We start from the raw sequence: 144,179 nt of genomic DNA, 5'->3' as shown, positions 1-144,179 counted from the left end.
CCGATGCCAAACACCTACTAAGCCCCTAACCCTAGTGACAATAGGAATTGATCCAAGTCTCCAAGGCTGTTCACAAATAAATTCAAACCGACCAAATCGACCAACCCGGCCTGACCCAACCTGATTTGGCTGGTTTTTCTTCACCACCGGTCGGTTTCAGGTTGTAAAGATGGGTAAACTGAATCGAATCGAGCTATCTATAAATATACTCACTGAAATATTATATATAATATGTATATTTTCGAAATATATATTTCAGTTTTAAATGTATTTCTAATAAATATATTCTCACTAAAATATTATATATAATATGTATATTTCAATTATATATATATATATTTTGGTTTTAAATATATATATTTCTGAAATGTATATTTCAGTTTTAAATATATTTCCAAAAAATATATTCTGAAATATTATATATAATATGTATATTTTTGAAATATATATTTATTTAAAACTGAAATATATATTTCAGAAATTTATATATTTAAACCAAAACCAACTCAAACTAATCTAAACCGACCAGGTCAATTTTGCTTATCGATTTTGATTTAAAAAAACTAGTAAACCGCCTTAATCCGACCCGTGAACAGCACTACAAGTCTCTCCTACAACTACCCCTACCCGTTTAAATACAAGGTAATATTTCATCCCATGAGAAGAAAAAGTATAATTCAACGGTCATTAATGATTATTGGGCCCAGATCTAATAGCTAGGCACAACTTTGTAAATAAATTTAATAAATAATTAATAAACATTCTGACAGGTGTAAAAGAATTTCCAAATTCACGAAATCTAGTGGACATGAAGACACTTGCTAATCAACTAAAAGCGCGCGTTCAGTGATTAAGGAGCATTGGTCTGTACACTATATATTCTCTATGTATGAGAACCCATCTTTAAAATTCAATCATATTGTAGACGTATGTGATGCCAATAATCATGGTTTTAATAATCGGATCGGACCGGACGGTCAGATTGGAAAAACCGAGAATTGGTCACTTGGTCTATTTTGTTTTTTTTTAAAATCATTTTTTTCTTTAAAACCGTTAATTTTGATCAGTAAATCGTTGAACCAGCCAATTAACCGTTTAAACCAATAACTGAACCCCTGACTCGATCACCAATTCGTTTTTAAAAACCATGCCAACAATTGCGTCGTTATCTCACAACTTGGGCCACAAAGAAGGTACACACAAATGTTTTATATTAAAACCCTGTCTCGTCTAAACAACTTGGCCACAAAGAAGGCACGCACAAATATTTTATATTAAAATCAAAATGTCTTCCTTATAGTAGTAAAGGGTCCTTACCCAGTACGAATGTTTTTTTTTTATAGGTGCAATACGAATTTTATTTGACACCTATTATTAAGTGCAAGTCTTGAAACATTTGGGATGCGTTACAAGTAGGCAAAAAAATATGAATAAAAAATGTGAAACAATGATAGTGACCCGTTGTAATTGCTATGTTCAATGTTATTATGGCTCAGTTTGAAAATACATACAAAATAATATAAAATATAAGGTTTTGCAATTTACATATTTGTATTTGTACTGTGCCTAAAGTTTTTAACATCAAAGGTCTTTAATGTAAAGGTAAATTTTTGAAGCTTCCTTGGAGTTTTTGTTTATTGCTAAAACCTCCTCTAAAGTTTGTTAATTGCAACCACCTCCCCTGAAGTTTTTTCTTGTTGCTAAAAATTCCCTTGAAATTTAGTAATTGCAATCAGCTTCCTTGAACTTTCTTACATAGTTGCAAGTAGATTCCCTTCGTTGGAATACTCTAAAAAGGAGTATGAAAAATGTCTAAAATGCCCATGCTATTACTTTTGATCAAAAAGCTTATTTTCTAAGTTTTCACCTCGTATGAATGGTTAGCCCAAACCCTTTCAATCTCTTTTATTAAATAGATTTATTTTCCAAATTTACCATTCATATCAATTGCTCAAAGATAAAGCTTCAACTTTAAATTCTCTTTTTTTTGTTGCTTATAAAGTTTGTATTATTTTTTCTTTGTTTAGAAACTAGACTCAATAGTAATTCCATTGGTATTTTAGACATTTTCATGCCTTTTATTAGAGGATTCTAATAGAGGGGGTCTATTTGAAGCTATGTGAAAAAGTTCAAGAGAGGGGATTGCAATTACCAAACTTTAGGGGAGGTTTTAGCAATGGTTAGAAACTTTAGGGGAGGTTTTAGCAATTGTTTGATATCAAGATTTAACACATATAAAAAATATTCATTTTTGCATTGTATTAGAACTTTTATAATTAAGCAAAACCATTTTATACATGTAGAAGAATGGGATCCTTTATTTAAAACAGAAGAAGAATATGACCCTTAATCTAAAGTAGAAGAATAATAGGACTAATACCAAACCCAAAACCCTCTAATCCTAGACTTAGAGGTGTAAAACAGGCCAGGTTGTCTGCAGGTAGGGGTGAGCACTATTCGGTTAAAACTGAAAATTTCGGTTTCGGTTTTTGGTTAAATTGGTTCGGTTAATTCGGTTTTTGTTTCATTTTTTAGAACTAGAATTTTGATTAACCAAACTTTTTATTATTATATGTAACATATAATATATTATATATTTATACATTAATATATACAATACTGAAATTTGATTCCATAATGTATATTTTATAATATATAATATATATTATATGTTATAATATGTAATAGAGTATATATTATTAAAACACGGTTTTAACCGAAATAACCTAAAATTTCGGTTTCGGTTATTTCAGTTTTTCTAAATTTCAGTTTCGGTTTTTATTTTTTTATTTTGGTTTTTAAAATTTCGATTTATTTGGTTTGATTTTTAATCGAATAAACCGAATGCTCACCCCTATCTGTAAATTGGCACAACCCTCTGATTACAATGGTAGGTTGTGCCAAGCATAACATGACCCTTGGGGTCAGGCTGGGCGCCTAGGCCAAGGGTTTTTGGCACGACCTGGCATGACCTGACATGCCATTTAATCATTTTATATTTTTAGTGTATGCATTAATTATTCATATAGAATAAAATTTTAAGATTTTTTTTTTCAAATCGTTGTGGCAATGGTTGAATTTGTCATTTTTTCCTTTAACTTTTCATTATTTTTTACAGTTACTTTGAATTTTTGTTTTTTTTGGGCTTAGTTGGGCCCAAGGCCCATGAGCCACGGGCCCAGGCTTGTGATGGGTCCCATTCCTAGCTTGCTCGGGCCATGCTGGTCTGGCATAACTACTATAGTGAGGCAGGAATGATCGCCAAGTATTAGCCTATAGCAATTGTGCTAGTTCTCACCTTTAGAATATGGTTTGGTTTGGATGGTAAAAATAAATTTTATAAAAGGAAAAAGAATGAAGATACAAATGGGAACCAACACAACAAATATAGCAGCAACAATATTCAACATCTTTGTTTAAAATATATTCTCTACTTTGATCCTCCTCCAATCCATAACATTTGTCATTTGATTTCTTTTGCTTCATTGCTTCAATCTCCAAGTTCTTAGTGTATTTGTTGGGCTCGTTCTTCCCCTCTGAAGAAGAGTAATCCCATACTCTTACTAAGTTGCATACCCATGTTCACTCCCCAACTAATACATTTAGTTCTTGCATCTCAGACTCATCATTGGCACCATGGTTTTCCTCTTTAGCCAAACCTTAACCAAAGTTTCTCTAAAATTTACTCCAAGTGAAGGGGCAGCTAGCTACCTTAGAAATTTATTAGTCAACCAATTTTAAAAGAAAGGTATAATAATACAGGGGAGGATGTAGCCTGCTTTCCCCAAAACCAACAAAAGAGTACACTTCCTTACACTCTCAACCTGGCCCACAAGCATTAAAGAAGCAAAAAAAGGCTAAGAAGAAAATACATTAATCAATACGTAAGACAGGAATCTTCATTAGTCTTCCCTCAACAAATTTCTAAGGTCTCGAGGAATATCTTGAATTGTGTTAAAAATCTGAAATTTCTTTTTTATAATTCCCATGTTCCCCAGAAATTCTGCACATCTATTTCCTTCTCTAAGAGTATGAGAGAATTTAATCCTCATTAAATTGCACATATCCTTGATATTTCTTAAGAAAAAATAATATTCCAAGGACAAGAGGCCTTCTGAAGCAAAATCTCAACTTAAGTCTTATTATCACTCTCCACCTCAATCTCAGTTATGCCATTAATATATAGATAACCCACCATGAGAACTAGGAATTCAGCCATTATGAAAGCCAAGACAAAAAATACCATTGCTATCCCTCACAATGCCTCCACCTGCATTTTCACACGGATTTCCATGGCAAGCACCATCAACATTAAGTTTAAAGTGGAATTTTCTAGGAAACTCCCAATAGATCCATAAAAGATTTCCCTTGCACTCTTCACCTCCACCTGCACTCTTACATGGATTTCAAGAAACCTCATTTTCATCAACAATTGTCTTATAACTATGATTGATCATAATTTCTTTAGCCACCTCCTTCTTAGAATCAATACCAACAAACCTCTCGAATCCACCTCCCTTCCTTGATAGGATTTCCACCTTCATCTCTAGGAATCCTTTCCTTTAGGCTATGTTTGGTTTGAAAGAAAAAGTAGGGAAAGGAAATGAAAGGTAGGGAAATCCATACAAGTTAAATTAGGTTAAGGGCCAACCTAAATATGAACCATATCTTGTACTCAAACTAATTACAAAGGTAGGGAAACCTATACAAAGCAGGGGTGTAAATTAGAAAGATTGCATTAGATTAAGGGCCAACCTAAATATGAACCCTAGTTTGTACCAAAACTAATGTTATAACCTGAATTTTCTCACCAAGAAATGGAGTGAACCAATCTTCTTCTTATATAAAAGTTGATCCAAAGAAACCATTGCTCCTTTCTATGGTCATGAGTTTTTCCCTCATTTTTTTTGTCAATTGAACGCAGATTTATTTCATGTATTGTTCTGGTTTAATAATAAAATGCAGTAAGAAAACACCTAACATGATCCTTCAGTTATCTTCGTCAGTTTAATTTTGATTTTGTTTTTCATTAACTTGATTATTCTTGGAAATGGCCTCTGTATGTGCAGGGGTAAAGTTGTGTACATCTGTCCCTCTCATGACCCTGCATTGGTGGGAGTCTCATGTATTGGCCTGCCGTTTTTTAATTTAGTTATTGATCTCATGTTAAGCACATTTTTTTAGCTTTATACGATTAAACAATAGGGGCTAAACCATCCCCCGAACCCTAGTGGCAGTGGGATTTGATCCTAGTTCTTTGTGTTGGGCCCAACCCATTATGGGATATTGACCCATATTATAGCCCACTCTCCTTCAGCCAACAGTTTTTTTTTTTTTTTAAAAAAGAAAAACAAAAAACTAGGGTTAGATTTTCTTTTGCGCGTAGCGTGTTGAAGAGAGAGGAAAAGAGAGAAATCGAAATACTGTGCAGATTTCTCAGTGCGCAGAGTTCATCAAACGGCCGGAACTTTTTGATCCATCGTCCAATCGAGCAGAAATTTGGACAGTAAGTGGATAACTCATTTGTCTTTATTCTGAACGGTCGGATCTTTGATCAGAGCTCTGAATCGCCGGTTATTTGAGGTCGAACAGAAGCAACTCGTTGTTGTTCGGGAAAAGAAAACATTTCGCGGCAGTCTTCATCAATTATTCTGATCAAGGATCATTTGTGGTTCGATTTGGCTGAAATTTGGTGGGATTGTTTGAAACTCACATACCTACGATCGGAACGGTGGAGATCTGATTTGGAGTAGTGAAGTTCTCCATGTTGTGGCCTGAACAGTAGCCGCGTTTGTGAGTTTTTTTGACTGTTTTTTTCACCGCTTTTGGTATTCCCGTTTGTATGTTTGAGAATCTGTATTTGCTCTAAGTTTGTGAGCATATTGTGGTGTTTGAGTTGCTGTAATTGTTACCTCAAGTTATTAGGAGATTTTTGGTTGGGTCTCCTTGGCCTCGTGGTTTTTACCCTTCACATTGGAGGGATTTTCCACGTTAAATATCGTGTGTGTCTCTCTTTGCTTGGCTTATGATTGTTTTTGTTGACATCTTGTTTGGAATTGTGATAGCTGAATATCTACAAGTTTTTATTTTTGGGAGAGAAATAGTTTATGGATAAACTTAGTTTCTTCCCAACACTTTGCTACAACTAGAGAATCTAATCGACTAAGCCACCATCAATTGGTTCTCATGCTAAGCAGTTGATTTATATACTTGTCATAATATGTAGACTATATAAAAAGGAGAAAGTTTTAAATTCAATAAATAAAAAAAAACTAAAATATTAAAAATATATAAAAACTTTGGTGAATCATTATTACTTCATTTATTTTCTTAAAAATACATTTTTAAACAAAAGCCTCTGCATCGCAAAGGTCACCTCTAATTATAATTTATTTTCACTCTAGCAGCCTTAAATATCTCTTTCCACTGATTTCAGATTTTCAAAATTTGAATAAGAATTCGATGGGCCAAGGCTGCTTTCAATTTCTCCCAAATAGTGTTTAGAAGGATTGTCATTTTATCGATTCTTCTTCATACCTACCTCACAACATTTGCCCATGCATTGGGAACATCTCACCATGAATAAAAAAATACAAGTAGAGAAGATGTTGATGATGTGACTGTTGCGAGAAAGGCATGTGGAAGATTCTATAAGAAGGAAATCTGAACTCCACTCTATCCCCACAAACCTTGCTACCGGCATGCATACTCGAACTCATATCTAAACCTGCCACCAACTTCGAACCTTCTATTGTCGTCTCGACCTAGTTGAACTTAAATTTGAATTGCTACCCACTCTCTTATACCTTGATCGACTGCCAATGAAATCAAGACAAGCTCCCTCCGGTCAAGTCTGTGATTCTTACTTCTTAGTGTTTCCTTGGTTCATGTCTGCTCTCATCTTTTTCTGGTAAATTACAGATTAGCACCATATACTTTGGGGGTAGTGATATTTAACCCCCTGAATTTGCAATTGTGACAAATACCCCCATTAACTTTTAGCATCATATGCTTTTATCGCAAATAAAAGTTCAGGGGGCTAAGTATTACAACCCAAAATATAGGGTGTTATTCTGTAATTACCTTTTTCTTTGGAAATCCATAATGCTGGATGAAGTTGACACTCTCGGACTAGCAGCAAACATCAATTGTTGCTCTTGTATGGTACGGTTGCTAGTTTGCTTTTGTCAATGGGATGATTGGAGGGTCATTAATTCTTTAGGCTGTCTTTGGTTGCCATGTAAATTTATTTATAATTAGTATAAATGCATGGGAATACAAATGTAAAAAATGTAAATTTTTGTTTAATTTTGTTTTGGATTTTATTTTATTCCTTTTCATGTCTTAATTTACTTTATTTGTACTGCAATAAAAAAAAGCTACAAATTTGTATTTGTACTCCTTCCAAAGTGGGTTATTTAATTACAAATAAAATCTAATTTTAGTTCTCTAACTCAAATAAATACACAACCTTAAAAAAGCTTTTAAGGCATTGCATTTGCTTTGGTCTCAATTTTTTAAGCAAAGTGGGTCATTTAATTACAAATAAAACCTAATTTAATCTGTTGAGTCAAATAAAAATGGAATTAGCTATACATGCTTCAAGACTTATGGCTTGGATGGTGGATCTAAAACAATACATATGTATTTGCTATTATTCCAATGTAGACCTGTCCATGGGCTGGCCCGACCCCCGGACGGGCTTGAACAGGCTTCCTGGCCCGCGGACTTAACCTCGGGCCAAAAAGCCCGGCTCGCATAAAATTTGAGCCGGGCTCGAGCTTTGCTAAAATAGCCCAGCCCGAGCCTGGCCCAGCCCGACCTATAGTTAATTCTAAGTAAACCCGACTCGACCTATAGTTAAACCTAAGTAAAAACCCTATATGATGTCCATTGAATAAAATTTTTGATTTGAGAAGGTTGTTGATTCACTTCCAGGCCCATTATTCATTTAAATAGGGGAAAAAACATCTGAATTAAAATAGATAATGTCTATTTGAATAGGGAAAATTTTGAATTTCTTTTATTAGGTCAGGCTTTGTGCTCGGGCTTGGGCTTCGGGCTTTTTATTAGGGCCGGGCTTGGGCCCAAATTGTAGGCCCGTTGGTCAGGCCGGGCTCGGGCTTGGGCCTAACATTTTTTTGTCAATAAAGAGTTAAAGCCCGGCCCGAACTCGGCCCATGAACAGGTCTATTCCAATGTGGTGATATTTTAATAGACATAATTATAATTTTTAAGCTTTTCTTGATTTTCTTTTTAGGGAATTTCCTATTTTATTTATTTATTTGCTATTATTTTAATAATATCAATTTTCAAATTATTCATATATTATTCCATATTCTTAAAAAAATACACAATTTAATATACTTTCTTAGAGAAAGATAGAGCCATTAATTATTTTAAATTAGGTTGATGTTTCAAAATCCAACTTTGACGCATTGACCTACAATTGGATTCGGTCAGTGAAATTCTGGTTAAGTCATAACCAGAGAGATTTTTAAAATAGTCTGAAGTTATTGAGTACCATTAAGATGATTTCTATGATAAATCGTTGTTATCCAGTATAACTCAAGAATAGCTTATCCTGGAGCTAAACTCTTTGAATTTTGATTGTATCCTAAAACAGTCCCAAAATGTAAGAAGCTTGAGCCAGATGATTATTATTTATTACTCGAGGCTCGACCTAAGTAAATGCCCAACTGCCTGAAAGTCAGATTTTTTTTTTTGATGGTTATACCAGTGCTAACAGGTGGACACCAGTCTGAATCCATTCGTGCCCAATAAAATTTCTTAGTATGGTCATGCTACAACTAATGCATTCTATAATTTCAACATGCAAGAGGGGCAAAAGAGAATGCTTTAATTTATTTTTGCCACCTGGCAAAAGTGGTGAAACCATAAATTTAGCTTAGCCCCCTTTAGGTGGGTTAACTTTGACTGTTGGGGGCCAACGGCCTTTCCTGTTGAAAGAATTTTGGGTTGGACACGTTCACTGCAGTTCGTCATTTTACGAATATATTTTTATTTTTATTCAAAATAAATCAGAAGGCAATTATTAATTTAACCACTTTAGAGTATCGACCCCCAACAGCCAAAGTTTTTCCCGAGCCAACCAGAGCCCTTCTGATGACGAATACTGAAGAGGACACCACTACACAGGTGGTGTATAGCGATTGGTCCAGTATTATGTGTGGAACTGTAGACAACTAACCGCACAAGGGCCATTGACATGATGACATTTAATGCGTGTAAATGCCATCCGTCAACCAACCAAACACCACAGCACAACATTCGCTGCTTTGTTGGTCTCATATGAATGATGTTTGTGGCATTTCCTCATTATATATGCAACTACACTAATTGTGGACCTATTAGACTTATAGCCATTTAATAAGGCATGGACTGCCTGTTTGGTTGGGAGCATAATATTAAATATTAATTCCAAATGAAGCTATTGAGAGGCTAGCAGCTAGGTAATGGGTGAGTGAGGAGGACAACAGATAGGTAGATTATTTAAAACCAAGAAAGAGAAGTTCAACTCCCACTTTAATTGCGCGCAGCAAAAGAGCTTATCTAACTCAACCGCTCCACTACGTGCACAGATTTTATTTGGTCAATACCTAGACGAATCAGGTCCTACCAGTTGGGATGGACGGTGCTAAATTCAACTTAATCATGGTGTAGTTTAGGGGTAGATTCGAGTCGAGCCTAGCCGACCCGAATAATAGATTTTAGGTGTTAATGTATCAATAGATTTTAGATGCGATTTATCCAAATCAATTTGAATGGATTGGATGGATCAATAACACATTGAATTGGACCAGTCCTAATTAAGTATTTATTGGATGGAATTGGACCTGATTCATCTATAATGGATTTATATTGGATTGGGTTGGAGTGAACCAATATCTGGTTCATTAATAGAAGATAAGAATACAGCTATCAATGAATTAGGTTTGGGTTGGAACCAATCTAAATAAAAACCAATTTGAACAGATTGAGTGGTCCAGACATTGAATTGGATTGGCCCAAAATGGTCTAGAGTATCAACTGCATAACATTAAAATGCCAGAAAATAAAATACTAAAATCTAATTTTTTTCATGTCATATAATTTATAATAAAATAAAAAAGTGGATTTGCATTCCTTTTTTCAAGCTTCATCTTCCTAAGGCTCAGTTTGAGATCTTGTATTGTACTATACATATTTGTATTTGCACTCTTCTCAAACTGAGCATAAGGCTATATTTGGTTGCAGTGCAATTTTATTTGTGATGTAACTGTTTTCGGCCACGTACCAATGTTTTGTGATGTAAAATTTTTTGGCAAAGTACCTCGTTATTCGACCCAGTGGTGGTGTACCTTAGTGACGAGTTACTTGGTGGCGAACTGCCTGGTGGCGAACTGCTTTGGTGGCGAACTGCCTGGTGGCGAATTGCCTTGGTGGCAAACAGCCTGGGGGCGAATTGCCTGGTGGCGAACTCCCTGGTGGCAAACTGCCTGGGGGCGAACTGCCTTGGTGGCGAACTCCCTGGTGGCGAACTGCTTGGGGGCGAACTGCCTTGGGGCGAACTGCCTTGGTGGCGAACTGCCTGGGGGTGAACTCCCTACTAGGCGGTCGATGCCTTAGAGAATGTTGGAGCTCCCTGGTGCGGCGCAATCCGACTGCCCTCAGCATGAGGTGGTCTTCTTTCCTTTGTAGGCTGCGGGAGATGAGGGACCTGCGAGAACTTCATCTTTTCCTCCTCTTTGTAGGTGGCGGGAGCTGAGAGACCTGCGAGAACTCCATCTTTTCCTCCTCTTTGTAGGTGGCGGGAGCTAAGGGACCTCTGAGAACTCCATCTTTTTCTCCTCCTTGTAGGTGGCGGGAGTTGAGGGACCTCCGAGAACTCCATCTCTTCCTCCTCCTTGTAGGTGGGGGGAGCTGAGGGACTTCCGAGAACTGCATCTTTTCCTCCTCTTCGTAGGCGGCGGGAGCTGAAGGACCTGCGAGAACCGAATCAGAGGTCCCGGGGGTACTTTCCCGGTGGGGGCTCTCCGATGCTTAAGTTAGCACTCTTATTGTAGAGAGCTTTGAAGATAATATGAGAGAGCTAGAGAGCAGGGTTACTTCCCTTTCTTTTTCCTCTCCTTCCCCTTTGGGGGGTGAGGTCTTTATATACTGGAGTCTTCGCAAGTTAGGTGGGTGAAAAGCCTCCAAACGGTAAGACTCGTCGCATCCGGTCAGAACCGGGGTACGGTGGTGAACTCCTCGAGGTCGTCAGGCTGGCGCTTGTGTCAGGCGGCCAGGTCGGCGCCTGGGCCGGGTTGTCAGAGGGGTGCCTACGTCAGTCGGCGGGTCATTGTTTAGGCTAGGTCGTCAGGTCAACGCCTGTGTCAGTCGGCGGGACAGTGCCTAGATCAGGTCGTCAAGCTAGCGCCTGTGTTAGTCGGCGGGTCAGTGTCTAGATCAGGTCGTCAAGCTGGCGCCTTGGCCGGATCATGCGCTAGGCTGGTCCAGGTCGGCCAGATCGTGCAGGCCGTGCACAGTTCGCGCAGGCCGCGCGCGCGCTGTGCAGTTCGTGCGCGCCGCGCAGGTGCGCGTCAGGCCGCGCAAGGCCGGCCAGACAAGTGCCCGGGTGGGTCACCAACTCCGTAAGTTTGTTGGCTGGGAGTTTTTCTAGTTGTCACGAGGTGCCACGTGTCACAATTTTACTGGAGGGCCAAATCTGCCCTCATCAATTTGCATTAATAAAAATGCATGGGATTGACATACTCGGCCTCAATTCAACCCAGGAGTAACCTTTCAATCATATGTAACGAAAGATGAAACCTCGGGCTGGTTGACTCATCGTGGACATTTCAACTATGGTGGTTTCCCATTTAGTATATTTATCTATTTATCCTTATTTTCCTATTCTCATTTTCTTTCATATAAAGTGGGAATCACATTATTTCACCTAAAATAGATAAAACAAGGTAAAACCTGAAAATAAAAGTAACCAGAATTTTCACTCAGCCCATTTACTGTAGTGCAAATGGGTTAAGTACATATTCTGGTTTAGTTTCTTTTAAACATGGTTTTAAAACCGGATCGGACCAGATGGTCAGACTGATTGACCTGGGTACTGATTAGGCAATTGGTTCCATTTCACCCTAAAACCATTTTTGGGCCAAAAAATTTTTGATTTGGCCAGCAACCCACTTACACGAGATGTTGAATCATCGACCTATCAACCCAGATAATGGTTTTTGACCATTTTTTATTTTTAATATTTTTTTTAAATCAGAACAGGCTATCCATTCGAACCGAAAAAGTGTTTGACCTAAAAACTGGTCCCAAAATGATTGTGTCCGATCCGATTTTTAAAACCTTGGATTTAAATTTACTTTATTTTGAGTAAAATTGGAAACGAAATGATACAGTCCGCAGTTCATATGAGTGATAAATCAAAGTGGGAAAAATGTTGCTTCCAAGGAAGGAGTAAAATAGGAAATAAAATCATGTGATCCCTTCTTTATATATAGGAGAGAGATTGATATAAGTAGGGGTGATACTTGGGCAGATTTAGATTGGACTTTTATCAAAATTTGAAATGGACCTTTTCTAAGACCCAAAGTCTGAACTTGGACCAACCCAAGTTACACCGTGAAATCCTGAACGTAGGTTTAAAGCCATATACATGCGCAACAAGATGCGTGAAATGACCATTTAGGGCAAAGGGCAGTCATTGAACCCCACGAAATATGATGCCCATGGCTAATCTGTGGTGCAAAACAAGGTTAACATAAAAGAAGGATAATAATACAAGTGGCAATTTGGAAGAGAGAATTCATGGTTTTCAAAATCGGATTGGACCGGATGGTTGGATTGAAAAAATCGGGAATCTGTTTGGTGATCGGTTCCGTTTTATTCCAAAACTATTATTTTGCCAGAAATCGTTGATTTGGTCAGTAAACTGTTGACCCAAGTGGTTGAACTGTTTGAACCATTCAACAGTTTTGTTTTGGCCATTTTTTATTTATTTTTTTAAATTTTTTTGTCAAAATAAACCATCCATTTGATTCGAATGGTCAGACTGTTTAACCCGGGAATCAGACCCTTGACTGATTTGTTGTCCAATACCGAGGAATTTACATCGATGCCCACAGCCCATCTTAACTATATATTAAGATCATCTTCCAGTGACAAATACTAGAGATGTTTCCATTGCACGCTGAGATGCACGTATAGGGCGCCTGTGGGGTGCCAATCTGAACTCAATCCAGCTTCCTTTCCCACTTTCCACCCCAAAACAATTGGCTCTGTGCTGTCATAACTGATGGAAATATTCCTCTAAGAAATCTTCCCATTACTAGGCAGCCTAACTGTGCAACTTTGGTTGGGCCGAGTTAACATTTTATACTGCTCCGAACTCGGGCCATCGAACTGAGTCAATTAAAATTTTGATAAAAGCCTAAACGGAGCTGCCATAAACCTTGATATTTTCAAAGTTTCGGAATTCCGGAACTCAGACCCCTTTGCTCTTCATATAATCATATTAATCCTTTACATATCTGTTTCAAGGTTTTAAAAATAGAACCGTTTTAGCCACTGGTTTTGGGTTAATGATTTGAGTGTTTGGGTCAAATGGTTTAAATACTTTAATAGATGATATGTCATCTTACCCATTAGCTTGGAATATTAAGGTAAGATGCATATAAATATCAAGAGAAATAAAGTTTGAGAATGAGACTGAGATTTGATAAGTTGTCGGTGGAGAGATTTTAGAACGAGGAGGAGGTCACTTTCAGTGGCACCGACAATGACAACATACAGCAGTGATGGCAATGGTGATGATGAACTATAGCGGCAACAGTGGCGATGAAACTAGATTTGAGATTTCTCTCAGATTCTCTCTCTCTCTCTCTCTCTCTCTCTTACACACACACACACACACACAGATCTCTCATTTAGACTGTTCTCTCAGATCTCTAACTTTGAGATCTCTCAAATCTCTCTCACACATCTCCCAGCTGATCTCTTTCTCTCTAGTGGATCTCAGATCTGGCAGATATTCTCTTTTCATTCTTGTTGTCATAAGTAATACACCGTGAACTGTTCCTAAGGTTGAATGGTTTAACGGTCAAACCATTTGAGTCAACGTTCATTGACCAATTCAATGATTTTTAACTGGGGACTGGATGGTTTTTAATCAGAATGGTCCAACCATCCGAACCAACAACGATTCCAAAACATTGATCTATTCACGAGGAAGAACATAGTGCAAAATTGCACTTATATACCAATAAGTGAAAATTTTGCGTCAGGTAAAATGGAGAAGTGACAGTCATAACTCATAAGCCAACACATGCAAATGTAACTAGGTGAAACTTTGCATCTAGTTTGGATTGAACCTCAACTCAACTAGGGTTGAGCTCTGATGCAGCTTTTAGATTCAAGTTGAAAATATAAACTAAGTAGATTGTTAGGTCCATATATTGGGCTGCACCATACGTGTCTAAATAATAGGCCCATAAATCGGATGAGCTGGGGGCTCTAGATTGTTAGGTCCAATGGTCCGTCATCCATGATCAGCCAATAGTGTCTGTACATTTTAGTTCTGTAATTCAAGATGATTTTGGTGAAAATTCAAATACATTGTAGTTTTATCTATTTCTCCAAAATCCAAATAGATAGACTAAAATAAAAATAAAAAAATAAAAATTTGTATTTTCAACTTTATAAATAAAATAATAAAAGTGAAGGAAAAAAAAAACTACTTAACTTTTGTTGAAGTTCTCCTAGTTTAATAATGGCAATCAATAAAATGCTAATAGATGTCTGAAAATCCATTTTTGGAGTGGCTGGATGGAATAGAAACACAAAAGAATAGGATATAGGAGACACAGGTTTCAGTTGCAGGTTTTTTTATTTTTTTTTGTAAATACTTTGTTTTACATTCCTTTGTTTCAAGTAAAAAATATTAGAAAGTGTCCATACGATATCTTTTCCTTAAAATAAATAAAAATCTAGATACCCTGTTGTTTGTTGGGATGGATTTGGGTTTAAGAGAACTACCAAACGTGGGCTCCGTTAAAATTCCATGTTCTGGGCTACAAATACACAGCCCAACCACCGTGGCTGGGTATCAATTTGATGCTTAGGTTTAATTTGGAAAGAGTATAAATATAAATATGTATAGTATAAATATATATAAAATATAAGGTTTTTCACTCTACATATTTGTATTCATGTTCTTTTCAAACTAAGCCTTAGTTGCATGCTTCAGCTGAATGTTGCGGAGACTGGGATCAAGTCCCGCCTTCACCAAGTTTTTTTTTTTTTTTTTTTTTTTTTTTTTTTTTTTATGTTTTTGCTTTTGGAAGGGTGGGTGGGGTTGGGGTTAGGGGTTGGAGAAGGCTATCCTAACTATAATTGGGTTAGGATTGGTTTTTTCTGTTCAAAAACGGTTAAGATTAAGATATTCATGGTTCGATTAACGAAATCGTGGATTATTTTTTTAAAATTGAACTAGTATTACTAGTTTTTGCAATTCTCCAAACTGAAACCAAATTGATATCCTCTGAAAATCGAATCAGTTCTTCAATTTTTCAAAAACATGGAACAGAAACCAAATCAATCAATTCGATTAAATTGCAATTTTTAATTCACTTTACTCAATTTGGTTTTTCAGTTTTTTATGAATACCCCTAATTAAGACCTCAATAAATCATTTAATTAATAATATATAAAGGTCTCTCGATTCTTACAATTTTTGTCTGGAAGGGTAAATTTTATAATAATTTTGTTAACTCTGTTCATAGTGAATAGAGGTGGATTTGAGCCGAGCCAAACTGAATAGTTAGTTATTCAAGCTCGACTTACCAAGACAGTATGAGGTTCGAGCTAGAGACTTGAACTTGAATTTGACTCGAATGAAAGACTCATAAACTCGAGCTAGACTATGAGTCAAATGCTTAAAAAAAATTATATATAAAAAATTATTTTTATTTGATATTTAAAAATTATTAATTGTTATTATTAAAAATAAAAGTATTATATGTATATATATACATAGAAGCTCAATTAAACTCATGAGCTCAATTAACAAAAGAGCTGAAGTCAAATAACTCGTAAAAAGCTTGATTAATTACCACCCCTAATAGTAAATTCTAATTAATGCTGAAGTTCATTGTGACAATTAACGATCTGGGTTGGCGATCGTTGGTTCCAATGCTTGTTTGTCTTACACCAATGTGGTAACTGTATTCTATGGTGATATTCGAATATAACCTGCATCCATCACCCAATTAAAATTGATAGAATCGTAGGTCCCACTTCAGACGACTTCTGTTTCCTTCTTAAAACAAACACTAAAATAACCTCATTATCAGTTGTTTTATGACCATCCAAAGGAAATTGCACAGTGGTTCAACCTTTGTCATATATCAAGTTGTTTTATGTTGGTGCATGTTAGGTGGGATGGAGGCCATATTCGAATGTCTGACTACAATACGACATTAGAGTAATTATTAACTGTCACTATGAACCCCAGCATGTTATATCTTATATATATATATATATATATATATATATATATATACATTAATACGAAAGGGATGGTCTCCTCTTTCGCTACGTGTTACCTTGTATATAGTTGATTATTTTGGTGTTTTTTTGTGTTTAATTAATTAATTTTTAAGAAATCAATAAATAGATGAAAACAATTATTATTAAAATCAGTCTTAAGTATAACTTTTTAGGTAAATTATGATTATTTATAAAAAATTTAAGGAACTATTTTGGCCACCGGTTTTTGGGTCAACTGTTCGATCATCTGGTTTGAACGGATGGCCCGTTCTGACAACAAAAATTACAAGTAAAAAATTGAGTGTGTGATGTCCATTAAACAGTATCATACGTGTTATGTCATCCAAAAGTGTGACTCATAAGACCCGAAAACGGAATTGTTCTGGCTATCGGTTTTTGGGTCAACGGTTCGACCATCCGGTTTGAATGGATGGCCTGTTCTGACAACAAAAATTACAAAAGAATAACCAAAAAACATTGAAAAGGTCAACGGGTCAACGGTTCGACCGCTCGGGTCAATGGGTTGTTGACCGATTCAACGGTTTTTGGCCAAGGACTAGAATTGGGGTAAAGCAGAACCGGTTGCCTGGACGGTTCCCAATTAAAAAAAAAATAGCGGTTCGACTGTCCGATTTGAACGGATGACCCATTCTGACAACAAAAATTATTAGCAAAAAATTGAGTGTGTGAGGTTCTTTAAGTAGTACCATACGTGTTATGTCATTCGAGTGTGTGATTTATAGGACCCAAAAGCGGAACCGTTCTGACCACCAGTTTTTGGGTCGATGGTTCGACCATCTGGTTTGAATAAACGGCCCGTTCTAACAACAAAAATTAAAAAACATAAAAAAAGGCCAAAAACCATTGAACGAGTCAATAAGTCGATGGTTTGACTGCCTGGGTCAATGGGTTGTTGACCGATTCAACGGTTTTTGGCTAGGGACCAGGATTGGGATAAAACAGAACTGGTTGCCTGGATGGTTCCTAATTAAAAAGATAAAAAAGCGGCCAAAAACCATTGTACGGATCAACAGGTCGACGATTCGACCACCCGAATCAATGGATTGTTGACCGATTCAACGGTTTTTGGCCTAAAACCGGGATTGGGATAAAACAGACCAATTGCCTAGATGGTTCCCGGGCTGAAATGTCCAGCCCTTGCGAAGCAGGGCCCCTTGAGTAGTTAATGAATTTGGATTAGCTGTTATCATGGATTTTAAAATTGGATTGGAAAACTCGGAACTAGTCAGATAATTGGTTCCAATTCACCTTAAAACAGTTTTTGGTTGAAATATGTTGATTTGGTGAACGATCTACTAAGTCAAACTGTTAAATTGGATAATAGTTTTGACCATTTTTTAGTTTTCTATTTTTTATTTTTAAGTTATAATGAACTGTCCATTTGAACCAAACGGTCAGACTATTCAACCTGGGAACCAATCCCCATAACGGTGGTGTATAACCTCATCAATGAAGTTTCACACCCAACCATAAAACGGTTTTGACCGTTGAGCTTCGAAAAAGATAGCATTTTACATTGGTTTTATCAATGTAGTATTTACATCGATAATACATACATATAAAATCTTGTATTTGTACCTTATATATAAGGTTTTGCACCTTACATATTTCTATTTATACTCCTTCCGGTTCCAAGGCTCAATTTGAAAAGACTGCAAATACAATAATATTTGGTGCAAAATCTTGTATACAATTTGTAAACCTTGTATTTGTGCTATACATATATACTAGCGGAAGGGCCCTGCTTCATAGGGCTTGGAATGGAACCGTCGACTCATTGACCCATTAACCTGGTCCCTGGTAAAAAATCATTGAATTGGTCAATGACCCATTGACCCAAGCAGTCAAATCATCGACTTGTTTACATGTTCAATGGTTTTTGACCATTTTTATTTTTAATTGGGAACCATCCAGGCAATTGGTTTCGTTTTATCCTAATCTCGGTCCTTGGCCAAAAATCGTTGAATCGGTCAATTACCCATTGACCTAGGCAGCCGAACTGTTGACCTGTTCAATGGTTTTTCGTCATTTTTTTTTTATTTTTTTAATTTTTATTGTCAAAATGGGCCATCCGATCGAATCGAACAATCGAACCGTCGACCTGAAAATCGATAGCTAGAACAGTTCCGTTTTCAAGTCGTATGAGTAACAAGCTCGAATGACATGACACGTATGGTATAGCTTAATGGACCTCACACACTCAAATTTTTGCTTGTAATTTTTTTGGTTAGAACGGGTTGTCCATTTTTTTTATTTTTTAATTAGGAACCATCTAGACAACCAGTTCAATTTTATCCCAATCCCGATATGCCAAAAACCGTTGAATCGATCAATGACCCATTGACTCGAGTGGTTGAACCGTTAACCCATTGACCCATTCGATGGTTTTTGACCATTTTTTTATTTTTTTAATTTTTATTGTCAGAATAGGTTGTTCGTTCAAACCGTCAACTCCAAAACCGGTGGCTAGAACGGTTCCATTTTCGGGTCGAATGAGTCACACGCTCGAATGACATAACACATATGATACTACTTAATGGACCTCACTCAATTCTTTGCCTGTAATTTTTGTTGTTAAAATGGATCATTTGTTCGAACTGGACAATTGAACCGTCAACCCAAAAACCGATGGCCATAATGGTTTTATAATTTTTTGCTTGTAATATTTTGTTGTCAAAATAGGTTGTCTGTTTGAACCAAACGGTCGAACTATTGACCCAAAAACTGGTGGCCATAACGGTTATGTTTTTGAGTCGTATGAGTCACACGCTTGAATGACATAACATGTATGATACTACTTAATGGACCTCACAAACTCAACTTTTTGCCTATAATTTTTGTTGTTAGAATGAACCGTTCATTCGAATCGGATGATCAAACCATCGACCCGAAAACCGGTGGGCCAAAATGGTCCCATAATTTTTTGCTTGTAACTTTTGTTGTCAAAACGGGCCATCCGTTCGAACTAGACGGTCGAACCGTTGATTGTTAGAACGCTATTAACAACATTTATCAATAATAGTAAGTAACTATACTATTTAATTAAATAATCATTAATGATAGTTTTAATAATATTATTTAGTTAGTTTTAATATAAAAGTAAACATTAAATTTATGAATAGGATTTATTAACAATATTCATTAAATTAATAATTACCAAAATTAAATTAAATTAATAGTATTTATCAGTACTGGTCAGTAATTATAATATTTTATTGAATAATCAATAACAATACTTTTAATGACATTTTTATTTATTTTTGATATAACAATAATTACTAAATTTATTAACAATATTTATAATTTTAATTTAAAGTAAATTTAAAGTAAATATCTATTTATTAACAATATTTATAATAAAAGTAATTATTAATTATATATTTATTATATTACTGTAATAATCAGTAATTTATTAGTAGTATTTTTTAATAACAGTATTTATAATTTTAAAGTAAATATCTAGTTATTAATAACAGTAATTATTAATTATAATCAATAATTATATATTTATTAAATTATTGTAATAATCGGTAAACATTAAATTAGAGTAATTAATTACTATAATAATGAATGGATTCCATTAATTACTGTAATTACTGGATTGTGACTTTGGCACAACCATTGGGTTTCTCCCATTGGGACTTGGGTGCCTTGTGTACTGGTTGCCTTTTTTATTATATTTGTATTTGTAATGTTACCAAACTCAACTTGGGAGAGTGGAAATACAAATACAAATTTAGAAATACCATATATAAAGTTTTGCACTTAACATATTTGTTTATCCACTCTAAACAAATGGTTTTGTCAGGACACAAAAATTTTCCGTGACCGACTGACCGTTGTGTGGAAACCTCACGATTCCATGTACCGATAGGGACGCCAGTGGCTTGGGTGTTAGGTGGTAAACTCGCATTGACTAATTGGATCAGGTTCAGGTTGAGATTGCTTCAAATCGGGTTGGGGTTGGAGCAAACCCATAATGAATCCAACTCATTGGATCGGGTACGGAGGTCGCTAAGAAGCGTCGGAATTGTTATAGAGTCAGATTCCTTGCAACTTGCAAGCGAGGGAACGGAGTGCACCCCACAGCTCATCACATCCTTGCATTGGGAATATCTTCTCATGAAAAGCACGGGAAATGTTCACAGAGGGGATGGGCTGTGGGGAACCTGTGGCTTGTGGGCAGCCAATCTGATGAAGGAAAATTTGGCCCGACCTCTTTATTATGAGACACGTGGCAGAAACGATAGCTCGACAAAAGGGGGCAAGCCTAGGCGGGAACAAGGGCACACTTCGCCGAACTAACCCACCTTATAACAGCTCGGGGCAGACTTCGCCGAACTAACCCACCTTGTAACAGCTCGGGACACACTTCGCCGAACTGCCTTGTAATAGCTCGGGACACACTTCGCCGAACTGACCCACCTTGTAACAGCTCGGGACACATTTCGCTGAACTGACCCACCTTGTTGCAATTCGGGATACCTCCAAGCTCAAGACGGCCTCGCTCAGCACTTCGCATCTTCTAGGCACCAAAGCAAAACAAGTCGTACCATGCCTGGCGCCAGGGAATTCCGTGCCTGAGGGCGCCATGCCTGACTGACTTGGGATCTGACGTTTTGGCAGCAGCACTCTAAACGGCCACCTGCCACTGCCACTGACGCCGCCATCTCCAGTTAGACGGTTAGGTAGTGACGGTTAGGCAGTGACGGTTTTGTCTCAGCAGAAGGGACGACAGCCGAGTTGACAAGCGCAAGAGTAATCATACCCGATCTGACAAGGGCCTCGGGACGAGTACGCGAAGCGACTATAAGAGCCCCCTGCCCCTCTGACAACGGAGGTATACAAAAACTTTGCGCTATCTAGTATTACCTTGCTTTCGAAAGATTCTAACTTGAGCTTCGGAGCCTCTACGCCGGGTTCCCCCCGGAGCTTTCCCATCTCTCCCGTTTCAGGATTCCTGCTACCTCGTTCGAAAGCAAGACAGCGGACAGCTAAGACCGGCTGAATCGCGCTTCATCACAATTCGATCACCTTGAATGATAAAATTGAAATCTCAATTCCACCCTCGGGCCCACGAGTTGGCTGCTCTCCTGGCCCAAGGGTGTGGGCTGGCCTTCTTAGGCCCAGTTCCTTTTGGCCTCTAACTACCCAAAGAAAAACAAAAAAAAAAACGCCTTGGGATCATGTACCTAGTTGGCTGCTCTTTTGTCTGTCTTGCCTTTAGAGTTTCCTGATGTTGATGCCCTGGTGTACGTGCAGTTTTATTAAGGGCCTATTTGGGAGGGTTAGGATAAAGATTCAGCTAAGCTACTCAACTGCTTGCAAACATTCTAAATATGCAATCTAAAAAAGGCTGAAGCAAAACAACCCTTAAAAGATTGGTAAATAGTCGATTTAGGTTGTTCCATTTTTTAATTTTCACCAAACATAACTTAGCTTATAAGCTGTCCATATGGACTCACCTCAGAAAAGCCAACCACCGGAGCACTTCAATCCTATCAAAACGATATTAATTAAACCCAACCACCGGAAATGAATGATAATAATAAAGTTTTATTTTGTTTTTTAGTTCTATACATGTATTTGCCATTTTTGATACAACATTTGTAATTTATTTTTCTGGGGTCTTTTATATATATATATTGGTACAGAAAAGAGGAACAGTAAGTTGAAAGACCGACGGGGGATATATGTTTATGGGTGGACGCAGATGTAGCAAATTAAAGCATTTAATTGTAGGATGCATCATTGGAGCTGGATTCATGTTTCAGATTTGTTTGTGTCTTTCTCAATCTCAAGGTTCTCAACTATTAAATGCTCTCTGGTTGGCTTTCACATCCAAATATTTAAACAAGTATTACTGTATGCCAGTGCAATATATGGTGTCATTGTGGAAATCGGTGTTCTCCAACAGCTGTTGACGTTTGACAGTTGGACTCTTCGGCTCTGGCATTTTATCCTAAAATGAATTTTGGCAAAAAATATTCATCCATTCCATTCAATCGTTTTTGGCTGTTTATTTTAATTATTTTTTTTTTATTTTTAAGTTGAAACAGGTCATGCGTCCAACCGTGGACTCGAAAACTAGTGATAGAATGGTTCCAATTCAAGGTTGGTTTTTAAAACCTTAGTGGAAATAAAAAAAAAAAAAGAGAAAATTACTTTTCCTAATGTTTTCAACTTATTTCAATTGCTGGTTGGAGGGTTGTCGGAAGCAGTTGTGATTTCAGATCTACTGGCCATAATACAGCCTCTCTAAATCAGCAACCAAACAATACTACCAACATTGTCCAAACAAATCATTACAAATGCACATAGAAAGTGGGAATCCTGACCTTGTCCCACTTCTCCCCATTAATGAATTGAAATCAGCCCCACAAGATAATTTTCCACAACGTGCCACAGCAAGAAATGAGCAATGGCAGTGGATGTAGTCAAGGAATCTAAATCTGCTCCCAACAAGAAATGATTCCAACACGTTTCAACATGATCATACACCACACTACTCCAGCTGTGTGACAATGGAACATGTTAGTTTTGAGGAGAAGTAGGGAGAGGTTCAATGCAGATTTCTGATTTCCACTACATAATTATAAATATTCAAACATTCAAAATGTCAAAGACCTCTACTCTACACACTAATCCCTGCTTGTGAGTTGGCATCAATTCCGAGCTGACACCCACTCCAATTGTACTTTGGGCCTAAAAATTCTGACCCTGGGCTTAACCGTCATTTTCCCTTTGTTTTGGTTGTTGGTCTATAACTCACAAAGATGCGAACATAATATTACAATAATGGCATTGGGCAGTAGCGAAATAGGTACACAATTCTCCTTAATCAGAAAAACGTCCACAATTCTTGACCTCCAAAATCTAATATATTTCCCTCAATAGGAAAATGCATTCCAATTGTTTTATAACTACAAACTAGTAGGGTCCTTGTGATGTATGAAAAGTTTTAATTAAAATTAATAATAATAATAATAATAATAATAATAATAAGTTAAGTTGATTAGTTGCATTATGTGTTTAATTAAGGTTAACAAGGGCCTCATTTGATGTCTTTTCATGTGGTTTGTAAGATTTTTAGAAGGCCAGCCCGCGTTTTTGTCTTTTCCCATTTGGTTGGGAAAAGATTTAACTATCAAAAGGCACAACCTCAAAAAGATGCAAGAAGCCCATTTTAGTCTATTTTCGGGAGACTTCAAATAGAGCTTTTCACTTATTTTTGCCTTGTCTTCGTATGGAAAGATGCACCTCCACCAAATAGTCTATAGGCTGCCAAGATCTTTATGCAAAAGTTTACATTGTCTATTGGTTGTTAGATCTTCTAAAAGATTTTTCAAAAAACACTTGTCAAACGAAACCTAGGTATATGTTTGGCATCGATGCTGCAGATGTAGCACCGTTTTCTGAGAATACGGTGCCTTTATTTTTGTTTGGAATCGTTGTTGCCAGATAGGACATTTCTTGGAGCAACAACGACTTTTTTTTGTTTGGTACTATTGCTCCAGGAAACGTTTTCAGCACTGATACCCATTATCCAGTGCTACATCACTGCCCTGTTTGCTTGGAGCACCGTTTTTTTATGGAAAAACTGTTCTAAACAAATGTTCGTTTCCTAGAGCACCATTTTTTCCGATGTAGCGCTGATGTGGCAATTATGGTAAATTATGTGAGTTGATTAGGGTAATAAGATTAATTAATCAATGTGATTAGGTTAGTTATATTAAGTTCATTAGGCCCATTATGGAAATTAATTAAGGTAATTATGCTTACTACGTAATTAATTAGGTCAGTTAAGTTAATTTGAGATCATACCCTTAAGTTTATGGCTTCAAAAATAAAAATAAAAAAAAGAAAAGAAAAACCTTAGGCTGTGTTTGTTTTTAGTATAAATATTTGTCTATGTGAAACAGTAAAAGTACGTCGTTTACATCATGGATAGACTTCAACACAGATCGATTTGAATGAATGAACTGTTTGGCATTAGATGTAAAAGTACATTGATAGAGTAAGTTTTAAACATCATCGGTCAGTGCATCTCCAACCATCGGTTCACATATCCAGTAAATTTTAAATTTAACAAAATATAGAATTGAAATTGTAAGGGGCTTTAATGGTCTGCTGGTATTAGATGTATCACTAATTGGAGGGGATCTGCGGCGACGTTAGGTGAAACCGTGAAAATATTATTTTCTGTGCTCAAGGAGGATATGGTCGATTTTCTATCTTAACCACCTTCCGATATATATGGGCGATGGTAATTTCATCATGCAAATGAGGTTCGTCTGTTTTGTTTCATACATTTCTGGCTGAAGGTTAGCCCTTGCTGACTGTTAGTCTGTTTGTACGAAGAATTGCTTCTTTCCCTTTTCATTGAAAAAGGTAGGGAAATTATTTATTCATGTAGAACTCAATGATTTTGCAAAGCCAAGCAATGCTAAAATACTTTTTCTGTTTCATCTAATGGTTCTCTTCGAACTGATTTTACATCCTATCCCTTTTCATCAGCTGCACTTACTGGTTGTTGGGATCTTGAAAAGCAGCTATTTTATTTGCAGAAGCAAAAAAGTTGAAAGATGTATTTGGTTTCATAGTCATTGAAGTTCCCTTTTCTATTAAAGACAAAAGCAAAATTCTTGCTTTTCTTTAGAAGCATTTGTTTTTCTTTATATATCTATCTATATAAAATAAAATTAGACAATCCACGTCAGCAGGCCTCTCCTTTCAGCAAAGGTATTTATTTATTTTCTCTTTTTTTTTATATTTTTCTATATTTTTCTGATTTTTTTTTTTTTACTTTTCAATTAACCTTTATGAGTCGTTTGATTTTCCAAACAATGCATGAAAGAGGGCGGCTATTTTGTTTTAACGAGGTGTCTTCTTGTAATATTAAAGAGGGAAGGCCACCATTGAAAGCCTCCCATCTGTAATAGACTTTCATTTAACTAGAGTCTCAACATCTCAACATCCCACAACATGTCAACATATCTCTCCTTCCACACTCATCGCTTTCCTAATTTTTCAGAATTTTGTTTTTTTTTTTGAACCCACCTAATAACAATGAAGTCCAAGGACATGTAAGAGACGTTTGGACTTCTTTACCCCTCATCGATAAGTTCTATTGGAAACTCGATTTGGTATTGAACTATCATCGTTTCCCATTTTCTATCATCCTCTTCCAACGACCAAGCTCCACAATAAGCTCGGTTTGCTCTCAAACTATCATCCCATTCTATCATTCTAATCCAACAATCAAGCCTCACTCTATCTTTTCTTTCAAATCTTTGTTTCGGTTTTTCAACAATCAAGCTCCATAGGGGATTCGTTTTATAATAGGTCGATTAATATAAATCATAGACAATGTTTTCATTGTCTTTTGGACGTCAAAACAGGGTCTCCACCCTTCTTTTTCTGGATGCCAATGGTCTAGATGTCCAAATAGTTCAGTTTTGCCATTAAAATTGTAGATTCGGTTCAGGTTCTATAATAAGTTTATCTGAGGTGGATTACAGTCTTAGATAGAAATTTCATTGTCGGATGTTAAAACAGGGGCTCCGCCCTTCTTCTTCTATACTTCAAAATAAGGGCTTTGCCCCATTATATTCTTCTACATATAAACTTATTTAGTTTGGCTTTGTAGGTAAGCTATCGTAGAATGATATTCTCTGATATTCATGATTTAGATTGTATGGGGCAATGCCTACCTTGAAGATTCTCTGAAATTCTCTGGAATCTGAGAATTCACTTTAGTTAATTCAGTGTCAATACTATAATATAGTGTAACATGAGATGTTTTTAATTTAAGAAAGTTTTGTTACTTGCGTATGTTCTTTGCCCCTGCACTCCTTTCACAGCTTTCTTTGAAATCCAGTTACAATTTGTCATGTAATATACAGGGTGGTGAAGTTTGCTCGATATGGGCTGAAGGATACACTCAGAGACAATCTAGCTCAACAGCCCTTTCATGCCTCAGCAAAATGTTTTCTGAAAGTATCCACACAAACATTATAATCAATGCATCCAATGGGAGCATTGGAGCCCATCGTGTTGTGTTGGAAACAAGATCACCTGTCTTCTGGAGTATGTTCTCGCGTGGCCTCAAAGAGAAGGATCTATCAACTATAAACATCACAAACTTGTTAATTGAAGCTTGTCAAACATCTTCAACTACATATATGGCAACATCCACTAGGGCGAGTTTCTGACTCACAGGCTTGCACTTCTCCAACTGGCTGACAAGTATGGCATCTCTGACCTGAAAGAGGCATGCCATGAAAGCCTTCTAGAAGACATTGACACTAAAAATTGTGCTTGAGAGATTATAAAATGTTCTTATTTATCAATTGTTGAGGTTAACCATAACCCAACTTGAGTTTGTTGAACCCGATCCTCACCAAAAAAAAAAACTTTAGTGATCTGCTGACCTGAGCGGTTAAACCATTGACCCGTTCAACAGTTTTTGGTTATTTATTTTAATTATTTTTTATTTTTTAAGTTATAACAAGCCATCCGTTCGAATTGGAGTGATTGAACCGATTCTAGATCAGTTTTTAAAACTTTGTTGGAAATAATAATAATAATAATAATAAAACATTTCTCCTAGTGTTTTCAACTTATTTCAATTGCTGGTTGCAAGTAGTTGCGATTCTAAATCTTCTGGCCATAATACCCTAACCATACATCGAGAATATCTCTTGATCAGCAATCAAGAGACACATAGGAAAGTGGAAACATTCACTAGGGAGATGTTTCCAATGTGTGGTTATAGCCACTCTAAATCAGCAATCAACAAACACTATCAACATTGTTCCAACAAATCATTACAACCGCACATAGGAAAGTGGGAACATCTCTCCAATGTGAGGCTGTAGTGGCTTGTTGGGAGCATTCTATTGGTAGTAGATGTAGAGATGTAAAACGGGCCGTGCTGGGCCGCGGGCGGCACAGCCTGATTTACACCTCTAAGTAGATCTCTACCCCTTTTTGGCCAGAATGTTGTGAGCAGCATTTTATGATTGGCATTTGGTAGATCCAAATTGAGCAATTGCAAAGGATATAGTCGAGGAGTCTAGATATGATCCCAACAAAAAATGATTCCAACACCTTCCAACATGATCATAGACGGTGGAACAGGCTACTTTTGGTCGTTGGCCCATAACTGACAAAGTTGCCAACATAATATTGCAATAATGGCATTGAGCAATAGCCAAATAGGTGCACAATTCTCCTTAATCATAAAAGCGTCCACAATTCTTGACCTCCAAAATCTAATATATTCCCTCAATAGAAAAATGCATTCCAATGGTTTTATGCCTACAAATTAGTAGGGCACTTCTTACCAAAATAAGCAAATAAATAAATAAAAATAGTAGGTCCCTTGCGATGCATGGAAAATTTAATTAAAAATAAATTAAAAATTAAAAGAAAATTATCAATGGAATAATAATAATAATAATAATAATAATAATAATAATAATAATAATAACAGAAAGTTAAGTTGAGTAATCGATTAGGTGCATTATGTATTTAATTAAAGTTAATTAGGACCCCATTTGGTGTGTCTTTTTAAGGGGGCTGTTGGATTTTTAGAAGCTCCACAGCCCACATTTTCGTCTTTTCCCATTTGTTTAAGAAAAGATCTAATCACCAAAAGATACGAGAAGCCTATTTAAAGCTATTTTCAGGAAGCTCTAAATGGAGCTTTTAAAATTTTTTTTTTTCGCCTCGTCTTGGTGTGGAAAGACACACCTCCACTAAATAGTCTGTGAGTTGCCAAGATCTTTATGCAAAAGTTTACATCGTTTATTGGTTTCAGATCTTTCAAAAAAGACTTGTCAAATGGCACCTAGATTAATTAACTTTTTTATGTTGATTGAGTTAATTGAGGCTAAATAGTTTAATCGTCTCAATTATGGTTAATTATGCGAGTAGGTTGATTAAGGTAATAAGATTAATTAATTAATGTGATTAGGTTAGTTATATTAAGTTAATTAGGCCCATTATGGAAATTAATTAATGTAATTATGCTTACTACGTAATTAATTAGGTCAGTTAAGTTAAATTGACACCATACCCTTAAGTTCATGGATTAAAAAAAAAAAAAAAACGTTTAGGCTTTGTTTGTTTTTAGTGTAAATGTTTGTGTATGTAGAAGTATAATCCATGGAATTCAACACTGATCGGTTAAATGAATGAACTGTTGTAAAATGAAAAGGCATGATTATTGATGTAAATAATGCATCGATTTTATAATCAATGCAAAACTTTACTGAGTAAAATTTACATCGATTTTGAATGTAAAATTATATTCAAAACAAACGCCAACAAATACAGACCGTAAAACAAACGCAACCTTAAGTTTATTAGGTTTAGTAATTATAAATTGTTTAAAAACTGAGATCATTAAGTTGATTCACATGCTGGGAGAGTGTCGACGTGTGGAGAGTTTTTGTTTAATCCCGTATTCCCGTCGTGTTTCTCACTACTCCATAAGACGCAAAGCACTCTCATTTAATAGCTAGGATAGTACAACAGTTCTCACCTGTTTCTCAAAAGAAAGATAAAATTGAACAAGGAGTTGGTTTCTCACAGGACGGGATAGCTGAAAAGGATGGTGCAACCTCCTGCCCCCTCTACTATTGATCCTTCAAGTGGAAAGTTGCTATAAAGCTAAGCCTAAACCAATTGAACGCCCATGGTGATCAGAGAGAGAGAGAGAGAGAGAGCAACCGACAACCCAGAAAGAAAGGTAAAGGTATGATGGAGTTTGAGACTCTTCTGGCCTTGATAGGAACCCAGTTAATAAAGATATGGCCTGAACTCAGTGTTGCAATCTTTTGCCTCCTCTCCCTAAGATGGTACCACACACACAAGAACGAGGTGTTGATGCACTGGCCCATCCTCGACGTATACCCGTCTATCCTCGCAAACGTCCACCGCATTCATCACTGGATCGTCGATATAGCCAACAAGATCAGCTGCACCATCGTCGCAAGAGGGCCGGTATTCGGGCGCCTGGATGTAGTGTTGACGTCCGACCCCCGGAACGTAGATTACATCCTCAAGACTAACTTCTCCAACTTCCCCAAGGGCCCTCAGTTGAAGGAGGCCTTCGATCTGCTTGGAGACGGAATTTTCAACGTCGACGATGACAAATGGCGTTTACAGAAGAGGCTGGCACACGTCGCCTTGGTGTCCAAGGAGTTCCGGAACTTCACCGGTGCGGTGACCAGGAAGTTGGTGCAGGATGCACTCCTCCCCATAATGCTTCACGCTGCGAAACATGGCACCATTCTGGATCTGGAGGATCTGTTCATGAGGTTCGCATTCGACAGTGTATTTACTGCTATCTTTGGCAGAAGCCCAAACTCCCTATCCTTGAGCTCTCCCAGTAATGAACTTGCCGAAGCCATCGACGATGGGACGGAAGGCATATTCTACAGGCATGTCATGCCCAGAGGGCTGTGGAAGCTGTTGGGTTGGCTGAAGGTTGGCAGCGAGAAGAAAATGATCGAGGCCCGAAAGACCATAGATCATCACTTGTTGCAGCATATTTCGTTTAAGAAAGAGGAAATGCGTGAAGGAATACAGAGTAGTGATTTAATAGCTATGTACTTGACTACTCAAGCTCAACGTGGAGAAACCAGCATTCACAGTGAAGAATTCCTTCGAGACACGTCGTTGAGCTTCCTGTTTGCGGGGCGGGACTCGACGGGCACGTCGCTCGCTTGGTTCCTGTGGCTAGTTTCTACGACCCCGCACGTCGAGGCAAAGATATTGGAAGAGTTAAAGCAGGTGAAGAAAAGGAAAGAAGATCAGGAGGGTCTCGGCGCGCGCGGCACAGCTGAACCAGCAGAGTGGCCTTGGGTTTTTGACTCGGAAGATCTGAAAGAGCTGGTGTATCTGCATGCAGCTATGTGTGAGTCTTTGAGGCTCAACCCACCACTCCCTCTCACCCGAAGAGGGGTTGTGAAAGAAGATGTTCTCCCTGATGGAACCACTGTGAGACCAGGGCAGAAGATACTTATCTCAATGTACGCCATGGGAAGGCTGGAGTGGCTGTGGGGGAAGGACTACCAGAAGTTCAAGCCAGAGAGATGGATTGATGACAAGGGGAGAATAAGCCAGGATGCCATGTCCAAGTTCTACCCTTTCACAGTCGGACCCAGAGCTTGCCCAGGTCGGAACATGGCCTTTACCCAGATGAAATCCGCCGCTGCAGCCGTACTCTTCAATTTCTGTATTGAGGTTGTGGAGGGACAGATCGTCAACCCAATGTCGTCAATAGTTCTCCACATGAAGAATGGAGTAAGAGTAAGGATAAAACAAAGGGTGTGGTAGTAACTTTAGAAAACAATTCGATCGGATCCTTAATTTACTGTTATTTAATAGCTACTTTTGTGTTTCAGAAATTGTAACTACTTAATTAATTTAGTCATATAGGAAATTAATTGGAAACCCATGCATGAATATTAATTCATGTTAAGATTGGAGAGAATAATGTTAAGAAAACGACCATAAACCTGCCTCACAGTGATCATGGAACTTGATTAGAATATATATTAGCAGGTGTCAAAAACTCTTGCATATATACTGCGTTTGTCTCCAACAGAAAAAAAAAATAATAAGAAGAATGATATCTTAATTTTCACTTTTACTGTAATTTTTTGCAGTTGTAAGGGAACAAAATAGGCTTAAGATTCAGTTTGGAAGGACTGTAAATATAAATATATACAATGCAAATATATACTGAATAATTTGAAATATTATAAGCTTTTGCACTCTATAAATTTGTATTTATACTTTTTTCAAACTGAGCCTAGCAAACAAAATAGTAGCATGATGTTCACTGAATTCGTTCTCTTATCTCTCTTCATGGCTTCTGCCGAGCAGACTGCAACTAACTCTCTAATCTTCATCATTCCCTGCAACAAAGGATCCCTTTGAATTAACGTAAAGCTTTTTTTTGAAGGCACATGAACATAAAGCTAGCTTATTCATAACCCTCTTTGAATTAACGTAATTACATCATTTATTATATTATGGTCTTAAATAAGTAAAAATAAATAAATAGGTACGACCATGCATTAAAAGAGAGCATTATCTTTCCTGATTTTCCTATCCGTTCAACCATTCACACTTAATAGAAAGTGGGAAATGCACGTAGGATTAGTCCCAATCATGTACGTATATTATCGACAAGTCCCCCCGTGTCTCCTGCACACAAACTGTTCTCACATCCCAATCCATACGAAATTGGGATCTGCTCATACCGGGCGCCTCACACGGTCACACCGATCTCACAATTTCATCTCATCATGCATTGGAAATACATAATATTGATACGCCTTTTGGTGATTTTTGTTTTTTTTTCGTCAATTGGTTCAGGGGAATCGGTTTAGGTCTTCCAAACACCCTAAACCGGTCAGACCACCAATACACCTATTATAGGGACGTATTGGTGGGGTGCTGGAATGATACGTATCGACCGATACGTGTCAATACTTTGAACCTTGCGTATAAGTACAGAGATGTTCCCAATGAATGGTGGGATGTCTGTGAGGTCGATGTGAGGCATCTTATGTGAGGAGTAGATCTGGTCTCACCCATACGATATTATCGTTGACCAGGGAGATGTTCTCTATGTGCGTGTTTATAGTGTCCTCTTGGGTATGGCTTCAGTCAGTGCAAGTCCATGCTTACACTGTTTGTAAATTTCATTTTATTTAACATCGATTTAGTCGGTTTTAGTTAAACCGAATCGAAATTAATGCTTATAGCCAAAATTAACTTTTGTAGCCTAAAGTTGTAGTTGGCTAGTTGAGTGTTAGTCGGTCCCTATACATGTATCTATAGCTGTATCTTAGGTTTTCACTCCTATGAATAGACTCAACTTTTTACTTTTTACTTTTTTATTTTTTTTGTGTCGGTCCTTATATTTAGCTTTTGTTAGTTATATCATAGATTAAAAAGTAATAGCTGTCAATTAAAAGTAAAAGAGATAAGATATATGAATTATAAAAGGCAAATATGTGTAGTATGCTCGGGTTGGTTTCACATCAGGTTACAAAAAGCATAACTGCAATCGAATCGGGACATCGAGTTTTTCCATTTTCTAAACCAAGATTGACCGAACCATTTTAGAAACCGACCATCTCGGGTCGAGTTGGTCCAGTTTGATTGGTTTGGTCGGTTTAAAACATCTTCCGAACAGGCCTATATACAAGGATTTTTTTGTTTTTCAAAAGGAGGGAATACATATAGGCTACGTTTGGAATCAGTGTAAAACGTCATCGGTGTAAATGTTTTACACTGAATCATGAAAATGATCGTTGCTTTTTGAAAAACACAATGGGTGAAGAGTGTAAAGTTTTACGTCGATAAAATTGATGTAGTATTTACATCGATAATCGATGTAAAACTTTACGTTTGATAGGTTTTACATCGGTTATCAACATAAAACTCTACTCCATCCAAATGTATGTAAAATTGAACCGGAATAGAGTTTTACGTCAATCAGGACTACATTCCTAAACGCGGACAAAATCGGTATAAACTTTTACACCATTCTTGATTTACACAGATTCCAAACACATCCATAGGAATTTCAGGAACTATCATATGATAGCTAACATCTTAAAGTCTTACTACTTCAGATCTGAAAATAATTTTCAGACCCCAATTCAGATATACTTTCAAATACCTTTGATGTCTGAAAAACAACATTTTCATTTTGGAGGCCTAAAAAGTGTTATCAAACCCTATTTAAGTGATTCACATAATATTTATTTCTTTAAAGATTTAATTATCATATAACCTTCAATTTACTGCTGAATTGAGCTCTGAACATCAAAATTCTTACTTTTTGGCACTTTGGGGTTATTCGGTAGCATTTTTGACCGGACCCTCCGAATACTAAAAATGCTTTGGATTCATTATTTCATTTAGAGGACGAGTTATCTTTGAGTGCGTTCTCAGGTAGCGGATGAAATTTGTTTTTCTATTCTATTCATTATGAATTTGAGCAACTTAGAACTCCCCTCCATCTTATTCCTATGCAATCTCCCTAAAATCGGGAGGGTGTTTTCGAATCAATCGGTTTCATTTTACCCTAAATTCGATCCCTAATTAAAAACTGTTGAATTGGTCAGTAATTGCTGAAACCATCAGCTTATTCGACAGTTTTTGGCCATTTGTTTTAACCAAAAACAGTTTTAATTATTATTTTTTTAATTTTTTCACTGAAATGTGTATATCTGTTCAAATCGTCAACCTGAAAATCAGTGACCAAAACGATTCTAATTCCGGATTGATTTTAAAACCTCGATAGAGAGAACATGCGTGCAACTATTGTGCTATGCGGCTATGCCTCTCTTAAAACCAATCATGGATCCATCTCTTTCTTCTCCGGCTCCCAAAACCCACTGTGCAATCGACCTCCTCCTTCTCCGTCTCTTCTTTCCCCAAACCGACTGTACTCTGCTCCTCCCAAAACCCACCATGGATCCCTCTCTTTCTTCTCTGTCTCTGTCTCCCAAAATCCACTATGCAATCGACATCCTCGTCCATCCTTTTTTTCCCAAAACCGACTATGCTCTCCTCCTCCCAAAACCCACAAAACCCACTGTGGATCCGGCAACAAAGAAAAAGAATTGACCATACCTGTGGATCAGGCAACCCACTGTGGATCTGATGCATCCAATGTGAATCCATTATAAATGTACCAGGTTTAATCCAGTCTAATAAATATTTCGTATCATTTTGGACGGGTTTAATTAATGTCTGGACTGTCTAATCTGTTAAAATTTATTTTGATTTATATTGGTTTCAGCCCAAACCTGGTCCATTAACACTTATATTTTTATTTTATATCAATGGATCAGATATTGGCTTAATCCAACCCACTTTAATATAAATTTATCATAAAATGACTAACTAGGTCCAATCCAATCTAATAAATATTTTGGACCAAATTAGTCCAATCCAATATGTCTTGTTGGTCTGTCTAATCTATCCAAATTAATTTTAGACTGGATGGAGTCCAATCCAAAACTGATCTATTGACACCCTTACCCTCCTCTATTCTCTACCCTGTTTAGATGGAAACAGAGGAACAAGAGAGACTGAAGCCCCTCCTCTATCCTCTCTCTCTCTCTGGTCTGTAATAGACTCCACCACCGAAAATTGTGTAGCTTTTGTTCATCTACTTTGTTGATTTCAAAATTGTTTTATTATCTTATTGTTTAATACTATTTTAAATTTTTATTAGTTTTATAAAATTATTCATTTTATTGGTATTTTAATATTATTTAATAATATTTTTATTATTTTATAATTTTTTTCATGATATTATAATATTTTAATCATTTTCATTTATTATTCTGTAAATAATTGAAGGGTAAATCTGTAAAATGCACTTTTTTTAGACATCACAACATTCAAATTATTGAACAATTCCATAAACTTCAGACTTTATATTTATTTAACGCCACCCAAGTAAAATATAGAAATGTCTATCCACCCTACACTGAACAATTCCATTATATCCAGATATCTGCACAAGTGAAAAAAAAAAAAAAAAAACAAAAACAAAATTTTCACATAATGCTTTTAGAGCCTTTTTCAAATATTTTTTTTCTTTTCAAACTTCAAATTTTACCCAAGTAAAATATAAAAACGCCTATCCACCCTACACTGAACCAAATTTGAATTTAATATAAAAAAGGAAAATAAAAAACAAATTTGAATTAGCTGAACATTTTAAATGTATAGAAGGCTGTGGGACCAACAATAATGTCCCACACCACTGATTAAATACACATGCCCATACTGAGTGGTTGTGGGCCTCGCGTATTTTATCATGAATGTTGAATATTCCACAGCCTACTGAAGAGCTATTGTATTCACTTAATCCTATCTCCACTGAATCATGTTTTTATTTTTTTTTTTTTTTTTAGATTTTCACCTTTGCTACTCTTGAATGAGAAGAAATCATATTGTTCTGATACAATATTTTAAAAATATTGGAGAAATATTGCTACTGTTAAGAATTATTCCCGCTGAGAATAAACGCATATATAGAGAGCTTAAAAGGAGAATAGTAATATGAATAAATGGAAATCTTTTAATTTTTACAGGAAACTTGCTGGGTCTTGAGAGTGTTTAATTTTATTTTAATTTCCTCTAATTAAAACTCAAAGTGGTCATAATTTCCTAACAACAATTTTGCATAAACTCAACTGAAATTACTTATTGTGCTGTTCTTTTGGTCGTTTCTCTCCCAAACCCTAAATTTCTTTTCCATCCATTAAGGTGAAGCTTTAACCATGTAGGTTAATGGGAAAATCTATGATGCCGGAAACACATCATACCATAATAGGTATTTTCAATATTCTCTAGCTTTTCCAAAATTTAAACATAAAATGGATGGGCACCTGCTATATATCTATATTATTAGGAAAAATCTATGCGGTTAGAAAGATATGATACCGGAAGAATTTTGACCAATCAAAAATCTCGTGAATTTTGATAAATTCTATCTGATTGATTATTATTTTTGTGATACTCTTTGATTGGTTATTAATTTTTCTGGTATACATATTCACTAATATTTTGTTTCTTAGTTTATAATATGTATGTATGCATGTATGTATGATAAATCTGATCTTTGCTTGGATTTTTAAGTCATTAGAACTCTATTCATCTTTGAGAAATTGTACAATTCAGAAACATTTTTTATAGTGCCCTACAGACTTTGTAAATATTGAAAAGTCATATCATATAAATATTGCACCTTGGGATCATATTGAAAACACAAGAAAATCTGTATATAAGTTAAAATTGTAGATTTATTTGCATTGATTTACTACTATTTCATAAATACTTTATATAAATTATAAACACAAATAATTATATTATAAAGTAATGAAAGATGAAAAACTGAATTTTTGATACTCAGATTGATATTTTTGAATTTTGAAGTTCAGTCATTGGGCAAAATCCAAACCCCTAAATACAAACATTAGAAATGAGAGGCCATCTTCCCAAATAAAATTAAAAAAAAAAAAACAGATTTGCATTTCTTTTATCATCACTAACAATTAATTTGCTCCATAATCTTTAATTTCTTCTCATCTCATGATACAATCCAGTTATAGGATTATTCTAAAGCCACTAAATCATTCATTACTACCATACATAGAATCACCATTAAATGATCTATATGAACCAGTAATAATCTTCATCAGTTTCTTCTGCAGCCAACATTTTGAATATTAAACGTACCAAAATGGTGAAGTTAATTATAATCAGATTGGTCTTTCTGCAGGGATGTGGATCATTGAGATAGACTCTGAAGTGCTTGTTAACATGTTGAAGGGCTCGGCGTCATTCCCTTGGTGTTTGTGGTCCATATGGGGAGAGATTATGGACTTAAGTATAATGGTAGCAGTCAAAATATCTCATGTTTACAGAAAATGTGATTAGGAAGCATATGTGTTGGCAAATTATAGTTAAAAAGGGGAATGGAATTTATCGTTCAACGCTATCCAAACCCGAAGTGCAGCAATGTTGTAGAATCGGTAATGAGAAACTGAGAAATACAGTCTGATAATGGATTGAGTTGTGCTACTTGGTCATTCTTCTTAAAACTGCATTTTCCCAATAGTGCAACTGGGTAATTGTAAATTGGTTTTCAAGATGAAATAATTTTCGGGCTTCTGATAGGCGTGCACTCACTTATCAGAACTTCATGATCCACCAATGGAAGATGGTCAGATTTTTTATAGACAATGTGATGGATAGTAAAAGCATTATGGTGTGGCATGCGCGTACCCCTGCCCTGACCCGATTCGACTTAGTGCACGTGTGAAAAGCACCCCCCAACCCCCCTCACATGCATGAGAATATTGTATAGTGCTTTCCTCCCATAGAAAGAAAAGTCCCGAACAAGAGATTTATCATAGTAAGAAGACAAAAGACAAAACCAATAAAGACAAAAGTAAAGAACAAAGATGGGGAATTCAGATTCCCTCCAACAAAATGTTTCCACCAATTATGCTTGTAAAACCAAGGTTTTAAATATCAATACTGGCCTATACATCAGATGGGGCATATCAATCTGTATCTTTGGTTGCTTTGTTTTTTTATATTTCTTCAAACTGGTTCATGCTGGCGGTATAAGAGCTATCTACCCCCTCAAACTAGTTAGACCCTGAAAAGGTTACCGTAAGGGCATATCACAGGATCATCTATACGATATATATGGCCGATATGCCCCGATACGATGCGAAATTTTAATACTTGTGTCAAAAGAAGGTATTCCATGGGTTCGAGTCAAATGGTTATAGTTTTCCACTTTTTCTTTTCCTAAAATCATCCGACCCAGGCTGATAATTGTAATATTTATCAATGGTTTACCATTTTGTATAGACTTTTGAGAGGGGTAAGGCTTTTATGTCCCCCTCCCTCATCTCTTTCTCTCTCTCTATGGAAAGGCTATTTATTATGCTTAAAGATTCAAACTAGGAAATAAACAAAGCAATTTATTATGCTGCAGGATGATGACTCTTCATGGAGAACGGATTACATGAATTTGATGACTGTTTTACAGGTTATGAGACTAATAATAATGGCCCCCCACCAGTCATAATAAGTGAGAGATTGGTTGGTTGACTCATAACTCATATATACACTTTATGAGTGACCACAGCCCATGATACAACCATCAAATTCAATTAATCCGCCCTGTGATGGAGAGTAGTTCGTCCTGATTCGTCGGATAGTCTGAAATTGTGAACGAATATGAGGAAGCAGAGCAGCAGGAGATAAAAGAGTGGATCAGTGCAACCATCTGTAATCTTAATGGGCTTCACAGAGGAGTCGGTGTAAAGATATTCATAGGTTTCGGAATATTGGTCCCTCTCCCAAAAAAAGGATGTAAATTATGAGTGATAAACTGATAACTCTTATTTAGGATCTCCTACCAAAAAAGGTTCGCAATCCTTTTGCTTTTGAACTTACTTTCATAAAATCTTATGCCTACCACTCTCCAATTGGAGTATATTTCAGGGCTAAGAAAAACCAAGGAAAATAAAATCTTGTACCAGAGTTGCCAATAGAAAATAATAATAGATGTGAGATGTGTGTTAGGTCATGGACGCCTAAAAAGGGAAGGCATTCATGAGTCATGACTATTGACTAGACCTGTTAATTCACGGGCCGGGTTGGGTTGGGTTGGGTTTGGGAAGATTCATCTTTTTGCCTATTTATTAACAAAAATTGTCCAGGCCTGAGCTTAAATCTGGCGATTATATAAAGATCGAAGCCTGGGCTCAAGCCTGAAACTCAGTTTAAATAGGAATAAATAATTTTTATTATATATTATTTACAAAATCCCCAGCCCAAGCCTGCAGGCAAGCCCAATGAACTATCCGGCCCATGAACATGTCTATTCAAGACCCACTTTTGGAGAAAACACCAGTGCGGTCTTTTTTCTATCACAATAAATAATATAATATGCAAGGTTCAAAATTTCATCACGTATTATATCAATGGTCAATGATAAATAAGGAGTTTTGGGGACATATTTTTAATTATATACACCTTGCACCATATTGGAGAATATTGATACTTTAAATCTTGATAATATATATCATATGGTAATGTTTATGTACAAAATACAAAACATAATAAAAATGTTTCATTTAGTCCACCCCATAAATTTTATTATTATGTGTACAGTTGGAACAATGACAAGTGGGGAACGAATCAAAACTCAAGGAGGATAGTGAATCATAGGTGGAGGGTGTTGGTGGATAAAACCCCCCCAAAAAAAATAATAAAGCCCACGATGTGGATTCTATTCTAAATTTCTCAAAAAAAAAACTAAAAAATAACATATTATACACATATTATCGAATAAGATCTCCCGCCAACAAAACACACTCCAACACCCTGTCAACTTGATCTGAAACCACACATCTCACTATGAAATTAGGGCCCACCATAAAAGTAGAATCTGCCATGCATGAGATGTGCGGTGTCAGATGATATTGATAGGGTATTAGAACGTATTTTATTGGCAGGTGATCCAAACTCTATATATATTATCTATCAAGTGGATTCAAGACGGTATAGACAAATACCATCTCCACCCCGTGGGCACCAAAGTTTCATATTTCCCCCAAACCTACATCTATTCAGTCCAAACATCTCTGTAATCCAGCTTAATGAAAACTAAAATAGAGACAAACCCAAAGTTATCCTCATCCTCATTTGTCTTTTTACTTTTGAAAACCAACTTATACAGCAAGACCCGATTATGATATAAAAAGCAGGAGGAAGAAACAGGATTTATGTAGATGAAACCGACTTCAATTCGTATAAATGGGACAAGGCTTAGGCGATGATGATGACGACACAAACTCAAAAGCACGATTTCATTATGAATACTGTCCAGCATTAATTCATGTTAGATAATGGTCTTCAACTACTCGCACGGTTTTATGCCAAACTCTGCAGAGAGAGAGAAGCAAAAGCAAAAGTCTAAGTTATGGTTGGGAAAGATAAATAAGGAATTCACTTCAACCAGTCAACTGCAGCTTGCCATTTGGTGACTTCCATAAAAACTATGGGTAGTTGAAGAAAACGATATCAAATTGTTTCATTACTCCTACTTCTGGTTGGTTCTCTGTGGTCTGAATTGGTTAATGGTTATAACTACTTCTAAACACTATAACACTACACCTCCCGGGTAGGAAATTGTCAAATGGGAGTAAAAGCCGCCATATAATTAATGTCGTTGGTGGAACCTCAATCCAATTGTCCAGATTGCTACATTGTCATGACTAATGAGTTTTTGAATTTTTTGTAAGGATGATAAGAAGAAAACCAATAGAACAGCAACTCAAAAGCAAACAATAAATGAAATACCTAACGTGCTGTTTGTCAAGATCTGACAGTTAAGATGTAGTGAGCTTTTACATAGCAATCTTGATAGTTCAAAGATTATTTGGTTAAAAACATATCTTTTCGTACAAAAATGAAATAAAAAAAGGTGAGAAACTCCATTTCTATCTAGCTTTTCTAAATAAGCTCAAAATAAGTTTTTCACGTCTTTTTGAGATGCATCTTTTGACAGAAAGATCTTCCCCAAAGTCTAGCCAGGTTATGGTAGGAAATAACCCTGATTGTATTGGGGATATTGATAGATGTGTTATACATTCTGATGATGAATGAACGAATCAGCCCAATGTGATTTCTCTTTAAAAAAACAAAAACAAACACATAAAATTCAAGACCCAAAGGATGTGTATATGGCACTCTATGTAGATTCCTACAAATTTTCAAACAAAAAAAAAAGAATAAATTGAATAAATATCAAATGCGAGCCCAGCCCGGATCTCCCACAAGCAAAAGTTCTGTACATGTGGCATCCAGCCACATCAGGAATATCTCTCATACATGTTAAATATATTAAATTCATAAGATGTTTAGTGTATGCAGAGATTTGCTTACTGGACATTAGTGTGTAAACCATACTACGTAACCGATCATAAGTGAGTATGCAGTGTTTTATATACATGGGACCCACATGTGGTGTAAGCCCATCAGTGGCGTGTTCTATTGTAATTGGTTGTAGCCCAGTTCACACACACTTGCATTGGTGGCAGAGATCCTTGTTCATCAAATACTTTGCACTTTGGGCTCAGTTGGGAAGGAGTACAAATATAAGTATATAGAATATAAAATCTTATATTTTGTATGTACTTGTATTTATACTCTTTCTGAGCTGAGCCTTGATCATAACACGGGCATTGTAGATATGGTTGCATTTTGTTGCATTACTACAAATGCATGGAGAGAGCAAATGAAAAGAATGTAAATTGTGGTTTAATTTTGTTTTGGGTTTTGTTTTATTCTGATGTTTTACTTCAATCAAATAAAATAAGGTAAAATTTTAAACAAAAAAAAAAAAATTCAGAATTCCCATCCAAATCATTTGAAGTACCATAGTTTTACATCTATTTGCACTGCAACCAAAGACAGCCTATGTTTTTGATGGTCCAATGCTTAATGGAATGAACAAATGCCCATTGTAACTCTATTCCTTCCAAACTGAGACTCACGGCCATTTCTTATGGCAAATTTCCATCATAAATTAAAAAATAATAATAATAATTTCAAACTGTGAACATTGAGGGAACATTCCTTGTTTACAAAAGTGGGGAAAAAAACAAGCTTCCAAAAACTTGAAATAAATTGCCATATCAGCGGTCACCCACTTTCTATCTATTTTGCTTATCTGTTGCTGACATAATATGAAAGAACTTCCCTGGAAGCAAAAACAAAGAATAATTGGTTTTCACCATTCTTAGATTGTGAAAATAATGAAAACACATGAATTACGCAAATGTTAATTTTCTTGAGAAAACCACCTCAAGGGAATGGTCATATTGACGAACACCTTAATTAACAATCCAGTAGAAAAGTTACCATTCAATTTGCACAACTCTAATTTTCTAAGCCTTCAATTGGAATAAATGAATAAACAAAAACCCACTCCAAAGCTCCTCTCCTTCAATCTTCAACCCATACCACATGTTGCAATCTTAAAACAGTACTCCACAAGATTCTTTTCTGAAGGTGCAAGTACAAGACAAGCAGATTTTGAAGAGGGGAAAAATGAAATGGATGAAAAATTCTAATTACGATCCAGCTAACATTGGGAAAGCTTGAGTTAATTAATTAGCACTATTATTTACATTCTACACAGCAAGCTGTCACAATCCAAATCGTACCCAAAATTGGTAAGCTAGACAACGTTAAACTCTCAGAAATATGTACAATTCATACAAGATCACGTGTGTGTAGTAATCACTTTTTTTGGTAAATAGTGTATGTAGTAATCACAGAGATATTTGCATGTACAACAGTTCTTCGGACCCATTATGTTTGATTTATCAATCCTCACAATGAAATGCCATCCACCCCGTGTTCATGGAGACTGTCCACCTCGTGCTCATGGGAAGACTCACCACCGGCAAATCCCAGGCACCTCAGCCCGGCACAAAGCAAGTGTTTCCTCATACTTAGAAGCATAGGCAAAGCCCCACAACTGCAAAAAGCATACCAAATATAAATATGCATCTAATCATCAAGCCAATGACTAAGTGGACTTGGAAAAACATGCACCAGTCATACCTCAACCTCTTTCACTTCAAAGTCTTCAGATCGTGCAAGACAGGAGTTCCCATAGGTTTCTGAGGATGAGCTCGATCCACTCATTCTAATAAGAAACGACTTCTATATCAGGATTGATAATTCATCTTTTTTTATACAAAGGAAAATACATCATAGAATTAGCCCACAAAAAGTGGAAAATAAATTGAAGATGGAGTACTCACAAGTCTCCATCCAGATAAAGAGCAAAGTGACCACCCCCACCCAATGCCAAAAAGTCAGTTGAGCACAGAGTGAAATAACGATTCAGACCTGCATATCTATAGTAGTCAAGCACCAATGAAGATTTGATTTTGCCAGGATTCAACCACATTCACTCGTAAAAATCATGATATTGCCATGGTAGCAGCCTCTTTACATCAATCAATTTAATCATACAATAGCTTTAAGGATATACCAAATACAGATATGGACATTTTTACCAAAAAAAATACAGATATGGAGTTATGGACATGCATATGGAAACCAGGAAACTGGGACAGTGTTGCAGGGATTCTCCTAAATGGATAATGTGTCGTGTCAGACACATGTCCCAGTCCAACACTCCATGGATTCTTGAGAGACTTCTACATAACTTTTCTTTCTCATCTCCTAGCTTATTTGACATAGATGAACAGCTAGTCTACTAAACACTTTTCCATAGACGCATCTGGAAGTCCATGTATTCCCATTTTGCCAAGTATGACTCTTGGACACACATTTCATTCCAACTCCTGTGTCCATGATGTGGACGCCGGCAACAGCAGCAACAATTTAGTGTTCTCATCCTATCTTATCTATTCAGTATTCTTATCTTATCTGCTTTCAGTAGCAAGGATTAGTAGGATTATCTTATCTTATCTTATCAGTTTGGTAGGATAGATTAAGGGAGTCATATCTTATCTTATCATTTCAGTAGTAAGGGAGTCTTATCTTATCTTATCTTATCAGTTCAGTAGGATAGATTAGTAGGGAGTCTTCCTAATTAGTAAGGAGTCTTCCTAAAAGTAGGACTCTTATCTCTTGTAATCTCCTATTTAAGGAGCTGATATTATTCAATAAAGGCATCGAAAATTTCAGTCAAGAAAGAGAGCAAAGGAGAGTTGGTGATCTCTTGAACAAATCACCTTTTAGGGCAACAAGATAGGTTCTTCAAGAAAATGGAAGAACAAGGAAAAACAGGAGGTTTTCCCCGTGGACCGACCTGTGACAAGATCCTATTCGAAGGCCCATAAACAACTTGGTATTAGAACAAGGCGTCATGGGTGACATTGAGTAGTTGAAGACTAGGGTTCAGGATCTAGAGCTCAAGATCGTGAAAAACAGCACGGAGGTGCGCGAGATCAAGGACGACGTCCGAGAATTAAGGCGCTTGATGGAATTGTACTTTTCTAGCAAGGAAATGAACCCGGAAGGGCTGTAACCACAACCGGCCGCCGACCAGACGTGGCAGAATCATCGGGCGAGCAACAGGTCATTGCCCTAGCGCATGTTAGCAACACCAAGAATGTCCCGATTAGCAGGAATCCGATATAGTCGAGGTGTTGCATAATATTGGGATTGCATATCTTCAAGTTGTTGTAGGTGCTGGGGCAAGTGCTGGTGAAGGAGCTTGTATGCCTCATGTTGCGGCTGCAAATGTTGCAAAAGAGTGTTTGTTAGCTACAGTCAGATCAGATCCTAGGGCTGCAAATATCTGGGTGAATCTTGTTAATGCATACTATTTGGCTGGTGATCATAGAAGTGCTGGAAAGTGCCTGGAGAAGGCAACAAAACTGGAGCCTAATTGCATGTCAACTCGATATGTTGTTGCGCTTCATCGTATCAAGGATGCAGAAAGGTCTCAAGATCCCACTGAACAACTTTCATGGGCTACGAATGAAATGGCTTCAATACTCAAAGAAGGGGACTCTGCAACAATTGAGCTTCAGATAGCATGGGCAGGACTTGCCATGGTTCACAAGGCTCAGCATGAAATTGCAGCAACATTTGGAACTAGACATAATGATTTGACGGAAGTGGAAGAACGAGCTCTGTACACACTAAAGCAGGCAATAGAAGAGGATCCAGAGGATGCGGTTCAGTGGCTCCAACTTGGCCTTCACAATCTTTGTACTCAAAAGTTCAAGACATCTCAGAAGTACCTTAAGGCTGCAGTTGGCCGCGACAAAGTCATTCCACCTATAAGGGATTCCTTTGACTGTGTTTCAAGACACCCATCCTGAATTCGAGCTTAAGGACAAGCTCGTAGTCCAGGAGGGGAGTAATGATGTGGGCGCCGGCAGCAGCAGTAGTAATTTAGTGTTCTCAGCAGTAGCAATTTAGTGTTCTCATCCTATCTTATCTATTCAGTTTTCTTACCTTATCTGCTTTCAGTAGCAAGGATTAGTAGGAGTCTTATCTTATCTTATCAGTTTAGTAAGATAGATTAAGGGAGTCTTATCTTATCTTATCAGTTCAGTAGGATAAATTAAGGGAGTCTTATCTTATCTTATTAGTTCAATAGGATAGATTAGTAGGGAGTCTTCCTAATTAGTAAGGAGTCTTCTTAAAAGTAGGACTCTTATCTCTTGTAATCTCCTATTTAAGAAGCTGATATTATTCAATAAAGGCATCGGAAATTTCAGTCAAGAAAGAGAGCAAAGGAGAGTTGGTGATCTCTTGAACAAATCACCTTTTAGGGCGGCAAGATAGGTTCTTCAAGAAAAGGGAGGAACAAGGGAAAGCATGAGGTTTTCCCCGTGGACTGACCCGTGACGAGATCCTATTCGCGGGCCCATAACAATCCACATCCATGCCAACGCTGGCTATATGAGTTATGACTCCATTTCTTAAAATCCTAAGCACCGATAATGGGTATGGATATCCCATGTGATGTGCTTATATCATGTGTTTATCTCTAGTTTTTTAAGCTAAATACCATTTAACATTTATCAAGACTTGTGTCCTGCCAAATTTAATTAAATTTCTAACATGTGCAGATACTTTCATAGTATAATTTGTTAAAACCATGGTTCACAATATCAACAATATTTGGCAAAATATCCCTAATATACCTCATTTTGCTAAGTAGCTATGCGAAATTCTCCAAGAATCTGTTTTTTTCCAAATACCCCCAATATTTTGCAGATATGTCTGCAACATTTCGGATTTCATTGATAGACTTTAGATTATAAATTTAAGGTTTAGAATTTCAGAATATTACTAGAAAAATTTTCAAGATTTCATTAAAACCATCATAATTTTTTAAAAGTATTTTTCTAAAAGAACCAGGGGAGAATTGGTGATTGGATAATTGGCTTATTATTTTCATATGATTCACTAAGCCACTATAGTTCAAAAGAATAAGAAAAGTGCAAGTAATTACAAAAGAATATTCTCAATCTAATCAAAACATATGGTAACAAAAAAATGAAAGTCAAAATGGCGAGTAATTGACATATTTGATTAAAAGATGGCTAAAAGGCTAAAAGAGAGATGCCTATTGAGTCTCTTAATTTTCTCCTATTAGATTTAATTGGTTCTTTGCTATGGTTTTTTGAGCCTCGAGTATGCAATTATATTTCTTCTAACAATTCCTTAAGCTAGTGTTCGGCATCGATGCTGTAGTTGCAGCACCATTTTCTGAGAAAATGGTGCTTTTTTTTTGTTTAGAATCGTTGCTGCAGGTAGGACATTTCTTGGAGCAACAACTTTTTATGTTTGGTTCCAATGCTCCAGGAAACGTTTTCTGCACTTCTACCCATTATCCAGTGCCACATCACTGCCCTGTTGGCAGCAACGAGCTGCAGCTCCAGGAAACACCAAATTTGGTGTTGCTCCAAGACATGCCTTCCCGATTTCCAAGGCGTGGCTTGGAGCACTGTTTTCTATGGAAAAACTGTTCCAAACAGATGGCTGTTTCCTGGAGCACCGTTTTTTCCTACATGGTGCTGATGTGGCACTGTTGCTCTAGGAAATGACAACGATGCCAAACAACCGCTAAAGTTTTATTAACTAATTCCATGTTTCTAGAAAACTTTCCTGATTTTTTAGATTTTCCAAATATCTTAGTGAAATTACAGAATATCTCCATCTCTACATGGAAAAATGTCCACCAATATTGAAATTATGAACCATGGTTAAAATACCAGTTTATATTATATATTTTAAAAGATCCAATGCTATAAAGCCTATAAAGTATTTCTAGAAGTATTCGTGTAGTATCTGATTCCATATCCAACACTGGCATGCTAGGCATGTTCAAGTATCTAGGTATCATAGTTCAGAACTATTGAACCACCTTTCCTAAGAGACTGTCATAAAGGCATGAAGGTCTAATCCAGATGAAGACCAAATGTTTAAATACATTTTAAGAATTTAAGGGTGAATCTACAAGGACCTGTGTACTACACCATCTTTATTTTGGTGTTATTCCAACCCTTCAACTAATAGAGTACTGCACTCACTGTTCTGTTAAAATTTTGGGATCAACTCTAGCCTGATGCATTATAGCAGTAAGGAAGAAACAATACAATATAAAGTCCATTGCATGTTAAATGATGTCATTAGTATCAAAAAAGAACGAAAATAAATAAATCAACATCCAAGATATTGTATGGAGTGTGCTTTTGGCACTTGGTGATTAGCTGTATTTAAGGACTAAATCCTCATGGGTGGAGCTTCGGGTTTTCTAGAAATTCAACCCTGACGTGCCCTTAAAAATCAGATTTGTCAATTTTACCCACCTTTTTGCAACGGATTCAAGATATTGTATGGAGTGTCCCTTGAACCCCTTGAATCAGCCTCTTTGTGAATCATCATTTCCTAGAGTTTATGGTCTTTCTTCTTTCATAAACAAACCCATTGCAAACTTAGTGCTATTTGATAATCGATCCTTGTCTTGGAATTTGGGGTTCAAGGGTCAGGGAATGTGAGGAGGTTGGTAACCCTTTAAACATTCTAAAACAAGTGATCATCAACCTGTCTGGTGAGGTGAGAGTATGGGAACCTAACTCTAGTAGATTATTTACTGTTTCGTCTTTCTTCAAAACCCTTTATTTGAAGTCCTCTACAATCTGTGGCTTTTCCTTGGAAAGTCATTTGGGAGGGCCCTTTTCCTGAAGTCAAGGTTTTCCGTTAGGAGGTTGCCCTTCAAATCATCCATACCTGTGAAGGGCTCCAAAGTAAATTCAACTGCTTGTGTATCTCTCCCTATGCGTGCATTCTATGTTTGAGGAATGGGGAAAGCCTTAATCACCTGGTAATTAATATTCCTATGTATCTCAGATTTGGACTCTCTTTCTATCATTATTTGGAGTAAAACTCAGGTGGCTCCATCCAAAATTATGGAACTGTTTGGGTGGTATCCTTTCAATTTAATGTCCAAAAGAATGAAGGTGGTATACCTTTATATTTTTGATAATTCTGCTTTTTTTTCTATAATTTTGTTATGCCTTTATACTAGGAGTGTTATTTTATGGAGCATATAGGGAGAAAGGACTGCAAGATTGTTTGAAGATAAGGAACAACAACCTGAGATCTTGATAGAGTTTGTAAAGGCAAAGATAGCTAATAATAAAGATGTATCATTGTTTTTTGATGAATTAATAAAGATGTATCATTGACTGATGTATAGTTACCAAAAAAGAAAAAAAAAAGGCTGATAAGAAATGGTTGGACTAGATCTGATGCAAAAACAAGTTACAGAGTGAAGCAAAATGTTGTCTAGTTTTCTATTGTGTGAATTGTGTCAATGAGATTTCTGGCAGCCTCTTACATTGAAAAAACAAGCTGGTCCACAGAATTTCCATGTCGAAGCTTGTCAATAATAGATGTAATTCATTTAAAAGAAATAAGAAAACAAGAAAAAAAAAGAAATTTGATACATTTATTAGAACATCTCACCATCAGCATCATCTAAGCCTTATCCCCGCTAATATAGTGTTGGCTAGTTAAAAGTTTGACAAAAGTTTTATGTTGGCTACCAACCTGACATAATCTCATACTTACCAATATGTAAGACCTCAGTGTAAGACAAGCTCACACTAGTGGAGTTATTGAAATATCTCATACTTACCAATAATGTAAGGCCTCAATCAACAGAAAAGAGAACCACATACTCTATGGTATATTCAAACTCTATTGGCAATGCTACTGTTCAGGCAGAATTTATTTCTTTACTTCAAGGACTAAGGCTAGCAACCTCCATGGAGATTGGAGATTCCCAAGTAGTCATTGGGTAGATAAGGGAAGAGATTTCTAGCCCATTACTGTATGGTTGTACTTTTACTCTATTAGAGAGGTGCATTCTCTGGTATCCAGATTGAACCCATTGTATGTGTGCTTCCAGAGATCAGTCAACTCATTGGCTAGAGAATGGACCAATAGCCAATTGGCTGAGTTGTATGGATCCAGCTCAGAGGGAGTGAGATGGTTTGTGCATTTGGGTGATATTGCTTATTGGTAATGCTGGTTGATGTTAACCTAGTAGATATTGTTCTTATTTCTACTTTATCTTTTCTAATAAAATTCACATTGATTTATTATAACAAAAATATGTAAATTATTACATGATCAAGACCAAACTCCTTTCCAAAAGAAATTGGCAGTTGAGTTCAAAGTTCAAGAGTTGCTGGTTGCCACTCAGGCTAGACAAACAGAAGCACTTAATACCTGTGGGGCGATAGATAACTGGATGCCCAGATGTATTTGTAAAAACAAATGTATCATTTGTCCCCTGCTTGAAACCCAAAACTTTCAGTGAAAAATATGGAGGAAGATGACCAATGAACAAGACATAAGATTGTGTCTTCAAACAGAACCTGATATTTTCTCTTATAAGTTGGTCTGAGTGGTGCCTCGACTAAACCACCAAATACTGCACCTTGTTGGTCTCCCACAACCTGGAAACAGATGTGCATGCATTATAGAACAGAGCACCAAGTAAAATGAAATTATAGTTGTACATTGATAATCCACTAAACCCAGCTAGAAGCACTAACATAATGGAAAAGACTGAAGACTATTAGGTATGATAACCAACAGACAAGTAAACCAGCACGAGGAAAGTTTGGAATCCAGTAGACCATCTAGAGCTTAAGCCCCTGACACCATATCAATCAGCAATCACTACCATTTAAATAGGTGGTCTCCGTATCAGGAATGAATCCAAACATGGTATTTATGATAGTGTAGATCAGAGTAAAAGTGGGTCATGCTACCAGATTGTATGCACAGAAATATTACTTATTATTACCAATGCAAATACTTCTACACACAGGTAATGTGGTCATAATCTACAACATTAAAAAAACTACAATAGAGAATCATTTCAAGGGCACAATACTTTTTTCCTTATTTTGGTTTGATAAACATGGATAAAGAATTGGTAGTACTAGAGCTAAATGCCTGAGTAAAAAACTGTGAATCCCACTTAAATTGTTCAGCCATGACAAATGGCTGTTGTATTTTCTTGTATGGATAAAGAATTGGTAGTACTAGAGCTGACTGCCTGAGTAAAACACTGAATCCCACTTAAATTGTTCAGCCATGACAAATGGCTGTTGTGTTTTCTTGTTTTCAGCTTAAGGTTAAATCATGAAGGTAATCTCTTCCCTACCCCTTTTACAATTAAAAGAATCTAATTATGATCTTCAAAGATCTATAGATTCCAGAGATGACAATCTAGTTGCTATGACCTATCAAAACATTACATTTTTTACTTTTAAGACTATTTTTAAGGACAATACCAGCAAACTCAAACCAGGGCAAAGCATACTCCTCCTGTATAGGGTTGAAAGTGATATTCCATGCCTCCAGGTACTGCACTAGGACAGAGATACATTAGATAAGGTGCCAAAACAGCCTATTGATATCAAACTTGCAAATTTCCAAAATAGGTTACATGTCAGGACAGATCAATCATAAACATATTAAAATTATATGTTTCTCAACCTGTATAACAACACCCATTTCCTCCCTTGAACAAGTGCCGGAAGTGAAACATAAAGAGCACTTCGTGTTTTCTCTGAAAGAAGCATTGAAGGTTCAGAAATATCTGGAAGAGTAACTCTTGGCACAGCCTCTCTTGAAGTCTGTACAGGCCTCAACTCAAGCCCAACAAGTTTTGAACTGTTTCCATCATCATTTTTCATATTATAACCATCCTTGTGCTCTGGGGCTTGATTCCTGTACCCACTCAACCTTGCTGCTTGGTACATTACTCTGCTAAGTGATTGTTTTCCCCTAGAAAACAAAGTTTTCCTTCCAACATTTCCCTTGATTAACAAGTCAGTTGCTGGTTCACCCATTTCAGCATCATGTGTGTTTTGTTCTTCCACATGTGGATGATTCCCCAGTTCTGGAGATGACAAAAGAGAATAGAGGAATGCTGTAAAAGACGATGTATCAGGGCCATCAACTGGAGTCCCTGAGTCCTCTTCCTCATCTGATGCTTGTTCGCTTTTTACTGACTCTGTCACATCCTATCCAATGAAAGAAAAGCTATTTAAGAATTCACATGGAAAGATAACAGAGCATCATGCAATTGTTATGGTCCTTAACAAAACTTCCTGACAGACTAGAATCTGTGGACAGTAACAAAGTATGATCTCCCTTCCCCCACTCCCCACTCTCCATTTTTTCCAATACTTGTTTTTATTAGCCAAGCTAGGACAGACAATGCAGCTCAATAACAAAACAAGTCGAAGAGGCAAGCAGGTGCAGAGCAATCCAACTATATCAACTCAGAGTCGTCCTATCTACCAGGTAACGGGTTCATCCAAGGCTCAACAGCTTATATCAGGAAGCACTCATTATACAATTAGGCTGGTGATGCCTCCGATCAATGAAGTAAGGCAACAACCTTAGCACTTGGTTATACAACTAGGCTGGGGATGTCTCTGATCAATGAAGTAAGGTAACAACCTTAGCAGTTGGTTAAACAATTAGGCCGCCGATGCCTCTGATCAATGAAGTAAAGTAACAACCTTAGCCAGTTGGCTCATCATCATCTAAGCCTTGCACAATTATATTATATGGGGTCGGCTAAGATTTGGAAATGATGATTAATTTGGAAACACAAAGCTTTCCACATATAAAATTTTCATCTAAAATTTTTACTAAATTCCAAATATCAAAATTGAATGAACCTGCAGTTCTATATCAGGTTAAATAACTAAAAATTAAATCTCCAGTTTCCATACAAGCTAAAATAAGACCATTAGTTGAAACTCTAAGTGAAATACCCAAACCTTAGAGATAGGTTTCCGAACATAAAAAAAAAAAAAAAAAAAAAAAAACAGGACAATCATCTCAATAAAGCTATATACTGACAGAGTACCAAAAAATTCGATCTGGGTCAGCAATAACTAATCTAGATGATCTTATCTGAAAAAGAAAATCATTAACTTTCAGCAACCAGCAGACTTTGCAAAGCACAATAGGGCATTCTGGAAAATAAAAAATAATAACGATAACTTACATGAAACTTCGATGGTTTATCAGAGATTGGATTGAGCAGAACAGTAGTGAGATCAGATACAAAGTGAACCGCTTTACTACGAAACGAGGGTTCGCGACCCATCGATTGCATACCACCAAACCCAAACCCTTTCAAGGAATCGAGGAAAGACCAAAAGAGCGGCCTTGATTTGTCAACAGGAAAATAAAACGAGGACGAACGGATAACGAGGAGCTTGAAACTCTCCTCCTTTTGGGTTATCGTAACGAATAAAGAAGGATGGGGATTAGGTAAAAGGGTAAGCCAAATTTCTGCGAAAGAATCAAAGAAAATATTGAAATAGAATGGATATAGATAATGGGAGCACAAGCATCAAGCATGTACACTCCCTCAAATCTCAAATTTCTGCCCTTATGTCTGCCCGCGGTTTAGACCTTGGAAAATTAAAATTAGGAGAAAATAAAATACAATACAAAAATATCTCGCTGTAGTTCATGGACTGGATAGTCCGATGTGCCGACCCGGCCCGGTTGTTTTAAGTCGGGTTTGTAAATGAATTTAGGCCCGGCATCAGATTCAGAGATCTTTCATTCTTTTTGGATTTTGAGGTTTTTTAATATAAATAAACTTTTTATTGAGTAAAGAAATAAAAAAATGTTTTTCCCAAATTTTCTAACAGGATTTTGGAATTTAAATGACGGTTAGGCTCGGATTCCAGACCTAAACTCGATGGTCAAACGGGCCCAGCTCGGCCCGTAAACGTTTTTATTTTTTCCACGTTGGCCCAAAATATCTTAGGTTACGGAATTCTTCCCTTCCTTGGAGTCCGATTATGAAATTACCGAAAAAGAAAATTCTTCCCGGAATTGAAATTCAGGGTCCTGGGCGCATAAAAGCACCTTTTATGGCTTTATATTTATATTAATAGAATCAGAAGAAGCATTTTATCAAAAATGAGATCTGCCCAAATCACTCCCCTTCATACATAATGTATGATTGTTGTTAAAAAATTGTAATTGCCACATCAGCAAGAAACATCTGCCGACATGAATCCTTATGACCCACTTTCATTCAATTGCTGGAACAATCATCAGATGTGAGTGAAAGGAATAGTGAGATCATGTTTAACAATTCTATGATCTGCCTTTATTTTCTGGATGTTGATGGAGTTTAGGGTGTGTTTAGTTTGAAGGAAAAGATAGGGAAAGGAAGAGAAAGGTAAGAAACTTTTATAAACATTGTATAAGTTTTCTATCTTTTCTTACCTTTTCCTTCAAACCAAACATAACCTTAGTGAATTGATTAAAGGAGAATATGTTAGGGGGGTATTTGCCTATTTGGTACAGTAGCATTTGCATTTATTGTTGCAATTTGGGCTCGGTTTGGAAAGAGTAGAAATACAAATATGTACGGTATAAATATATACAAAATAATATAAAATATAATATTTTGCACTCTATATGTTTGTATTTGTATTCCTTCCAAATGGAGCCTTGGTGTAAAAATAACAATTTGTATCAACTCAAAAAATCTTTATTAAAAATTTGTATTAACCAACCTACAATACAATAACAAAGGCAACACCAGTGTACCAAATGATGATGCATCAAAGACAACAGCATTTTTTGGGACAGACTTTTTAGTAACAGTAGTGGAATCCCCTTCAATTTCAATATCCATCGCTCCCAACCCCTAAATTTTGAATGTTAATACATCACATTCTAATATGAATTAAGCACATCATTAGTAGATAAAGGTAGTATACCCCTTACAAGGGCAAATTATGGGATAAGAGTTGCTATGCATTACATGTAATTTTTCATAAATAGTCATGACGATGGAAAATGTGAATCATCTGTATTATCTAATTGCTAATAAACAACACCCATTTTCAATAAAATCACCATTAATTAGAAAGATATCAAGCTCAAAGAAGAAAATTGATTATTTGAATGAGAAAAGTTTCTACTACATATTACAACCGAACCCTCATCGAAGTTCTACATAGAAATTAGCAAGGTTTTTAAAATAGGACTAGACAGAGAACCGTTCTGGGACCGGTCTCCAGCACGAACAGTCTGATCGTCTAGTTTAAACGGATGGCTTGTTTTGACTAAAAAATAAAAAATGATCAAAACAATTGTCCTGGTTGATCGTCTGCATCAGCAGGTCGCTAATAAATCAATGTTTTTTTGTCAAAAGGGATTTCAGGATGAAACGGAACCAGTTACTGATTCCTGAGTTTTCTGGACCAACCATCCAGTCCGGTCCGATTTTCAAAACCATGACAAATTAGTTTCTGATGTTTACAATATTAGTATGGGAAAATTCCTGATTAATACCCTGCATTTTGGGTCTAGTGCCACTTAAGTCCCCGAACTTTAAATATGACAATTAGTACCTAAGGTTTTAAAACATGTCAATCCAGTAACTACCATTAACTATTTGTTAACTTGCCGTTAAATGGCCTTTGAAAAAGACACAAATGCCCTTCTAGTGTCATCTAATTTTATTTATCAACCATCCAAGCATTAACAAAAAATTAACAATCCAAAATCATTGCCTCTTTTATTCAAGAAAGTTGGGGTCCAGGCGATGCCAAGACATTGAACGCGATTTGACTGACATTGCTATGCTATGGTGGCGCAGGCAATGCCAAGACATTGAATGGGGTACGTGCACCATTGAGACATGGGCTGATTTCAAACGAGAACTAAAGCGGCAATTCTACCCAGAGAACGTGGAGTACCTGGCGCAGAAGAAGTTGAAAGCACTCCAACATGGGAACTCACTCCACGATTATGTTAAAGAGTTTTCAGCCCTTACCTTGGAGATCACGGACATGTCCGACAAGGATCTACTGTTCAACTTCATGGACAGACTGAAGCCATGGGCCGAACTAGAACTCCAACGCCGCAATGTATAGGACCTCGCCACGGCAATGGCAGTGGTGGAGCAACTCAATGAGACCAGCTTATCAGATGAAGAAGCTCATAAACCAGAAAGCCCGCGTTCCCCTAATTTGAGTGGGGGAGCAAGTCGTTCACGCCCACCGTACGACAACTCCAGCTTCAACAAGCCAGCAAGACAAGACTACGGGAAGAAGCCACAAGGAGAGCAAGGCCCTCAGCACCACTACAAGCCCAAAACCGTTGGGTCCCTAATTTCTTGCTTCCTTTGTGGGGGAAATCACTTGGTTCGCAACTGCTCAACCAAAAAGAATATCAATGCCCTTGTCGCCAAGCTCAATGATGACGAGCAAAGTGATGAGGAAAAGTCTGTGCAGGCGCCAAGAGTGGGCGCCCTTCAACTCTTCAACGCCATGGTGAAAAAAGAGGCCAATCATGGAAGGCCAAAGAGCACCCAAAGGGGGCTGAAGTATGTAGACATCCTCCTCGGCGGGAAGCCGACTCAAGCCCTTGTTGATACAGGGGCCTCCCACAACTTCATTTCAGTTGCCGAGGCCAAGCGACTCAAGCTGAACACTGTGAAAGAGACAGGGTGGATCAAGGCCGTGAACTCCGGGGCAAAGGCGATTGAAGGCACGACTCGTGGGGTTGACCTCCAAGTTGGGCCATGGACAAACAAGATTAATCTTTCAGTTGTACCCCTGGATGACTTCCGAGTTGTCTTGGGAATGGACTTCATGAGACAAGCAGAAGCCGCTCTCCTGCCTCACATCAACTTTCTGTGCATCTTGGACGAGCGCTCCCCTTGCATGGTACCAGTTGTGACTTCTACCCGGGTTCATGGGAAGCAAGTTTCTGCACTACAACTTTTTCATGAAGAAGCCTTGTTCAGCGCCAACATGAAGCAGAAAAGTTCCCCACTCCACAAGCTGAAGAAGCTGCACCTCGAGCCAACAACTACAACAGCAGTAGGAAACAGCAGGCCATCCAGTCGTCTACACCTCTCCAGCAGCAGAGTTCGTGCGCGTCGACAACCATCAAGCAAAGCAGAAGACCCAAGGCCGTGTCCAAGTTCAACATCGCCTATTACCACAACCACAGGGGAAAGCGAGTGCCACCCAAGCTGCCTATGGACCACTTTCGCACCACCCCACAGACTGAATCATGTAGTAGCCTTGTGAGACACCCTTGGGGAAAAATTCATCGCCAACACCCCAACAATCCAAAACATCATTTTGACCCTTACCTGGCCCAAACCTACCCGATAACCAAGTCAAATCAGCCATTAACATACCTTGAGGCTGCCAGGAAAGGACTTAGCCCTAGGAAACCCCAACAGAATAGGCCAACCCAACCATGCTACAAGACTATGCACCTTGGCCTTGGACGACAACAGGTTCGGGAGCAGCAGAAGAACCTTCCTTCCACAGTAGTGACTCTAAGGGACCAGTCGAAGCCAATCTCCGAGGACGTAGATCGAATTGAGTGGGGGAGAATGTCACGAGTGACTCCTTTGCCGCGCCATCAAGCACCTACCATGAACCATCAGAGTGCCAACCGCGTGCCTTTCAAGTGTCAGCATGTATGTCATGGGTGGGCTATGCATGTATTTTGTAAGGGGTAACCGCCAATGGCATTATTCTAAATACATAGTATGAATGTTCATTCTTTTGATGTTTCTTAATGTCACTCCCCCAAAAGCTTAACATACTCTTTGAGGGGAGGTAGGTAGTTGAGTGAGTTCATTAGCGTGTAAAGGTTAAGCACGAGATCCCCTCGACATTGTACTGTGTGCTTGTGCTTACCATTGATTAATGCAATACGAGTTACCTTTTGTCTAATCTGTGTGCATTCTTGTTGCCTGGTGTGTGTTGTTGCTTGCTTTCGTAGGCTTTCTCGACCCCATCGAGGCCCACTAAGACGTGACACCAACTTTCTTGAATAGAATAAGCAAAGATTTGGGATTGTTAATTTTTTGTCAATGTTTGGATGATTGATAAAGAAAATTAGATGACACTCAAAGGGCATTTGTGTCTTTTTCAAATGACACTTAATGACTGATTAACATAGGTACTGAATTGACACATTTTAAAAGTTTGTGTACTGAATTATAACATTTTAAAGTTCAATGACACTAAACCCAAAATACATAATACTAATCAGAAATTTATAGAATAACAAAAATCCTTTTAGATGCTTTTAAGGTAAGTGGAATTACTTACTTTCATACCTTGTCATCCCAGTCTGGATCTCCTGCCCATGAGAATACTGCCCACGTTTATGCAGGGGGAGATGTTCCCAATTTACAGGGAGAGTGTATTGTGGGTATGCATGAACAGAGATCCCGTGGGCAGGAGATCCGGTCTCTTGTCATCCTAGTAAGCAATAAGCAAGGATGATGATGCCCTCATTTTGGTGAGATATTTATCTTTACAAGGACGCAATATATATCATTTATCAAGTATATGGTACGATGTCAACTTCCACACATGTAACAAGAAATGAAAGATAAATTCCAAAAAATATGAAACCGTTTAAAAGCCTGACAACATATCTTCTCTTCTTTACACAGAAGTACAGAGTAGTTAGAAAATTGTTGGTTTTATGTGCTTGAATATTGATATATTACAACAGATATCAAATCAGCCTCTCACAAGATTGCCCCCCATAATATTCCACAGTATATTTCTGCCATGTATTGGAAATATCTCTCATGATAATATCATCATTGGAAAATATTTTCAATACATGGCGGAGATGTGCTTACAATCTTGTGGGGGCTGATTTGAACTCGTTACCACCGGTATGGTGTTAGCAATAGTATTATGTTAAATGGTGACAATTTGCAGTCATGTCATACCCAATTGCAAATTGTCATCTAATGTTTTCAAAACTGACCGGATGGCTTGCTTGGGCTTGGGCTCCACTGCATGTGTCCAAATCATGTTGTCTCTGTTTGGTTGGGAGGGTTTTTTATACTTTTGGCTCTGTGAGAGAGATGGGGTCCACTTAAAAGGCCTACAAGCAATGTTTAATGGAAAATCTAGAGAGCTTAAACTGAATATTCAAACACTTCATGACTTCCTTTAAGGCACATTTGTCAAGGCTTCAGATTTCACCAGAATAGTTGATTTCTTGGCTGAATGAAAGTATACTGGAGCTTTCCAAGTTTTTAACCAAACATAGGCCATGTTTGGTGTGGCCTAAAATGTGTTTTAGAAGACAAAAGCATCCCTAATTTCTTGCTTCTTGCATTTTAAAGAAGCGCTTATTCATATTCCAACTATTTGGTTGGGTGAAATCCCATTCCAGCTTGATTTCAATTCTCACTCCGATTTCTGTCTGAACCAAACAAATTGTGAAAATGAAAATAAACCATTCCAATTCTCATTCCAATATATTCAGATTGGATTCCAACCATAAACCAAACCCTTGGACAAAGGAATAGACAGACACTTTTTTTTTTTTTTTTTTATGTAAAAAGGAATAGAAACTTCTTTTTTAGGTAAAAGAGTAGACACATAAGGTAGTAGTGCAAATGGCAAGTCGAGTGAAGTGGGGTACCGTGACTTAACAAGTTCTCTGTTGGGCACCTAAGAAAACGATCCGAACATTTCAAGTTTTAGATCATCTTAATTGAGAAGATGGATGGATAGGGAAAAAAAAAAAGAAACAAAATTATTGGGATTTGGAAGTTTGATACCAGCAAATGCTTAGATCAATTTGCTGAGATTGGCTTTCATCAGAGAAAATATATGTCTACATTGTTCTAACAGCCTTTTGCAACCTTACATTAAAAATATCTCTCCATGAGATAAAGATTGCTCGAACGCATTTTGCCCTGACCGAAACTGATCTCCAATTTACTAGTTTAAAGTTCCTTCCCTTTCAGACTAATTTGGCCAAATTGCAACAACCTGAAGAAAAAAAAGTCCAACTAATAATTATGATATAGAAAAGGCATGATAAAAAAAAAAAGGTAAAAAGACTTAAAAGTCCTGAGATTTTAAATTAGACTTAAATATGCATTCTCACTGCTATTATTGACGGTTTCAATGAAAAGACAATTTTGCCATTCATTAAATCTCTAAACATAGTTTTCTTTAGGTGACTTCTTTTCATCCAACTTAGTGTACATAGTCACAATCTATCCAACTTGAAAAGATTTTGAATATTTCTACTAGAAAATCACAATCAATGTAAACTTTGAAAATCCAAATGAATTATTTTTTAAATACCTCCTGCCTCCCCTACGTTATTTTCTTCATTGTACTGCACTTTTTTCAGCAACAATCTTAATTACACTTCTCAAAGGTATGGTGGAAGCTGAAAGCGGGGCTAGAAACCGCAAGTAGCCTCCCCAACTTGCATTAACGAAAGATTCTTGCATAAACCAGCTTCTCTACTTACAAAGTTTAGTCCTTTTAGCCCTATAGATTGGTTGTAGCTTTTATATCTGCTCCCAACTTGGAAGGTCTGATAATTTAACCGATGATCCAGTCTAATCCCCTAGATGTGTAAATCTGGCTGGGCCGTGGGTGGCCCGGCATGATGGTCCATGCCGTATTGGGCCTGGGGTTTAAAATTCACTGGCCGGCATGGCACAGCACGATCAAGCGGGCCATGCCGCCCGAGGCATGCGTGCCGGCACGGCCCGACCCAGCACAACCCATATATACTATTTATATATAATATATTATATAAATTATAATTATATAATAATATATAGTATATAATATATTAATAAAATAAACATTTTTTTCAATTTTATTATACTAATTTATTTAATTATTGTATATATAAGCAATTGTATACATCAAAATTCATATAAAACTAAAATTTTAAGTTTTTTTTTTTCAATTTTTTTAAATAAATAGGCAAAAATAGCTTTGGCCCGTTCCATGGCCCAACTTGGGCCGAGGCTTGGACCACGGGCCAAACCAACCCGTAGCTCGACACAACACGACACAGGCCCATGCGAGCCTAGGTTGTAGGCCATGCTAGGCCAACACTCAAAATTTTCACCGGGGAGGGTAGCACAATCCATGACGGCCTGTGGACCAACACAACACGACCCGCCCCGCACTTTGCGCGGCCGCCTACAAACCATGCCGTGCTGGCCCGACATGACCCACTTTACACCTAGATTCCCCTATTTGGAATATCTTCTTCTTTTCTGCTATTGATTAGGGGTGTTAATGATTCAATGGGGCATTTTTTGGAACTGTACCAATAGTACCGGCTTTTAGAAAACTAGTAATCAGAACCGAATCAAAACTAGTCAGTTAATTGGTTGACCGGTTCGATTCGTCGGTTTTTTAGTTTTTATAATATAATATCATAAATATGTATAAATATAAATAATATAAAAAATATAAAAATATATAATATATTATATTTTAAATAATAAATAAAATATTATAAATATATATATTTATATATAATGCATATTTATTAATTTATAGTATATAAAATATATATAAAATAATATACATATATATAATATATGGAAATACATGTATACCGGTCGGTATACATATATAGATTTCTCTAGGGGAAATCTATATATAAATGCTGGAAAGACATGTTATCAGAATAGCTTTGACCAATCAAAGCTCCACTGTGAATACCGGTCGGTATACATATATAGATGCTGGAGAGACATGTTATCAGAATAGCTTTGACCAATCAAAGCTCCACTCAATTTTGACGAATAACACCTGTTCTGGTATTATCTTTCTGATATCATAGTCGAACCCTTTCTAAAGATGCTCTACTTCAAGAGCTATCCCACGTTGTGTAGCCCAATCGTTTAGCAAAATAAAAGAAAACAATGTACACACAAAAAAAAAAAAATAGGGATTTATAGGAGGCCCACCTGAGAGTATTACATGGATAAAAATAAATATAACTGGGCAATCACAACTTCGCACATCACTGTATATTAAAAATGAAGAAGGATGTATCTTAAAGCTCAAAAAAGAATAATCTACAACACAGATGGTTATAAGTTCATTTAATCATGCGTTCAGCCTAGGTAACCTTTTGGTTGGCCATCACTCAACAGTAAATCCTGAGTCCTGGCTATCTGTCTGTGATATAGAGTCGAAAAATGATGCTCACGAACCCTACACAAGTTCAAAAACAAACAAGAATAACATTAATAGAATATTAATAAAGTGAACAAAACATCAACGCAACAGAATATACACAGTATGGGAAATTTCCATACAAAGTAGTACTCAAGTAGATTAATAAGGCAGCATAAAGAAATCTATTATTAGTCATAGAAAATTAAAAAGGATCAAACATCAAAACGTGCAAAATATTTTCAATTGTTCATATATCTGTGCTAAACAGCTTGAAATCCAACAAAATTTGGTCACCACCTCCGACCTAATATTCTAAAGCTTCATGGAAGTTTTCATTAAGAAAAATCCATCACTAGACTAGTTCCTTAAATTATTCCCTTTTAGTTCACATCCCAAGAGAGAGTTTAAAGTTAGCTGATTTCCAACCCACAAACTTCCTAAATTAAGGTGAAGCCCAAAAACAAAGGAAGAAGAAAAGATAGGAGGAGAAAGGAGAAGAAGGGAGAAGAAGAGAAGAAAAAGAAATGTTACAAAGGTGTGCCTCGAGTTATTACTGTTCACTCTAGAGACTACAAGTTTATAATGTTACTGAAAGTACAAGTTTGTCTTTACTTGGGCACCCAAATACAAAAACGAAATTAAAAAACCCAAAAAAGCCCTTGGCCCCTTTCATCATATTGCATATTCTCAACACTCCCCCTCGCCAACCATAGATATCTATCATGCCCAACTTGCTTAGGTTACTATCAAACTTTGGCTTGTGAACTCCTTTAGTAAAGCAATCAACAAGTTGATCATCAGATCTTACAAAAGGGCAAGCAAATTTCTCCACTATTAATTTTTTCTCTGATGAAATGCCTATCCACTTTAATATGTTTTGTATGATCATGTTGAATAAGATTATGAGCAATGTTTTTAGCTGTTTGATTGTCATAGTAAAGTCTCATAGGATTTTCTGTTGGAATTCTCATTTTTGTTAACAGGATCTTCAACCACAGCAACTCTGACGACCCAATGAGCCATTGCCCTATATTATGCCTTTGCACTAGAGCGAGCAACAACCAATTGCTTCTTACTCCTCAAACATATCACATTGCCCCTAATGGTGCGCAATCCGGCCGGTACTAGCTGTCAATGGCCTTGCCTCTGACTGGAACAACGGGGAGCCTGAAACGGAGAAGATGAGGGAACTCCGGGGGGAACCCGATGAGATTGCTTCGAAGCTCAAGTTAGTATTCTCTCAAAGGCAAGATAAAACCAGATGGAGCAAAGTTTGCATACCTTGTTGTTGGGGGTAGGGGGCCTCTTATAACCACTTCGCGCACTCACTCCGAGGCTTCTGTCAAGTTGGGTATGATTACTTCTGTGTTTCTACCAGTTCTGATGTCATCCCTTCTGTTGGGACAGAACCGCCACTGCTCCTTGTCGGAGCCGTCTCTATACCTGAAGATGGGGGTGGCAGGTGGCGGTGGCAGGTGGCCGTTTGAAGTGCAGCTGTCAAGCGTCAGATCCCAAGTCAGTCAGGTGCGCCGCACCTGGATATGAACTTCCTCGGTGTCAGGCATGGTATGGTTGTTCAGTTTGGCGTCCTGGAGGCGAAGTGTTGGAGGGGTGAGCGAGGTGGTCTTGAGTTCGGAGGTATGTCCCGAACTGCCATAGGGCAGGCCAGTTCGGAGAGGTGTGTCCCGAACTGCCATAAGGTAGGCTAGTTCGGAGGAGTGTCCCGAACTGCCATAGGGCAGGCCAGTTCGGGTTACTGTCCTTTGAGTTTGGCTTGGGGCCTAAGGAAGAGTTCGGGCTCCTAGTAGGGAGTTCGGACCACTTGTTCCTCCCTTTGGTTCTCTCGCCTTAGGCGCGTTGTTGTGCCGAGTTGTTGCTTTTGCCACGTGTTGCGTAATTACGAGGTCGGGCCAAATCTTCCTTCATCAATTGCCCCCCACTCCTCGAGCTAAGGGTCTTGCCCTGGCGCGGGGAGTTCGCGAGGTGGTAGGTGGATTTGTCCCATACTTCGAATCTTGATAGCACGAGGTGCGTTGGTTTTCTCGAGCGCCCTAAAGGCGGGAGATGCGCCTACCTGCTTTACAAATGCTGATAGACGTGGTGGCGCGCGCTTATTTCAAATTTCAAAAAAGCGCACTGCTGGGAGACGTGACAGCGGGTCTTTTCGATTTTGAAAAAACGTGTCGCTGCCATTTGAAAGGCAAGGAGACGTGCGCTAGACGTTCTGTTAGTTTCAGAAAGACGTGCGCAGCGTTTTGTCAGTTTCAGAAGGACGTGCGCCAGTGTTTCGTCAGTTTCAGAAAGACATGCGCCAATCACGTCTCGGTCTCAGGGGACGTGCGGTCAACGCGAATGCGGGTCACCGGATTGGCTTTGATCTGTACTGTTGGTTCTCGGTTACTGTGGGTATAAATAGTAGGGGACCCCAGTCGCTTTGTCACTTCTGCATTTTGCTTCTTGAGCTCGCGTCCAGGCTTTTTAGTTCGCCTTCAATGTTTTTTGCTTGATCCTGTTTCCGGAGTCTGTTCAAACCTTTTTTCGGGTGAGTACTTTCTTGGAATCCACCCTTTCTCCTTGATGTCTAGCTTGGATAGCTCAAGCGGTTCTTCAAGTGGGTCTGATGCAGGTTCTACGAACCGAGTTGCATCCCCTGATGGCCTTAGCGAACCTGAGGTAGAACTTGAGGACGAGTTTGAACCCATAGGCCGAGCTGCTTTGGGCAGTTTGGCATCTACCTCTCGTCGAGGTCGGATGCTGGACAGGTTTGGTCCTTCGACCATGACGCCCGAGGGGCTCCAATCCCTTATTACCTCTTACAATTTGCCTGGGGAGTACGCCTATTTCATTCCTTCGGGTAGCTTTCCTTGGGAACACGGTCCTGATGAGATCGTGATATTTCAGGAGCAGCTCACCGCGGGGCTGCAATTGCCTTTCCACCCCCTCTTTGTCGAGGTCATAAACCACTTCGGCGTTACCGTCAGCCAGCTTCACCCGAACTCCATTCGAAACTTGGTGGGGACAATCTCCCTTTTTTGCGAACAGGGCTTTCCTTTAGACTTGGAAATATTCTCCTCTATTTTAATGCTCAAGAAACAAGCGAATCCTCTTCCCGGGAGTAGGCGGGCGTATTATCTGTCTCCTCGCCCGGGTTTTAAGCTCTTGCACAAACTTCCCAACAAGGTCCCGGCGTGGAAGCAGGACTACTTCGGGGTGCGAAGTGCACAAGGGTGGCATTTTCAGACCGGGTGGGGGATGGCTGCCCCTGACTCCGGTGTCGCTCTTGATAAAGAGACGGTGAAGGGCCTCCGGCAATGGGCACGGCTAGGGCTAAAATGCCATCAGTACCTGACGGAGGCCAAGCTCATTGCGGCCATACTGAGTTCGGGTAGGTTCATTTCTCAGATGTTCTGTTTTCGCTTTGTTCTTTCGTTTTTTCTGATGCCGAACTCTTTTTTGCAGGTGTGATGGACTTAGAGAGGACTCACAGTGGGCACCTGTTCCAAGGCATGAAGAGGAGGAAGCGGGTCGCCAAGCGAACTCGTGCCGAGCTGCCCCAGGATGCGGAGCCTCATGTACTAGACTACACGTCGGAGGATCCGCCCAGGGAGCCCGAGGTGGCTCCTTTAATGCAAGAAGCGGCAGGGGCCCCTTATGCCGAGACTACTCACACGGGTGCCCCCGCCTACTCTAGTGCTCCCGCTTACTCTAGGTCTGCTCATACGCAAGTTGGGCCCTCAAGCACGAGAGCTCAAGGGGAATTTAGGAGCGTGCTGTCGCTGAACTATGCTCTTCAGAAGAGTAGGGAGGCCACCTTCCCCGAGGAGATCGCAGCGCGGACCGATCTTCCCTTGAACCAGATCGCCTGTTGTGCCGCTACTCATGTTATGGTGGTGAGTCAAATTTCTTGTCGGGCTTCTTTGTTTTTATCCCTCTTGCTGTCGTTCTCTTAATCACTTGTTCCTTTTGGTAGGTGAATTCTTCTATTCATGCCTTAGCGGCCCAGGTGGAGAGGAGCTCGAGGCAGGCGCGAGCTGCCGAAGAGGCTTTCCGTGCCGCTGAGGCAACTACCCGAGCTGCTGAGACGACTGCTCATGCTGCTGAGGAGGCTGCTCGCGCTGCTATGGCTAGGCAGGCGAGGTCTCAGAGGGATGTCGAGGCCATGGAGGTGGTTGTGAAGCATATGGCGGACCTGAGGCTGGACCTGCAGCATCAGGTCGAATACCTTCAAGATGACATAATGTAGAAAACGCAGATCTTTTCCCAAGGCATCGAAGATGCTAAGAAGAAGGCCGTTGATGAATACATCGCCTCGCACGCTTTGATGACCTGATGGTGGACTCGTACAGGAGGGGATTTAAACTGAGCCGGTGGATGATCTGGAACACATACCCCGAGCTCGATATCAGTGCCATAGCCACTTCGCGCATAACTCAGGAGATGGCCAACGCTGCTGATGGTGAGCCGGATTCCGAGGGCAAGGCAAGACCTTCAGGTGTCGTTGAAGTGCCTTCTGATAATGAAGAAGTAGCTCTGGGCTTGTGAAAATGCAAATTTTGTTTTTTTATATATCAAATGTACTCTTCCTCATCTTGTAATGAATGGACATTTCTTTTGGTTAAGTGTTGATTGTTCTCTCCCGAACCGACCGTATTTGTCGAACTGACCATATGCCCAATCTGTTTCTTGCCCGAGTTACTGCACTCGCACGACCTGTTTCGATGTTTAATACTTCGCTTCGCCCGTCTCTTTGCCTATCCACTTCGCTTGGTGGTCTATAGGTAGTATTGCCTTAAGTTGACGATGTTCCATGCTCGAGGTACTTGTTTGCCTTCTAAGGTTTCGAGCTCGTATGCCCCTTCGAGCGCTCTCTTTACTCTATAAGGCCCTTCCCAATTTGGTCCAAGTTTGCCCACGAGAGGTTCGGGCACCATAATCTTACGGAGAACCAGATCACCGACTCGGAAGCTTCGCTTCTTTACTCTGGCGTTGTAGTACCAAGCTACTTGCTGCTGGTAGGCCGCTGTCCGGATGTGCACGAGGTCTCTTACCTCGTCCAATACGTCGAGGTTGGTACGTAACTCGTCTCCATTTGTCTAATCGTCATATGCTTCTAGTCGTAGTGTGGGTATTTCGATTTCCGCTGGGATTACCGCTTCAGTGCCATAGGTGAGGTTAAAGGGGGTCTCTCCCGTGGCAGTTTTTTCTGTAGTTCAATAAGCCCATAGAACACTTGGTAGCTCGTCCGCCCACAACCCTTTAGCTCGGCCTAGTCGTGCTTTCAGTCCGTGGAGGATGGCTCTGTTCATTACTTCTGTCTGACCATTTACCTACAGGTGTGCGATCGATGTGAAGTTCTAACGAATTCCCATATTTTGGCACCATTCTTGGAACTTGATATCCTTTAACTGTTTGCCGTTGTCGGAGATCAGTTCCCGAGGTAGCCCGAAGCGACATACTATGTTCTTCCAAAAGAAGTTCTATATGTTTCAGGTTGTAACTGTTGCTAGAGGTTCAGCTTCTATCCATTTTGTGAAGTAATCTACTGCCACCACCAGAAACTTTCTCCCACCTGTTGCTGGCGGGAATGACCCCAAGAGGTCGATGCCCCATTGCGCAAAGGGCCATGGGCTGGTGAGGTATTTGAGGTTGGAAGCAGGCTGATGGTGGATATTGGCATGCTTCTGACACTTGTCGCATTTTCTGACGAGCTCGACGGCTTCTGCCTTCATCGTTGGCCAGTAGTATCCTTGTCGAAGTGCCTTTTGGGTGAGTGCTCTGCCCCCCAGGTGCCCCCCGCAGAGTCCATGAGTGTCGCGGAGTACGAGCTCAGCTTCGGCAGGTTGCAAGCAACGCAGGTAGGGGAGCATGTAGGACCGTCGGTACAACCGTTCGTCTATTATGACGTATTTGGCTGCCTGGCGCTGCACCCTCTTGGCTGCATTGCGATCCATAGGGAGGGTTCCATCTAGCAAGAAGCTCGCGAGTGGGTCGATCCAGCTCGGCTCTGCTTCAAGGATGGGAGCGACCTCCTCTGCCCCACCGAGAATGCTAGGCCGAGGTAAGTCCTCTATGTACACGGTTCTCATAGTGTTGTGACTCGTGCTGGCTAACCGGGACAAGGCATCAGCCTCAGTGTTCTCTGACCTCGGGATTTGCCTGATGAAGTGTGAATGGAGGTTGAACAGAGCCTCTTTTACTTTCGCCAAGTATGCGATCATAGAGAGATTGCGTGCTTCGTACTCGCCCGTAACCTGGTTGACCACAAGCTGGGAATCACTGTAGATGATTATGTGCTTTGCTCTTACCTTTTGCGCTAGGTTCAGCCCGGCTATCAGTGCCTCGTACTCTGCCTCGTTGTTGGATGCCGCAAACTCAAAGCGTAGTGCGTATTCCAATTTTGTGCCACCCGGGCCACATAGTATTATTCCAGCCCCGTTGCCCTATTGGTTTGAGAAGCCATCTACGTGAAGGATCCAAGGCTCCTCATCCCAGTTCGCGTTTGGCCTAACCAGGAGAGATGCCACACTAGCTGCTACTTCACGGGGTTCAGACTCTATTGGCTTGGGAGCTCCGGGTTCACCCGAATTGGGAATCTCCGGCTCAACCGGCCCAGGGGCTTCGAGGCTGAATGTGCACTCGACGATAAAATCTACTAAGGCTTGGGCCTTAATGGCAGTCCGTGACTTGTACTGGAGGTCGTACTCGCTGAGCTCGATGGTCCACTTTGTTAGCCGACCGGAAACCTCGGGCTTGAGTAAGACTTGTCTCAGAGGTTTGTCAGTCAAGACGACGACGGTGTGAGCCTGGAAATATGGGCGAAGTTTCCGAGCTACAATTACCAGTGCGTATACTAGCTTTTCTATCTACGGGTATCTCGCCTCTGCTCCCTGCAGAATTTTACTAACATAATAGACGGGCCGCTGGACCCGATCTACTTTTATTAGTACCGAACTGACCACCTCGTCGTTCGCCGAGAGGTACAGTTCTAAGACCTCGCCCTCCTCGGGCCTGGCTAAGGTTGGCACAATGGCGAGGTAGCTCTTCAGCTCGTCAAACGCGAGCTAGCAGTCTTGGGTCCATTCGAACCATTTGCCTTTGATTGCCTTAAAGAAAGGCAGACAGCGGTCTGTCGATTTAGACATGAAGCGGCCTAGAACGGCTATGCGGTCGTTTAGCCTCTGAACCTCTTTTACTTTTCGGGGTGATCTAATATCTAGGATGGCATTTATTTTGTCTGGGTTGGCCTCAATATTGACAATGTACCCTAGAAACTTACCCGAGGTGACACCGAAGACACATTTGTTGGGGTTCAATTTCATGCTAAATTGTCGTAGAATTTGGAAGACAGAATCTAAGTCTTATATTAATTCCTGTGAGAATTGCGTTTTGACGACCATGTCGTCTACATAACATTCTATTTTCGTGCCAATTAAGGGTCGAAAAAGCTTATTTACAAGTCTTTGGAAAGTCCCCCCAGCATTCTTTAGTCCGAAGGGCATGACCTTATAACAGTACAGGCCGAACTCGGTTATGAAGCTGGTTTTTTCCTCATTGGACTGGTCCATCTTGATTTGGTTGTAGCCTGAGTAGGCGTCCAAGAAGCTTAACAGCTCATGTCCCGAGGTCGCGTCCACTAGGCGGTCAATTCGGGGGAGGGGGAAGCAGTCTTTTGGGCAAGCTCGGTTCAGGTCGGTGTAGTCGGCACACATGCACCACTTGCCGTTTGCTTTTTTCACCAGCATTGGGTTGGCCACCCAGCTCGGGTAATGAACTTCCCTTATGAAGTCTGCTGCGAGGAGCTTTTCGACCTCCTCGTCGATCGCCCTCTAGCGCTCCTGGGCTAAGTTGCGTTTCTTCTATTTAACGGGTCTGACTACAGGGTCAGTGTTAAGTTTGTGAGTTATAAGGCCAGGGTCAATACCGGGCATATCTGCCGTGGACCATGCAAAAATATCTAAATTTTGAAGTAAGAAACTCACCAGTTCGGTTCGTAAAGGCTCTTTGACGGAAGCACCGATCTGTAGCGTTCGAGCCGGATCTGTAGCCGAGGTCGGGATCGCGACCGTTTCCTCTGTGGGCGAAGATCGTTCCTCGCCCTACTCTGTAGGCCGCTCCAGTTCGAGGTCGTCGGCTACCTTGGTTTTTCCCTTCATGGCGGCAACATAACACTTGCGGGACTCAAGCTGGTCGCCCTGCGCTACCCCCACACCGAAATCCATGGGGAACTTCATTGCCAGATAGTAGGTAGAGACCACTGCCCGCAGAATATGTGTAATTGACCACCCCATTATGGCATTGTATGGGGAGGGGGTCGCGACCACAAGGAAATCGTGGTTGAGTCTGACCGTGCAAGGCCATGTGCCGACTTCCACAAGTACTGTTATCTTCCTGAGGGGCCTGACTTCCTCTCCGCTGAAGCCCACCAGAGGAGTGTTTGCGAACTCGCTTCTCTGCAACTGTAGCTGGTCAAACGCCGACATGAAGAGGATGTCCGCCGAACTACCTGAGTCCACAAGTACGTACCGGACTTCGAAGTCGCTGATCATTAGTTTTATGACGAGCGCGTCATCATGGGGATAGTGGACACCTCGCACGTCGTCTTCCGTGAAAAAGATCGGTTCTTCTGTCTTCGGCCTCTTTGGAGGGTTCTGTTCTTCTCGAGCTGCCTCGCGAACTGACGTTCGTGCTGCTGCCGAAATGCACCCTGCTACCACCGAACCTCCCACTATCACATGGATGGTTCCCCGAACTGGCCTTTCTTCTAGTGGCGGTCGCTGTAAGGCTTTGGCCGGTCTGCTGCTGGATTCGGGGGCATCCTTTCCATGCTCCCATTGCCGACCTACCTTATTATTATTATCATTATGTTGTACAAAATTTCTCAAGTATCCGCAACGGACGAGTCCCTCTATCTCGTCCCGGAGATTATTACACTATTCGGTACTATGACCGTGATCTCTATGAAAACTACGATATATATTTTTATTTATCTCGTTTGGATTACTCTTTAGGCGAGGTGGCTACTTTACGTATGGGGCGTCCTTGATCGTCATCAAGATCTCGGTCCACCTTGTGTTTAATGGCGTGTAATCCGTCCAAACTGCTAAGGGAGCTTGGGACGGCTGGCTTGGCTTCGACTCTCGGGCCTGGTTTCTTCTGTCGCCTAGGTTGGAGGGCTCACCTTCTCTTTTTCTTTTCTCGACTCCGCCTTCGGTTCTTTGGTTGATTTCTTCCTCTGTTCTCATGAACTTGTCCGCGAGCTTGAGGAAATCGGCCATGGTCGCGGGCTGGCTAGCCACCATGTGCCATTGAACCGCTTGATGTAGCCCCGGATGGATTCTCCTTCCCTCTGGACTACCCGAAGATGCTTTCCTCGGTTCTGGGGCACCGCTTGCTAGTAACGAAGTGTGCAGTGAAGATCTACACAAACTGGGCCCAACTTCTTATTAACCCAGGGGCTAGGTTCCGGTACCAGGTGCGGGCCACCCCCTGAAGGTGGTGGTGAAGGCCACACACATGCATGATTCACTGGCCCTAGCGAGGTGCATTTGGGACTGGAAAGCATCGACATGGTCGTTGGGGTCAAAAGACCCATCATACTTGTCCAAAGGTGGGAGCTTGAAGTCTCTGGGCATGGGGACTACCAGGAGTTCTGATGCGAGGGGGGAAGGAACTGAGAGAATTGGGGCGACTTTTACCTCATCCGAGCTTGTCTCTTCCTTTCCTCTGAGCTCGGGCAGGACACGGGTGGCAGTTCGGCGACTTCGTCGGCGCTTTCGTTGAGCGGGCCTGATACTGGCGCTGTTGGCCTCTGTGTTGCCGAGCTCGATGGGCCTGGAATGTTGGTTTGCTGCTAGGGCGCTAAACCGGTTCTCCATGAACGAGAACTCAGGCTTGGAGCGCCGAGGTGCTGACTTTGTGGGTGAGGTTCCCGACCCACCTGCGAGCTGCGAGGCGGGGGTAATTTTTCTTTCCTTTCGACCTGGGGATGAGGCTTGGTTATTAGGGGGGTTCTGGAGTTGGGATGCTTCTCCTCGGTGGGGGCGTCCACCTTGAGGGGAGGCCTTAACCGGCTCCGAAACATGGTGCCGAGGTGGAAGCAGTGACTAGTTCAGGGGTAGCTGAGGGAACTATTGCTGATAATGGTGTTGGGAGAGGTGGTGTAGTACCTACTGCTGTTGGAGTTGATGCTGCTGGAATTGTTGCATTTGGGCTTGCATTGCCCGCATGCATTGCATTAAGTCGCCCAGCTGGTTCTGGCGGGTCACCAGTGGGACAACAGGTGGTTCAACGAATGTTGCTTCGATAGGGAGTGGAAGAGGGGCGTTCAAGGCAGGAAGGTTCAGGGGCGCCACTGCTTGTGGCACATTCAAGCTGGGGGTCCCATCCACTGAAAGAGGGATGGTGAACTGCCCGATGCACACCACGGGAACTTGGAGTTGCTCCCCGGTGGTGTTCGCTTCTGTGCCACGTTCGGCATTGTTGGAAGAAGCCATGGGTGTTGGAGTTTTTTGGAAGAAGAGGAGGTAAGAGAGTTTTAGAGGGAGACTTTTAGAAGCGTTTCCCACAGACAACGCCAATTGATGGTGCGCAATCTGGCCGGTCCTAGCTGTCAACGACCTTGCCTTTGACTAGAGCAACGGGGAGCCTGAAACGGAGAAAATGAGGGAACGCCGGGGGGAACCCGGTGAGATTGCTCCGAAGCTCAAGTTAGTATTCTCTCAAAGGCAAGATAAAACCAGATGGCGCAAAGTTTGCATACCTTGTTGGGGGTAGGGGGCCTCTTATAACCACTTCGCGCACTCACTCCAAGGCTTCTATTAGGTCAGGTATGATTACTTCTGTTTTTCTGCCAGTTCAGGTGTCATTCCTTCTGCTGGGATAAAACCGTCACTGCTCCTTGTCGAAGCCGTCTCTGTACCTGGAGATGGCGGTGGCAGGTGGTCGTTTGAAGTGCGACTGTCAAGCGTCAGATCCCAAGTTAGTCAGGTGCGCCGCCCCTGGATACGAACTTCCTTGGTGTCAGGCATGGTATGGTTGTTCAGTTTGGCGTCCTGGAGGCGAAGTGCTGGAGGGGTGAGCGAAGTGGTCTTGAGTTCAGAGGTGTGTCCCGAACTGCCATAGGGCAGGCCAGTTCGGAGAGGTGTGTCCCGAACTACCATAAGGTAGGCTAGTTCGGAGGAGTGTCCCGAACTGCCATAGGACAGGCCAGTTCGGGTTACTGTCCTTTGAGTTTGGCTCGGGGCCTAAGGGAGAGTTCAGGCTCCTAGTAGGGAGTTCGGACTGCTGGTAAGGAGTTCGGACCGTTGGTTCCTCCCTTTGGTTCTCTCGCCTTAGGCGCGCTGTTGTGCCGAGCTGTTGCTTTTGCCACGTGTTGCATAATTACGAGGTCATGCCAAATCTTCCTTCATCAGCCCCCAACTAAGGCACAACAACCAAAAGTAGATCTTTTGTTGTCCATTAACCCTGCCCAATCTGCATTTGTGTAGGCCTCAATCTTCAAATACCCATGGTTGAAGTATAACATTCCTTTGCCAGGACAACCCTTCAGATAAGCAAGAATTCTATTGACAGCTTGCATGTGAGAGGTTTTGGGCTCATGCATATACTCACTAACCACATTGATTGCATAGGATATATCTAGCCTTGTCAAACATAGATAGAGAAGACGGCCAACCAATCTTTGATGGACCTCTCTATCTGGAAGAACATCTCCATTTGTGGCATTCAACTTGTGGTTAGGGTCAATTGGGGTTCCAACTGGTTTACACCCCAATTTTCCAACATCTTGGAGCAAGTCAAGAATATATTTTCTTTGAGATATGAAAATACCCTTCTTTGGTCTTGCTACTTCAATTTCCAAAAAGGTATTTAAGATCATCACCAAGGTCCTTGATTTCAAACTCAAAGGCAAGAAAAGATTTCAACTGAAAGATTCCAAAGATGCCATCTCTAGTCAAAACAATATCATCTACATAAACTATCAGCATAGTTTATGTATGAACAAAGTATGGTCACCCTGAGATTGAGAGATCCAACTGTCAAGATTGCTCTTCTGAGTCTATCAAACCAAGCTCTAGGAAATTGTTTGAGTCCATACATGGACTTCTTTAAGCAACAAACCTTTCCCTCAATATTAGGATGGCTCACTCTTGGTAGCAGTTCCATAAAAACTTCCTCCTGTAGGTCTCCATTAAGAAAGACATTTTTTCACATCCATTTAATATAAAGGCACTAAGAGAAGTGTGCTGCAAGAGACAAAATCACACAGATAGAACTCATTTTAGCCATTAGATCAAATGTTCCTAATAATCAATGCCATAAGCCTGAGTATACCCTTTGGCTACCAATCGTATCGTGCCTTATATATTTCAATAGAGCCATGAACCTTGTGTTTGACTGTATACACTTACTTACATCCAACTGTAGATTTATTCATGGGAAGAGAAACAAGCTCCTAAGTTTGGTTCTTTATGAGGGCATCCATCTCTAGGTTCATAACTTCTTTCCAATGAGGTGATTGCATTGCTTCTATAACACTATGAGGAATAGAAACAAAGAGATAAATAAGATATAGGCACAATAAAAGGGTGCGATGCTAATAGGAAACATAATTGGTAATAGGATAGTTGGTGCACTTTCTCTTTCCCTTGTGGATGGCAATGGGAAGATCATGGTCAGGACCGGTGATAGGAGCATCAGTAGGTTCAAGAGAAGTAGGATCAAGGTTATTGGAGTTTGAGTGTTCAGATTGTGATGGACATTTAGCATTAGGAGCCACCTTTTTCTGCCGCCTAATAAAAAACTGTTGTCAAGACCAAGGACAATACACAAGAGGGGGAGGAGGTGAAGGAATGGTAGTAGAAGATGGATTGGAAGTAAAAGATGAGTCCGGAATAGGAAGACAAAAGGGAGTCCAATCTTCACTGACATTCTCCCCTTAAAGAAAAGGACAAGATGATTGGAAAAATGTGGAGGACTCGATGAATGTAACATCCTTAGAAACATATCTCCTTCTAGATTGAGGATCAAAGCAATGATACATTTTTGGATTGGAGAATAACCAAGGAAAACACATATGAAAGACTTATGGTCAAATTTGTGTCTAGAGGGACTCATATCATGAGCAAAGCAAAGGCAACCAAAGACTCTAAAAGGGAGACTGAAAGGTGACTCGTCGAGAAAAAGAAGTTGATGAGGAAATTGAAGTTTGAAGCTCCTTGATGGAAGTCGATTAATGAGGTACATAGCCATCTCAATAGCATCTCCCCAAAAACGAGTGGGAACACGAGTCTGAAACAACCCTCTAGCAACTTCAACAATATGTATATTCTTTCTGTCCGCAATTCCATTTTGTTGTGGAGTACAAGTGCATGAACTCTAGTGGATGTCTCCCTTTTCTTCAAGAAATATTTCTAATTGGTTTTCAAAGTATTGTTTTGCATTATCAAATCTTATTATTTTAATTCTCTCTTCAAGCTGTGTTTCCACCATATTCATGAAATCCTGACAATTTTAAGAACCTCATCCTGACTTCGCATCAAGTAGAGCCAAGTGTATCGAGAATAGTCATCAATGAAAAGAATGAAATACTTAAAACCTCCCATACAAGAAATCGTATATGGGCCCCAGACATCAGTGTGGATCAAATGAAGGGCAACACTAATTCTTCTATTACTTGCAAAATATGTGGTTCTACATTGTTTTGACAAATCGCAAACTTCACAATTAGGATTCAAATTTAATACCGACTCAAATAACTTTGGAAACAAAAGTTTAATAGAACCAAAAAGTTTAACACAATTAAGACAAAGGACAAACTTCACCATCAACATCTATAACTTTACCTTTCCCAGTGGTCAATGTGTAGGAAGAAAAAGAGGAAGACATATCAATCATGTGGGTATTGAACCCAGAGACAACAATCCGTGGGTTATTAGTGGAGAGGCAAGCAAGTGCTAGACATATTGCAAAGAGTGCTTTTATTTTTATGTTTTGAATAAAAACAGTTTTGTTTTTATTGGACCCAGAGCCACTGACCCATCGCCAAAAACAGTTTTGTTTTGAATCAGTTTTAAACATATTGCAAAGAGTGCTTTTATTTTTATGTTAGACAAGTGCTAGACAAGACTTCCCCCTCCTTTCCTACTTTTTCACACCAAAATGGTGTGATCCTATTTCCCAAAAATTGAGAGCTGCAATCCCAACCTTTTCCCATCCCAGATCACATCTCATAAGCCAAACATAAGAAGGGAAGAATATTCAAGAATCTTCCCTTTTATCCCTTTCCTTCCCACAAATCAAACAGAGCCTAAGAAATTACAAACATCTTTTCTAGCACTCCCCAAGCTTCCAAAGTTCCAACTTATAATCCCCATCTCCACCATTGTGTGCTGATACAGGGAGAGTAGGGGAAGAGATATAAGAGAATGAAGATGATCAGAACAAGGAACAGGTTGCCTTTCAAATTGATAATATGGATTGAAAATAAGCCAAGAAGTACTACAAATTTGCCCTTTTCTTTTATAAGCTACCAACTAAGAAGCTCACGTTAAAGAAGCTTGCAGCTCAAGCAACAAACTAACAACAAAAGTTAACAAAACATTAAGCCACCCAAATGGCAAAAAAGATCCTAATAGAAGATAGAAATAATAAAAGACCACCTGACTACAATCTGCTTTAGTAACCCGAGAACAGTGCTGCTACGGTACTGCAAGCTGTATTTTCCTTCATGCAACCATGTGCTATCCCTTCCTATTCTTCCTATTCCCCCCCCCCCCCTTTCTTCCTCTCCTATTGCATTTACTATAATCAATGTCACATTTCAACCTTTCTATTTTCTACTTCACTCCTTTTTTTCCTTCTTTTCTTTTCCTGTTCTTTTTTCCTAGAGGCTAGAGTAGACCATCTCTTTAGAATCTAAAACCTCTAATCCCATTGAACCTGAAAACCTCCTAATATGGATATCTGATTGGGCCTCCCATTATCTCTCTTCATCTATCTGATCCCTCTCCTTTGAGTGGATAAGGATAGTAATGCTGCCCTCCTCCCCTTTCTGGAATTCCCTCCCCAATTCTGACTTGATCAATTCACTAAATGAGACCCTGAAGACTTACTGTCACCACTATGTTTTGTGCCTTAACTGGGGTAGATTGATGATAGATTTTTTTCAATCATGACCTACATTATGATCTACTATTGCTTATCAAAAAAACAAAGATTGTTCTTTTGTCTTACTTTTGGAATGAACAGGTGACTGAAGCTTTGGAAGTTTTCTCTTAATCTTGAGTGGTATGAATGCAACTTCATATAGGGAAGATTAAGGAACATCTAAGGTTGATACTAAGAGAAACCCTAAAGATATACAACTTGATATCTTTCCCCCTATAATCCCTCAAATTTCTATTGCTATGTGGAGGTGATTGATGTTTAATAGATCAGTTACAATGTTGGTTGAATGTCATCTTCAGTCAAGTATTTGACTTCTCTTCAAGTCTCATGCTTTCTACTGAGTTACTGTTAACATATATAAATATAAGAGACAGTAAATGGAGAAACAACTTAATATGTGCACCATTACAACCAAGAATATATGGTAAACATTGGCTTTAAGACTGTATCACATAGGCAACATATCCAGATAACAGCATTAAACCTGATACATCCAGTGGTGTCTCTTAAATAAATATGTATACATGCCGAAAGACAGCATTTTCAGGCACACAAGATAAGTTTCATTGCAGTGTAGCTGGAAGCCACAATTTCTTACTACTGATCAGTTCTGCCTCTTTGTATGTGCTCCATCAGCTACCTTTCCTTGACAAACTGGTTACTCAGGCTGACTAGTAATAGAACTCTGAATCTGTTCATTGAAATTACAAGATCAGGATTAGTAGAACGGGTGTGCAATTTAAATTAAATTAGAATCAAATGCATGAAAACATACTCTGGCATGAGATTCATGGGACAAGACATCATTAGAAACACTTGTAGATGGATCAGAAGGCCTGTGGAAAAGTAAGTGTGCTATAGACCGATCTATCGGATTTGTCTCAGTTTCCATATCCATAAATTGTGTGCACCTGCAGAAGGGCCAACTCAATTCAATACACTCAAGAGTATTGTTCTGAAAACAAGACAATATCTTAGCTAAACTGTCATTCTCAATTTGAAAAACTGGTTTCATTTTTTTTTTTTTTTTGAAGAATCAAGAAGAAAGAAAATTTATTAAAAGCAAAGATTACATCCTATCACATTGGTTGTCTAGATGACACACCAACAACATCTAGTACATACTTCAATTACATGTCCGGGATTTTAAACTGAGAATGCATCTACATTACAAGGCTGTAACACAAGTGAATTCCAAAAATTTTCCAATAAATCAACTTTGGAGATTTCTGAACTCCAAATTATCACAACCCCTCCTGACAATCCCAAAGCTTGTAGGTCCACCCATTCCGCACCCTCCTCTCCCCAAATATCCAGTTTCAATTTCAAGTCAAAACTTTCCAGTTTTGTTTCCTCCAACAATACCACATCTGTTTTGGTGTTTCTAATTAGATTTCTTACCATTTCCATTTTTTCCATCCCTCAAACCTCTCACATTCCAACTGAGAATCTTCATCCCTCTTCCCCTTCCCCCCTCCCCCACTGTCCTATTCCTCTTCACTCGTTCTCGTCCAAATTTTCCTCTTCTTATTAAAGCATTAAATTGCACCATACAATAAATTAAATTGCATCAAGTAAAGAAACATATTAAAGCATTAAATTGCATCATACATCTACTGAATACTTTTCCTTGTAAGGTTTTTCCTATTCAAATAGTAAAGTTTAGTGAAGAAAGCCTAATAAATTTTAGACTTCCATATGAAATCAATAAATTGCTACAAAGATCTTTCTCATGTTTACCCTTCAGCATCACACTTACCTTTATTCATGTAACTGACCCCATATATTTGGGACAAGGCTTAGATGATGATGATCAAAGCATATCTATTTTCCAGCTTTTCTTAAGAAGATTCCTAGTTACACACTGGGAATTGAGAGAGGATAGAAGGGAGGGACCATAGGGTGAAGTGGGAGGAGTTTAGAAAGCCTAAAGAGCAGGGAGGCCTGGGCATAAGGAACATACTACTTAGGAGTACTGTCCTACTTGGGAAGTGGCTGTGGGGATTCCCTTTGGAGAGGGATAGTTTGTGGCATAAGGTTATTGCAGCATATATGGTAATGGACATCTTTTTTTTTCTCAGAAAAGGTAAAGAATTTCATTAAAACAACTGAGAGAGATTACAGACTTGCCTAACAAGGCACTGAGCAAGACAGCAAAAAACTTTATACATCCCCCAAAACCACTATTTATAACTCATACAAAAAGTGACGTACTCAAAAGAAGCTGTAAGGACAACTGTTGAACAGCTGGCATGCAAAAGCTTCTGCTTTCTTGTCTCCTTTGTCCCCGTGGAATCCATTCGGCTAACTCTTCCCTCTTTCTTGAACTTCGTTAGATTAGATGCTGCTTGTGGAAATAGAGCCCTGTTTTGGGAGGATTTATGGTTGGGTAACTCTCCTCTAATTGAGCAGTTTCCTTTGTTGTACTCCCTCTCCCAGTATCAGAAAGAGCCCATAGTTCTGTTCATTCTCTTTTGGATTGAACTAGGTTTTTGGCTTAAAAAGGGATCTCAGGGATTGGGAATGTGACTCTTTCGCTACCTTGTTATCTTTGCTCAGCTCTGTTTTCTTGGACCCTGGTACAACATGTTGTGAGGCCTAGCATTGTAGGTTTGGACCTTCTTTTATTTATGTTATGTGATCCTTCTTTATGTTTCTTTCGCTCTTAAGGTTAATGGGCCTGGCCCCTCTATTGTACTAATATGTTTTTTCTGCCTACCAATCAGGGGCAGATATGTCTTTGTACTCTTATCTTAAAGCCCTACTATATATAATAAGATTAAGTTGTAAATCACATCTGCAATAATCTGAATTAAAAGAAAAGAAACAGGAGAAAATAAGGAGATTGAAGAGAGAGAAGTGATGGAGGAAGAAGATGGAAGAAAAGGAAGAACAGAGACTAGTTCAAAACCTCTCTTCAGCTCCCAATGATCTCTTTTATTCTTTTGATGTAAAAAATATGGATAATTACATGAGTGCCCTTAGTAGGGCGTCCATCACTAAAGACAGCAGTAAGGCCCACTACCTACTAACACAAGTCGTAAACATAACTTAAAGAAAAACAAAGAAACTAAGACCCATTTGGTCCATTATCTCTACACTCCCCCTCAAGCTAAGCATAGATATTGATCATGCCCAGCTTGCTTACACAATGTTGTAACTTTGCCTTGGGGACACCCGTGGCCAGAACATCTGCTAACTGTTGCCACCCATTTCTCTCAACCCTCTTCCTCTTCTTCTTTTCTCTTTTCTTCTCTAATCCAAAAACTAACCCAACAAATAGTGGAATTTGGACTGCTTCCTTTGATGGCTTCTTTTCTTGTGTTTTTTCTTCAATGCCTTAAACTTCACAATCCTCTGGAGGAGTAACTTACCCTAGGAAAGAAATTTGGAGTAGACCGGTCCCACCAAAAAATAAAGGCTTTCTGCTAGGAAGTTTCCCTTGGTAAGACTAACACCCGTGATGCACTACAAAGAAGACCCAATAAATGCCTTTCACCTCATGGATGCATTCTTTGCAAAGCAAGTGGTCTTCCATTTACTAATCCCTTGTCCTTTTGTGAATTGTGTTTGGAGGAATTTTTGCTCTCTTTTAGGTTGTAGGTGGGAACCTCCTCGAGATGTGACCAGCCTTTTCAGCCCTGGATTCATGAGATTACCAAAAAAGAGAGGAAGAATATTGTGGAGGGCAATAGAACAGCTATTGTATGGATTACTTGGAAAAAAGGACTGCACAGATATGCAAGGAGAAGTATAGCACAGAAGAAGATTTAATAAATGGTATAAAGCCAAAGGTATCACATTGGGCAAAAACAATGGAAGACTTTAAAGCTTTCTCGGTGGATGACATTCTCAGATCATGGGAAGTGGTGTCCAACCCACAACTGTGAAAGATAAGGGAATGAAACAGGTGAAAGTCAAAGGAGACTCAAATCTAGTTTTATCGTGGATGAGTTGCAACATTCCGGGTGCCTGGATGTATAGGCAAACTATTAGGGAGATAAGAAGCTTAACAATTGAAGTGGAAGCTACATTCAGATGGGTGAGGAGAATGGCAATCGGGTTGGCTGATGTCCTAGCAAAACAAGGGGTTTATAGTGATCAATTTTTCTGGGCAGAATTGAAATGGGTTGAAAACAAAAGAATGGGATGTGGATCAAGTCCTAGACCTGTATGTAATGTTTTAAAACTCTCTTAATGAAAGTAAATTTCCGTTGCTGATCAAAAACAAAATAAAATGAGACTTGGTAGCAGTATTCTGCAGCTGATGCTCCTCAACAACTAAGCCTAAATCACCTATATGCATAATTCATAATAGAAGTCATGGTAAAGAAGAACAAAACATTATGATAAGATTTTGAAATGAAATGAGTACACCTCTGAACTAGATAGTAAAAAGCAGAAAGTTATGTTTCGGTATCAGCATAGATGCTGTAAGTTAAGGAATGATGTAAATTGCAAATCCATAACTCCATCAAAGGGTTTCTAGAAAAATAGCACGCCATTAAAAGTTAAAAGGTCATAAGTGAGTTTGACCTTCAATTTCAGCCATCCAACCATAACCTTAGCATGTCAACTTAGAAGCCAACTAAGAGTCTCGTCCAAGTTGATACAACTCTCAAGCCTCGGGAATCAAGCCATGCTGTTGAATACTTTTGTGTAGGATTCTCAGCAGCCAAGTCACAACATTAGCTTAAATGACTCATGACTTGGGATGAGTCTTGCACAAGCTGTAAAGTGTGTTGTAAAAAGAAAAAAAGTAAATTTGATAAAACATAAAAGGTTGACTCTTGTTTTAGTGTTTAAGGAGTTGACCTTTAAGTTGAGATTTTGAAGTTTGTAAGGGCTGGCTACAAAGCTTGAGATACGAAGAACACGTGAATGTAAATCTTCAGGTATGTATTTGAATTTCAGGTCAACAAAAAAATGTTGACCTTAACCCAAGACTTGCCATTATATTCTCATGAATCTGATACCTGTTCAACTATTTCTATCTCATGCTAAGGCATTCCTCTAAAACAGAAAATTGCATCACTGTGTTAGTACCATGACAACTGAGCAAAGGTTAATCAAAGCTTTTCTCAAGAGCTACATGCCATGGTGGCGTCCAATTATGGTGCCAAGTAGTAGGAAAGGATTTTTCAAACATATTCTAGGCTATGGTTCACGGTGATGTTTCCACAAAATATCAACATTTTTGAGCCTCACAAGGGGCAAGACAAAAACATGGAATCAAGAAATTCTAAACACCCCTTGATATTCCCCAATATTCAAATTTTTTTGACATGGAGGGAAAGTTCTCCTTTTTCTTTTTTCTTTTTTCTTTTTTTTTTTTTAATCAGCAGGGAAAGTTCTCATTTGTTATGTATAAATATTTCAACTCTAGACAAAATATTGGAGAAACATCACTAGGTTTGATCAAAATCAATTGGGAATAGTTGTAAGACAGAGAAAATACACATGCCACATATTTGTATACAATAAGTAAAAGGTCTAGACCTTTGAATCAATATTCAATAGTTCTTCAGATATAAAGTTCTTTTAAAAATAATTAAATAATTAATTTAAGAAACATTTTTATTGGTACTTGTTAGAACTATTATTGACTGAACAAAGGAATAATTATTTACAAGCATGCCAAGCATCCTACAAATTTTAGGTCGGCATCAGCCACTTAACCCAGTCCATTTGTTGTTAGATTATAAAAATCATATAGTAATATAATAATCACAGTAATAGTTAATGTTTTACTATGGCGGTATGGCCACATAATTCAAGCCAAGATGGACATACTTTAAAGATGCCAAAGAAAAGGAATTGGGATATAAGAGTTATAATTAGTTCCAAGCATAGTCACATTTTATGGCTTTTTTTTTAGGAAAATGTAAGGTAGATTCATTCATTCATTCAAATCATATTATATTCATGTACACTAAGACACTATACAAAAAGTGCATGGCAATTACGACTCCCTTGCACAAAAACAAAGTGGCGGGATCAAAATAACCATGATAGGAAACATTACTGAATTGATCCATTGCTGCCAGTCAAATTTTAATAAACCAGATGTTCTCATTATTCCTATTTAAGAAATATAATATTTTATCACTTATTGCACATAATGGGTTGTTACTTTTTAAGTTTTTTAGTGTGTCATTATACCTCTTTTAACATTTTTGAAGTCACGAATTAATTCTATATTTTCTAATATTTTAATATTTTCCCAATTTCCCTAGACTTTCCAAATTTCTAAAAGAAAATTACGAAATTTCAGTATTCACACATGGTCAAATGCTTAAGAAGAATTTTAAACCATGATCTGGATGGATGCATGTAAAAAGCAGCACATGAGAGTAAAGAGTGATCCAGACCATGGGATGTTGAAATTTTGACAAGGAACATGGAGGTGATTAATACTATGAAAAGAAGAAAAACTAGCATATGTTTCATAACACTGATGAGGTTGATGACTATAAAGTTAGCTCTGATATATGGGATTTGGGAACTTCCAGTTATGACATGACACACAAGTTGAAACCCGCAAGATAAGGGTTTGGACGTACATGAGCTGATGGGCATGTTTTAATTCTAAAATATACATCTGGATGTGACTTAGAAAGTTTAAAATTTTCAGGTGGCTATATTCTTTAAAATTGGTAACATGCAGAATGCACAAATTGAGTAATTTCAGATTGGTTTCTTCATTCTGCATAATACCTGTGCATGTATTATGTATATGTCCATTTATACCTTTTTATCTATATGTATTCACTTATATTGAGTAATTTCAGAATGGTTTCTTCATTACATCAATAGAATAGTTTTTTTTTTTTTTTGAGAAAGGTATGGAAAGATTATATTAATAACAACAGGAAGAGTCATTCTAGACTATATAGAAGTATACCCCCATCCATATAATCAAGATGCTATGCATTAATCCAAATGAAAGACAAAAATCATTCACAATGACAAAAAAAATGGTAGTAAAAAAAGTCTGAATACACAGAATAGCACGATAATAATCAATCCAGATCAGCAAGAGATATGGTCAAACATTACACTTGGATGAGAAGATTCTAAAGTTGATACCGAATGTGATAAAAAAGAACAACAAGATCTCTTTTAATAATATCATCTATATCTAATGGGCAAAAAAATAAAAGATATACAGAGCATGCTGTGCAAGTGTGCTTGGGCATACTTATTTAATTCTTCAGTCTTCAACACTCCATTTTTATCAGCATCATCTTTGCAGCTACAATTTGAGTTTCCAAAATTATGTCTTTGTTCAGCGCTCCTAGCCAAGCGGTATAAACTATCTCTTATACACAGCTTTGTCCTGATATCCAACTGAATTTAAACAAGTTCAAATCAGTCAGTTCCAAGTAAATTTATGCCAATGTAAACTTACACAGTTAGTGTAAACATCACCAACACATGCATGGACATGCACGCACACACACACACACAGATAATGTTTATGGATAGTGAATATATATGACATACAATCATGCACAAGCTTCCCTGCCTTATAATTTTAATTGACCAGCCTCTAACCATATTTTTCCAATCACCATGATCACTCCTGGCCATAAAGGAATGCAGAACAAGTACTTGGGAGTTAGGAAAGGTAATATGCAGATACGCCCCATGTTTGCAACCTCTTCATAAGGAAAGTGTAAATTAAACAACATATTATCAGTATTCAACGGAGTCCTAACTAGGTTAATTCCTTCCAATTTTATTCACACCATGTATAGAACTGTTCCCATCATATAGCAGATAGTTGTATAGGGATCTACAGAAGTTTGAATCCTTTATGAGAGGTGGAAAATACTGAGCCAATCATGTCTAGCATGTGACACCCATATATACAGAGTTGATATGTTGTATTATGGTTGGTGCAGCATTACGAGTAGAACTGTTGAGAATTGGAACTCTGTCTACAGAGCCCATAGAACATTTTGGGGCCCCCTAACTTGAGACAAATCCTACATCCACAAGATTGGATCAACCATTAAAGCCCTCTGAAAGTCTGACCAGGAAAATCAGCTTCGTATGTATTTGAAAGGATACAATTTTACTGCTTACATTTGGTAGGAGAACAATTTTAAGTCTTCTAAAAAGACCCTAGAATAACATATAAATCAGATGATTAAATGTCATTTGATTCTGCTGATTTTTAGTGTAGGCACCTTCTACGGTGCAACAGTGCAACACATCTAGTTTTGGGGCTTCATATGCAAATGTCAGGCTGAAAAGCATGAGAATGTGGGTTCAAGTCTGAGAACGACCACTATGTGCAAAGACCCACCAGATATCAGTATATCCCTCCCAAGACCGACCAGATAACTGGAGCATCATCAGGTCACAGGTATTTTAGCTTTTTTTGCTTTCCCATGCATATAGAAAACCATTCATGGCCATGCACATATATGAGAACATAATCACATATCCATGAATGTAGGAAACCTTTATACCTGTTCCATGACATATTGAAGCTGTCGAAAACTAGTTGCATCTACAGATATTTCATGTGGCAATGCAGAGCTCATACAAGAACTTTGTTGTACAGTTGATGAATCTGCGTCTGGTGGATGTTCTTTACTTACTCCTTCAACTTCACTATCACATCCGACTTCATTTTGAATCTGATGCATGTATTTTGGGACATGAACTTGATCATTTAATGTGGCTTTTACTTGCTGCTGAAGAAGTTTTTCCATCTTTTCCTCTGATGTCATAGATGGACCCTTTGGTGAAGAATCAGTAGGCTGGACATGATCTGATGCATAAGAAGAAACCTTTGAAGACAGAGAAGGATAATTTTGGTTCTCTGATTTAATACTCGTTGTTGTTGGTGTGATGGCAACCTGAAGTGATTCACAGGAAAGATTATTGGACTCTGAATGCACATAAGAAATACGATCATGCAAATAACTCATATAATCAGGTCCCATATTTTGCTTTGATTGTAGAATGTCTGGAGAATGAGAAGTTTCTCTGGTTGAGGACACAGCAGATGGAGGTTTTACATTTTTAAATTGGTTCTGGTAATTTGAGTGCTTTCTTTGCAAAGTGATCTGTCACATGATAATATGTAAGTATGAAACAAGTGACCTTATTATAGAGTCTAAAATCATAATCTTTTGATAATTATCCAACATCAGATTGGATTAAATAGAAAAAGATCCTCCAATTTTAAAGCAATTTACAAGGTCATATCTGATGTAAAGCTAGTGCCATGACTAAGTGTCTCTATCAATTTATAACAGGCCAAAATTTTATGATTTCCATTGGTATAGTTTCCAGGCATCTGCATTTAAAGTTTCTGTTGATTAAAATGAAAAGTCTTTGTTTTTTAGTGCATGTGAATTGATTATTTAATGACAACTGATCGTGAGGACTGAGAAACACCTTTGGCAGGTAAGTCTTAGAATTTTGGTTTCAGGGGACAACTGAGAAATAGGAAGATCAAGATGTAATTGAATTTCTCAATCTCCTTGGAGGAGTCCTGTTCCTAATGAGCAGGACTGCCAAATCCCATATTTTTTTTTCTAAAAATTGGAAAATAGTATATTAGGGTTTTCTGATCGTGGCAAGCAACAGGGCTATGTTTGGTGATTGGGACTGATAGTGTTTGGTCCTTAGCATATATCTGTAGTTGCTGGAACTGGTTTTAAATTTTTTGGCGGAAGAATGAATTTTATCTAAATTTTTCATTTTCCTATTTTACTGCCCCTGTCAGCATGATTGTGAAGGGTTGTTTTTACGAATTATTTGAAACGAGTGTTCTTGGAGCCTTGTTTTCTAAATCAGAATTTGTTAGAAACTGATTGAAAATCGCTCAGGACTTTCTTAGAAAGGCGACAGATACATATTCCTATAAACTAATTTGGGAGAGCATTCTAACCTATAAATCATAGCCTTTGCATTAGTTAGATGTAAAAAAATGCTTTCCTCCATGGTGAATTAAAAGAAGAATGCATGATTCCTCCTCCTAGTATTGTGATACCTTCAAGGGAGGTTTATAGGTTGAAGAAGTCTATTTATGGGCTGAAACAATCTGCAAGAGCTTGATTTGACCGGTTTAGTACCACTATCAAGAAATTTGTGTACACTCAAAGCAGGAATACATACTTTGTTGGTTAACCTTGAGAATGGTTTGTCCTACTTTTAATATATACATTGATGACATAGTTGTTACTAGTGACCATTAGGTTGAGATTGAGAAACTGAAGACTTTTCTAGCCTCTAAATTTGCGATAAAAGATTTGGGAGATCTTAAATATTTCTTGGCCATTGAGGTGCCAAGGTCCAAGAGGGGAATATTTGTCTCAAAGGAAGAATATTCTTAATCTTCCAGAAGAAATAGGGAAATGGGTGCTAAGATGATAGATACACCTACCAACCCCAATGTTTTAAAAGCGCAAGGCGCAAAAAAGGTGCAGAGGCCAATTTGTGCCTCAGTCGCAAGGCGCAAGGTGAGCCGCACATCTTTTTAAAGCAAGGTGCAAAAATACAAAAAAAATCAAAAAAAAATGTCAAACAAAGAGAAACAAAAATTATTAAACATAATATTAATAAAAAATATAAGCTTAAATTTTAAAATAGATGTTATAAAAAACCCTTTATCTAAAATTAAAATAGATAAACATAACATGTAAAGCGTATTCAAATGAGAATTTAAAATAAAATCAAACATATAAAACATTTTCAAGCAAGTAAAACTCACAATCTCTTTTTTTCCTCAATTGCATTACTTTAAGTAGCTAATGTGATGTAAAACATATTACATTCCTGATTCTACGAGCCACCTTTGTGCCACGCCCCTCAAGGCAAGCCCAAGCAAGTCCATATTAGGGTCTTAAGTTCTTAGTTTTCACACAAAAAATAATGATTTTATAATTCTAATTGCTTTTTAAGAAGATATTTTATTAGGATGAATGAATGAGCAACATTAGCAAATAGAGGTTGGAGAACTTTTTGAAGCAAGGCACAAGGTGAGGCACACACCTATCACTCAAGTATAAAGACATGTTTCAAAAAGATTGATGGGAAGATGATCAATCATAAAAAATTAAAAAACAAAAAGATTGGTGGGAAGACTTCTTTACTTGTCCTTGACAAGACCAACTATTGCCTATGCAATTGGAATAATGTCAATATATGCATACTCCTCAGGTTCCCCATCTTGAAGCAGCTGAGATGATTCTCAAATATTTGAAGGCCTCTTGTGGAAGGGGACTCTTATTATATGATAATGGGCATCTACAGCTAGATGTGTACACTAATGCAAATAGGGCCAGGTCAATTGATGACGAAAGGTCTATTTAAGGATATTGCACCCTACTTGGAGGCAATTTGGTTACTTAGAGGAGCAAAAAGCAAAACGTGGTGACTCGATCTAGTGCAAAAGTAGAATCCGGTCCATGGCTAATGGAATATCAAATTATGGCTAAAAATAATTTTGAAGGAGCTTCATATTGAATCTAAGAATCCTATGAAATTATATTGTGATAATAAAGTAACCATTAACATAGCCCACCATCCTGTGCAACATGGTCAAACCAAGCATGAGAAAGCTGATAGCCATTTTGTTAAGGGAGAAGATTAACATGAATTCCAAATGTCAAGACTGTAACCAACTTGTTAAATTTTTTACAAAGAGCTCATTCGTTTCCTCTGGTGTTTAACATCTAAAACTATAATAATTACTTTAAGAGGTGCATTGGAGTTGGAGAACTTTTCTTGGTTCCAATATCTAAATGTAGAGAATGTTGTTCCAAAATCTGAATGTTATGTTTTGAAAAATAGTAATTGACTGCTTTAACCCTAGATATGAGAAAATTTCTTTATCTATTTAATAAAATAATTAACAATTAATTAATGAATATAAAAAGATTAAATTAATTAATTGATCAAAAAATAAATAATGTTTTAATAAATATATATAACTAGAACTTAATAAATAATTAATAAAAAATAAATAGATCAATGATGAATTATTAAATAATTAATAGTATCTAACAAATAATAATATTTATTAATTATTCATAAAAATGTTTATTTATTAAATAATTATTTAATTACACTACATTATTTATAATAGAAATTTGTAATAACTATTTATTAAGAATCAATTATGTAATAATATAATAAAATTAATTATTAAAATCAAATAATTAGAATTGGAAGGAGCACATATCTAGAAATTAAAATTAAATATTAATAAAATAATAATTATTAATAATCAATTATTTAAAATTAATTAAATATTTTAGCATTTAATAAATAGTTAAGTATTACTTAAAAAACAACACGAAGGTTGAACAATTTTTTGCCTCCAGGTTGTGGGTCAATGGTTCAACCATTTGGGTCAAACAAGCTAAACCTTTTATATACATACATACATGCATACATACATATATATATATAGAAAGTTTGATATCATCCGATACATTAAGGCTAAAGAAGAAGTGGCAACCAAACACCCCCTCTTTTTCTCTCTCTAAAAGTGGTACAATTCCACTTTAGAGTTAAGAGCTAAGAGGAAACAAACAGGCCCTAAGGGTTTAATAAAGAAGAAACTTAACTTTGACTAGATACGTGAGCATAATTGACATCTATGCTCCACTTGAGAGGGAGTGTAGGAATATTTAATTTTATTTGTTTCATGTAAAGAGGGGCATGATAATAGTTTCGTTCCTTTTAAACACACAAGTATAAATAAGAAAGGACGGATCGACTCAAAAGCACTTCCACTATTTCTCATTAGTTAGTTAGCCTATATACAAAGCAAAGGCAAAAGAGGCTTTGATTGATTTTATCCCATTAAGGTTTGCTCATTGCATAAGGACAAAAGATGGACTTGGGGGGGGGGGGGGACATTCAGAAATCATGATTCAAAGATGGTATTAATGCACTTTGGTCCCATAGAAGAGAAATTCTTATCAGGAAGAGCCGCCATCTGTTCTTGAAGGTTGTGCTTTTGTCTGAAACCTGCAAGGCTGTAGGAGGAAGGCAAGCCACAGGTGGTGGGTAATAGGGTAGATGAACAAAGAAAGGCCCCATGCCCCATAAGTTTTCATACAGTTCTCCAGGAGGCAAGATTTGTAGCTAATACTGGACACTTCAATCAGATGGACCAAAAGAATTATTAATATTTTGACGAACAAGCTAGAAAAGGAGAAAATAGGGTAGAGCTATATTCAATGTCTACCGATCCAGTGTTGGCAAAATGGCCATTTATGTACTCGGGTGTATCTCCTTATGGGAGAGTTAAGATGCTCTATTTATTGATATGCTTTCTTTTACAACTTGATAAAATTTCTTTGATCTGTTAGTTATCAAAAGAAAACAAAAACTAATAGAGATGGTTACAAAACTGTTAAGGAAATATGTCTCAAGAATTTTCCCATGTCAGTTTTGTAACATACCGTCACACCAGTTTCATTCTTAGCTTGGGTGGAAGATGAAATTTTAACCTCAATTCCTCCAATAATCTCATTCCCCTGCAAATGTAAAGCAATTCACCAACACCAGTTCTCTTTAAAGAGAAATGTAAGTGAAACAAAATGGTTAATCGTGTCAGATAAATAAATGATTATGACATTGAAGTGATTCAACCATGAGATAACATGTTATTTAATTTTTTTCTTACTGACCTCTCTCTTGGATAAGGTTTCCTCCCAATTCTCAGTGTCTGTGTCCAACCAATCAGTATAAGAGGAATCTTCCAAAGTAACAGCCTCTACAGCATCCATTGCCTGAGAACTTGTTCTACAAATATCGGAATTATCAGAATCAGTAACCAAAGGACTAACTGTGTCAGGTGAAATTTTCATATCAGGTTGCCGATGCTTTGATGTATTTCTCAGTTCACTTGACTCTGAACATGAAGATTTGAAGCCTGACTTCTTGAGAGGGTCTTCAGGGCCATCAATGGCACGAGAAGAGGATGAAAACCATGACATTTCATCATCATTACTAGCATTCCCTTGCCCGAATGTGGAATCACAGCTTCTGCATGTCAAAGTCAAGAATGGGAATAGGCACTACAAATCAGGATTTACTTTTTTTTCATCAGAAACCAAAAGAAGATTAATTTACAATGGGTATGGAACTAAACAAAACAAAACTGCAAAACATAATTCATGTAGCCAACCCCATATAGTTGGGATATGGCTTAGATGATGATGATGATGAACCAAAAGAAGATTAATTTATTAAACCTGCCAAAGAATGTGGAAGCAATGCATTGCACAAAGGTTTGAAATTACACAAAAATTCACATATGTAGGCTAGGCCCAAGAATGATCCACATTTATACATTTTTGTTAATGCTTTTATGCTTGAAGGGCATAATGTAATTTATTTGTTTGTATTTTGAAGCAGGGAGGGGTGTTTGGGGGTTAGAGCAAATTTATAGCTTTGATACTAGGCGAGCATGTTCCTAGTGATTGAAGTAATTCCAAGGTACATAAGAAATTTGAGTCCTGGAAAAACAAATATGTAAAAATATAAACCTGGTAAACATAAGTTTAGCTTGGAAAACAAAAGACAAGTTCTTTGAAGTTACCTAAACATACGAACAACATCCTCAAAATTGCCAATATCAGGCCATCCATAATACAAAAGGTCACCATTCTCCTTGTCCTCTTGCTCATTACTAAAAAATTCAAGGTCGCTCCCTGCTGAAGAAATATCATGAAGTGGGAAGTGGCACAAACTGTTGTCCATTCCAGAACTTCTACTATCAAGCATTGCGTCATCTGCAGAGAACTCGTTGCCAATTGAATCTACATTGCAATTATTGAAGCAACTATTGGGTATCTCAGTGTTATCAGAAGTTAAAGTTGCTACTTCTTTAATGGAGTCAGTATCACATGAAGCAGAAAACACACCATCAGGTGTGCAAGACCACGAACCCTTTTCCAACATCGAATGCTTTCCTTGCTTTAGAGTTGGAGATATTGTTTCCTGTTTTTCTAAAATACCATCATCGGCAATATATTTGCTTTTTGTGTTCTTTGTAAAAGTACATACTGTCTCAAGGCGTGGCTTCTTGTGGCGATCAATTTCAGGTGCACAATCACCCCAAACAATATCGTCAAGCTGTAAAACCAGTTAGAGGATTTAGATTATCAGAATTGTACATTCAACATAAAATTAGCATATCATAATGAAAGAATAAAAATAACTGAAGTACCAGAAATGAACATGAAACAAAAACAAATATTGATAAATCATGATAAAGGAAGAAAAACAAAGTAAATAAAATTAAAGATGGAAAGTTGAGGTCATATGCATGAAATCCTGAGGTCCACAAAGTTTAGGGTAGGAAGAGATCGCTCAGCTCTCATTAACTCCCGCTAGAGCTGATCAATTAAACTCCATATTTAATATTTTTCACCCTCTAACCTCCTTATCTTCATTGTTATCCAAAACATCCTCAATCATCTCAGATGGATCATATTGAGACAATTCATTTTCTTCTTCAATCACACATAGGGATCAACACAAAATTAGCTTTGTCAAAATCCATCCACAGTTTGAATTGGCACAATCACCACAGTCAAAACTCCTACTCCTCAGGATGTATAACCAGTCACAATTTTTTTTTCACAATAAAATATTTATTAAAACAAAAAAGAATGTACAAGAAAGGTGACAAGAAGTCACCCAAGAGAAGAGGAAATATACTTTCACCCACTACATGCTAAAACTCTAAATCCAAGACATCACACCCAAATCTGAAAAGAAACAAACAACCCAATTGACCCTAACAAACCTGAACGCATTAAGATTCTGCCCTCCCATCCCTACCAACATCACAAAGCTTCAAAAACCTACATCAAGCCCCCCAATGCCAAACAACAAAGAGACTAAAATTCCAACTTAAACCTCACAATCTTGCTCAATTACTCGGCTTCTTCAGTGACTTGAACATGAAGTCCTTTGCTCTTCTTACAAACCTTCATTACCTTTTTCACCTTCTTACAAGGCTTAACACCAAACATCACCCATTCAATCAGCAAAAAAAAAAATTTGAAACCGGAATTGTATGAGGGCTTCTGTTTCTTCTAAGCCATCTCATTGCATTTGCGCCTCCACAGTTACCCGTGAATCCAATTGAATATCATTGATCCTTTCTAACTCTAACACTGAATTTTCCCAAAAGCCTGCTCTGTGACCACCTCACCTTCCTTTTTATCGTCATCCCCTGCCACACCAAACGCTTCCAATCTTCCTTGAGCATCCTTTACCCAGAGGCTAGTTCCTTCTGCTTCATTATCCAGATTATTTCTCCTTCGAACACTTTTTTGTAGGCATTCTATATTTCTCCTCCAGCACTTTGAAGGTTCTCCTAGCAGATTCTTCTCCTCTTAGGAAAAAAACCCCAATAACCAGTCAAAACCATCACCTTGACTTGAGTGTCTTCCCCCAAGGATTTCTATTCCAATTGCAATTAAAATAAGGGTTCGCCCTGTTAGCTGGGAACTTCTGTCATTAGATAGTCTCTCAATTGAAATTCTTCAACAAAGACTAACTCAATTCACATAAAATCTGGAAGAGGTTAATGATGGGTTGCACTTATAATCTATCAGCAAGGTCATGCTCCTTAATAAATGGTCACATGCTGCTAGAGAAATGTATCATGTAAAAATAACAAATCATGGTTTAATGCTTCAACTGTACAATCATTGTCATCAATTTGACTAGTCCAATGAGAGGATTAAGTCTCTTAATCTCCTGTTTCTACATCAAACAAACCATAAGTAATCTTCTCCAACATATGATTGAGATCTATATGTTTTTCATCCTTAAGATTCTGAAACACGTACTATTTTCATCCTCTCTGAGTTTTCCTCCGATGTTTTTAATGTTACTTCCTTTTTATATAAGTTCTTGGCCGCTTTCTTTTTAGTGATACCTCAAGGTACAAGGTGAATGTTCAATAACCAGCCATCTTTTGAAGACATATTAACAGTTTGATCCAAATTACAATAGAATACTTCCATAGGATCAAAGTATTGGTATTGGGTATCATATTGGAAAGTTTGGATATGCATACAAATACACTTTGGAAACGCATGGATACGGACGAAAGATATGAAAATGCTTGGATACACTAGGGAAATGCATACAAATCACATAAATATGTTAATAAAGCTAAATATAAAGCTGAGTTATCTATGAATACAATATAAGCACATGAGAAATGCACACTTTAATAGGTTATACGAAGAGGAACATTACAATCAACAATACCAGGACTCTAGAACATGTACACATCATACAATAATTATCAATCTATTTCAGTTTTCATAATTATAATTTTCAATTTTTGTTAACTTTTTGGGAAATTTTATTTTTTTAGTATTTGTATATAAATAATAGCTCTATTTTTTTCCAATAATAAATATGTTCTCATTTTTAACATGTAACTTTTTATTTTACATATAATTGTAAATAAATCATATAAATCATTTAAGATAGAATATTTTTTTATAAATAAGGTGAACAAAATGAATTATTTTTTATTTTCGATTTTCATTAAATTTTGGGAAATTTTTGGGAAATTTTAAATCTTGAATTATTTATTTCAGTTTTTATAATTATAATTTTCAAATTCTATTGATTTTTTGGGAAATTTTATTTATTTAGTATTTATACGTAAATAAACTCTATTTTTCAAATAATATATTTTCATTTTTAACATATAATTTACAAGTAAAATAAAACATAAGAACACATAAATCATTTAAGGTAGATAAAATAAATTATTTTTACCACTTTTTGTTTTATTAATTTTTTGAGGAAAATTGAAACTTAGATTATTTATTTCAGTTTTTATAATTATAATTTTCAATTTTTACTAAAGTCTAAAAACAGTCCAAAAGCGGTCAATATACAAAGTCATGAAACCATGCACCGATATGCTTCCGTATCAATGCATACCAGACCATATCCACCGATATGGTGTGATACAAAGATGTATCATACCGATACACATGACTCGTGCGATATAAACCCAGTTGTGGCATATCCTATATCTGTGGTCATTGATACGGATACGATATGCCCCATATTAGGAGTATCATGTCAATACTTTAATCACTTCCACTACCAAACCAGACAATTCTAAAGTAGGCTCTAGTTTACCTACTATCCAAAGGTAAATTTGTTTCATTTATTCATTGTTAATCCATCTCAAAGAAAATTACTTAACAATTTGCTCCAGTGGACCAAACTCTAGTGAACCATTTTTTATGGTTTTCAACATTCCTATTACTCAGGACATTTTTTTCTCATTCTAGTGAATATCACAGCATTGTGGATGCTCTCAATACTTAATCATACAACTAACATTCCCTTTAGTTTCAACAAAGTGTTGGAGTTCATGCATAAGCCCCATCTGCTCAGTTGACTGCTATCGGGTTCACCCTATGATATTTCATATACGCCATATTTTCAAGACCTTTCTAATTTGATGGCCCTCTCATCTTCATTTTCATGCTTATTTGGATGCTGAGCAGGTCAATCCCCTGCTGGATAATGTATCTTTCTAGGCAACTATCTCATTTCCAGAAGCTTTTACAAGCAGGTCACAATTTCTAACTCCAATACAGAATCTAAATATTGCAGCCTTACAAGCACATACACAAAATAAAATGGATCAGGTCCTTTCTTGGTGAATAGGGATGTGGGTTGGGTTAAGAAATAAACCTGTCTTGACCTTAATCAGGTTTGGTTTGAGGTCAACCTGCACCAAACCCAACCCCGTTGACACAGTGACATTGGAAAACTCTAAATATAGCCATTGCAAATAACTGTGGTGCTGTTCATGAGTCGGATCGGGTTCAGGTTGTGCCAGACCTATGTCAAACCCAATACAATGGCATCTCTACTGGTGAAGCTGTGCATGTTTTGTCTAGGCCTTCATATGTTGTGATGTGATGACAATGAAGGCATTATTACTTAACCTCTAATAAAGTATTCCATGCTCCCCCCGCAAAAAAAAAAAAAGTTCCCCTTGATTTCCATTTTGTTTTAGTCTCAGCTAAAAGTGCCCCTTGATTTCCATTTTGTTTTAGCCTCAGCTAAAAGTTCCCCTTGATTTCCATTTTGTTTTAGCCTCAGCTCATCTCAATCCATGATTAGGGTTCCAAATGTTATCTTCTTTCAGTATCACTCCCAATAGGGTTTTCTTTTCTTTTTTTTTTTTTTTTGTCTAATTGTTTAACTGTTCGCTTCATTACAAAATTGTAATATATAAATAAAAGCACGTCCTATATATGCCGATTAAGGCGTTATGGTTTGGAGAATTGAGTGCTGGCTGTTATCTCAGGAAGTGACTAGGGAGTTATAATTTTGATTCTTGAATTTTGTATTGGGGGATGTACCTCTGAGTGTTAGTTTGTAGGCTAGGGCTTAGAGAGCTTTTATTTCATTGTTCTTGATGATTCCATATCACCTATCTCGTATCCCTTCCTTTTCTTTTAATGAATTTAATTTTTATTTACTATCAGAAAATATGTCAATTAAGATATTTACAATTTCTCATTGACATTTTGATATATCTCATAAAGATAAAAGAGGTTTGACAAGTACAAAAAACAGAAATTGCATATTTCAAGAGTTTGAGAAAATTCATCAAGTGATTGAATAATCTGAATACTTATCTAGCAAGGTAGCAAGTTGGCAATTCGGCCGAGAGATAAAGTTTTGCTACCTAAAGACAATGGTAATAAATTTGCAGACGACCAGCTGGAAATTTAACGACCACTAATAGAGAATTTCAATGCTACCAGCCTCATCTTTTTTTTTTCTCTCATTTTTCTTTCCTTTTCATATTTTGGGCATGTAATTTACAAGTTCTACATATAAAGAAGTTGCGCTAACCATAAGAACCAGAGAACACATGAATTTCTTCCATTTTACTCCTTCCAAAAATCATAAGAACTAGACTGATATCTGTGGATGAATATGACAATCAGAATAACAAGTGCACGGAATGTTTAAAAGATTAGATCTACAAAATACAAAACTAAAAATAAATAAATACAAAACTCCCTTACCTCGTACGAAGTCCAGTCTGACATTCCTCCCAGATGCTCTATCCAGAACTAAGGATTTGCACAACTCTTTGATCTGATCTCATGTTTACAGCAGATTAAAAAGGAAAAAAAAATCTTTGTATTATCTCCAATTGTCGAATTGAAGAAACCAAAAGAGGGGGGAACCTTCCTCAATCACCAAACCCTAACTGAAACACCCCGAAAAAATGAATGGAAGAAGCTCCAAACAACCAAAATCTTCTCTAAATTAACACACATAATAGCTCATAGAGAAAAGTCCTTAAAGCTCCAAACTTATAACATTCGGTCTAAAATTTACCAGAAACTACAAAACCAGCTGTCAGAAAACTACTTTCGGAGTTATAGAACAGTCTGAGGACCGCCGGAAAACAAGAACTCTTGCCCTAATGAGAAGTCGCCGGAGATTAGTGTTTTTCCAGGTTCTATAGTCCCCTCGAATGAAGTTTTTTTATCTATTTTCATTTTAAAAGATAATAAATAGAGGGTTGTCGTGCGAGGAAGACACGTGGCGAATGAGATCAAAACAATGGCGGCAGCAAGCAACTGGAAAAAATTGCATATCAAAATTCGTGGTTCCGAAGCGGGTACAGGATACGATCTGTTCGTAAGACGCTATTGGTCCACGTCTACATACATATTTTTTCCTTTCGACACGTATACTTTCAAGATGCGTTAGATGTAAACCGGGTATTGGTCGAAGGCAAGTGGTGTGAAGTTCTACGGTTGGTTATTCATAAGGGCGGTTTACCTTGCTTTATTAATCTGCCTCCCTATCCCACCTGCTACCTTTTTATTTATTCCACAAGGTAATTTATTAATGTGACGCTATTTTCTATTTAAATGGTTTTTTGACTTTTCCTCGCGAGAAAACGAGAAGCTTCGTGTGAACGCAACGCAAGTGGTTGAGTGGTTTGACTGTAAAGAGTTCACATCAATTGGAGGAGCTCACATCTCCGCCCCATGACGCCCTCACATCAAATCCCCGCCGTGTGTTGGAGTTGGTGACAGCTGATTTGGCGGGTGCAAATGGTTCAAGTGAAGTGAAGTGTTACGGAAGAACCCGAATCAGTATGCCACGTGGATAAAAGGAGTCGTGAATGTACAGTTAAGAACTTCTCGAATGCTGTAGCGTCGCTAACAGGAGATGATAATTAAACACGTCAATTATTCACGTGGCAGGAGATACCCTATTTAACGGAAATTCACATGCGCGCTCGTACATTTCAGCCGTGTATTTAGAACATCTCCCGATGACAAACAATGGAAATGTTTCGAATGCACGATGACATGTGCACGTGGGGCGCCAAGAAATCGATTAATGGTTAATCAAAGCTTTTTGAGAAATTTTGGCTATATTTGGTTTGAAAGAAAAAGTAGGAAACCTATACAAGGTTTATAAGGCTTTGTTCGATTTGTGGGGCTTGAAGGGAATCGATAATGGTTAATTAAAGCTTTTTGGGAAATTTTGGCTATATTCGGTTTGAAGCTTTATTTGATTTGTGGAATGGGGATGAAAAACCTATACAGAGGGATGGAATGAAAAAATATGAGAAAACAAATCCCAAAATCGTGGAATCTGGTCTGGATTGCACTAAAACAGTGCAACCCGGGTAGAAAATCTGAGAAACTACTATTACTTTTCCTTCCCCGTTCGAACCCAGAAGAAGAGCGGCGGCGGCGGCGCCCCCTCTCAGCCACTCTCTTCCTTCCTCTCTCCTCTCTTTTTCTCTTTCTTCTTCCGTGTTTTGTTTTTCGCAGTACTATTCATCGTCTTCTCCACAACGAACAGAAAATACCAGCGGTGGTGACCATTTCATCGACTTCACAGCACTGTTACATCTTCGCTTTCCGCTGACGAATTAATATTCGTCTTCCTCTTGGTAAAACAGAGCACCCCACAGCGGCTATTCGTCTCCGATCACCCCACAGTTTTTGGCTCGTCCCACAGGAACTGAGTAAGAGAGGGAGGGAGAGAAAAGAGAGAGAGCTCGCTAGCTATCACCATGGGTGATATGCACAGTCGAGGTAAGGGTATCTCCTCGTCAGCTCTGCCATACAAGAGGACTCCACCCTTTTGGTTGAAGATCTCTTCTCAAGATGTTGAGGAGAACATCTGTAAATTCACAAAGAAGGGTTTGACGCCGTCTCAGATTGGTGTTATTCTTCATGATTCTCACGGTATTGCTCAGGTCAAGAGCGTAACGGGTAACAAGATCTTGCGTATCCTTAAGGTTCATGGGCTTTCTCCTGAAATTCCTGAGGATCTGTACCACCTCATTAAGAAGGCTGTTGCAATCTGAAAGCATCTTGAAAGAACAGGAAGGGCAAGGATTCCAAGCTCAGATTGATTTTGGTCGAGAGCAGGATCCACCGACTCGCCCGCTACTACAAGAGGACAGAGAAGCTTCCTCCCGTCTGGAAATACGAATCAACCACTGCAAGAACTCTCGTTGCTTAGTGTAGATTGTGTTTGGAAGGCGCAGATGGTGCAAATTCTATGGATTTCGGTGCCAAAGGACATCTTCCAAGTTCCAATGGATTTCTCTGTTTTTCCCTCCATTTTCTTCTTCTCTCTTCTCTTCACCTTCTTCTCTCTTCTCCCTCATAACAATATTTTCCTATAATTTTTTCATATATAAAACCAAACAGGTAAATTTTTATTTTCTCATCCCATCCTATCCATCGTTACTTTTCGCTTCCTCTCCTTAGTTTTTCCTTCAAACCAAATAAAGTCTTTACGGATATACTCCACCATTAAGATTCATGAATCATAGAGAATGGGACCCACAAATGAAACCAAGGAAAGCGGATGGCCTTCACTTCCTTACCTGGGTCCTGTTTGCGTTGATGCATGGCTTGATGCATTTCATCATTTCATGAGCATCACTTTGTCACGTTAGAAATTTGGGTAAAATATAAAAACCTCTCATAATTTTTTTTGGTAATATCCTGTGGAGTTTCTGACAATCATAATCAGGTTTCATTTTAATGAAAACGTTCTACGTAGGGGATATTTGGAACCGTGGCTATTTTTTCAAAAAAAATGGTGTCATGTCGGATCCACATAGGTCTTTCAACAAACACCCATATATTTCAATGTTTGGTTCAGACATTTATTGAAAAATCATGCATGCATCGGTGAACCGTTTCTCCCAACGGTTTATTGATTGGCGATTATGTGGTGCTTACCTGTCAAAAAATACATGAAAAAAAGTGATGAAAATCACCTTACCAAATAGCATAGTATTGCTCATTATCTACGTGGCAGAAACACTCCCAAACAAAATTAAAGCATTTTTTTTTGTAAAAATTAGGTCTTGGAAGCATGGGTGTTTTTTCTTGAAAATCAGTCCCAATAAACGTCCATGCTTCCAAACACCACCGTAATTTCACAAAAACTTACAATTACCTTCTATCTTTGTTCCAGCAATGGAGACTTCAAATTTATAAAACTACCCCTATAACTTATTAGGACATCTTTCAATATAATTTAAAATGCCAAATGTGTCCTATACTTCACTAGACCTAATGTTTTTATAGAATAAAATTATTTTATTCTTTTCAATCTAATTCAAGGAATTTTTAATTAAAAAGCAAAAAATTCTTTTGGAGGGTATTTTAATAAATTTCCATCTGAATTGATAGATATAAAGGTAAAATGGGTACTTTTGAAAAACTAATACATTTGGCCAACATTTTATATCCAAGACAATAACAAAAGGAGGGAACCGCAAGTTTTTCAAGGGAGGTTTTCTATATTTTACTCAAAAAATGAGCATGTCGTTGAATTGTATTGGGTGGCGTTTGAAATCAGTGTTGTTTCTCCAATGTTGCATTCCGATAAAAAATAGTGTTGCATAGGTATGTCATTTTTTTGAAAAACAGCATTTTTTTGTTTGTTTATGACCATTACTACCACGTAGGTGTTTTTCAATGCTACATCAGCACAAAGTTGCTAGTAACAATAGAAAAAACAAGAAAGCATTCAAAAGAGTGTTTTCTAGCATTTCCTGATTTCCCAATGCATGGTCTAAAAAAACGTTTTTTGGGAAAACACCCAACCAAATAGTGAGTGTTTCTTCAGAAAACATATTTCAAACGTGATGTTGATGTGGTGTCATTTTCTAAAATGGTATTGGTTCCAAACAAGGTTCAAAGTATTGATACATGTCATATCGGAGCCTTCCCGATATGCCCCTACAAGGGGTGTTTCAGATCGGCAAGTGGTTCGGGGGTAGATCAGCCTTAAACCGGCCTCTCTAAATCAAATTCAAAAAAAAAAAAAAAAAAAGACTACTGATATAGGCTAGCATGCCCTCGATACTTTGAACCTTGGTTCCAAACCCACTTGGTAAAGCATACTTTTGCAAAAGATGTTTCTTTAGGTTTCTTGAGAGGATAATCTTGAGTCCTCAAAAGTCAAAATGTGCTATTAGGCTCTATTTGGGATGAGTACAAATACCATATTTAGAAAAAGGGGTGTCAATTTGGACAGACCAATAAAACATCAGATTGGACTTGGTTCATCCGTAATGAATTTATATTGGATTGAGCCAATATCTGATCCAGTGATAGAAGATAAGAACACAAGTGTCAATGGACCATGTTTGAGTTCGAACCAATCTAAAGTAACATGAATTTGAATAGATTGGAGGACGGTCCAGACATTGAACTAGACCAGTCCAAAATGGTCCAAAATATATATTGGACTAGATTGGACCAGGTCCATTTGTAATGGACTCATACTGGAATAGATAGAATTGGACCAAATCCAGCCCAATTGACACCCCTATTTAGAAATGTAAATATAGAATATATTTGCATTCGCACAATTCTCAACCTTGTATACAATATTTTCTAAACCTTGCGTTTGCAAATGCATAAATACATATATGCATAAATATATGTTTAGATAGACAAATACATACATATATAGATGTGTGCATACACACACATAATTGCATACATGCATACTCATGTATATACATAAGTACATATATAAGTACATGCTTATATAACATTTATACATACAAACATGAAGTTAGGTTGGATTTGTAACGGCCTCAATCCTAACCCAACCTGAAGTGAAGTTAAGTTGGGTTCATACATTTCAAAAAACACACACACACAAACGAAAAAAACCCAACCTTTTGTTCGGGTTTTCAACTTTCGAGCTAACACCTACCAAGTTGCAGTCCTAGTTGGGAAGGGTGCAAATACAAGGTTTCAAACTAACCCGTCCCAAGTTGACCAATTTTTGTGTTCGCTTGGGAAATCATGCAGACCCCATGATAAATAAACTTTTTTCCCAAGTAAGATTTTTTTTTCTCTTTTTTCTCAAGTGAGTAAATTACTTTCTCACCTGAAGGGAAAGATGCCAAAATTAATTAAATTAAAGAGCTGATGAAAAAAAGAACATTGATAAGTAATTGAAACAAGGGTAAAAATGATAATGGAAAAAAAAAAACCATGACAAAAGTAGCAATAAACAAACAAGGCCTAAATGCCATTAGGGACTACTAACTACTAACCGCTACATGTTACGTGGGACAAAAATTCCTTGAATAAAAGATGTCTAAATGGTGTTTTCTCTATGAGTTGATGCAGTATAAACTCTTCAAATTGGTACTGAACTTGTACTCTTAATTTCCCCCAAGACTTTCACATAACCCACGATAAAGAGTAGTACAAACGGTTATAGTTGAATGAATCAACCCAACCAACCAGGATTATGTTTTGATAAATTCAAAATGCCTGTGTTTATCTAGCAACGAAACAGGTCCGCAATAACATGATACCAAAGACCTTATGTGGCATATTGAAACTTGAAAAAGTGTTCTCATAGGTAAGGCCCTTATTATGATGAATATATTTTGAAGATAAAGTCAAATCAATTTAAATGCCCAATCAACATACATAAACATTAAATGAGGTTTTCATAAATTGATGCATAATTAGGGGTGTGACCGTTGATTCTTTGTGAATCAAAATGCTTTTGAAACACTATGGTTTCAACTAACTTTCAAACAAGATCATTTGTGTTTCATTTCAAACCCTATTTTGGGATTTTTATTGATTCCTTTAGCTCAAATTTTTTTTTATGTATTTGTACAGTTGGGAATAGTGATAGGTAGAAGAATCTAGTTCAAGGGGAAATTGGCATAGATAAGGGGTTTGGGATAATACATAAAAAACCAATAAAATTTTCTAAGGAAGAACAAACCATAAAATTTTCTCATCATTGATAGATCAATCTTACCATTGGTTGAAAAATTATTGACTTGGATGGTCAAACTGATGGATCATTTAAACCATTGATGGGCTCGTGAATGAAGGTCGATCTGAAAAGAAGATTATACCATGTCGATGGTATCTGCTGGGAGTTGGATTATTTTTTATTAGAATGATTGGAAAACCAACCCGGAAACAAAAGTGCTTTTTCTCATGAGTTACTGGTTCAATTATTTAGGTCAAGTGGGTCAAAATGTTTGAGTTCAATTTACAGTTTAAAATTGCATCCTAACGATTAGATTAGAATATAGGGTTAAGTTATGAAGATCTATGGGTCATATATTTATTATTGGAGAGGAGATAGCCATGAAGACGAGTGAGAAAGAAAAGGAAGAATAAGAAAATTTGGGTGGTGTTTGGCAAGTTTTTTTGTACGTTCATTTGGGCTTTGGCAAGTTCAAAAGATCAAAATCAGTATTTTTCCATTTAGAACCAAAAGCCTAGAATATGGGAAGACGTGCGCATAAAGACCCAAAAGACAAAAAACACCAAATTTTGGGAAGCTTCAAATGAAGATTTTGTGGTCTTTCTGTGTGATATATAGCTTCTAAAGACATTTTTAAAAGTCCGATAGACCGAACCACTTACCAAATAGTTTTTGATTTTAAAGATAATACCCCAAAAGCTCAATATATTTTCTATCTATCTAAGCTTTTGGAAAATCTTTCTAAAAAAATTTGTCAAACCTAGGTGGTGATTGACTCTTCCTCCTCTTTTTCTCCCCCCACCCTCTCACCCCAACACACACACTAACTAATCTTTCTTTCTATCCTCCCACCACTATCCAAATCAGTGGTTTGTTGTCCAAATGATGATTTTTACAAAATTATGAACTGGGTGATAAACGAAACCAAAATGGTAACCAATTTTTGGGGTCAAATGGTTTAACCTTCTGGATCAACAACGTTCTGAAAACATTATTTTATTATCTGATGAGCGCCTTCCCTAGGCCTTTTATTCTTCCTTTTTACTAAAAAAAACATTGATGGGTTGTGATTTAAATTAAGTAAACTCTTTGTTTAAATTATGATACTATATTGTATGTATAATATATGTTATATACACATTTAATATACAAGAAAAATATGTAAAAACAGAAGGTGACGCCAAGGCGCGAAGCTCAATTGATAAGTTCTCTCACCGGAGATTGATCGATGGACCTATCGGTCCTATCATCCTAGAGACTGATGACCCAATTGTTGAAATGGTTATTTAGCTCCCCTCCAAATAAGAAATGTAGTATCTAATACATGTCCTATAGAACTCCAAAGCTTTTCTATGACATGGTCACTAGGGGTGATTTCAGTCGCGTTGAGTTGAATATCTAACTAGTTTATTGGTTCATTGAAGAAATACGAGGCTCGAGTTCAAGTTTGAGATTGATTCAAGCAAGAGACGAATTCAAATTCAGCTTCACTCAAAAGTTCATATGTTTGAGTTTGGCTAAGCTCAAACATATCCGTGAGCCAAACTTATTCAAAGAAATTGATAAAATATTATATTAAAATTATTTATTATATATAAAAAAGTAAATCATTTATGATGACGACAGATTTGGCCCTCCAATGGCATTATGACGCATTGCACCTCATGACAACTAGGTGCAGCCCGACACTTCACAGGCAGCTTGCCACTAGGCAGTTCGCCACTCCACCAAGCAACCCGGCACTTCATAGTTAGCTCACCACCGGCAGCTCGCCACCAAGCAGTTCGACAACTCGGCACTTCACAAGCAGTTCACCACTAGTCAGCTAGGCAGTTCGCCACTAGTCAGCTCGGCACTTCACAGGCAGTTTGCCACTAGTCAGCTCGCCACCAGGCAGCCTGGCACCTTACGGACAAATTGCTTCCTAATTAGACCGATCACCACATGACAACCCCGAGGAGTTCACCACCGTGCCCCGCATTTTACAGGATTATAACTTGTAACGATTAGTATTAGCTCACCCACTCCCTGATTCAGGCAGAAATGGGCAACCTTACCGGTTGGTGACGTTATCCCCAACTAACACGGAAACATATCCCATCACAGCGGGGATCCAGAAACTACTCCACCAAACCCGCAAAGACTCCATTATATAAAGGCCTCACCCCCCTCCCAGGGGCGATGATATGCATGATATTTGCTCTCTAGCTCTCTCATTCTCTAATATCATTTCCAGCTCATAATTAAGTGCTAATTTAGCCATCGGAGTGACATCGCTGGGTAAACACCCCCGGGTTCTCTGATTCAATTCTCACAGATCAACCAGGTCCGCCATCTATAAAGATGAACAGATCATCTTCTGCAGGGAGCAGCCGGGTTGCACTACACTAGGCAGCTCCACTTCTGCCTCTGAATCATCGGCCACTTGGGACAAGCTCCATTACCTAAAAAAAAACTCAATTTGTTTTACCCCTACTTTTGCAAAAATACTCCACGGTGGTAGAGATTTTTTTAGGCCACTTGACAGTAGAGATCAAGGATTTTAAAACCGAATGAAATAAGGAACCGATTAGGGTCCGGTTCTCAGGTCAAATGATTTGACCATTCAAAATGAATAAACAATTCATTCGAACAAAGAAATTAAAAATAAAAAAAACAGATAAAACCATTAAAAAATTCAAACAGTTTAACATCCGAAAAATTAACGGTTTTTCGAGCGAAATAACGATTCTGATGTAAAACGGAACCTGACCAGTTCCTTACTCTAATAATTTCATTAAAGATGAAACGTTCCCTATCTCCAATCGTGACACCTGATAGAGCCAACATATCTCGGTCTCTCGTTGTGCCTACATTTCTTGTCCTTATTCATCCCTCAGCAAGTGGACCGGGTGGAATAGGGAAATGGCAAACAGAAACATGGTAGTACGGTACCCAATTACCCATAACTCGACAACCCAAGTGCAGCAGATCCTGTGGGCATGTTCACCTCAAATAGCGAGCTGATATGGCCAATATCTTGATTGGCCTGTTTATCAGAAAATTAGCTTAATTGGTCGGTACCTTCAACCATGCAGGATTCGGGATTCCAAGTCCCATGACACATTGTATTTGAAACAACATGCGGAATTGGGATGTGGCCGATGTGTACGATTTTGCTGATCTGTAGCGAATACACCATGGTCCATGTACGTCACCTTTTGAGTGAAATAAATTATAAATGTGATGGCTTCAAAATAAAAAAGTGTGAAATAAACTTGATCTCTATCAAAAATGAATAAAATAAATAAAAGGAGAATACGTTAAAATTTAGAGTGAAAAACTACACTAATCCTATAGCAAAAGGAGATTTTACCGTTTCAAAAATTATTTAAATTACAATAAGGTGGTGTTTGGTATGACTTTTGTTTATTTGATAAATAGTATTATGTCAATGCTAAATCAGCACTTATCTGTCATATTGATTTGTATCATAGGTATTGATAAAAGTTGGTCTTGATTTATATGCATGTCAACCATTGAGGGAAGTTTCATTGTAACGTTTTTCCAACGGTTAAGTATTAATTCATTGTTTTATAAATGTCGTGTTATGTTATTGCCAAATCAACATTTGTCCCATAATGTCGATTCATATGCATAGGTATTGATAAAAGTTGGTCTTGATTTAATTGTGTGTGCGCCAATCGTTGGGGGAAGCTTCATTTTAATGCTTCCTCGAAGGGTTAAGTGTTTATTCACTATTCCACTAATGTGGTGCCATGTTATTGTCAAGTCAGCATCTGTCCCATCATGTCGATTCATACGCATAGGTATTGATAAAAGTTGGTATTGATTTATATGCACGCCAACCTTTGGTGGAAGCTTCATTTTAACTCTTCCTAAATGGTTAAGCATTTATTCACTATTCTACTAATGTGGCACCTAGTGATAATTAGTTGTCAACAAATCGTAGAAAAAAAATGTTGACCAATTACTTTTTATTGATTTTGAAAACAAATCAAGTACAAATGTTTATTTAAAAACTGGAAGCCATGCCCCAAAAGCTTTTAAAGACAATACCCCAAATAGTCTTTACTTTTAAAGACAATACCTCAAAAGCTCAATATGTCTTTTAGCTATCTAAGCTTCTGTAAGATCTTTCTAAAAAGATTTGCCAAGCCTAAGGGGTGGTTGCCTCTTCTTCCTCTTTCTCTCCCCCCACCCTCTCACCCCAACACACACACTAACTAACTAATCTTTCTTTCTATCCTCCCACCAACCAATCCACCCTTGAATTATTAATATTATTATTATTATTATTATTATTATTATTATTATTATGTTTGGGTTGAATGGTTCAATGGTTAAACTATCAAAATCAGTGATTTGTTATCCAAATAATGATTTTTACAAAATAATGAATTGGATGATAAACGAAACCCAAATGGTAACCAATTTTTGGGTCAAATGGTTTAACCTTCTGATCAACAACGTTCTGAAAACATTTATTTTATTATCTGATGTAGCAGAGTTAGCGCCTTCCCTATGCCTTTTATTCTTCCTTTTTACTAAAAATCCATTGATGGGTTGTGATTTAAATTAAGTAAACTCTTTGTTTAAATTATGATACTATATTGTATGTATAATATATGTCATATACACATTTAATATACAAGAAAAATATGTAAAAACAGAAGGTGCCGCCAAGGCGCGAAGCTCAATTGATAAGTTCTCTCATCGGAGATTGATCGATGGACCCAGCGGTCCTATCATCCTAGAGGCTGATGACCCAATTGTTGAAATGGTTATTTAGCTCCCCTCCAAATAAGAAACGTAGGATCAAACACATGTCCCATAGAACTCCAAAGCTTTTATATGACATGGTCATTAGGGGTGGATTTGAGTTGCGTTGAGTTGGATATCTAACTAGTTTATTGGTTCATTGAAGAAATACGAGGCTCGAGTTTAAGCTTGAGATTGATTCAAGCAAGAGACAAATTCAAATTCAGGTTGATTCAAAAATTCATATGTTTGATAAAATATCCGTGAGCCAAACTTCTTCATAGAAATTGATAAAATATTATAATTCAAAATCATTTATTATATATAAAAATTAAATTATTATATATAATATAAGCCTGATTAGATTAATGAACTTCATTAAAATTGAGCTTGACTTGATTAACAAATTAACCTATATATTAAACTCGAACTTTACTTTAAACTTAATTTAAACCAAGTCAGTCAATTTTTTTTACAAACAAGCTCCAATACCTAAAAAAACTCGATTTGTGTTCACCCCTACTCTTGCAAAAATACTCAATGGTAGTAGAAATTTTTAAAGCCACATGACGGTAGAGATCAAGATTTTTAAAATCGAACTAAACAATAAACCGATTAGGGTCCGATTCTCAGGTCAAATGATTTAACCATTCGAACCCAATAAACAATATATTCTGATAAAGAAATTAAGAAAAAAAAACCTTTAAAAAATTCAAACAGTTTAACATCCGAGTTAACCATTTATTGACCGTTTTTCGCGAAATAACGATTCTGATGTAAAACGGAACCTGACCAGTCCTTGACTCTAATAATTTCATTAAAGATGAAACGTTCCCTTTCTCTAATCGTGACACCTGATAGAGCCAACATATCCCGTCTATGATAGAGTCAACATACAGCCAACATTTATTGTCCTTATTCATCCCTCCGCAAGTGGACTGGGTGGAATAGGGAAATGGCAAACAGAAACATGGTAGTACGGTACTCAACTACCCATAACTCGACACCAAGTGCAGATCCTGTGGGCATGTTCACCTCAAATAGCGAGCTGATATGGCCAATATCTTGATTGGCCTGTTTATCAGAAAATTAGCTTAATTGGTCGGTACCTTCAACCATGCAGGATTCGGGATTCCAAGTCCCATGACACATTGTATTTGGAACAGCATGGGGAATTGGGATGTGGCTGATGTGTACGATTTTGCTGATCTGTAGCGAATACACCATGGTCCATGTACGTCACCTTTTGAGTGAAATAAATTATAAATGTGATGGCTTCAAAATAAAAAAGTGTGAAATAAACGTGATCTCTATCAAAAATGAATAAAATAAATAAAAGGAGAATACGTTAAAATTTAGAGTGAAAAGCTACACTAATAGTATAGCAAAAGGAGATTTTACCGTTTCAAAAACTATTTAAAGTACAATAACGTGGTGTTTGGTATGAATTTTGTTTATTTGATAAATAATATTATGTTGATGCTAAATCAGCATTTATCTCATCATATGATTTGTATGCATAGGTATTGATAAAAGTTGGTTTTAATTTATATGTATGTCAACCATTGGGAGAAGCTTCATTTTAACGCTTCCCCAACGGTTAAGTATTTATTCATTGTTTTGTTAATGTCGTGTTATGTTATTGCCAAATCAACATAATGTCGATTCGTATACATAGGTATTGATAAAAGTTGATCTTGATTTAATTATGTGTGCGTCAGTTGTTGGGGGAAGCTTAAGTGTTTATTCACCGCTAATGTGGTGTCATGTCATTACCAAATCAGCATCTGTCCCATCATATCGATTCATAGGCATAGATATTGATAAAAGTTGGTATTGATTTATATGCACTCCAACCTTAATCAAATACCAACGTTTATTTATAAACTGAAAACCATGCCAAACATGTACTAAGTTTGTTGAACTTAATAAGCACCTACACTTTCTCATAAATACTCTTAGGTACATTTTTAAAATGATTCAAATTCTAAATAACTACTAGAGTATTGTATTAATTAATATGCACTAATACGAACCAATACACTTATAAGCCATGCGCCCATGTGACTTTCTACTAAAAAATGGGAATACAATGATTTGAAGTCAAACCAACTAGCATAATAGCACTTAGCGCCTAACACCTAAGCTCTTAAATCACTAAGCCGTCTAGCTTCTTATGATAATAAGTGAAAAAAAAACTTTTATTAATTTTATTATCTGAATGGATATAAATAAACAATACATATTTATATTTCACAACTCCAACTAAAAATTAAAAAGAATATTATTCAAAATCAGTATTTTATAAAATAATGGAATAAATAATCTATCAAATCTACATTTATACCAAAAGATTATTTGAATCTCAAGAAATTTGTATAAATAAAATATTAATAACAAAGTTATTATTTTAGTACTTAAAATTTACAAATTTTCACATGGTATGTATCTTAAATTTTTATGTTTTAAATTATTAATTAATATTTTAATTTACATTAAATATCAATATATTTATTATTTGTAAAAATAAATAAATTATTTATAAAATATTAAAGAATATAATATTAAATTGAATATATCAAATCTACTAATCTACATTTATATCAAAAAATGATTTTTAATATAAAAATATATAAATAAAATATTAATAATAGAATAATCATTTTAGTAATTAAAAATTATGAATTTGCATATGATATGTACCTTAGAAAATACAATACATTTGATATATTTTAAGTTGAGACTTTATATTTTAATTAACATTGAAATTAATATTTGGTGGCCTTTTTTATTAGTGTAAACAAAAATAAAATAGTAAAATAAAAATAATTGATATGATAATTAAAACATAATAGGTGCATATGTTTTATGTTTTGGACTCTTGATTGATGTATTACCAATAAAACTGTATATATCTATGCATCTTTCTATATTAATTGTAATATATTTTTTCATATACACCATTAAAATATACATTTCTATATATTTATACATTATTTATAGCTATTTGACCTTAAATTTAGTGTTGTTAATGTATTTATGTATTTTGTATACACTTCCAAAGCGTATCCAAGTATTTACGTATTTTTTGTTTGTATCAATGCATTTCCAAAATGTATCAATATTTATATCCAAACTGTCTAATATGATACTTAATACCGATACTTTAATTTTTGCTTAGTATCCTCATCACTTGATCCGAACTCCTAAACATTAAACTACACCAATCAACAACCTTTCTAAGTTGAGAGAACTACTTCAACCATGACAATGAACTACCATTGATTGAAGCCTAAAAAATTAGAGAGGAAAAAGAGCCAAAATATCCATAAATGATTCACGTGGGGTGTTTTACAACATAAATGTTTTTCTTTTCATTATTTTTTTAAATTGTCGCATTATAATAAATGTAAAATATGTTCTTGAGCTGTATTTTTTGTTTTGAAAAGCAAAAACACATTAATTTCATTTCAAAAAACAAATTATATAAATAGGTTTATATAATTTGCAGCATGATATAAAATAATCTGACGAAAACACATATAATCAACATATTTTATTTTGCGTTTTTATTTTAAGAACCAATTTGTTTTCAAAATCTGTTTTACAAACTCACACCAAGGAAAATAACTCATATTGCAAAACGCCCCTTTAGGCTATATTTGCAAAACACCCTTTAGGTTATTTTTCCCTATTTTTTCCTTCAAACCAAACACAGCCTTAGTGTACATCAATCAATTAAATATATATTTATTAATGTAAATGCTCTGTAACGCTCACAACCTTTCTGGCCTGTCTTCTCCTCTGCACCATCAGCTGCAGTTGCATGGCAAAATCCAGCTGGCCAAACACCACAACAGCAACAGCATCCAGGAAGAAACCTATGAGTACTAAGGCTATGTTTGGCTTGAAAGAAAAAGTGGGGAAAGGTAGAAAAACCCATACAGTTTCTATATTTTCTCTACCTCCCTACCTTTTTCTTTCAAGCCAAACACAGCTTAAAATTGAGAGAGAGATGACATTATTTCCCTCTGTAAAGATCCTCTGATGACAAAGAAAACACTATAATTTTCACCGTTTGCTTTTACTTGCTTTTTTTATATTATTTGAAAGATTTAAAGGAGGTGTGTGGGCCAAAATGGTTGGCACCAGGCCAACAGCCAGTGAGTGGAGGAAAAAGATAATGAATTTACATGTAGGGATCGTCAGTGGCATCTTCAAATTATCCTACCTAGATAGACTTGAAAATCACCAGATGCCATGAAAGCGGATGCAAATATTTTGACACTCAAGTAATTCACTAATTCCAAATATTAAGTAATTTTAGATTCCTTCTAGTTCCTACGCTACTGGGCAAAGCTTAACAGTGCAAAGTATGGGGAATGATAGTTGGATTGTAGTCCAAGGCAAATGCTAAGTCATATATTCACTGAAGATTCATGTATTCAAGTCTCATTGATTGGCAATGTTATTTTAGTTGACTTTATTAGTAATAGTAATAACAGTAGTATATATTCATCGAAGTCACTTTCATTCAGTTCATTTTATATATTAATGATGTAAAATAGCAAAGTTAATTTAGTTGATTTTATTAATTACTAATAATATGTAATAGTTTGATGACTTTTAGTTTAATATTACTAAAATCAACTTGGGCATTGATCATATTGGCTATTCTGTCAATAGTTTATCGATTCAAATAATAGTTTAATCTTTAGATTTTGTTCTTTTTTTTTTTCATTAAATGGAGGGAGGAAGTTGGTGGACGAATAATTCTGCATTTGATTTTAATAGTTGTGGGTTCTATTATATATTTTTTTGTGGATATTTTCATCTCTCAAGTGGGTAAATAACTTTTTTTTACTTAGGGGGAAAGGAGTTACTAAAATATTATAGAACAAAATTGTTCATTTTAATAATAAAATTTTATAGATAAAAATGGTTATTTGATCAAAAGAACACAGATAAATGCATTTATCCAGATAAATAAATGACATATAAAAAATCATTGGGCCTTAATAACCATAGGAAACTATAAAAAATAATCAAAGCAGCTGTCTAATAATCAGTGCCAATGATGGTTTGGAAACATGGCAACTCACTCTTAGGCCCCGTTCTCTTTTAGGTAAGTTACTTATCCATGTAAATATAATTATCTGGGTAAGTTTTTCCTGAAAAACACTTATCCGAGTAAATGCATTTACCCATGTTTTTTTATTTTCAGATAAACGATGAAATGACCATTTGAGCCATAAAAATTCATTATTAAAATGAGCATTTTGTCCCATTAAAGTGTGGACAACTTTCCCCCTAGGTGGGGAAGTTATTTACCTGCCTAGAAGTAAAAATAAATTTTCTCTGGTCCCCGCATGAATTTGAAAAAAAGAACATAGTATTTTTGGTCAATAAGAACCAAAATTCTATTGACCAACTCCCCCCTCCCCACCTTTCAAAATCCCAAAAAAGAATACCCCCTCAGGAGTTAAAAAAACTTAGCCAATGTGTTAAACATCATCCCCTGTTTCTTCCCACTTCATAGGTAGGTTTATATGAACTTTATGTAACCTTTACCAGAAAAAAATGCAACAGTAACCGTGATAAAGGCATGATTTATAGAATAATATGTGGTAGAAAGAACCCTATAGAGACTTAGAGAGCAAAAGCTATTGATTTTGGACAGTTAGAGAACAATCCGGGATGTTAATAAGGCCCTTCCTGACATTAGTTCATCCAGCCTTGCATTGAACATCAATACCATTACGCCATGTCCAATTAAGTGGCAACTAGATCGGGTTGGGTAACCTATCACGAGTGAAGTGAATATCCAATGTTTGGTACACATAGAGCCTATATAAGACCCAAACTATATGCATACAGAACACTAGTGCGTTTACCAGCCAATGTGTATGTATGATTGTCTCTGGTCCATATAGAATTGTTCAAGTGAACTAATGTGTTGTGTAGGGAGAGACGAATTGACACGACCCAGGCTGTCAAATTTGGACAGCCAATTTTTCTCAGTGTTATCATATACTGAACATGTCCTAGCATTCTCCCAGTATATCCCTAGCAGCAATTCAGGAGTCAAAGGATGGTGGCTCAGCTTCAGCTCCCCAGTGCTATCAATCATTTGATTTTGTTAGAGAAAGAGGACCCCTCTCAAACGGGAACACAATGTCTAACTCAGTTATTCTTCTTTCCGTGTATATTTTTTATCAAGGTTTTTAAAATTGGACTGGACTGGGAAGGTCCAGTTTTCAGGTCAAGTGGTTTGATTGTCTGATTCAAATGGATGATCTGGTCTGACAAAAAAATAAAAAAATAAATAATAAATGGCAAAAAAAATATTGTTTGGGTCAATGGTTTGACTGCCCGAATCAACGTCTCATTGATCAAATCAACAGTCTTTGGCCAAAAAGCAGTTTTGGGGTTGATCAGTTCCTGGTTTTTCTGGTCCAACTACTATCTGATCTGATCCGGTTTTAAAAACACTGCTTTTGATCGATCTTCCAAACTGTGGTCTGTGGTGGTTAGACTTACACATCGGCAGCCAAACCTTCCTTATTACTAAGGCCCCATTAGGTTCGTGGGAATAGGGGTCTGGAATTGAAATTGGAATGGGATATTCCGATTCCAACTGCTTGGTTGGGCGGAATCGGAATCACATTGCCATTCCGGATGGAATGGCATTCCCCCATTTGAGGGAATGGCCATTCCCTACCCCTCCCTTTGATTCCATTCCTTCTCATTCTCAATTCCATTTCTATTCCTGTCTGAATCAAACAGACTATGAAACTGGATTATTTTGATTCTTACTGCAAACCAAACAGACCCTAAAATATCTCTCTACCAGCACCCAATAGATTTCCCAACTTCACCCCTCTTCCCCTCCAAAGCCACAAGCCCACAACCTTTGCCTGAAGGGCCCTGAATCCATTTTTACCCCGCCATTTTCTTCAGTTGAATCAAAATTTGACTCTCTCAACTAACTCAAATATCTCTCTAAGCTGAACTTTGCCTTTCGTCAAAGGTTAACAGAGTCAAATGTAGTTTCGGCATTTCTTAATTGTGTTCCAATTACCCCAACTAGCCAACATCCAATAATCACATTTCAATTCTGTTGAACCTCAATTTGGATGTTAATAATACAGTGGGCTTGGTGACCAGGGAGTAATTTACCGTGTCAATTTTGCTTCTTGAGGTGGACCTAGTGCAAATGCTCACAGTCTTGCCGTCATGGAAGTGAGGGGACGATGGGATGCTTGCTGGTTTGAAGTTAGGGTGGTAGAGATCTAGTTTTGCTCCTCTGGGTACATTTGATCGGAGTTTACTTCTCTTTTTATTTGTAACTATGATTTGCAGTTCCATTTGATACAAGTGTGTACTTTTTGCCTCATTTGCACCCACTACCACTAGTAGTAGTATAATTAGTTTATTGATGCAAATTTAGTACCACTTTTATCTTACCTCAATTCAATTCCCTCATATATAAAGTGGGAATGTATCATCTTACTTTCCTCCATTCCAATACAAAAAACCCTCCTACCCTTATTCTCTTGCATATAAGATGGGTCCACACAGTTTTATTTCTTATTTTCCTTTCCATTAACAAATAAGTTCAAATCTGAAGAAAAAATAAGTCAAAATTTACAAACAACCTATTTGCACTTCCCATACATTTATACCAGTGAAAATGAGGCAATCGAGTTAAATATAAGATATTCATTTTGCTGTGTTCAGTGCCAAACATTCATCCCTCTTTTTTATAATTTTACTACATAAATCTTATTTTGTCAGGTTGGATGGTGATATGGCGTCGGATATCTAAGAGTATCTGTTTATTATTTTAGAAACAACAACCTAAGTTGACTCCATGGCCCAATGGATAAGGCGCTGGTCCATTACTCAATTTTAATTTTATTTCTCCTATATTGCCTTTTGCTTTATTTTTATTGGTTATTACAGTGGGAGTAATTTTCTCGGATTTATTTCTTTTCTACTTTTCAGAGGATCTGAATCCATAAGTTTGTTTGTGTTGGATCAACCTTTTACCTTCTGAAATTTATTGATTTTACTATTTTACCCCTAAAACATACAATTTGGAAATATTGAATTCAATTTACATTATCTCATAAATAATAATTTTCAACCTCAAAATAATATTGAAACAATACAAATAAAAAATAATAAATGAAACAATTATTATTAAAAAAAATTAATGATTATAAAAATATTAAATAATACAAATAAAAATAATAAATTAATAATTTTCTCAGATTTATTTCTTTTCTACTTTTTAGAGAATCTAAATCCATAAATTTGTTTGTGTTGGATCAACCCTTTACCATCGAAAATTTACTGATTTTACTATTTTACCCCTAAAACATACGATTTGGAAATGTTGAATTCAATTTACATTATCTCATAAATAATAATTTCCAACCTCAAAATAATATTGAAATAATACAAATAAAAATTAATAAATGAAACAATTAAAGTTAAAAAAATAATTCATGACTATAAAAGTATTAAAATAATTTTAAAGAAATAATGAAATAATTAAAAATATTAAAATAATTAATAAAAAATAATTTATAATTAATAATTAATAAAAGAGATGGAGGGAGATTTGGCCCGACCCCTTGGCCATGTGACACGTGGAAGCAACCGAGAGTGACTTGGCAGAAGCACCAGCTCGGCACGATAGCGGGCCCACAACCCGAGCTCCGAGAAAAGGAGTCCCAAGCTCCCCCAGAAAAAGAACCCACGACCCGAGCTCCCCAAGGAAGAACCCGAGCTCTCCCTTGGAGGTCCTGAGCCTTACAAGGAGCGCAAAGGGCAAAAACCCGAGCTGACCCACCCCAGGGCAGTTCGGGCCACACTTCTATCCAAACTCAAGACTTCACCTCACACGCCACTTCGGCTCCAAGTTGCCTAACTGAACAACCGTACATGACGCCCAAGAAGCCCGTACATGGAGGCGGCACCCCTGACTGATTAGGGGTCCGACACATGACAGCCGCCCTCCAACAGCCACCTGCCACCGCCATCTCAAACGTGGCAGAGACGGCCCTGACAAGGAAGACAATGGCGATTATGACACCCAGCAACTAGCAGAGGTTATGACACCCGAACTGGCGTCTGGCAGAGATGATGACACCCGATCTGGCAGGAGGTGATGATGCACGATCTGATAGAGGTATGGGAGTGAGTGTACCAGGGTGATTATAAAAGGCCCCCTTCCCCCAAAGAAGGAGGTATGTGATTCTTGTGCTTTCTGGTCTTGAAGTCCCTCATTCCCCTTGCCTTCTCAAGAGCACTAACTTGAGATTCGGAGTGTTCCAACCGGGTTCCTCCCCGGAAGTCTTCATTTTCTTCCTTGTTTCAGGCACCTCCAATTTCGTCAAAGGCAAGGTAACCGACAGTTAGGACCGACCGGATTGCACATCATCAAAAAGCATTATTATTATTATTCACGGAAGTACCGAACCACCACTGCTGCTTGTTGTAGCGGCGGTGGCGGTGGTGGGAAGATAGGGGAGAGAGAGAGAGAGGGGAGAGAGAGAGAGAGAGAGAGAGAAGACAAGGGGAGAGAGCGAGAGCAAGAGAGAAAGACGAGGGTAGAGAGATCGAGCTACCGTTGGGGGGAGGGAAAGAAGACAATGACAATGGCGGTGGTGGGAAGACAAGGGAGAGAGAGAGTGAGAGGGAGAGTCACTGCTACAAGTTGCAATGGTGGTGGTGGGAATACAGAGCGAAGACAGAAAGTAAGAGAGAGAGAGAGAGAGAACAGGGGGAGAGAGAGTTGTCGTTGCAAGTGGCAGAAAGACATGATGGGGAGAGAGAAAGAGGTCGAAAGTTTAGATTTTCTGGATTTGGGGGTATTAGGGATAAATCGGATTATTTACAAAAAATTGTAAGAATATTTTAGACATTGGACCAGCTCTAAAACAAGTCTTAACGCGTTAAGAGCCGGGCCAAAGGTCTATAATTTTCGTAAGTGATAATCGTTTTCTGAATCGGTTTAAAAGGTACAACCAAAGAAGGGGTGAGGTCTGACACGTAGCATTTTCAGCTTCATACCCGTAGAAAGTGCAATCAAACGGCACCTTCGTCAGCTTTGCATGGGGCTACGTGTATGCCAACAAAAATAGAAAATTACGGAGCAAATTTCTGCCTTCCATACTCTGCTCCCCCCTGCCTTAAATTTTGAAAGCAAGCCTCTGTCTTTTCCCATTCTCGCTTTCGATTGTTACGATCGGAGAGAGGAAGACTAGACAACAATGTCGACCCTTGTAGTTCCTGAATCGATTCCGTCTGCGATCGAGGACTGCGAGCAACTCAGAAAAGCTTTTCAAGGTATGGAAACTTAAGAGTCTACTCTCCTCATTTTTGTGTTCCCTTGATCGATCATCACTACTTCTGTGTAGGTTTGATTTTCCACCTTTGTCATGTTAGATCGGTAGATCGTTTCTCGTTTTCTTCTCCGATCATCATAGATCGTATTCTTACTGGGATTTGTTACCGAAAAGATTAAAACTCGTATTCTTTCTTTCTTTCTTTTTTTTTTTTTTTATTTGGTTGAAATTCTGGACATGTGTATTATCTATGCTCAATGAAAATCTGTGATATTGTCCTGTTGGATTCATAAAAGAAAAAGAAAATTCTCGATACTGCCTTCTGCTTGTATTGCGAGTTGGCTGGTAGTAGCTGGAGGCTTAATTGAAAATGTTCTTCTCCAATCGTATATTTGTTATTCCCTACTTTAATTGAAAAAATATAACTAGCTCAAATTTCTGTGTTAGATTTCCGATCTGTTGCTTTTGAAATCCCTGCTGCAGCTGTCATGCTTTCCTTTTGGAAACTTGTCTTGATCTCAGTCTAAAATTATGTTATTGTCGTAATATTGTACATCAACATCGTAAGATTAGATTCTACATGCAACTGGATAATGATCAGCACTACATGCAAGCATAAAGGAGCGTTTTGCCTGGTGATCCCTGTCTGCAACAAAGTTCTCTGCAAATTTTAATTGTTCGAGTATCTTTTTGTTTATTATATAACGCTGGATGAACTTTAGATTATTCCAGAGTATGGTGTGGTATTTAAATATGTAGTCTATGTTGGCCTGTTTTCAGTCTACCACAATCCATACTTGAAGCAATTGCACAATCGCATTAGTTTCCTTTTGCATTAATTAAGGAGATTGAGATTGCATAATACACTGCATTTTCTGAGTACTTTATATTTCGAAATTCTTTTTTTTTTTGAGAAAAGTGATAAATTTTTAACCTCCTCTTTTTGTGGATCAGCTCTGAATTTGGTCATTTAGAACGTGAAATACAAAAATATATGGTTCCTTCTAATAGATTTAGCTCAGAAATTATGTTTTCTGCATGCTTCGATTCTTTATGATTATCAGTAGTAAGCAGTTTTGTCAACCTTTTGTAGGATGGGGAACAAACGAGAAGTTGATCATATCCATATTGGCTCACAGGAATGCGGCACAACGCAAGATAATCCGACAAACTTATGCTGAAAAATACGGAGAGGACCTTCTCAAATCTCTAGAAAGAGAGCTTACAAGTGATTTTGAAGTTAGTCTATTTGCATTTACCTTTCTTAATGTTCAGCAAAAACAAAGAAAATGGTGAAAATCCTCATGTTCTTAAAAAATGCAATGGCTATTCTGCCAATAAAAGCATAAAACCGGGCATGATGCTTATTTAGTAAGTGGCAGAATGTATAAACTATAAAAAAAAGTATGCCAGTACCAATAGGAGGAAAGCATTAATAAACAAGTAGTACTAATAAAATATGAATCTTATAGTACCTAATAAAATTCGATTATCTGCATTCTTTAAACAGATAGTAGTGCTGCTGTGGACACTTGATCCTACTGATCGGGATGCTTTCTTAGCTAATGAAGCTACAAGGAAGTGGAAAGCAACCAATCAGGTTCTTCTGGAAATAGCTTGTACCAGGACTTCAAATGAACTACTTTCGGCTAGGCAAGCCTATCATGCTCGTTTTAAGAGATCCCTTGAGGAAGATGTTGCATATCATACAACTGGGGACTTCCGAAAGGTATACCATCCCCTTCGACTGTTGTAAACTTGATTTGTACCGGAGACTTTTTAATTGTTTAGTCATTATGGTTTTCTTATTTATTTGTGCATGAATTCTTATGTACCAAGCTCAATGGTGTAAGCTTATCCAAAAATTACCTAGATATACACATTTTTCTCTCTAGTGCCTCCTTACTAAATTCTAATACATCCTAAAAATGGGCTAAGAAAAGGTTCCAGTATTTTGGATCCCATTTTTTAACACTGAATTCTGAAAGAGTTTGTGGTCTGGCAGGAAAATTTATTTATTGGTAAACGTAAATGCATATGTTAAACCAGTTCTGACTTCTGAGTCCTAATAATTAACCAAGATGGTCATGTCTTGCTAAGTACAAGTCATGCTTCGAATTCATTTCTAAGGACCTTGAATTGTACTGTATGTCAGAGTTGAATAGCACTGAAAACATTTATTTGATAGAAGAAACTGGGTATATGGTATTGGTATCATAATCACATTCTGTTCCTCCTGTGCATCTGATTCTTAGTTTTCCTTTAATATGTCCACAAAGTTTGTACTGGCCAGTTATCTAAGTTTCACTCCCGTACAGCTTTTGGTACCTCTTGTGAGCTCATACCGGTATGAGGGACCAGAGGTCAACACGACGCTGGCAAAATCAGAGGCTAAGATACTCCATGAAAAGATTATGGAGAAGGCTTACAACCATGAGGACATCATCAGGATTCTGACTACAAGAAGCAAAGAACAGCTTATTGCAACATTCAACAACTACAACAATGATTTTGGGAATGCCATTAACAAGGTATGCTCACTTTACATCTCCAAGTCTGGGGACTGGGAAGTAGACCAATGTGATGACTGAAATCATCTATGGTCTCTACCCGCCCCCACCCCAGAAAAGAAATAAAACATCATCAAAAACAGAAGAAGGTTGCCATATTTTCAATGCCTATACTAGGTTTGCAAAGAAGAATTTATTGTGATACATGGTGTAGGAGATCTAACATCATAGAATGGTGATGATTTCATGGCTATTCTGTTACTATATCCATCTGAGGAAGATAGACATTATGCTATAAACAATTCCCTTTCCTTTCAATATTGGCTTTATGATGTTGAATTTCCACCTATTAGTATTTATTTATTTATACTGAACTGAGAATTTCTGTTTACAGGATTTGAAAGCTGATCCCAAAGATGAATTCCAGGCAGCACTGAGGGCCTTAGTGAAGTGCTTGACCCGTCCTGAGAAGTACTTTGAGAAGGCTCTTCGCCTGGCAATCAACAAGAACGGAACAGATGAATTTGCTCTCACTAGAATTGTTACTACTCGGGCAGGGGTGGACATGAAGAAAATAAAGGAAGAATACCAACGAAGGAACAGCGTCCCTCTGGAGCGTGCCATAGGCAGCGACACCTCTGGGCATTACGAAGAAATGCTTCTAGCTTTGATAGGTCATGGAGAATCTTGAGCAGAGTTGCTCTGAGTGAGAATTATCCACGTGGGTGTCCGCTATTATCATAACGCAAGTCGAGAGTATTTACTGGTATTTGTGCTTATCTGGTGTTCTCATGTCGATGCTACCTTTTCATAGTGTTGCTGGTTTTTGTGGCTTTTGGCATATTATACTTATTAGTCCTAATAGTTGTATGGGACAAAACATCCAAGGATCTCTTCACTTTCTTACTCGTTTTCTTTTCCTGTTCATCTCTAGTTCAGCAGGCTCGCCCAGGGAGAAAATTGGGGAGAATCGATGCAGATGCCTTTTTAGCAATCAGGTATTCAGGATGGATTGCAAGTTTACAACCTACTCTAGGATGCTGGGTCACCCATCTAAGATCTTAGGTTCCGTTTGGTTTGCTGGAATAGGATTCCAACTGTTTGGTTGGATGGAATCAGAATCCCATTCCCATTTCCCCATTTGAGGGAATGGTCTATATGAATAGATCATTCTAATTCCGTTTCCGACTTTGAGCCAAATGGACCCTAACTATCTAACCACCACCTTCTCTTAGAAGTAGCATTCCTTCAGATCAAGGAAACTGCTCTGCTTTAGTAAAAGATACATTAGTGGCATTCCCTCAGAGCAAGGAAACTGCTTTGCTTTAGTAAAACATTCATTATAACTAGGAAAGTGAAGAGAAATCTAAGATCTAACTACCACCTTTACTTGTAGGTGGCATTCCCTCGTAGCAAGGAAACTGCTCTGCTTTAGTAAAAGAATGACATAGCTAGGGAAATGGTCTGGAGATGATCCACGAATCTTACGCGTTGTGGAATTTTTTGATTTTGGAGGCCGAACAGGGCTCCCCATGTGGTCCATCGGTAGGGGTCTTAATTGGACTGGATTTGGTTCAATCCGATCTGTCCAGTCCAATGTGAGTCAATTACAAATGGATCAAGTCCAATCCAAACCAATGAACATTTTGGACCCTTTTGGATGGTCCAATTTAATGTCTGGACCGTGTTCAAATTTATTTTAATTTAGATTAATTCTAACCCAAATATGATCTCTTAACACTTATATTCTTATCTTCTATCAAGGGATCAGATATTGACTCAATTCAATCCAATCCAATATAAATTTATTACAGTTGAACCAAGTCCAATCCAATCCAATAAATACTTTGGATCATTAAGTGTGGAGTTCAAATTAATTTTGATTTGGATGGAGTCTAATCCAAAACCGGTTCATTGACATCCCTATCCATCGGTTATGGAAGGTTTTGCCGAATGGCCCAACTGAGTCGAAAATTCGAGATCACTCCCTCTTTGCCGAAGAGGTAACCAGTCCAAACGGTGACGATCCCAGAATATGCCCGAGAGTCAAGGCCATGTTCACTCTGTAACACGACCATAATTGAATTCTTCTACAAGGGAGTGTCAGGTTATTGGAAGCTTCATCTTCCGAAGGACGGACGTCACGGAAAAGAGATGGGATTATCTCGAGTCCTTTTGGTTTTGGGCTTTCAGTTATATCCTCGTGTGGTCTAATCTCTTGGACGACTCAAACAACTCTTCTACTATGGGGCTGACATGGATAGCAGACTGGTTGGAGCTGGTTCACCTACCAAATGAACGTTCCAGCTTCCCTTTAATCAGCCAACTCGGTTTGTTAAAAGATGAAAATATGTTCCAAGAATCATAATGTCAAATGTAGGTCAGCCTCAATAGTTTGATTGATTGTCATAAAAATCTATTCTTAGCTACCTTGAGCATACAACCTAAAGTTTTGAAATTTGATGGACCTAAATGAATTAATAATCTGTAATCACACCCAGTCAGAAGTTGTGATAAATTTTGGGGTTTCAATTGAAAAGTTTATAGCTGTCCATAGTTTGATATTCTCACTTTATGTACGAGACTTGCAATTAATGCTCAGTTTTGAAGAAGTATAAATCAAGGTTCAAAATATCGATATACCCGATATGTCAGTAGAGGCGTATCGGGTGAATCGATACACATTTTTATTGTTTTTTTTCCGCAATTGGTTCAGGGGGGACCGGTTTAGGTCTCCTCTACCCCTTGAACTGGTCAGATTTCCGATACATCCACTGTAGGGGTGTATCAGGGGTCAAGCCTAGGCGGGAACAAGGGCACACTTCGCCGAACTAACCCACCTTGTAACAGTTCGGAGCATACTTCCGAATTGCCGCCTTGTAACAGCTCGGGATAGACTTCTCCCAACTGACCGCCTTGTAATAGCTCGGGATAGACTTCGCCGAACTACCACCTTGTAACAGCTCGGGGTAGACTTCGCCGAACTGCCACCTTGTAACAGCTCGGGACACACTTCGCCGAACTGCCACCTTGTAAGTGTTCAGGACACACTTCGCCGAACTGACCCACCTTGTTGCAGTTCGGGATACCTCCGAGCTCAAGACCGCCTCGCTCAGCACTTCGCATCTTCTAGGCACCAAAGCCAAACAAGTCGTACCATGCCTGGCACCAGGGAATTCCGTGCCCCAGGGCGCCACGCTTGACTGACTTGGGATCTGACGTTTTGGCAGCAACACTCTAAACGGCCACCTGCCACCGCCACTGACGCCGCCGTCTCCAGTTAGACGGTTAGGCAGTGACGGTTGGGCAATGATGGTTCTGTCTCAGCAGAAGGGACGACAGCCGAGTTGACAAGCGCAAGAGTAATCATACCCGATCTGACAAGGGCCTCAGGACGAGTACGCGAAGCAACTATAAGAGCCCCCTGCCCCCTCGACAACGGAGGTATGCAAAGACTTTGCGCTATCTGGTACTACTTTGCTTTTGAAAGATTCTAACTTGAGCTTCGGAGCCTCTACACCGGGTTCCCCCCGGAGCTTTCCCATTTCTCCCGTTTCAGGATCCCTGCTACCTCATTCGAAAGCAAGGCAGCGGACAGCTAAGACCAGCCAGATCACACTCCATCATACATATTTGTATTTATACTCCTTCCATAAATTTCATTATTCATCTAGAACTTGAAGACATTTGCTTTGGATTAGAGAGGAATAATGTAGAGCATAAAATAATTAATATTCAAAATACTTGCGGCTTAAATTTGGGATGACAAAGGTTACTCGTCTTGCTTGGTTTTTGAGTCATTTAAAGAATATTCTATAACCAATTTAATAAGCCAAAGATCACATGTTTGTAACAAGAATTGATGACCAAATCAGTTTCCAGAAAATCCACCTAGTTGTAGAATTTGTTTCTAGAAAATTAGTTTCATACTAGATCTAATTTACAAAGTGAGTAAAATTATAATAGATTATTTATTTCTTAATATTTTTAAAGACCTTTAGTCAGTTTTAAAGTCTCTATCCCTTTTATTTTTGTGTTGTTCTGGTGGCATGTATTTTAGTTTTAGGCTGTCTTTGGAAAGTAGGAATGGCAACAGGACTGGATGGAGCCGGTTTTTTTTTGTACATTCCATCTCCAATCCAGTAACACATGTGCCATATTGAATACCTCGTGGGGGCTGAAAATCCCAACCCCTTCTTCATCCCCAAGAGCCGATTTTGTCCCAACCGTTCCCACATGCAATTTTTTTTTTTGAGAAAAATGTATTATTATACACATATTATAATATATGTATAAAATATATTTTATATATTGCATAATATAAAATATTATATATAATTTGTATTATAAGTGTTATATATCGTATTATCTATTGAGGTGGGTTTGGGGCCAAAACCCAAAACCAGCCCTGAATCTGATTAACAGTCAAAAAAGCCGTCTCGACCACGGCGGGTCAGATTGCCATCTTTATTTAGAAAGTCGAAAATATGGGACTGAAACCAGAATTATGTGGATCCTCTAGAATGAATAGTTCCCTGAGGCTAGGATTCTAAAATCCACAAGGTATAAATTAGCCTGGATTTCCTATCGACCATTCTCCGTTATCTATTTATCTTCTCTACTAAACCCGATAAACCAATTCCAGCTATCTCTTATCATGTGACAAGGCCTAACCATCCTCTACACGATATACTCTCTCTATCAAAACTTAAAAACTAAAATAATGATGACTGAAGTCAAGTACTCATTCCGAAAATATTCCACCAGTTGGCACTTTGTTCTTAGGCCTTGTTTGGTTACAATTTTGTTATTTACCTCGCTATCTGGGTAAATTCGTTTATTCATGTTTTTTTATTTCTTAATTAAGTAATATAATTATCTTTTTGTCCATAAAAAGCTAATATCAAAATGGATAAATTTGTCCCATTATGTTTTATAATTTTTTTCCCTTGGTGGAAAAAACAATTTACCCACTTGGGAGATAGATAAATTTTAGCCAGATAAATGAGGCTCACTCTACCATGGAACCCAATAATTAATGCAAAAAGAATGCGGTAAATTGGTCAGTGGGAAATGAACAGAGCCTAAAGGCTAAATGATCATCAAATTCAAACCCAAGAAGTCAGAAGATGTTACCCGTACAGACTACATTATTTATTTATTTATTTTTAATCTTGAGATGTTTGTTATTCTTGGTGAACCGCCATGGATCTCAACGCTCAATGCTAATTTGCAATCAAACATGGCCTCATTGTGCTTGGGTTGCAGGGTGCACTTCACTGTTTTGTTTCTCTAGCAAAGCCGGCAATTCCCGAAATGATTCTCCGTTGTGTAAAGAGAAGAAAATTGAGAGGGGTTTAACATTTCAACAAACAGGTAAATAAGAGAGAAAAGGGAAGAAGACGTGCAGGAATAAAATAGATATTGTTCTTATTTTTAGAAAGGATGTATGCCTTAAAAATAGATATTCAAAAAAAAGAGAGTAATGGAGTACACCAGTTAGAACTCTTGTCACATGATAAGGAACAGATGGAATTAGTAGAGAAGAGAGTAAAGTAGGGAACCCAAACTCCCAAAGGTGCCCATAAACACTAGCCTACTATCATTGTAATTTTTAACAGTAGAATGAATGACAAATATTAGAACAAAGTTGGCAGCTTTTTCTGTCAAGAAGACTACTGGCTGAATGGTCTAGATGAAAGAACTAGAACGCTCACTTATGCTGAATGGATTTGTCAGAAGCAAGATTCAAAACTTTGAAACCTATCAGTCGATATGTACAAGTTTTCAAGGTAATAGATAGCTAAAAACAGTGACTTAAAATAAATGGCCATATTTAAAGAAAAATACCCTTCCCAGAGATGGTCTGATTCAAAACTTGAAGCCTAAAATAATTCATATCTATGTGTGTCGTCCCTTTGAATTGCATGATACATAAAAATTGCGTATTGTAAGTATCAATACTTGAACCTTGGGTGGTAAGGGTCATTTCTTCATGCTTCTATGTTCTAACGAGCGGCCATACATTCAAACTAGATAATGAATGGAGCAAATCAAGAATATCAATAAATCTATACCCCTGCATTTGGTAAGCTAAAACAAAAAAACTGTCCACACCGTACAGCCTCATGTAGTGGCCACTGCATTTTTGAAAGATGGCAATTCAGAATCGTGATAACTAGGACAACAGAATGATACATCCGTGTATCCAAAATTAAGCAACTAAAAGCAAAATTGCTTATTTCTTTTTACACTCTACAAAAACATGGCAGTCATGCCTATGCAACTTGAATCATCCCAATCATGTTCAGGTTATCAGCACAAGACTCTTTGCAGTTGGGAATTCTAAATCTGGTAGCCATAGATAGCAAATTGTAGTATAACAAAGTTATGCTGGTAATAATGGAGAACAACAACATCACTGCGTACCACCACAAAAATGTACATCACTTCTTCAAAAGGGCTCGTGAGAAGATCCTCTTGCAATATGGGTTGGTGCGTAAGATGGAAGCATGGGGCCGAATTGCATCAACCAAGGAAGCATGGAGAGGACCCTGGTTTTACAAAGAAGAATTAGAGAAAAAGGGTAAAGAAATTTCAAAAATATTCATCTCACTCCAAATGCCAATGACTACATAAATATGTAAGTAAATCAAACCCAGGTTCATAGTCAAACCTTGGTAACTCCTAGAGCAGACTGAATGACATAGTTTGCAAATGGGTGTTGTAGCAAGTGTTCGAATTGAGGTGATGAGAGCAATTCATGAATGATGCGTGACCGGTTCTCCTCACCAAATACCTTGAGACATTTTTCTACCACATTACTGCTAAACTTTTGTGTAGAAAGGTGAACATAATTCCCTTCAAACTGACAACTCAAGTTGGCAGTGGCAGATGGTATCTTCAGCTCTAAGATATATTGAACAACATAATTTCTAAAACATAAGCAATTTAAATTTGATAAGTAACATGGAACCGCTTCCACATGGGTGAAATAAATTTAAAGGATTGCTAAGTTTTATTACCACTCAAAGAAATGTAGGTGAATCTACCATTAACTTTGAGAAGTGAGTGATGTCAGCCTACAATTTAAAAGTACTGCAAATTTGTGTAGTGTGCAACATAATTCTACATCAATAAGCCAAACTTCTAAAAAGGAGTGTAGATAAGACCAAGTAAAACATTTGGACAGGATTATTCATAAAGAGCTTAACCAGTAGAATTAGAAGAACCTTAAATGATGTGTCACACACAGACAAATAGCCATGTAGAGAATTGAGAATAGCCATTCACAAGTTATATATGATAATACATGGGCTGCTCGAATAGAGGCATTGGCATGTCACTGACATGTGAGTATGAATACCCAAACACAAGCAAAGGGGTGGCTGGGAAGATGGTGGAATTCTTTATACATGGCAGACAAAGAAACATCCTTGACATGATTCCTTCACCCTACCCCTCTTATCTACAAAATAGAGGGAAAATGCAGCCTTCCATCATATAAAAAGTCCTTAATAAACATATCTTAAAGGATCACATGTCATCATGAAGAAAAACACTCATATTTAGTTACTACAAGACCACAGCTAGCTTCTCAAAAGTCATAATAGCACAACCATGAACTTAGTTGGTGACATGCCTGGGTCCCCCATAGGGGCCTTCATCAATTTTTTTTTTGTCATTTTTGGGAATAGCACAACATCACACATAGCTCTCCTTCAATGTCAATGGTAGTGGGACTCGAATCCGCATCTATGCTGGGAGAAACCAGTTAAAGTACCAACTGAGCCGCGCTGGTGATTCACTTGGGCAAAGTTCATTACAATGTTTGCAAACTTTAGGTTTCAATCAAGCAAAATCAAGGTAAATGTTTTTACTGCAGCTACTGTAGCTACTGTAGCTACAGTATTCCAACCAGTAAGGAGAAGAAGAAAGAGAAGAGAAGAAGAAGAAGATGAAAGAACTGTCGAACTTGATAGCTAAACCCTATCAGTCGACCTCTTAATAGCGATTAGGCTTCTAATTAAATGTACAAGGACTAAACTGCCCCTACTTAAGTATGGGACAGAGAACCTCTAATAAGACTGCCACATAAGCTCATAACTTAACCAAGGTGAGATGACTAATCTACCCTTATTCGGCTAACTCTAACACTCCCCCTCAAGTTGGAGAACATATATCATATAACCCCAGCTTGTTACATATATAGTTCACTCTCCCTGAGCTTAAGGATTTTGTAAACAAATCTGCCCACTGATCACCTGAGCTTACATGTTCTGTGCTTATCTCTCCAGTAAGAACATTCTCCCTCACAAAGTGGCAATCAATCTCTATGTGCTTTGTTCTCTCATGAAAAACAGGGTTGGATGAGATATGGAGCGCAGCTTGATTGTCACAGTACAACTTCATAGGTTTATCCACGTGGAACCCGATTTCTTGTAGGAGATTCCTCAACCACACTAATTCACATGTAGTGTGTGCCATGGCTCTGTACTCGGCTTCAGCACTGCTTCTAGCCACAACCGTCTGTTTTTTACTCTTCCACGTCACAAGATTTCCTGAAAGAACTGTGCAGTAACCTGTAGTAGATGTTCTATCAGACACAAAGCCCGCCCAATCTGCATCCATGTACCCAACTACTTCAAGTTTTCCTCCTGGTTTATACAATAGCCCACGGCCTGGAGCTCCCTTCAAATATCTTACAATTCTAAGAACTGCATCCCAGTGAGATATACAAGGGTTCTGCATAAATTGGCTCACCACACTGACTGCAAAGGAGATGTCTGGTCTCGTGATAGTCAAATAGTTCAGCTTCCCCACTAGTCGTCTATACCTTCCAGGATCATCAAATATTTCCCCTGTATCACCGCTCAACTTAACATTTGGTTCCATAGGAGTCTCAACCGGTTTTGCACCTAACAGTCATGTTTCGTCCAATAGATCAAGAACATATTTTCTTTGGCACAGGTTTACACCTTGTCTTGATCTAGCAACTTCTATACCCAAGAAATACTTCAATGTCCCAAAGTCTTTTGTTTGAAAATGATTTTGCAGAAAGACCTTGAGTTTGTCGATCCCCAATTTGTCACTGCCAGTTATGACAATATCATCCACATAGACCACTAATAAAATCTTTCCAACTTCTAAGTCATAGCTGAACACTGAGCGATCAACCTGGCATTGTTTCATTCCAAAATTCTTCACCACTTCACTAAATTTCCCGAACCAAGCACGAGGCGATTGTTTCAACCCATAAATTGCATTTTTCAGTCTGCGCACCTTACCAGCCTCCCCCTGAGCAACAAACCCAGGTGGTTGCTCCATATATACTTCCTCTATAAGGTCACCATGAAGGAAGGCATTTTTTATGTCAAGTTGAAATAAGGGCCAATCATACATAACTGCCAGGGAAATTAACACACGGACAAAGCTAATCTTAGCCACTGGAGAGAAGGTCTCCATATAGTCCACTCCATACAACTGTGAATACCCTTTAGCAACTAGTCTGGCTTTCAAACGCTCCACACTACCATATGGCAAGTATTTAACAGTATACACCCATTTACAACCCACGTGTGAGTAGTGAGCTCCCACGTGTGAGTATGCTGAAGAGCAGAGACTTCCTCCTCCATTGCCTGCCTCCAACCAAGTGAACTAAGAGCTTCTTGAACATTGCTAGGTATGGAAATAGATGACAATAGTGAAACAAACTGGCGATGTGAGGCGGAAAGGTGAGATACTGAAACAAAATTGGAAATGGGATGGAGAGTAGAACTACGTTTACATTTCCGTAAGGCAATGGGTAGGTCAAGTCCTGAAGGTTCAACAACAGAAGCAACGACAGGATCCGCGGACAAAGTAGAAGCTGGAGGAGGGGCCGGTGTCGTTCGACGTGTATACACTTGCCGAATTGGTGGTCGTTCAGTAGGGATCTGCACTGGATGAGATGACGAGTCAACTCCAACAGGAACACCCGGAACGGGATCACTGACCGGAAGAGGAAGAGGAAGTAAAGGTGGAGACGAAGATGCTTCGGTTCTTGAGAAGAAGGGAACAGACTCAAAAAAGGTGACATCAGGACAGACATAGCACTTTCGAGTAATGGGATTGTAACACTTGTACCCTTTTTGAGTCCGAAAGTAGCCAAGAAAGACACACTTAATGGAGCGTGCATCCAACTTGTCTATTCCAGGACTCAGATTGTGAACAAAGCACACACAGCCAAAGATACGAGGTGTTAATGGAAAGGGAGACAACGTGGGAAACAAGATAGAGAAGGGAGACCGACCATGAAGAATAAAGGAGGGCATCCGATTAATGAGGAAACACGCAGTAAGTACAGCATCACTCCAAAACCGTTTAGGAACACTCATATGATGAAGAATAGACCGAGCTGTTTTAAGGAGATGACGGTTCTTCCGTTCAGCCACCCCATTTTGTTGAGGAGTGGATGCACAAGAAGTTTGATGAATGATGTCATGCTGTTCTAAATACTGTTGAAAAGAAGTTATAAAATATTCACGACCATTATCTGAACGAAGAACTTTGATTGGAACACCAAATTGTGTACGTATTTCAGCATGGAATTTTTGAAAAATGGAAAATAATTCACTCATTTCTTTCATTAAATAAATCCATGTCATTCTTGAACAATCATCAATAAAAGTGACAAAATACTTGTAACCATTATAAGACTCTATTTTGATCGAGCCCCAAACATCTGAATGAACCAAAGCAAAAGGACTCAACATACGACTTTCAACTCTAGGATTGAAGGAAACACGACGATGTTTCCCAAACTGACACGACTCACACTGTAACACTGACAAATGACTCAAAGACGGAACCAGTATCTTGAGTGCCTTGAGAGAAGGATGTCCCAGTCGACAATGCCACTGTAGAGGAGTGAGTGAAGTCTGAAGTGCAACTGACGATCCACCACCGTCAAGGTAATACAATCCACCAGCTTCATGCCCCCCAATATTTGGGCTCTAACTGGTTCATACTCTGATTTCAACCCCACTAAGAACTTTGTGACATCTAGTTGTTCCCTCTATTGTTGCTGAACCTTAACATCTGGAGTGAGAGGATGATAGACATTGAGTTCATTTTTAAGGTTCTTCATACTGGCATAGTACTCTTCTAGGGTTTTATTTCCTTGTTGCAGACCAAAGTACTCCTGATAGAGCTGATATACCCTTGTAGTATTATCTTGCCCAGAATACAGCTTCTTGGCATGTTCCCATATGTCCTTAGCTGTATCTAAGAACATGAAGTTGGCACTTATTTTGGGTTCCATACTGTTCCATAGCCATGTCATGATTTGAGCATCCTCCTGTTCCCAATCATCAAACCCTGGAGAGTCAGCCAGTGGTTTATCTTCTTTCACATGCTTCACTTTTCTCTTTGCCTTGAGAAAAACTTCCACTGACTTGGCCCATGGAACATAGTTCTCACCATTCAGTTTAATTGAGATCATCTGTACGCCTAGATAGTCAGAGGAAACCACCACACTAGGTTTCTGATCACTACAGCCATCTCCCATTGCTGCCATGATACTCTTTCAGTGCTGCCTCTAATCTGAATTCCCAATCACCAACTAAGTGCTGCTGTCAAGTGTTTGATGTTCCAGAACTACAGCAGTCCTAAACACAATGATAGATACACACGTCTTTGTTCTTATCCACACCACTACCGATTTCACAAAAAAAAGCACAGACTACACCGACATTAATTCAGCACTTACCAACCACATGCAAGCTCTCTTACAACTACTCAACAAAAACTCAACTAGCTGTCACACCACTACTGCTGTCAAGAGTTTGTGCATTACAAGCACCACCACACAGCCATAGCTGTCACACACAATACAGACCTGCTTCAACGTTTTTAAGAGGGCACCACAAGACCAACAAAAACTCAACTAGTACCATTGCATTACACCTTGCACCATTCGGCCACCTACAGTAGCAGCCCTTACACCATTTGGTCACTGTAAACACAGCCTGTTCTTGGAATTTTTCCAAGAACCAGGGCAACAACCAACTTAGTTCTCTAGGTTCTAATCAGTCCTCTCAAGTTCTTGAAGATTTTCAACCCAGAAATACCAACAGCACATAGCGGAGAGATAACCAACCTTTGTTTGAGAGCTTCAGCCAACCATTCACTGCTGAAGTTGTTTTCTTAGGAAAGAAGGTTCTGTGCACCAGAAAAAAAAAAAAGAGTTGTGATGTTTCAGGCCTGGGACGAACCACTTTTCTCCATTGACAGCCCAGAGAAGAAAAGGAGAGAACTGAAGCACGAACTGAAGTTGTCACGAACTGAAACAGGTCACGAACTGAATTTGTCACGCTCTGATACCATGTTTTTACTGCAGCTACTGTAGCTACTGTAGCTACAGTATTCCAACCAGTAAGGAGAAGAAGAAAGAGAAGAGAAGAAGAAGAAGATGAAAGAACTGTCGAACTTGATAGCTAAACCCTATCAGTCGACCTCTTAATAGCGATTAGGCTTCTAATTAAATGTACAAGGACTAAACTGCCCCTACTTAAGTATGGGACAGAGAACCTCTAATAAGACTGTCACATAAGCTCATAACTTAACCAAGGTGAGATGACTAATCTACTCTTATTCGGCTAACTCTAACAGTAAAAATTACGTAGTTTTTTTTTTTTTTGAGAGAGAGAAAGTGACTGATTATATTAAACAGAAACTTCAAATGTACACAAGATGTTGTACAACAGAAATAAAAACCAGTTTTTTTCACCTAAAAAATGTCAGATGGCAAGTCCTGAACAAGGTACTACCAATAATTCTATTTTTTTTTTTTATAATGACCATGTTATCCATTAACCTATATAAAAGAGAGTTTCACACCCATACTTTAGTTGATGTGCAAACTTTAAATAGCCAGAATACCCCTGCTCTTTTGCAATTTCCTTTTCTATCCTAATCTCTCCTTAGTTCCAGATATGCCCCTATTTTCCACTTCTCTCTTTCATTTCTACTTCCTTGTACACAATTCAAGAAGCACCACGTGCATGTTCCTTCCTGGGTTTACAAAACCACGCATGCTGCCACTAATTGGTTATATATTTTCCCCATATTTTATTTCCATCTATTTTTTCATAAATGAGAGTAATTTTATTGAAAGAGTATCAGAAATACATGCAGCCTAGGAAGAGGCACGAGATGTTACCTCCCCCAAGGACTGAATCATAAGCACTAAAACATGCCCAAACCTGAGAAACAAATTACAAATTAGCCCAAAACAGATCACCCCTTGACCCCCCTTGCTTGGCCAGAGAATCAGCCATTACATTTGCTGATCTGCTAACCCACTGGAACCTAACAGTCATATTTTATTTCCATCTATTCTCTCCTTAAATTGGCTCGACTTGGCCTTTTTGAACAAATGAACTCCAAAAACACCAAAGCATAAACAAAATATACCATTTGAAGTCACTTCAGTTAGTCAAACCATGAACTCCACATCATCCACAAACCTACATAGAAGAAAGAGTTCCATGCCCCAACTTTAGTTGATGTTCAAACTTTTAAATGTCCAGAATACCCCTTCTATTTTTGCAATTTCCTAACCTATCCTTATCTTTCCTTGGCTCCAGATATGCTCCTATTTTTGCCTTATTTTATTTCCATCTCTTGTCCCCACAAATTGGTTCCACTTAAATATTTTGCCTTGTCTACCAAATCAACTCCAAAAACACCAAAGAAGCAACAAAGTATACCATCTGAAGTTGCTTCAGTTAGTCAAACAAATGAGCTCCACAATCCACATCATATTATCAAGAATCTGAAAACCCAAAAACTGCCAAACCATCCTACAAATAGATCTGTTTAGAAGGATACGGTTCTGTATTGAATAAAAGAAGCCACTCTCAGATGTAGTAGACCAAGAGTCAAATAAGTAAGATCAGATGGTCGGTGTCTTAAAGCTGCTCCGACCTGTTCACAAACCATTCCTAAGAGAAACCTTCAATATGTTATGTTATTGATGCTTTTGATAAATTGATAGCATCTGACTTGGGAGATGCACTTGTAACTAAGCATATAGTACCTTAATCAAGCATGGAGTGTGTTGTTATTTTTGTATTGGGCAGATGATCTCAGGTACATCTACCTTCAAATCATTTTTTTACCAATTCTCTTTAGCTACTTAATATTAGTCGACCCCCTCTCTCCCTCTAACTTCCTAGGTATTGAAAATATGGATCTATTGTTCTTATTATTGATTTTTTCCCTATTTCCTCCTATCTTATCTTCTCCTTAATTGTAGACTGTGGGTTCTCATTTTCTCTGTCTATTATACAGTTTCTAAAATGAGTCCTTCAAGCTCCTGTCTTTCAAGTTATAAAAATTTAGTCAAGTTTTTGCTACACATGAATATATCCAAAAAAAAAAATCTTTTGCTAAACATGCAATGTATATGTCTTTCCATTATTTGATCAAAAACAAAAGGAAAAGAAATCCCAACAGGCGCGAGTCCCAGCAGAAGGGGGACCATAGCCTTACAAGAGGATTACAATGCATCATAATAATCAATAAGGGAAATCACACCAAATCAAAGATCTTATTACCAATCATCTCCCACTAGAACTTGCATTATATAACAGTTCATCAGGTGTTTTCTCCTCTAGGTTGCTCTATATGGTCAGGTGCAATTTTAACACCAAAAGAATGGGTCTTGATCTACCAAGGTTATGAGGAAATTTTCAACCTTTTCCAAGATTAAGACTTCTAGTTGAGGTGTTACTCATAGAAAAGGAACTCTTTGAGGCATGCTTCAAAGATCAAAGGAATTGCAAGGGTTGGAAGCATTGTACTTGCTTGTGTACTTCTGCATTTGGCTAATGGGAATTGGCAAAATCATTGTTTATTGACTAGTCCTTTTCATCTGAAACTTGCATGCCATTTTATAAGAGCTGCAACGTCTGAATTGAATGATTTATTGCTTTAATTTTGGTCAATAAGTTACCAAGGATGTTGTGAGCTTAATGGCCGAACCCAAAGTTGGGTTGATTGTTATACCCTCAAATATTTTATTATTTAATTATTTTGTCCGCTAATAGACAAAAAAAAGTCATTCATTTCATCCACTTTAACAATTATCAAAAGGCCCCTTAGTGGTGTTACTTAAATGCTTTGAGTAAGCTTTTGATGTTCCTTCATGAAATGTAGCAATTCATGTGGAAATGGTATCTTGCACCACTTGGAAACATGGAAAAAACATCCTTGGAGAAGATTATTATGGAATTGACCTCCATAAAGTTGCTATTGAGTGTCTAAGGATAAGTTTTTCAACAGTGTTTCAGTTGGCAGGACAATGTTTTGATAAGAATATCTTTCACAAGGTGTACATTAGGAGAGAGCAAACCTACAGAAATCTTTCATGTTGTGTTTTTGAGAATAGGGAAATAGATTAACAAATTAAAAATTAAATTAGAATGCAATATGAGAATTAACATCTTGAGTATAAGGAAAATGGATGTTAGGTCTATAACCCAGATGGTTTTAATGACCAGACATCAAGAGAAAAGGCTGGATCTATGTTCTGTAAAAGGGGTAATCAAATCATCATTATCATCATCTAAGCCATGTCCCAACTATGTTGGGTCGGCTCAAGGGGGTAATTAAATAAAGTTCCAGTATCTTCAGAAAAAGATTGGATAATTGATGATTAGAACCTGACTTTAATGGGAACTGATTGTATTGGTAAATTGAGTATAGACTATAGAAAATAATATTTAATAATGACAAGGTGTTCAAATCAATCAATTATCTGTAACAGTTATTTAAGCCAATAAAGCTAAGGAAACCAGTGTTTTAGAAGGCGTGGGAGGCATGCGCCTCCAGGCTAGGCGCTCCCAAAACGCCCCGGGGCATATGCCAGAGGCGTTGACACCTCTGAAGCGTACACCTCAGGTGTGCTTTTTTCATGAGGCATGATAGAGGCGTATGCCTCATGCGCCTCATGCACATCTGATATAAAAAAGAAAAAAAAAAGAAAAAAGAAAAAAAAGAAAGGAAAGGAAAGGAAAGGGAAAGAAAAAGAAAGAGAAGAAAAAAAGAGAAGGAAATAAAATAAAAGAAAAGGAAAGGGAAGGGAAGGGAAGAAAAGATAAGGGGAAAGAAAGTGGTTTGCCCCCTGCCCCCCCTTTTAACTAATCTTATGCATCCTTATTCTTCTTAATATAAAAGATTTTTATTAAAAATAAAGAAAAAATGAGATCCCCCCCTTCCTCTTCATCCTCCTCCCCTTCCTCCTCCTAATCCCCCTCCTCTTAAGGAGGCTTATGCCTCCTTGTGTTCGGGAGGCTTACGCCTCTTGCATTCTGAATTACGCCTCACGCCTCTAGGTAGTGGAATGCCTCGCGTCACGCCTCCGCGTTTTAAAACATTGAATGAAACAATGTTATTCAAGACTCCGTATTTCCAAAGAGAGCATCACAAGTAGACTGCACGTGGAGATATTGTTCTAGTGTGTAAAGGAATTTTAAGACAGAGTTTAGCTAAAGTTGCCATTCTTTTTTTGTTTCCTTCTAGGCAGCTCGTAGTGTTTAATACTTCAATTATGTGCTTCAAGAAAAATACTGATTGACCAAGCCATAAACTTTGTTGTTTGTGGAACAACTACAAAAGTTTTTCTTTATACATGGAGAACTGTTACACCTTCTTTTAAATACTTTTTTCCTTGCCAAAGAGAAAATCATAAATGATCTCTCACAAACATAAATCAATTATAAGGACTTCATAGGAAAGCTACTAATTCATGGAATACAACATGAGAATGTTAAACGATAACTCAAAACCTTAAGAACTAAAATTGGACTAATAGGATATTAAGTAAAGAAAATTCTTACTAACATTATGTTCTTCAACTGTATGTGTCGATTTTGTAGTACTAGTTGAGTGGTGTATGCAAATTTCACGTGCAATAGGAAAGAGAAATGAATAGAAGAAAATAAATGGAATAAAACTTTGCAATGGTCATTTCGATGTGATGCCAAGGCAAGTATCAACTTTATATAGTAAATAATGTGTGTTAGAAAACCTCTGTGTTGTGTGAATCTAATTTTAAGCTTTCAAATCAGAGATTGTTTAGCTTTCATATCAGAGATGTATATATTCAATTTTGAAGCATGTCATAGGAAAGAAGGTTAACATTCTGGAATATTAGCTCATTGATATATTTAAACAAACTATATTTCTATAAAAAAAGGAGATGTAATAGAACAAAATGCAAATGGAATAAAATTCCTTCAAATAATTACCCAAAAGCATCTTGTGCCAGAAGGAGACCATTGGTGGAAATTTCTTCAACCAACTTCGCTTGGTGTTCTCCAGTTGAATGAGCAATACATCGTTGCAAAACACAACACCCATGCCGGTGAGTTGCTATATCCACACAAAATTTTGCAGCAGCATCAAAAATAAACTGCCATCAAATTAATAAAAAGAAAAGCAAAATGTTAGGTATTTGTGCTATCCTGAACCACATGATAGAAAACAGTCCACAGCACATAAACATTGACCAGAAACTGGATGCACAATGTCTTCTATCCAAAATGAAATACTTTAGGACATAGGTAGAAGCATCCATATAGGACGATTTCATAGATATTTTGACTTTTTCCAATGGGTCTGATTGAACATCCATATGCCCCACAAAAAAATGAAGGAAAAAAAAAAGAACAGAGCAATGCTACATCAACTGCATCAGGGGCCTTGTCCATCATGGAGATGTCAAATCACAAGAGAACAAAACATAAACATGAACCTTTTTTTGTGAAAATAAAGGGGGTAATGGAGAGAACCAAGTAACACTAGTATCCGACAAAAATAAACAAAAACAAAACTTGATTATTGAAAACATTTAGTTCATCACTAACTTAACAAAAAAAAAAAAAAAAACATTTAGCTCACCAACACCAATGAAACATTAGTCCTTTTTTACAATATGTTTAAATTAGATTGAAAATACCTTTTTCTAGTTGTATCTTTTTTTTAATTGTAGAGACTGAGTAAGTAAACCCTGGGTCTGGTGCCTCAAAACCAGATAAATCCTTGATATTCCTTCCCTAGCCAAAGCACCCACTAGACTATCTGACAGAGCATTTGCTTCTATGATTTAAGATATTTAAGCAATCACGGGCCCTCCATTCTTGTTGACAACCAGAAAGACAATAACCGCTTGACAATCTCCTTCAACAATCAGTCCATTCTAACCTGAAGAGAAGGCCCATTTTAGATTATGCAAGTGCTTGAAGTTCCACCCTTGGGAATAATATTCCCCAATGGTCTAACAACACAGACCTCACTACTGATGAACGTAGGTTTCCAAAGAACACCACCCATTAAGTTTAATTTTAACCTCATCTTTGTCCATGAAACTGCACTCTTAGATCTTGTGACAACTTCTTTATTTCTCCCAACACACGGCAATGTTGCCAAGGTCCTTTTTTTTTTTGTTTAACTGGAAGCTTACAACAATTTTAGAGTCACCTTCCACCAAGTTACTAAAGTTTAAAGGACTCTGCCAGGTAAAAACCTTGGTATAACGCCAAAAGTTCAGCCCATAACAAATCCCCTTGGCTAATGGGATCAAGTGAGAAGATAAGCCCATGTTTTTTAATTAATTTATAAGAAAAAAATATGTGATATATACAAGGCAAGTTGTGCCAAGCACCCCACATTCAGTCTGGGAAATCCCAGCTGCCTAGCCCATTGGAGTCCATTTTATTTGATCGCATATGTCACTCTGGTTACCTACTAGTAGTCCCCCCAATACAAATGATCTCTGCTAACACATTGTCTTGCTAATACACCTGCCAGACCATGTCCATTTTGTGATCTCGGTCTCCGGATGAAAGTGCCAAAATAGGTGATTCCAGATCTTCTAATCCAATTAACCTGAATAAACATGTCCCTAGCCATTCTTTCCCTTCTTTGGCCATTACTACTGCTTTGGAGTCAGTCGCCTTCAATAATTAATCTTTCAATACCCAATTCTTTAGCTTAGCAGCCAAGAATACTGCAGATGCCACATCACCTTGCTCAATTGGACCTGAGAAGAAAGCACATATATTTCCTTCCTCATCTCTGATTACACCTCCAATTCTGGAGGAAAAAACAATACATTCTTAATAATTTTCAATAGGTGGTATAGAACCAAATGGAAAACAGAAAACACTTTCAAGACCTTTATATGTCCATATGCAGTCTCCAAGAACAAAAAACAAACCCGTGCAAAATAAAACCACTTACTCCAAAAGCTACAAACAGTTAAAAAAAAACACTCCCAAAGACAAAAAATAAAATAAAATAAAACAGAAGCGACACAAAAGCCCACAAGAAACCCAAGAATGCACTTAAACCAGAGGAAACACAATAAACCTCCACATTCCTCCAAAACAAGGGAAAAATTCTACATCATAACCAACCAAATCCCAACCACAAAGATCAAATGAACTAACTTTACCTGCACAATTTGAAATCAACTCCAATAAATCTCTTAAGATTAACTCAATGGATACTCCTGCTTATACTTCCCTAAATCCTAAAGCTTAACTATTGGAAAGAACAATGGTATCAAAAGTAAAAAAAAATCAACCATATAGATGTGGATCCTTTGGCTATCCTTCCCATTACAGTCTAGGAAAATATAAAATCAATTCCAGAATCATTAAAGGTATAAATATATCACTATACAAGATTGAACTTGAAGGATAGGAGTTGAATATCATGTAATATATAAATATATTGATAGGTGAATATCGAGCTATGAAGATAGGATCATAAATTAATTGATTTAGAAGCACGAATGGAACAATATAGAAGACTCTAGAGAACCAGATAAATGTAGCTCCTAAGGAGCCGTGGTTGGTCCTACATTGAAAAGCCTATAGAACTATTGTAGCCCTTGCCAGTAACTTAACATCAGAGAGGCAAATGAATGACATCTAAAAATTATTATCAATTAAAGATGTTAGTGCCATATTACTAAGGCATCAAGGTGAAGAATCCAGACCTTATTGTCTTCATTGCTAAGGCATTGCAAGCAACGTGATACCACATGATTTCCATTGAGATCCTTAATGAGATGAAGGAACCCTGGTTCAAGGGCTGAGATAACCATTGAAATCTCCTTTCTGGTTTTGAGAGTCTCAATCAATTTCTGTACCGCACGGGTTCTAGTACAAAAGTACATTTCATTAGAGCAGCTAAGAAGGAATGCAACTAACAACAATGAACACGAACACGGAAAGGATCAAGCAACATATGGAGAACTTACCCATGTGTATTTAAAGAGATTTTGACAAGCTCGCCTGGTTCTTCTGTTACCATGAGCAAAATCTGCATTTTCTGCTCTTCACTGCATACATCCAACAATTTCTGCATGAGGTAATTCCCGAATGGGTTCATCATAAGTTCAACCACATGATCAATAATTTCATTAAATATTGTTTGCACATCTTGTGGTGTCCCTTCATCAAATATCCGTTGTAAAAATCGACAACCATGCTGATCCTTTGCCATGAAGTAGATATAACCCTGGACTTCCAGCAAGGAATTATATTTTGGTGGTAGGAGCAAAGGACAATAAGTCCTAGAATTACAACCATTTTCAGAATTCGTGGTAGGAATTCCTCCACGGTGGAATCCACCATCCATCTCAGAACTATTCTCCTGTAGGTGTGCTGGGCCAATTGCATTGCCAGATCCTTTTTTATGTCCTCTTAAACGATCACATCCCTTATTAATCACATAATTCAATCCCTTTCCCTGTATGATAATGCTATCCTCACAATTGAAAGCCTGGAGATCACACATACTTCTCATTGATGGTACAGATTGAGCATCCCAACTGTTTAGGAGTTTCCCTGACCTACTGTTGAGAACAGGAATGCCATAACCTAGTGGATTTTCCATACCCAAAGGCAGCTTTGAGTGATGAGAATTTAGTAAGTTCAATGCACCCCTGGCTCTACTAGAATCTACACCGTTTCTTTGTGAGAATAGGAAAGCATCAGTAGCAGAAGGCTTAGTGAATGATGGGATTACATTCGACATTTCAACTCCCCTATAATACGGGTTTCTAACAAAAATAGAATCTGCTCGGAGCTGCAAATTACTCAAGGTCTCATTGCTTGCATGCTCTGTAGCTGGTTGCCATGGAATATTGTTTGGGTCTGGGAAACGACTAGACTGAGAAAATTGCACATCAGATCGAGCAGGAGAGAAACACAAACCTGGTAAGTTACCCGTACGAGATTCCTTCTGCAATTTCCACAATGCCGGCCTCATGTCCTCATTTAAGTTATCTTGGCCCACACGACCAGAGTATTGAGGGCCTCCGTGATCAGCAAATTCTTTGCAATCTTCAAAGCAACCATTCTTTTCCACATTGCCATGGTTTCGCCTTGTTAATGGATGATCATTTAACCAGAACGCAATATGAGGCGATGACTGGAACGGTCTGTTCATCGATAAATCCTCTTGGTCATCTCTAATATGCATTCTACTAAAGCTCCCAGGCAAACTCAGTTCATCCATCAAGTTCTCATGGGCTTTCTTCCCCACAGGAGAATCCGACAATTCTGAGTCCAGCCACAATCCATTTGGATAACGGGTATTTCTCGGTGGTACCTGAGATTTAATCTCCTCCAACGGAGGCGGAGTGGGCGATCCGTCGTCGGGAGAGGACAAGCCACCAGAGAAGGAACTCGAAGAAGAGCCTTGGGATTGCAGAGAGACTCCACTAATAGCAGAGACACACATGTACTTATGATAATATGACGGATCATCTTCATACATGCCATTAATTGTCAGTGGAGAAGTAGAGCCGTGACCATAGCCACCATGAACATCGACGTGACGATTTTGTTGCTGAAAGAGGTGATGGAGATTGAGAGATGTCGCATGAGGGATCTCATCCAACAACATTTCTAGTTCTTCTTCGTCCTTCATATCTTTTCAATAATATCTATCTATCTTTTATGTCAATTTCTCCAATCTTCAGATAATAAAAACAAACACAGATTGACAGAGGGAAAAAAAAAAAAAGAACAAAAGCAGAAGAAGATTATCAATCCCAAAAGCCCAAAACTCACAACGGTTTTGATTCAGAGAGACTGAAAACCAGATACCCAAAAGAGATTACCAGCTCTTCTGGGTGTTCCCGACGGAGACCATCCTTGAAATGGTGCTTCGAAATTTAATCCCATTCCATTTCATTTTATTTGCATTTGGATTTAAGCTCCGAGGGAGTTGGTGAGGCATGCAAAGATGCAGAAGAAAGGATGATGGATTTTCATATATACGGGTACTGTACTCTAACTATATGTATTATACGCGCCAACTCCATTAAAACAACAGCAGAGAATCGAGACGCTCATTTGCAAAGAACACAGAGAGAAAGAAAGGAGAGAAAGACACTACTGTTACTCAGTATATAAAGTTATAAACTGACTCAAAGCACACCTATAATATTCTAATTCTATATTATTTTTTAATTAAAATATAAAAAAAAAAGCATTTTATTATTATTCTTTGATATTTTCGGTTATTAATATCTCCAACAGACGGACCAGCCACACCCACACCCAGTCTTCTTCCCCAACAAACTTCTCAGCGAAGATATCTTCATTTTCTCCACATCTAACGGACCTTTATCCTCCACATCACTAAAAGAAATCCGAATGATATTTACGTAAATGGGGTCATAGGAAAATACCAACTCACCCTTTTGCATTTTTACCATCATGTGAATTGTCACTGTTCCCTAAACGCCTAACGAGATTTCGATGATCGGATCGTAACCACACGACTTGATCTACGTACTGATGGATCATGGATGTATATGCAATCGACGGTTCGAAATCAGTCAAATCCGGGATACGGAATCGCTTCCACATAACACAACCATATTTTGATTTTGACTATCGTGTTTCTGAGGAGATAACATGTTAAGTAAGTAACTGGATGCCTGAGTGGACTGTATACTGTAGAGTGCTAATTTACGCACCCTGCAAATTCCACTTTTTGGTTCCCTTTGTGCCTTCCTACTTGTTTTGCCCCTCTGTTTGTTGCTTGTTATCCAAGAAAAAGATTGATAAAAATGTAATATAAAAATGTTTAAAAGGGCGGAGGGGGGATAGGTTAAGCTAAACACCCCGAGTGCCGAGTACCAACCTGAGAGATATCTTAATCGGAAAGGGAGCAACCTTTCAGGACCCCACCAATGGCGAAAATAGTTCTCACTTCTCACTTCTGATAACGGCTGAATTAGCTGGACTGATTAACTTAATAGTTTGTTTATTTTATAATTAATTTGAATAGTAAAATATATAGAGGGGGGTAATAATTAAAGACTTAATAAGTAGTAATGCACGGTAGAGTAGCTGTAGATGAGACATGAGACAAGTGTTCCATGCTACACTATGATGGTAGTAGGGACAGAAGTGAGAAAATAGAGTAGAAACTACAGACAAGAGAGAAGGAACGAAAAGGTCTATCGACCGAATAGTTAGCCTATCAAATTGGGGGACCCCTCCCCAAATTCTTCCCACGTACGAGCCGAAAGCAAAGTAATTAAAGATGCAAAAACTAACAGCTCTGCGATTATTAACCATTTTTAGTTTTAACCTCACTGACCAACGCGAAAGCCACTTTTAAAGCACTTTTTAACTTTTTAAGATGTGCGTTGACTGATGGGAACGTATTCATGATTCTCAGTACTGCTACAGTATCATAAATTAAGGATGTCAAATGGACCGCTTTGGATTGGATTTCAT

At 37.9% G+C, this 144,179-nt stretch overlaps 4 protein-coding genes, 1 long non-coding RNA gene and 2 pseudogenes across 10 annotated transcripts; 4 read left to right on the top strand and 3 right to left on the bottom strand.

Moving 5' to 3' along the window:
- Positions 1–29,014: 29,014 nt before the first annotated feature.
- Positions 29,015–31,169, top strand: LOC148850479 (alkane hydroxylase MAH1 pseudogene; annotated as a pseudogene). Its single transcript, XR_016098873.1, has one exon. The product of XR_016098873.1 is annotated as an alkane hydroxylase MAH1 pseudogene (transcript).
- An 11,444-nt stretch (positions 31,170–42,613) lies between these two features.
- On the bottom strand, positions 42,614–52,366 carry LOC148850478 (TLD-domain containing nucleolar protein). The gene is made up of 8 exons (XM_088943688.1): positions 52,255–52,366; positions 50,737–51,256; positions 50,532–50,604; positions 49,605–49,685; positions 49,456–49,519; positions 42,987–43,074; positions 42,784–42,868; positions 42,614–42,697 (listed from the first exon to the last, which is right to left on the bottom strand). The coding sequence occupies exons 1-8, from the start codon at positions 52,364–52,366 to the stop codon at positions 42,614–42,616; spliced, it is 1,107 nt and encodes a 368-aa protein (XP_088799814.1).
- An 8,633-nt stretch (positions 52,367–60,999) lies between these two features.
- On the bottom strand, positions 61,000–96,967 carry LOC148850477 (protein LNK1-like). Of its 3 annotated transcripts, XM_088944857.1 has the most exons (9): positions 96,497–96,956; positions 90,994–91,529; positions 90,080–90,437; positions 89,852–89,926; positions 84,893–85,285; positions 83,614–83,762; positions 77,188–77,323; positions 77,011–77,103; positions 61,000–61,280 (listed from the first exon to the last, which is right to left on the bottom strand). In XM_088944857.1, the coding sequence occupies exons 1-8, from the start codon at positions 96,518–96,520 to the stop codon at positions 77,071–77,073; spliced, it is 1,704 nt and encodes a 567-aa protein (XP_088800983.1). In that variant the 5' UTR covers positions 96,521–96,956; the 3' UTR covers positions 61,000–61,280; positions 77,011–77,070. The 3 variants fall into 3 exon arrangements, with proteins under 3 accessions (XP_088800983.1, XP_088800984.1, XP_088800985.1); XM_088944858.1 differs by lacking the exon at positions 89,852–89,926 and having other exon boundaries at positions 96,497–96,967; XM_088944859.1 differs by lacking the exon at positions 89,852–89,926 and having other exon boundaries at positions 76,897–77,103.
- Positions 96,968–97,924: 957 nt separating this feature from the next.
- On the top strand, positions 97,925–99,186 carry LOC148850476 (small ribosomal subunit protein uS15 pseudogene; annotated as a pseudogene).
- An 18,307-nt stretch (positions 99,187–117,493) lies between these two features.
- Positions 117,494–121,269, top strand: LOC148850475 (annexin Gh1-like). The gene is made up of 5 exons (XM_088944855.1): positions 117,494–117,854; positions 118,947–119,092; positions 119,364–119,582; positions 120,172–120,384; positions 120,758–121,269. The coding sequence occupies exons 1-5, from the start codon at positions 117,779–117,781 to the stop codon at positions 121,052–121,054; spliced, it is 951 nt and encodes a 316-aa protein (XP_088800981.1). The 5' UTR covers positions 117,494–117,778; the 3' UTR covers positions 121,055–121,269.
- A 27-nt stretch (positions 121,270–121,296) lies between these two features.
- Positions 121,297–121,797, top strand: LOC148850474 (uncharacterized). Its single transcript, XR_016099281.1, has 2 exons — positions 121,297–121,361; positions 121,760–121,797. It is a non-coding gene; the product is annotated as an uncharacterized LOC148850474 (long non-coding RNA).
- A 4,711-nt stretch (positions 121,798–126,508) lies between these two features.
- LOC148850473 (putative pumilio homolog 7, chloroplastic) lies at positions 126,509–143,015 on the bottom strand. 3 transcript variants are annotated; one of them, XR_016099280.1, is made up of 5 exons: positions 140,678–142,811; positions 140,414–140,576; positions 137,658–137,821; positions 127,040–127,272; positions 126,509–126,917 (listed from the first exon to the last, which is right to left on the bottom strand). XR_016099280.1 is itself a non-coding variant. In XM_088944853.1 (5 exons), the coding sequence occupies exons 1-5, from the start codon at positions 142,351–142,353 to the stop codon at positions 126,810–126,812; spliced, it is 2,370 nt and encodes a 789-aa protein (XP_088800979.1). In that variant the 5' UTR covers positions 142,354–143,015; the 3' UTR covers positions 126,509–126,809. The 3 variants fall into 3 exon arrangements, 2 of the variants coding, with proteins under 2 accessions (XP_088800979.1, XP_088800980.1); XM_088944853.1 differs by having other exon boundaries at positions 127,040–127,298; positions 140,678–143,015; XM_088944854.1 differs by lacking the exons at positions 126,509–126,917; positions 127,040–127,272 and adding an exon at positions 127,732–127,831.
- Between the last annotated feature and the right edge of the window lie 1,164 nt (positions 143,016–144,179).

The sequence above is a fragment of the Nelumbo lutea genome, chromosome 5, assembly GCF_056320005.1.
Source record: "Nelumbo lutea isolate HS-2025 chromosome 5, American lotus-T2T, whole genome shotgun sequence".
Classification (NCBI taxonomy): Eukaryota; Viridiplantae; Streptophyta; class Magnoliopsida; order Proteales; family Nelumbonaceae; genus Nelumbo; species Nelumbo lutea.
This window is presented reverse-complemented; position numbering and strand designations above follow the sequence as displayed.

What these genes read in the sequence shown, in the direction of transcription:
- LOC148850478 (XM_088943688.1), bottom strand. Translation starts at nt 52,366, where the DNA reads ATGGGTCGCGAACCCTCGTTTCGTAGTAAAGCGGTTCACTTTGTATCT. An exon ending in CTTATAAGAGAAAATATCAG is followed by an intron (nt 49,520 to 49,604) that starts GTTCTGTTTGAA and finishes GGTTTCAAGCAG; the next exon opens with GGGACAAATGATACATTTGT. An exon ending in CTTTATCTGGATGGAGACTT is followed by an intron (nt 42,869 to 42,986) that starts GTGAGTACTCCA and finishes GTTTCTTATTAG; the next exon opens with AATGAGTGGATCGAGCTCAT.
- LOC148850477 (XM_088944857.1), bottom strand. Translation starts at nt 96,520, where the DNA reads ATGTCAGACTGGACTTCGTACGAG. An exon ending in AGAATGAAACTGGTGTGACG is followed by an intron (nt 85,286 to 89,851) that starts GTATGTTACAAA and finishes GAATCACTTCAG; the next exon opens with GTTGCCATCACACCAACAAC. An exon ending in AAGACTGAAGAATTAAATAA is followed by an intron (nt 77,324 to 83,613) that starts GTATGCCCAAGC and finishes GCCCTTCTGCAG; the next exon opens with GTGCACACAATTTATGGATA.
- LOC148850475 (XM_088944855.1), top strand. Translation starts at nt 117,779, where the DNA reads ATGTCGACCCTTGTAGTTCCTGAATCGATTCCGTCTGCGATCGAGGAC. An exon ending in AGCTTACAAGTGATTTTGAA is followed by an intron (nt 119,093 to 119,363) that starts GTTAGTCTATTT and finishes TTCTTTAAACAG; the next exon opens with ATAGTAGTGCTGCTGTGGAC. An exon ending in TTGGGAATGCCATTAACAAG is followed by an intron (nt 120,385 to 120,757) that starts GTATGCTCACTT and finishes TTCTGTTTACAG; the next exon opens with GATTTGAAAGCTGATCCCAA.
- LOC148850473 (XM_088944853.1), bottom strand. Translation starts at nt 142,353, where the DNA reads ATGAAGGACGAAGAAGAACTAGAAATGTTGTTGGATGAGATCCCTCAT. An exon ending in TTAGCAATGAAGACAATAAG is followed by an intron (nt 137,822 to 140,413) that starts GTCTGGATTCTT and finishes ATTTGATGGCAG; the next exon opens with TTTATTTTTGATGCTGCTGC. An exon ending in CTGGCACAAGATGCTTTTGG is followed by an intron (nt 127,299 to 137,657) that starts GTAATTATTTGA and finishes CTTATGTTTTAG; the next exon opens with AAATTATGTTGTTCAATATA.